This window comes from Chiloscyllium plagiosum, unplaced genomic scaffold, assembly GCF_037043375.1.
Source record: "Chiloscyllium plagiosum isolate Xiang-an unplaced genomic scaffold, Cpla_swu_hap1 HiC_scaffold_18, whole genome shotgun sequence".
NCBI lineage: Eukaryota > Metazoa > Chordata > Chondrichthyes > Orectolobiformes > Hemiscylliidae > Chiloscyllium > Chiloscyllium plagiosum.
The window spans coordinates 81,763,079-81,907,257 of NW_028270156.1; positions in this window are offsets into that span (position 1 = coordinate 81,763,079).

Genomic DNA, 144,179 nt, shown 5'->3' on the forward strand with positions numbered 1-144,179 from the left:
GCTCACACTCTCAAAACCTCCTTGCAATAAGTGGCAATGTATCATTGTTGGGTCTTCATTATGTTAACTACCCAATACCATTAACGTACCCTGGACAACAACATTTAATAATTCTCACTATCTTAAACAAATCATTTTGTGTTTTTTTCTATTCTTCTCGCAAAGATGAATCACATTTCAACACATTATATTTCTTCCGCAAATATATTTTCCATAACGTGTTTGATAAGGTTCCCCACAGTAAACTTATGCTCAAATTACGTCGGCATGGGAATGAGTGTGATTTAACAGCTTGGATCAGTATTTGGCTAGCTGATAGAAGATAGAGGGTGGAGGTTTATAGAAAATACTCATCCTCGAGTTCAGCTAATAGGCAGGTACTGCACCTATCTGTGTTGAGTCGACTGTTGTTTGTCAATTTTGTAAATGACCCGTATGAGGGTATAAAAGGTTGCATTGACAAATTTGTGGATGACGCTGAGATCGGTAGTGATGAAGGATGTTGTACGTGTGAGAGAGAGACATAGATATGCTACAGAACTGGACGTAGAATTGGCAAATGGAGTTTAATGCGGGCAAGGGTGAGATTATCCACTTTGGAAGGAGTAAAAGGAATACACAGTACTGGGAGAATTGTAAGATTTTTGGTTGTGTAGCTGAGCGGAGAAATCTCGGATTCTATGTACATAGATCCCTGAAAGTTGCCACCTGGGATCATAGAGTTGTTCAGAAGACATACTGCATGTTAATGTTTCTTGGAGAGGAATTGACTTTTGGAAACATTAGATCATATTGCAGCTGTACTAAACTCTGGTGCACACAGTTCTGGTCACCATATTTTCGGAAGGATGTGGAAGCTTTGGATAGGGTTCAGAGGAGATTTACTGGGATATTGTCTGGTATGGCGGGAAGGTCTTACGTGTAAAAGCTGATGGACTTGAATTCGTTTTCATTACTTAATGTAACGTTACTAAGATGTAACTTAATTGAGATATATCAGATAATTAGAAATTTAAATAAGTGAGCAGCGAGAGCTCTTTTCCTCAGATCGCATTGGCTAGCATGAGTGGACATACCGATAAATTGAGAGGTGATAGATGTAGGAAAGATGTCAGAGGTAGTTTCTTTATTCAGAGAGTAGACGGAGCGTAGAATACTCTTCTTGCAAAAGGAGCAGACTCGCCAACTTTAAGGGCATTAACTGATCATTGGATAGTCATACAGACGAGAATGGAATAGTGTATGTTAGATGAAATTCAGATTGGTTTCACACGTCGGGCAACATCGATGGCCAAAGGGCCTGCACTGCGCTGTACTGTTCTATGTTCTCTGAGGTTACACTATAAAGGCTGATAAAATCACCGGGCAAATATTCGGTAAATAGTCGTTAAGTCGTCACTGGGATGGGGTCTTCAATAATATGGAACAGATTTTTGAAGGACAGAATACAAAAGACATGAAGGACTTTTTACACAGAGCATTGATTTAACTCGCGGAGGAAATGATTATGTGGGCATCACGTTGTAAAGACAGTGAGGTAAGTGCACGAATATCAAAGATTTGGAAGGTTTTAGGCCAGGATCAGGCAAGTGGGACTAGTTTAATTAGGGTTATTTTCGGCACGTACTGATGAACAAGTGTCTGTTTCTGTGTTGTAAGACATCTATGCCTTTCGAAGAGTCAACAGCCCTGTCCAGATCTATAACAGACGCATTAAGCAACTAGATGATTAGGGGTTTAGATAGGGTCGACAGTGAGAATCTTTTTCCACGTATGGAGTCAGCTATTACAAGGGGGCATAGCTTTAAATTAAGGGGGGGGGGGGGGGGGGTAGGTATAGGACAGATGTTAGGGGTAGGTTCTTTACTAAGCGAGTCGTGAGTTCATGGAATGCCCTGCCAGTAGCAGTGATGGACTCTCCCTCATTATGGGCATTTAAGCGGGCATTGGATAGGCATATGGAGGATAGTGGGCTAGTGTAGGTTAGGTGGGCTTGGATCGGCGCAACATCGAGGGCCGAAGGGCCTGGACTGCGCTGTATTCTTCTATGTTCTATGTTCTATGTTCTATGCTCACATATGCTACACACCCTCCTTTGCCAAATTGCGATTTGGCATCTCATAGAACTTTTTCAGAACAAGCTAGAACATTTCATGCAAATTCCAGGTGGGAGGTCTAACTCTCCCCCGCCCTCCCGCCCCCATCACCCCTCATTTGGAACGCTACCCATCTGATATTGACTATCTATTGACACTTTTTTTGTCTACAGTTTGGTAAAACATCCTTGAGGCACCACGAATATTTAGCATTCTAGCTCTAACCCTCCCAACAAACTAATCTTTCTCTTGCTTTGTTACGTTTTAACAGTAACTGTAAAATTGGCCTTCTGAAAATGTAGACATTTTACTTATCGAAAATGGCAATTTACTACTGTCAAACGGAGGGCTTTGGCTCCCTTGTACAACTTTGCATGGGCAGGGAACAGTTAGGAAGAAAGTCGGAATCCGTGGGTGCGTGTGTATGTGTGTGTGTGCGGGCATACACGCGCGCACAATCGCCTTGGTCTTTATTTTTCATCTTGTGTAAGGTGAAGTTACTGCCTACATGTAATCATGCTGTCAAATTGCCATATATGATGACACACAAGATGCAAATTTAAAGATACGCAGGCCATCAACACCTTTGACAGTTATTTTAAGGGAAGAAGTCCAAAAATGCAAAACAGACTGTTATGCTGTCTGGAAAATACAGACATGCACTCATACACACACACACAAACTCTTGCGCGTATGCACGCACTTTGCCTGTGTATTTATTTGGAAGGATTAGTGCTCTGCGATGTATTAGAATCATAACGTCTTTTGTGGGTATCTCTCCACAAGTTACGTTTAATGCAGGTACTTATTAAGTAATCTCACAGTCTATCGAGAACTATAATACTGATTTAAACTTTATTGCATATATAAATAGAAATAAGACCCGCAAGTAAGCAAGTTAAGCTTCACAATTGAACTTGGTTTTTATGAGACAAACGGAGGGATTTCGTGAGATTTTACCAATAGTGTCCATCTTTGTTCAATCTTTGGGCAGTTTTGTCCTTTGAACATCTGCTAAAGATTTGTTCTGTTATTGGATTCTTATGCAATATTCACTTTCAAGTTTGTGGTGTGACATTGTTAATGATTCAATCGATTTTTTCATTCCCAATATTGATTACACTTTTGCAGGATTTAAGTCTATGGCTTGCCTTCTTATCAAAAGTAGCTCCCTATTCCTTGTTACATTCAGGTTTAACTCTCTGCTAAAAAGATGTTTTTTCTTCCCTGCAATTAACTCCTTTCCTTCAGGATATTACGTCTGAAGTTTGCCTTAGCTGCCTATTTATCACGACATGGCTGGTTGTCAGCACTGTTGTCTTTGTCCCTGGGAAATAGCTTGCCGATGTTCATTCTTCCTAGGGATGGTTAATTCACATCTTGTTTTTCATGCCTTTTCATAACTTCTCCTTGTTACTTCCATCCCAGGAAAGTTTAGGTCGGCTTTGTCCACTCGTCCAATCCTTAAACAACTAAAACAAATATAAAGCCAACATTGTGACAGTCCCTCGCCTTCATTAATTATTCTTTATTTGATAAACAAACATTAGTAACTGGTCATTTCCCCCTAAACATGTCAAAGCTTGACCGTTGCACCATGAACTACTTAAAACATGTACGATGTCATTATGTGGTAGAAATATATGCAAACCAATCATCAATAAATGAATCATATAATGAGTTGTCAGGAAATAAATGACAAGAGTAAAACACTTGAACAACGAAATAAACATGTACACAACAAAAAAAGGGATAAAAATGCGAAATACTTCAATTATTGCAGTTTCAATATTATCATATCAAACCAAAATGTGAAGCATAATGTTAACTGTTTCATAGAACATCGAACATAAAATATTTCAGCGCTGTACATGCCTTTCGGCCGTTGATGTTTCACCAACCAGTGAATATAATCTGATACCCATCTCACCTAATCGTCTCATTATTATCCATATGTATGTTCAATGCCCATTTAAATGTCCTTAGCGTTTTCTAGTACTGTTGCACTCACTACTCTCTGAGTGAAGAACTATCCATAATATCTGTCCTAAATCTGTCTGACACCCCTCAATTTAAAGCTATGCTCCCTAATGTTAGCCATCACCATCCAAGGAAAAAAGGCTTTCACTCTCCATCCTATCTAACCGTCTGATTATCTTATACGTCTCGATTAAGTCACCTCTCAAACTTCTTCTCCCCAACGAAAGCTGCCTCAGTTCCCTCAGCCTTTCCAGGTCAGACCTTTGTTCAGTACCAGGCAACATCCTCGTAAATCTCCTCTGAGCTATTTCGAAAGCTTCCACATCCTTCGGATGACATGGTGACCGGAACTGCAAGCAATACTCCACATTCGGCCTGACCAACAGCTTGTACAGTGGCTGTAGTGTACAAGCTGTTGGTCAGGCCTAGTGGCTCCGAAACTCCATTCCCCCTTTCGAAAAGCATCAAATATCCATATGCCTTCTTCATAACCCTATCAATCTGGGTGGCAACTTACATGAATTTGTACAACTGGACACCGAGGTCTCTCTGTTCATCTGCCAAGACTTTTACATTTAGCCCGGTATTCTGCATTCCTGTTGTTTCTTCAAAAGTGAACGACTGCACACTTTCCCACATTAAATTCCATTTGCCACTTCTTAGCCCAGCTTTGCACCTTATCTGTAAACCACAACATCCTTTGGCACTATGGATAACACTGCCTACCTTAGTTTCATCCGGAAACTTACTAACCCATCCTTCTACACCCGCATCCAGATCATATATAGAAATGACAGACAGCAGGGGCCTAACAACAGATCCTTGCAGCACAACACTAGTTAACAAGTTCCAGGAAGAACATTTCCAGCAACACCTCCCTCTGTCCTTTTTCAGCTCGCCAATTTCTGGTTCAAACTGCTAAATCACCTTCAAGCCCGAAACTCTGTATTTTCTGAAATAGCCTACCGTGTGAAACCTCACCAAACGGTTGTGGGCGGCACGGTAACACAGTGGTTAGCACTGCTGCTTCACAGCACTAGAGACCCGGGTTCAATTCCCGCCTCAGGCGACTCTCTGTGTGGAGTTTGTGATGTTGGGCCGAAGGGCCTGTTTCCATACTGTAAGTAATCTAAAGAAAAAAAACGCCTTGCTGAAGTTTCCTCTGGATACAAAACTGCAAGTATCTTATCTAGTTGTGTAATTGGGACAGGGCATACGATATTTTATCATTTTGTTGGCCTTTATCTGTTGTTGTCCCGTCAAGTCTCCCCCTCTTCCACCACATAAGGCAGAATCTCCTTAATTCCCATATACAAATAATTAAAATTAAATATTACTGTGCCATAACTGCATTTACATAGATAAGCTGCAGAGCTGGCTGAGAGGTGGCAAATTGAGTTTAATGCGGACAAGCGTGAGGTGATTCACTTTGGTCAGAGTAACCGGAATGCAAAATACTGGGCTTATGGTAAGATTCTTGGTAGTGTAGATGAGCAGAGAGATCTCAGTGTCCAGGTACACAGATCCTTGAAACTTGCCACCCACATTGACGGGGTTGTTAAGAAGGCATACAGTGTTTTAGCTTTTATTAATAGAGGGATCGAGTTCTGGAACCATGAGGTTATGCTACAGCTGTACAAAACTCTAGTGCGGCTGCACTTGGAGTTTTGTGTACAGTTCTGGCCACCGCATTATAAGAAGGATGTGGAAGCTTTGGAAAGGGTGCAGAGGAGGTTTACTTGGATGTTGCCTGGTATGAAAGGAAGGTCTTACGAGAAAAGCCTGAGGGACTTGAGGCTGTTTTCATTAGAGAGAAGAAGGTTGAGAGATGACTTAATAGAGACATATAAGATGATCAGAGGTTTAGATAGGGTGGACAGGGCGAGCCTTTTTCCAAGAATGGTGACGGCGACCACGAGGGGGCACATCTTTAACTTGAGGGGTGACAGATATAGGACAGATGTCAGAGGTAGTTTCTTTACTCAGAGAATAGTAAGAGTATGGAATACTTTGCCTGCAATGGTAGTAGATTCGCCAACTTTAAGTACATTTAGATTAGATTACATTACATTACAGTGTGGAAACAGGCCGTTCGGCCCAACAAGTCCACACCAACCCACCCATACCCCTACATTTACCCCTTACCTAACACTACGGGCAATTTAGCATGGCCAATTCACCTGACCTGCACACCTTTGGACTGTGGGTGGAAACCGGAGCACCCGGAGGAAACCCACGCAGACACGGGGAGAACGTGCAAACTCCACACAGTCAGTCGCCTGAGGCGGGAATTGAACCCGAATCTCCGGCACTGTGAGGCAGCAGTGCTAACCACTGTGCCACCGTGCCGCCCACAAAGTCGTCATTGGACAAGCATATGGATGTGCATGGAATAGTGTAGGTTAGATGGGTTTCAGATTGGTATAACAGGTCAGTGCAACATCGAGGACCGAAGGGCCTGTACTGCGCTGTAATGTTCTATGTTTTATATTCTATTCCTAAATTTAGTATAATTAGGCCAGGTAGGGACTTCTCCCTCTTTGTAATTACATGTACTTTTTCTCTGAAGTGAACCAATTTCCGAGTACCGCATATACTATAAAAATGTAATTTTTTTTCTGATGCTGAGCAATCTTACCTGTTTCCTGTATTAACTTGTGAATCGCACCGGCGTTTGTTTCTAAGATGTCAACAATACAAAAGGCAATGCTCTTAGTGGTGTTCCCGCCCGAAAGTTATGTTTGGTTTTAACTTTCATCTGCCCCAGTATACCTTAACTTGAGAGGTAAATTGAGTTAATCGGTTATTAAATAACTGATGGGAGTCAAACAAGTGTGGCGATGGAAAAGCACAGAAGGTCAAGCAGCAACGGACGAGCAGGAGAGTCGACATTTCGAGCATAAGCTCTTCGTCATTATATACCTCTCAGGTTAAGGTCTACCTGGATTTACGCCATTAACTGTAGCAACGCCGACGCAATAAATGATTATACCATAAGTGCATGCAGTAACTCGTAACAAACTTCTGCGGTTTTCTTTTGCTCCCCCTCGATTGTGCGACTCTCTTGATGAAACAAGCTCTTGACCAATTCCTTATAACTGCTCGGTAAAGGTTTTAGATATCAAGATGATAAATGAATATCTAAGAGATTCAGAAGGACCAAATCGTATTCATGATAGACATTTTCATAGAATCATTTACCTTTATTTTGCTTAGTTTTCCTTCCTCTTCTCCTTGTTTTCCTATTGGATCGACGACGATTTCTGAGTCGCTTGTGATGTAAGCGTGAGTGAGATCTGAAGTTCTGTACAACTCAACAACACAAATGGACACGCCTTCCGTGCGGCACATTAATTTAATACATGAAGCTCTCTCCCAATAGTGTCAGTCTGCATGTTATCAGTGTTTGGTTACGTATCCACACTATGTCCACATCAACAGAGCACTGGATCACTGTCACTGACTCCATATTTCACTTGTAAAAGCCAAGCCAGCAATACAACTGCAATAATCCGTTTCATTGCTTATGTAACGCTCAAAAACGGAGATCATGCTAGTTTCTGCTCTTAGTCATAGAGTCATAGAGATGTACAGCATGGAAGCAGACCCTTCGGTCCAACACGTTCATGCCGACCAAACATCCCAACCCAACCTAGTCTCCCCTGCCAGCACTCGGCCCATATCCCTCCAAAACCTTCATATTCATATACTCATCCAAATGCCTCTTAAATGTTGCAATTGTACCAGCCTCCACCACTTCCTCTGGCAGCAGGTTTATGAGTTTATTCAGACATGTAATGTGAATTTTGTCATTACAAATTTTTCATTAATCAGGACTTTTGACAGTGCAAACATATCGACTAAATTAATACTCCAAAAACACAGCTTCCCCCAAATGAATATACATTTAACAGACAAGCAAAGGACTGTGGTTACTACTTACTTCTATTCCTCATTTTTCCCTCTCTAGGTTTACTCACAGGGGTATGGAAATCATTTGGGATTGAGAACTGACTTTCTTTAAATTCCTATTGCAATACGTGTAAGTTTAAGGCATACCAAGAAATGACGCCACATCATTCTGACCCTCCAGGAGTTACGTCTTAGCCCTTCTTTTAGTTAACGTTAGCGTTTACCCACGCTTATAACTAACCTAGCTTCAACTTGTGCCTTTCGTTTGTCTCACATTTCAGCACATCTTCTTTTGGTCCAGTTACTATTCAATTGCCTGTATTCTTGTTTGCGTTGTTGGATTTTCATTAAACCTTTTGTCTTTCCTTGTGGCCTATACCAAAGACAGGTATTCTTCCACACAGGGAAACTCTTAACTGGGGACAGTGGAGGGGTGCCAGCGTTGAGATTATAATAATGCTCATAAGAGCATAAGAACGTAAGAATCCGAATAAAGAGTAAGCCAGCTGGCCTTCCATGCCAGCTCCGCTTTTTAAGAAGATCACGGCTCATCCCTTCGGGTCCTCAGCTCCACTGACCCGTCCTCTCACTGAAAGCGTTAATCCCTTCATTGTTCAAAAAAGAACTATTTCAGCTTTAGAAACATTTGCTGAAATTGTGTCTACTCGGGCACGAATTGCATAGCTTCATATCCTTCTTGTTGAAGAAGTTCTTGAACATTCAATCCTAAATCTGCTCCTCTTAACGTCGAGGCTATGTCATCTAGTCCTGAGCTGAAAATCATACTGCATCAACCACAACTGATATCATTCAAAATCGCTGCTTTTGGCCCCCAACCTTTCTGCGGTGACCAAAGCACAGATACCCCATTTCAGGCTGAAAAAAAGAATCTGTGACTTCAAGCCGAACAGTTCTTGTTGTAATTTAGAATGATTAGCAGTGTGCACTTCCTGATCAATCTGTACATGGTGCAAGACTTTCAGTGCTCCTGGGGATCGTTACGTTCATTTTCCAGCTGCTGAGACTTAACCTACTTACATACATTTTTGGCATTTTTGTTCACTACCTCAAATAGTTTGATAATTTCAGAGGTGAACTATCTTCTCCTGTTTCAAAATCTCTTCGAATTTAACCGTTCCCTTTAACTTCGTGTTTTCTGACTCGAAAATAGCCCTTTCCTGAATGATCCTGAAAATAGCCCTTTCCAGGGCAGCAAATTTCTGTTTAAGCTCCGGAATTTCTGATGCTAATTCTTCATATCCTGACTCCAACTCACTTATTGCAGTTTTCCTCAGCGTTAAGGCATTCTTCACAAAATACAAGAAGTTCTCATCCTCTTTGACTGTTTTCGTTCGCTTCGTATCAGGCTCTAACAAATGTTCATGTGTGCTGTGACTCAGGCATCAAACTTCCTAATGCTGTATTTCCCTTGGGGAAATTCTTACTGAAATATTACTAAACATAGCTCTCTCATTCAGGTTAATTGTCTGCCACGATTTCAAAGCGAATTTCCAAGACTAAATTCAATAATATTTTAAAAAATTGAATGTTCCAATTAAATTTGATAGTTTGCAGCCTCCATCCTTATTTACCTACTTGAATTCCTAACTCTCACGTCAGGCAGCTGCCCTTTAAATCGGGTTCTGGTCGGAGTTCCGTGAATACAAGTCTGGCAGGTGCGACGTCTGAGTAAATTAAAATCACTTCAAATCGAGCCCAACCAGGGACGCCAGTTGTTGCGGGTATATCATCAAAAATTACCATTAATTCGACTATATATCAAGAAATCTCAAAGGCAATCAAGTACTGAATTTAATCTTTCTGTCATCGAACAACTAAAATACGACACCCTAAAACAGCAAGTTGGCGGTCTCAGAACCCAATTGAGCGATTACCGAATCATTGTGGAACTTGGCTGTAATTTCACCAACTGAGTCTGTCGCTGGAAGTCTCCACTGTTCGATTCTTGTGCATTGTTTTCCTCCAAAGGTCTGCTAAACAGGAAGTTCTGGTGTTCAATTCTGACATAGATTAATGTCATTCAGCTGTATGCAATATTACTAATGATTATTTTCAAAGTTCTTTCATCCGAATTACTTTAAATGTGCAAGATGCCTTCTCCTCAAATCTGGCATTTTTCTTCCTTGTTGCATTCGGCCTTGTCTGTTTTAAGATACAGCTTTCTTCCAGTTATCGCCTTCAATTATTCCACAGAGCAGTCTTTTCCTTTGTGGTAATAATGCAGTCACTTTCTCAAACAGGTGTTAATAAACTTTCTTTTCATGTATTTTCAAATCCACCTTTCCTTTAAATTCATGTATAAGTTTACCCTTGTCATTTATTTAGTAGTTTTTTCCAGGCAGAGTTATTGATGCTTCCTTCCGTGTGTGCCGTTTCTGTTTTATTTTTGTTTCTTTCAATCCATGAATTTATTGAAGACAATGCACCCTCCTTTGTCGTCGAATGTGTCTTCACTTTTCCGAAATCGCCTCGTGCTCCTAATGTATGCGTAAAAGCCTGAATTTCACCTTAATTCTCCGCGCTAAGGCTTTTTTTAGCCAATTTTCGCTTTTTTTTAATCGTCTTCCCTGCTTCGTAAAGCAAAAAACACCTAAAACATGATTGAAAGTCATCAACGGTCGTATCCGATTCCAATTTCCTCAACCTAATACATGCTCCCTTTCACTTTTTAACTAAGTTTCCAACATCTTTTGTTCTACACGGTTTTGAAAAGTTGATATTCTGATCGTTCGTCTTCGCTAAAAATGGTTAGTTCTAATCGGTGATCAATTGGATTTTCGCCGTTCTTTGAAATGGAGGTGACACTGTTGGTCTAAGGTGGGCAAGAGCATAAGTCAGACGACACCAAGTTAAAGACCAGCACATTTGTGTGAAATAAACAGTTTTCTGAGTGCTGCCTCTTTGTCAGGTGAAGTGAGAGAGAGAGAGAGAGAGAGAGACAGAATTCGTGGGCAGAGAGATCAATGGGCAAAGAAAATAAAAATATTGTACGTATCTGTCGATCGTTTGATCTCTCTTCCTATTGATTTTTCTGCCTATAAGTTCATGCCTGCGTCCCCCTCTTTCAGTTCAACTGACAAAAGGGCAACATAAACCTGTTAGACTATGATGTTGGGTCACTTCTGACCATTCCTTGAAGAAGTATGGTTAGTAAATTTGCAGATTGGAGGTGTAGTGGACAGCGATGAAGGCTACTTCAGATTACAGCAGGATCTTGATCAGATGGATCAATGGGCTGAGAAGAGGCGGATGGTGTTTAATTCAGATAAATGCGAGGTGCGGCATTTTGGGAAAGCAAATCTTAGCAGAACTTATACACTTAAAGGTAAGGTGTTGCTGAACAAAGAGACCTTGGAGTGCAGGTTCATAACTCCTTGAAAGTGGAGTCTCAGGTAGATAGGATATTGAAGAAGGCGTTTGGTATGCTTTCCTTTATTGGTCAGACTATTGAGCACAGGAGTTGGGAAGTTATGTTGCGGTTGTACAGGTCATTAGTTAGGCCACTGTTGTAATATTGCGTGCAATTCTAGTCTCCTTACTATCGGAAAGATGCGAAACTTGAAAGGGTTCAGAAAAAAATTACAAGGATGCTGGCAGGGTTGGAGGATTTGAGTTATAACGAGAGGCCGAACAGGCTGAGGTTGTTTTCCCTGGAGCGTCAGAGGCTGAGGGGTGGCCTTATAGAGGTTTACAAAATTATTAGGGGCATGGATAGGATAAAAAGGCGAAGTGATTTCCTGGGTTTGGGGAATTCAGAACTACAGGGCATCGGTTTAGGGTGAAAAGGGAAAGAAATAAACGAGTCCTAACGGGCAACGTTTTCACACAGAGGGTGGTACATGCAAGGAATGAGCTGACCGAGGAAATGGTGGATGCTAGTAAAATTGCAACATTTAAAATGCATTTGGATGGATATATGAATAGGAAGGGTTTGTTGGGATATGGGCCGGGTGCTGGCAGGTGGGACTAGATTGGGTTAGGATTTCTGGTTGGCATGGACAGGTTGGACCGAAGCGTCTGTTTCCGTGCTGTACATCTCTATGACACTATGACTCTAAGTATAGAAGATGGTGCATCAAGACAGGGCAATGGATATTGTCTGTACGGAAATTATTGAAGCATTTGACGAGGTGACTTCTGGTAGCTTGATCCAGGTGACCATGCCACATTTTAACAAACCTGAGTTGTTAAATTGGATTTAATGATGAAAAAGCTTGGTCATACGAAACACAAAGTATTTGCAGGGGATGTTTTATTAGACTGAAAGTCAATGATATAAACGGTGGCGGTCTAAGTGATAAGTTTGCAAACGACTCAAAATTGGTGGAGCCGCAAAAAGTGAGGGAAGTTTTCAAAGGACATAGCAGGATAAAGATCAGTTGAAAGCTGAGCGGAGAAATGGCTGATTTAGTTTGCTCTGGTAAAGTGTGAGGTGATGCATGTTAGGAGTTCAAACACAAGAGGAAATTAGACAGTAAATGAAACAAACTTTAGAAGTAATGATACACAGCAGTAATCTAGCTCGCTGAAAGTGGATAAGATCGCAAAAATAAATGTGTATGGCATGCTTGTTTCATCGATCGGGTTATTTAATGCAGAAGTTGGCAATTCTCTTGGCAGCGATATAAGTCTTTAGTTAATCAACATTTGGAGTATTGTGTGAGAGTCTACACAATAGGAAGCCCGTGAAGACTTTGGAAAGTGCTCAGAAGGGGCTGATAAAGATTTTGCCTGGATTGAAGCGTAAAAAACTAAAGTGATTATTGGGACGAGCTTGGATTGTTTTCCTACGAGTATCAGAGGCAACGGGCAACCTATTAGATGAATACAAAGTATAAGGGGCGCCGACAGGGTAGGTGAGGACCAGGGCGACTCTATCTGTAGTGTGTTTGGAGGGGTGTTTAAAACTGGTGGAACGAGAAAGGGAGGTGGTATGGCAGAAAGCTGTCTGGCTGACGGAGGGAGGGAGAGCACGTTGTTCAAAACACGTAGACATCTTGGACATCTAGTGGAATGTCTCCTCCTCTGAGCAGATGTGGCGAAGGTGGATGAATTGGTAGAATGAAGTGGAGATCTTGCAGGATATTGGTGGGCGGAGTTGTAGTCCATGAAGTTGTGGAATTCTGCAAGTTTATTTTAGACGTTTGTAGTCGACAGATGATAAAGTGTGGGTGTTGAACAGTCATATGATATACCTACCTTTAAACGTCAAGGGAAAGACTTGAAGCCCAGGGAGTTTATATGAGAACTATACAAGATGTCGTGCATAGCACAGCCAGTATACTGTGCACAGTTCAGAAATCTACGTAATGAGAGAAATGTGTCAGCACTGGAGAGGATGCAAAGGAGATTTAGCAGGATATTGACTTGGCTGCGACTGTCAGTCATGAAGAGTAATTGGATATATTGGTGTTATTTTGCTTCGAACAGAGAATATTGAAAGGCGACATTATTGGTATGTATCATAAGCTAAAGCCTTCTGGGAGAGAGTCATAAATGTTTCCGTTTGCTGGAGGGATCACAAACCACAGATACAGGAACAAGTGATTAGACATAAAGTATATGGGGTGGGACTGTGGAACACACTGTCTTAAATTATGCGACAGACAGAAACCCTCATACCATTTCAGAAACCTTTAGATGCACACGTGCAATTCTAAGGCATACACGGTTACGGGCCTAGTACTGATTAATGGTTTGGCGAAGTTGGGTGATTCCTTCTCACCAGTGAGGACGTTATATACAGAATTACTTTTTTCTGTTGTAGATATGCATATAACGATAAAGGAGAGCATTTTTGAACAGGAGATGCTGTACTTTGTGATTGCTGTTTGTTCTAAGTGTGCAACCTATGTTGCCCTCTATATGATTTTCTCTATATGATGCATTTCATCACATCTGACCCTCACTTTTCTCGATTCCTTCGGTATATTTCTCTCTGATTCTCCGTTACAGCAAATTGAAGACAAAGTGATTATGCAGGCTGTGTGTCATTTGCTCTGCTTCACTTGCAGTGTTACTTGTATCTGCTTTCTGAGAGACACGTACACATGCATTAGTTTATGTTGTTGACTGGACGAGCTGCTAAGGCATCGAATGAATTCAAATTTGAACCTGTTTTTTTTTTACTCAAAATCTCAAGACCATTGAGACCTTTGATTTTGCAAAGTTGGTAAGCCTGTCCGGGAATAGTTTGAATTAAAACCGAACAGAAAAGGTGAATCGGGAAGTTCTTCTGTGTGGTCACCGCAGCTTAACGGTAGTATTCTTGACTAACTTCTAATCAAGGCCCTTTCAACAAACCATTGAAGCAAATCAAACAAACCTGCCTGACGACATAGAATGGAAATTCGATCATCCATATTGCCATTTCTGGATTATTCAAAGCAAAATTTGTCTGGTAAGTAGACACATGGCAGGGTGAAAATAATAAAATTAAACATTCAATTCAGAACGATGGAGCATTTGGAAGACATCTCAGAATTTCGGAAATAGACAAATTTACACACTCCAATTAATTCAAATTCACATCTTTTCTTCCGTGCACGTATGCGAATTTTAAATTTAACATTCAATATCTGACTTTATGAAGAACACAGCAGTTAAAGAACAAAGTTCCTTTAAATCCCTTTAAAAATCATACTCTTCTTCGCACCCAATGATACAAATGCTTTTATAATGTTTGACCTGTTTTTGAACTGGACATCAAGAAAGTGATCTCAGCTTAACTGATGAAAGAGATGCACCAAACAGCCCAGAATGGCAAACTGGAAGCCTGTTAATATTACATTTTTCCTCCATTTAGAATTGGTGGAGAAGTGCTTATATAACATTAATCAAGACGTTTGGGCAGTTATGAAATGAGAACATACAGAGGGGAAAATAGGAAGCAATGAAGTGTTTCATGTGATAAATGCTTTGGCCGCTGAGTCTAAACATTCAATTCATCCAACTGTGCACAATGTCTTTGAAAGAAGAATAGGGTAGGCATATGACAGATGTTTAATACATTTAATATTTAATTTCGTAGACCAGTCTGGACCTGCATTGCAAAATTTATCAGCCAAATGTATCCCTTCAAAGCAAGTGAAATACGTCGGAATGCACATTTTCCACAAACTCACACACCCGAATAACCGATTTTTTTAAAAACGTAGTTTAAAACATTTGATTTCCAGAAATTGTTTCCTTTATGAAAGCATTCTTTCAAAAACCATTTTCTTGTGTAATTTTTAAAAGTTGAAAAGTACATACCCACTTATTTCTTCAACTTGCATCTCAAAAACAAATTGTCAGGTATATTGATAACGGCAGATTATTTTTAACTGATCTCTCGCTCTCTCTTCTTGTGTCTGCATGCCGACCTAAACCTCTTACGCATCCTGCGCTTTTCTGTTCACATTTCCCAATTTTGCTTTTGTTCCATGAAATATGAATCTGGCTTTTATATGCACTGTTTCTTTACACCCTTTGGTTGCTTGTAGATTTTTTTTCTGTTTTGACTTCACTCTCATTTGTGCCTATGAACAGTTTTAACAAAATAAAGTCTTCCTGACACAAGCTCAGGTCATTACGGATAATTGCTCTAATAAGTTCACCATTGAAAAGACCTTACACTTGTTTTCACCGCATAAACTATGATATTGCCACTATACAAACTAATCGATTTGGTGTTCTCGAGCATTGGCCTATCACATGAACGCTGGCTACAGTTGTGATTTGCAAAATCGATTTTTTTTTAGAACACTGGCGATTACCATCTGAATTTGAATTGATCCATGAACAATTATTGTTCGAGTTGATGAATATGTTATAACATCAGTTTCAATCAACCAGACAGAACGTCAAAATACAAAGGCAAAAAAAAATGATGTGGATGTGAATAATATGATGCAGTCAATGACGTTTTGGGACTTGGAATAATCTCTATCTGCAGAAACAAATCTCGGTGTGTGTTGAAGACAATGCTAGTTCACAATTTAGATTACTCTAATCATCATCATATCAGCTCTCATTTAAAAAACGTCGTGTAATTACTAGTTGTAGGTAACACTGGGCGTAATCATTTTTAATAAACATTGTAAACAGTTTCGTTACAGATCTAAATTTCATTGGATTTCAACTTTGGAGAATTTTTAATCGCAATGGCGCATGCATTTTTTGCACACACTTTATTTTTAATGAGAATTCTAAGGATGTTAATAGTGCGAAATTTCGTGATTAGCTGTTCAATCGATATAGAGAGCTTCTGTGTTGCTCCGTGAAATCCTTGCTGAGCACTTTTGTGCATTAAATGGAAGTACCCATCTGTTTAATCCAGTCTCAAGTGATGACTTTTTACATTACATCTTTAATATTTACATTACATCTTTGGATTTTTTCCAAAGATATGGTTCACTCATGCCATTTCGAATTGCAGTCAACTGTCATCTGGCATACATGGAATATCGAAATGAAGTATTTTAGCTGTACTTTGAAATCTCCAGACAATACTTTGAGTTTCCGATGGTTTATCATGTCTGTTGAAGGTAATTAGGAATGGATCATATGTGGTTTCCTTTCTAGCAATGTTCCCGTGCCCTGAAGGAGGTGCTGTGATTAAATAAGCACTTTGAGCTGTCCATAATCCATTGCCATTGCAGCGTTTGTCTACCTGTGAAGAAAATATATTGTCGTACATTTCCAAAAGCAGTATCAGTGTTCCCATTTGATTTGGTTAAGTGTTTATTCGTTAATTTGATGTGTATATTTGAACCGTTTAAAATGGGACGATGGTTTATTCTTGACTTCTAATGTTTGAAGACGCCAGTGATGGTGATTTCATTTAGCAATTCGTAATGCAAGCTCGGAGACGAAATAGGCAATTAACGGCTTTTCATCTAGTTTCTCCACTAATTATTTTGGTCCTGAATTAACGGATGAAATAAAGTGATGCTCATGTGCTTCATATTATAAATGTACAGTTTTAATGTCGAGAGAATCCATACTGAATGTTTCGAGTCCTGAAGAATAATCACTGAACTCGAAACGTTTAACCTGTCACTCTCTCCAAAGCTGTTGCCCATCTCTTGACTTTCACAGTTTTATTTCGGACCTTCAGTATCCGACGTTTTGTGTTTTGTTGCTGCATGAGGAGAATTTATGATCGCATTTTTGTGAATCTTTTTATAATAAGTTTGTTCCAGGGATGCATTCCAAAGCTTTCCTTTTAATTATTAAAGTCGTTACTAATTAATATGAAGCAACAGAAGAAATTTTGGAACCTCTGCCTGTCAGATAAGCGCTGAATTACTCAGTGTAACTCTCGACTGTTGAGAATTAACAACGTGGAGAGTAAAATCACATGCCACTGAGAATAATCAGACTTCTGAATACATTGTTTAAACAATACCGCAACTTCGAGTCTCAAAGGAAGCAACGGTGTTTCAAGACGTGAACGTTACCTGAGGTGTTGAAAACCAAAAGTAAAGAATGGATTTCGAAATTTAATGATTTCTACATCTGAATAATTTAATAATCAGAGTCAAGGGATATGTCACTACACTCAACAACTCGTTTGTATATTTGTTTTCAGTGCCTGTATAAATGAATGGATTAATACAGGTGCTCAAAAACTGAAGCATACATCCGCTTTCCTCAAGGATAAAATTGGATTCTTTGGATTTTGAAACAGAAGAACATCTAATGCTTGCAATTTGGACATAAGGGAAAGTTGTCAGAACTAATGAATAACACTTCCCGAGACAGAGAAGACTAAAATGATAGACTGTCTCCTCTTCTCTACCTCTGAGTTACTCTGATTCTCTCCATTCCTCAGTGCCCATAGCCTCCTGCGGCCTCTATCAACTGCTAGAATGAGTCCGACCATTAAAATATTGATCAGTAGGATAATAATGAATAAGAATCAAGTGGTTAAAAACAACATAATGCAGTCATACGCAATCCACGCAAGTGATGAATAAAATATTGCTTTTGTGTTTCAGTACAAAGGCACGGTTCCAATTAGAAAGCCTGGTTCACAGGTAAAATACAAGGGCATGTTTCATGTAATGCTTATAACACAAAGACTACAATAACAACTGATGTTTTCCTTATGCAATATTTGCTTTTCAGCTTCTGAGAGCAAATTGCGACAAATCAATCAATAGTAAAAGCAGAGTGATGCACACAGAAGAATCTTTGATACCATAAATTAGAACACAACTAAGAGTAAATATCAGAGTGATGGAGAGGAAACTGAATGTCAAATAATTACCTGAAATCCGATTTAAAATTGCACCTCTACTCACCACCGGGGAGTTCTGTTATGGTCAGTAGGTGACCATAACAGTAGGTGATACATTTGGAGAGACCATAGTTTCCTCGAGACTGAATGATAATCACTGCCAAATCAGCTGTGAACAAGAAACATGGATAATGATTAAATGATAGAAGGAAATAAATACGGACAGAAAAGATTTCAAGCACCGTTTATGAAGGTGTAGCAGTAAACATTTGAGGTTGGTGATTATTGCTCCCTAGTGGAGAAAAGGTACCTTGTAACATGTCATTATATTGTGTAAATCTAGCTCAACTCTACTGGTTAAAACTAACAGTAAAAGTTGAGTTTCCAAAGAGTTGACTGAGCTGGGGGAAACATAATCATTCATGATCTCACTTGATGCTAATGTTTTGGCAATGTTAATTTCATGATTTTGAAACTTTTGCAAATCAACAGTGCACCAATGTTACATTGACTAGAATTTCAACAGAACTACAGCGGGAGGCAAGCTGAAGAGAGTAGGGATGGTTAATGTTAACCATCGGGAACCAAAGGAAATGCAGACATATGATTGCTTGCCTGATGGACAAATAAAGTAATTTGTGCTGAAGTCGGAAGACCTGCTTCTCCTGTCTAATATTTGCCTGAAGCTCAACATATCAGCATTTCGCGATGGCTCTGAATTTTCAAAATTAAAACTCATATAGATAGAGGAAGCATCTAATAAAACGATGCACATAGATGTGAAGATAGTGATAAAATCTGGGCAAAAAAGGATGTATCCGATTGTAAGTGTTTTGCCTTTTTTAAGGCTTGTCTGATTATTCATGAATGACAAACTCATAATAGAATGACATCAATGCTTGAGAACAATACTATGCTCAAACACATTTCAGATTCTCAATTTTGAAACAAAATTTCACTTACGCCATTAGGGAGAAGTTATATGTGTATGAATCAATGTAATTTCGCATTTTCATCCAATCCACTTGACCTGCACATCTAGTTTTTGGATATTCCAACAAGAAAGATGCAGTTTTAGGAAATAAGTGCAAACGAATAGAGTTTAATAATGTCAATAAACTTTATATATAATACAAGTAAATCGGAAAGTTAATAGCTAAAAAAATGTTGAAGACTTTCAGAAAAAGGAAAACGTTGGCTCAAGTGTAAAATAAACATGTCCTGTTAAAAGGAATCAGATTCCTGTTAAAGCACGAAATAAATGCTGACAAACTGTATCATTAATTAAATAAAGTTCTTTACCTGGAACTCCAATTGTTGCAATAATTGGGTACTAAATGGCAAAAGCCAAGGCTGATGGCAATCCATGCATTTTTCATTTGCTCTGCAAATGCTTTCTGCAATGCTCTGAAGCACAGGTAAAAACAAATGATGCCAAGTTCCAGTGAGGTGTCCAGATTAATTAGACTTCGTAAAGCAAAGAGATGGTTGCAGCTGCTGTACTGATTGTGTTTATTAGATTAGATTCCCTACAGTATGGAAACAGGCCCTTTGGACAGACACGTCCACGCTGACCCTCTGAAGAGCAATCCACCCAGACCCAATCCCAGTAGTTACCCCTCACTGATGCACCTAACTCTACGGGCAATTTAGTATGGCCAATCCACCTGACCTGCACATCTTTGGACTGTGTGAGGAAATCCACGCAGACTTGGGGAGAATGTGCAAACTCCACACAAATAGTCGGCTGATGCAGGAATCGAACTTGGGTCCCCGGTGCTGTGAGGCAGCAGTGCAAACAATTGAGACACCGTCCTCCCTTGCCAGCAATTGAATATTTCTCTTCTTTTAAGATGCAATGACATAGCATCCAGTTTAAATACCTAGAGAGTACAGCTGAATTATTGTTTCATCGCCGAAAAACACGTTAAACATGAATATATAATTTTAAAAGTCAACTAGTCAAATCAAAGAGACCTTGAATTCAAACTCAAACCATGCTCTTCAATTGATTGATTACAAGGCATCACAGTCCAGAATAATTTGAAAAGATAGGAAATGCAGGCAGTTTCTTGATGTTGGTTCCTCAGTGCTTGTTGTTGCAGGTCACTTGTTAGATACATTCGACATTCTTGCTGCAAGGAAGTAAATGCGTTATCACTGCCTATGGTAACGAACGTCCATAGTAGAGTTCCACAAAATTCAGAGTGCATTGATTCAGTTACCAATGATTACTTTCAGAGCAGAGTTCACTAGATTAGTCTCGTTATTCCAAAAGCTCGGAGGACAAGTTTATCATAGTGCCCCACTATACTGGAACCAGGTCCTGTTAAACATAAGCGATCAAAATGGAAAAATGCAGGTCATTGCCATTGCGTTCTATTTGGACAAGTGATGGTTAAATTTTGTGGAAACTGGTTCAGTTCAGGTTAAGCATAATTTCATTCTACATTAACAAATCTGCTCAGAACCCTTAGCTTTAGAAGAGTCGCTGTTATTTTACAGAACTAGTGATTCTAAGATTACTCGGCAAATATTCTGAGGAAATACCTCATGGTAAATTTAATAAAAGTTTGAAATAAATATCGGGACGAACGGCTGTAAACACTGTCGGTTATTGATAAAATCAATATATTTCACCGCTATCCTTTAAGCTATGAAACTTTACATCCTTCCCTGCCCTAAACCAGGCCTCACACCTGTGTCACACAGGTTTTTTTTGAGCAACTGTGGACAAGTAATAGATGTTAGCGATGCTGACATCGTATGAATAAATAATTCATGTGTTTAAAAAAACACTTCAATGTAAGTTGGTTAATCCCAGCAAAACTCTGCTTTGGTACTTCATGATGGATAGATTGAATGTAGAAATGTTCAACGAAGCATATTTTTCCTAACCACTATTAGATCCACGTATTAGATAGAGTCATAGATATGTACAGCATAGAAACAGACCCTTCAGTCCAAAACGTCAATGCCAACCAGATATCCCAACCCAATCTAGTCCGACCTGCCAGCACCCGTCCCATATCCCACTAAACCCTTCCTATTCATAAAACCATCCAAATGCCTCTTAAATGTTGCAATTGTACCAGACTCCACCACATCCTCTGGCAGCTCATTCCATACACATACCACCCTCTGCGTAAAAAAAGTTGCCCCTTAGGTCTCTTTTATATCTTTCCCCTCTCACCCTAAATCTATTCCCTCAAAGTTCTGGACTCCGCGACCCCAGGGAAAAGACTTTGTCTATTTATCCTATCTATGCCCCTCATAATTTTGTAAACCTCTATAAGGTCACCCATCAGCCTCCGACGCTCCAGAGAAAACAGTCCCAGCCTGTTGAGCCTCTATCTGTAGCTCAGATCCTCCAAGCCTGGCAACATCCTTGTAAATCTTTCCTGAACCCTTTCAAGTTTCACAACATCTTTCCGATATGTAGGAGACCAGAATTGCACGCAATATTCCAACAGTGGCCTAACCAATGTCCTGTACAGTCGCAAGATAACCTCCCAACTCCTGTACTCAATACAAGTGTAGCGTGGATATTTCAGCTAGTCAAAACCCCTCAGTTTTGCACAACACCGATTTTTTTTTCCTGATAACTGAATGAGACACAACTATAAAAGAACACAATACAGAATAACTTAACCGATCTGAAAACCCAACAGATTACCCAACTGAAGGATATTGTTCCAAATGCCTGCAGTATTCCTCACGAACAAACCTTGGCTAAAAGAAGGCAAAATAAAATAAGGGGTCTTGCAGGAGAGAGATGGCAGAGAGATTAAGCTTCGAACACTTTTTTCCATGCAGCTGTTTCTTTGACCAGCAGCCTTACAAACTGACTGCTTCTTCACACCAAACCAAACCAACAAAAGAAAAGTTCAGCTGGGAAAACTGACCAAGCCACTTTCATTGTACAAGTGTTTCTTTTAAAACTTGAAAGTCTTTGGTTTGAGGCAGTATCTTTTAGCTATAACCAAATTGGCCCAAAACCCAACTGCACCAGACACTCCAGAACCTCTGACTTTCCGAACAATTTGAATTAACAAACAAGGGCAACATAACATTGTGAAAGGACCTGCATCATCAAGCATCCACAATTTTAAAAAAGAGAACAGAGAACATCCAAAAAACAGCTTTATTTTAAAACCCATTAATCGTAAATTGTAAGTACACCTTTGTACAACAGTTTAGCGAGTTGAGCAGCCACAGTGCTAAAACCCGGTAAGAAATTTTCATAAAATCCTCTCAATCACAGGAAACATAGGGCTGCTCTTTTTGTTGATGGTTTGATTAACTCCACGATTACCTTTGTTTTTGCAATCAGTGGGGTAATTTATCCATGTCCAATAACATGTCCCACCCTGTATGATGACATGGCAATTGGAAAATGTCATTTTTAGCCAGTTTTATCACCAAACTTGCCTCCCGAAGTCAATCGAACAATACTGAGAAATGTTGCAAATGTTGCTTCTATGCGTGAATAAAATTCACCAGGTCATCTGTATATACTACACTCTTATGAAGTTCAAGGCAAGTACTGTACCTTTCAGAGAGATTTAAGCTGAAAGCTGTCAACACCTGTCATTTCGCAGACTGTGCTGGAAAATTGAAAGATGTAGCATTTGGCTCTAATCATGGGACCAGTTGATTTCACAGCAGTTCGAATTTGACCAATCAGTTTAAATTATGTTCCAAGATACCAAAAGCCAATCAAATTTCAATTTTGCTGTTTTGACAACATTGAATCAATGAGACGGTTCGATGTTTGGAGTATAAAAAGCAGGCATTTTCGTCAGTTAGCTTGAAAGAGCACCAACTGCTATTGAAAGACTGCTTATCAACACAATCTCTGTCAAAAGAACCTTTTTCATATGAAACATCTTTGCAGCAGAAGACCGAAGATGACCCAGAAAGATCTATAAACAGAGGAAGATCGACTCTGGAGATGACAGCGTCTGACTGGTTTTGAAAAGCAAGATGTTGTAAATTTAGTAGGGGTTTAATAGGATCAGTATATTGTTATAGAGTGGGAGTTACATATAAAATCTTTTAGAAAATGGAGTAATATATTAAATATTTCAGAAATGTAAATAATTGTTGTTTAATGTTCATTTTTAGAGTTAAAGAATAACACTGTTATTTTTCTTTAAATATCACAATTCGGGTAGTTCTCTGTCACATACTTTAACAGATTACAAAAGGGAGGTGAGCTATTCTTTTTGTTCGGTTTAATTTTCAGAAGTGTTTAACGCTGTGTCGAAACAGCACAATTTGATAATCCAGAAATAACAATATTGGTTCATCTTTGAAATGTAGCTGGCGTATTTTTCATAACAAACGGCATGACTTTAAACTGGTACAGTTCATTCACCGTTATGAGGGACGTTTTGTTTTGATTTTCGGACAAATGCACCTGCCAGTATCCTTTGAGCAAGTTCAACTTTGAAATATGTTCGTCCAACCTTTTCAACAGCTTGAAAATGCGGAATCGGATGGCCATTATTCTTTTGTAACTGCACTGACTTTGCGATAGATCACCCATAAGCGTTGGGTACCATCCGGGTTTGGTACCATTACTATGCGTGATGTCCAATTACTGTCAATCACATGGATTATGCCGTCTTGGAGCTTGAGTTCAATCTCCTTTTCAAACTGCGCCATCCTTAGAGGGTTATGTCTGTAATGATGTTGCATAATTGGGACAGTATCTCCTTTTTCTACATCATGCTTAATCACGTTCGCACTTCCCAGCTTATTTCCATGTATATCCCCATGTGATTGTAAGAACTCTTTTGGGTATTTTGATTTTTATCTGCAAGTTAACTCAATAATCTACCAAATTTTTGACAACTTTCTCATTGTCTAATTTAATTTGACGTGAAGGACATCGAACATAAAACAAAACAGCACAGTACAGGGCCTTTGGCCGTCAATGTTGTCTAAACATTTCTCCTAATCTAATGTCAAACTGACTTACTTACCCTTCATTGTACAAACGTCCATGTACCTATCCAAGAGTCGCTTAAATGTCCCTAATGTAACTGACTCTACGACTACTGCTGGCAGCAAATTTCACGCACCCACCACTCTCTGTGTAAAAAAAACTCCTCTGAAGTTACCTAAAATTGTCTTAAAAGTATGCTCTCTCTTGATAGCCATTTCCGCCTTGCGAAACAATCTCTAGTTATCTATGACTCTTGTACACCTCTGCCAAGTCACCTCTCACCCTTCCGCGTTCTGATAACGAATACCTTAGCTCCCTCAAACGTCCTTCGTCAGACCTTCCCTCCAGTTAAGGCAGCATCCTGGTATATCTTCTCTACACCCTCTCTAAAGTTTTCAAATCCTTCCCATAATGTGGCGACCAGAACTGAGCACAATTTTCTAAGTGCAGTCTAATCAGGGCTCTATAAAGCTGCAGCGTAACCTCATTGCTCTAAACTCAATCCCCCTGCTAATGAGAGCCAACACATTATATGCCTTATTTACAACTCCATCAAAATAGGTGGCAACTTTGAGAGGTCTGTGGACATGGACAACAAGATCATGCTGTTCCTCCACACTGCCAGGAATTCTGCCTTTAATCCCGTATTCCACATTCATACTTTATCTTCGAAAATGAATTATTTCACATTGATCCAGCTTGATTTCTACCTGTCACTTACCACCCCAGATCTGTGTGCTATCAATGTCCCGTTGAAACCGACAACAGCCCTTCGCAATATCTAACAAGTGGTGCATATTGGAAGATTCAGTTCAAAAGCGAACTCTACGGTAAATGCTAAAGCCCTGGGGAAACTGCTGTACAGAGAGAGCTAGGTGTTCAGGTCCATTGTACACTGAAGGTGACATCGCAGGTTAATAGAGTGGTCAATTAGGCCTATGGCATGCTTTCCCTTATCAAACAGGCTATTCAATTCAAAAGTTGGCAGGTCACGTTATAGTTGGATCGTGCGTAGGTTTGAACACATTTGGAATACTGTGCACAGGTCTGATCACCACATTACCAAAACGATGTGGATGTTTTGAAGAGGGTGCAGAGGAGGCTCACTTGGATGGTGACAGATATGCAGGGTGCTTGCCGTGAAGAGAACTTGAGTAGGTTACGATTAGTTTGATTGGAAAGACGGAGGTTGATGAAAACCTGACTGAGCTCTGCAAAATCATTAGCATTATAGTCAGGGTGAATAGCAAAAGCTTTTTTTCTCCTGGAGTGGGGGATTCAGTTACTAAGCGTCACGAACTCAAGGTGAGAGTGGAAAAGGGAGGTACGCATGGAAAATTCTTCACGCAGAGTGTGGTGGGTGCCTGGAACGTGTTGCCAGTGGAGGCGGTAGAGCATAGGTGAATGATAGCATCATTTAAGATATAGCGAGATAGATACATGAATGGGTAGGGAGCAGAGGGGTACAGATCCTTAGAAAATAGGAGATAGGTTTAGATAGAGGATGTGGATCAGCGCAAGTTTGGAGGGCCAAAGGGCCAGTTCCCATGTTGGAAATTTCTTTGTCCCTTTTGAGCATTCCACGAAACATCGTGTCATCGGCAAACTGACTAACTCACCCTTCCAATTCCTCATCCAAGTCATTTATTATTATTACAAAGAGTAGAGGTCCCAGAACTGATCCCTGAAGAATACAACTGGTCACCGAGAACCAGGCTGAAGACTTTCCATTTCCTGCCACCTTCTGTCTTCTATAGGACAGCCAATTCTGTATCCAGACAGCCAGATTTCTCTGTATCTCATGTCTCCCCACTTTCAGAATGAGCCGACAAAACACCTTGCTAATATCCACTACATCCACTGCCCTACCTTCAACATTTTTTGTCACATCCACAACGAAATTAATAATGTTTGTAAGGTATGATCTTCCCCTGACAATCCAAAGTTCACTATATCTAATCAAGCTATGGTTTTCCAAATAATCATAAATCTTGTCTCTCAAAATCGTCACCAATAATTTATCCACCACAGGCGTAAGGCTGACTTGTCTGCAGTTCCCAGGAATATTTCTACTCCCTTTCTTGAACAAGGGAATAACAGTTGCTATGCTCCAATCATCTGACAGTGCACCAATGGACAGGGAGGATGCGAAAGGCACAGCATACTCTTCCCTCGCTTCCTCATGTAACCATGGGTACACCCCGTCTGGCCAATGGGACTTATGTGTATCCAATTCAGAATTCTGTGAACTTGGTTCTTCACTCTTTGTAACATTGTCCTTTTGTTTTCCTTCCCTATCAAAACATTCTTATTGACCATATTCACATGCCTCACCGTGTGATATTTCTTTTTGTCTGGAGTTCTTATTCAATAGTTCATCTCACACAATTTCCTTTTCTCTTGATAAGGTCCACTAAACCATGCTTTTAAAGGTTCACTTATCATTGGAGGTAACACTAACACATTATTCCCGAAAGCAAAATTCAAAGTTTTTAATTTATTGCTTGCTTGCCGTTTCATTGTGTGCTGTGATACATTAAATGCTGTTAAGGTAACTCCCCCGCTCTACTTAATCACGCCTGACAATCTGACACGGACTCCAAATATATTGTTTCAGAATTATGACTTCCCAGTTTTAGCGGTCCCCTCACTTCAAGCCCAAAAACTAATTCAAATGGATTGAATTCGTTTGATTCATTTGGTGCATCGCTGATCGCAAAAATAGAAAGGAAATGTCCTTATCCCTATCACCTGGACAGCATTGACTATAAACCCTCAGTATGGTCTTTAGCGTCTAATATCACCCTTCTAGAGCTGCCCGTGATTCTGGACAGCACGCAGTAGATTACAATTGTTTTATTCCGAAGCTGCCCATAACTTCCTTGAATAATTTTGTTACGAAGTTTGACCCGTGATCTGATTGTATCTCTGTGGGTAATGCATATCCAGTGAAACACTTCAGTAACTCCTCACGATCATTTTCCTGATGGTATTGTGCAATGGAATGGCCTCTGGAAATGTAGTGGACACATCCATTATTATTAACAGTTACTGATTCATACTTTAAGGATCCGACGCAACTTTAAAGGCTCTTTTAAATATTTCCTCAAATGCAGTATGAAAGCTACGGGTTTTAGTACAGCCTATGGTTTTAAAATTACCTGCCGTGTGTGACATGTCTGGCAAAGATCAACAACATTCTTGTGGTGTCCAGGCTAGGAAAACCACATTTGTGCTTTAGCTTGAGTTTTCTCACTCCAAAATGAACCTGAAATAATAGTTCATGCACTATCCACAACACCTCCTTTCTTTAAGCCACTGTCAGGACAACTTAATGAACTTATGCCCATTTCTCATTTGCCTAAATATGTGATGGTGTCCACTTCCTCAGCACATAGGTATACATCTCGATTCTCCTTGTGTATATGCTTTTGGATGCAATTGGCATAATTTCACATTTTCTTCCTCTAACTCAGTTATTTTTTTCTGGACTAAAGTTGTCTGGTTTGTCAACTATGAGCTTCTGGTTTGACTCAACCATTTCAGCAAACAAGGCCTCCACGAATTCCAATTTGTAATAACGTTGCTCCTTTAACACGTTTTTATTGTTGTTAGTTTATTTTTTCCGAGGTTTTGGATACGCATAGGTATGGGCGGTCTAGATATGAAAGGTTTTTACACCCATTTGATTGTGGAGAACAGATAAAGCCTCGGAAAAATGCCTTTCAAGTTTGAATGAAAAATAAACCACTTGTTATGTAAAAGCAGATGGGCCAGTTCTCCCAGCTCAGCATTTCTCTCGTTTGGCTTCAACAGAGTTGTGATATTGCTGGTCTCTCTGACCCCTCTCAAACTCACTGCATCACTGCGACCCTGACTCACTCACAATTACTCCATTACTGCTATCCTGACCCTCACACACTCACTCAATCAGTGTTACCCTGACACTCTCACACTCACTCCGTCACTGCTACTCTAACTCCCTCACACTCACTCCAGCAATGTCACCCCTGAACCCCTCACTCTCCCTCCATTACTGCTACAATGACCCTCTCGCACTCACTCCATCACTGCAGCCTGGACCCCCTCACACTTACTCCATCACTGCTACTCTGATTCCCTCACACTCACTCCGTCACCCTCGCCCTGACAACCTTACATTCACTCCGTCAACATCAGCCAGAACCCCTCATCCTAATTTTGTCACTGTCACCCAGACCCCCTCACACTCACTCCATTGCCCTGACACCCTCACGCTCACCCTGTCACTGTCTCCCTTACACCCACAGTGCATCTTTCTGAATCCCTCATGATTGCTGTGTCATTCTCACCTTGAAACCATCAAACACACACCGTCTCTCTGTCCCTCTCAGAATCACTCTGACACCGTCTCCCTAATCCACTCACACTCACTTTGTCACCCTCACACAGATCCCCACATGTATCCCCACCGTAACTCCCAACCAGTACACTCACTCTGCACCTGTGTTCCCCATCACTCACATTCTCTCCATCACTGTCACCCTAACACTCTCACACTCACCCCATCACCATTATGTTGACTCATCACACTCACTCCAGCACTGTTACCCTGACACCCTCACACTCATTCCATCACCATTATGCTCACTCCTCAATCTCACTCCATCACCATCACCCTCACCCCCTCACACTCGCTCAGTCATCATCTCCCTGACCCCCTAAAACTCTCTCCATCACTGTCATCCTGACCAGCTCAGACTCACTCCATCACCATCATCCTGACCCACTCTCACTCACTCTCTCGCTGTCACCCTGACTCCCTCACACACACTCCATCAATGCCACTCCGAACCACTCTCATTCACTCCATCAGTGCCACCCAGACCCACTCACACTTACGCTGTCACCATCAACCTTGACCCCCTCGCACTCACTCTGTCAATGTCACCATGACCACCTCACTCCATCCCAGTCACCACTGGCCCATTCACTCGATCATCCTGCCATCTTACACACGCTCCTACACCGTCACCTTGAACCCCCTCACATTTACTCCATCAACGTTATAATCACCCCACCACACTCATTCCAACACGGTCATGCTGAACTGCTCACACTCACTGTGTCACTTTGAGGCCGTAAAACTAACTCCATCACACTGAACCTCTCTCACTCTCTACGTCTCTGTCACGCTGACACCCTTGCATTCACTCTGTCACTGTTACCATGGTCCTCTCACACTCTCTCGACCCCCTCTGACTTACACCATCACTGTCACCCTGACCCTCCCTACACTTACTTCCTCAACTTCACCCTGACCCTCACACACTTACTCAGTCACCGTCACCCTGACCCTCTCACACTCTCTCTGTCTCTGTCACCCTGACTCCCCTGCACTCACTCCATCACTGTCACCATGATCCTCTCACACTCACTCCGCCACTATTACCCTGACCCCTTCACACTTACTCCATCACTCTGACCCCCTCATATTCACTCTGTCACCGTCACCCTGAACACCTCACACTCAGTCTGTCACTGTTATCCTTACCCTCTCACACTCTCTCTTTCACTGTTGCCCTCACCCCCTCACGCTCACTCTTTCCCTGTCACAACTGACCAGTCACTCCATCATCCTGACCCCTTCACTCTTACTCCATCACTATAACCTTGATCCACTATTGCGCACTCTGTCAACGTCATCCTGACCCACTCACACTCTCTCCATCACTGTTACCCTTATCCCCTCACACTCTCACTATTACTGTTACCCTCAACCCCTCACGCTCGCTTCGTCCTATGACAACTGACCCACTCAAACCACCATCCTGACCCTCTCACACTTGCTCCCTCCCCGTCACCCTGACCCCCTCACACTCACTCCATCACTGTCTCTCTGACACCCTCAGACTCACTCGGTCACTGCCACCCTGACCCCCTCGCACTCACCCCATCACTTCCATCCTGATCCCTCAACCCACTTCATCACTGCCACACTGACCCCTCACACTCACTGCACCACTATCGCCATGAATCCCTCACACTCACTCCATCACCCTGAGCCCCTCATACTCATTCCATCACTGCCACCCCGACCCCTCACACGCACTGCACAACTGTCACCCTGACTCCTTCACACTCATTCCATCACCCTGAGCCCCTCAGACTCACTCCATCAGTATCACCCTGACCCTCCCTCACACTCACTTTGTCACCATGACCCTGACCCCCTCACACTCACTCTCTCACTGTCACCCGATCCCTCACACTTACACCATCACTGTCACCCTGACTCTCCCTTACACTTACTTCATTACCTTCACCCTGACCCTCACACACTCACTCACTCACTGTCACCCTGAACCCCTCACACTCACTCTGTCACTGTGTAATCCTCACGTTCACTCAGTCACCAAAACCCTAACACCCCCACGCTCACTCCGTCACCGTTACCTTGACACCCTCACACTCACTCCATCACTGCCACCCTGAGCTTCTCATACTCACTCCATCAGCATCACTCTGACCGTCCCTCACACTCACTTTGTCACCATGACCCTTACCCCCTCACACTCACTCTCTCACTGTCATCCGACCCCCTCACACTTACACCACCACTGTCAGTCTGACTCTCCCTTACACTTGCTTCATCACCTTCACACTGATCCTCACACACTCACTCACTCACCGTCACCCTGAGGCGCTCACACCCACTCTGTCACTGTCACCGTGAACTCCTCACGTTCACTCAGTCACCGATACCCTAATACCCCACGCTCACTCCATCATCGTTACCCTGACACGCTCAGACTCACTCCGTCATTGCCACTCTGCCCCTCACACTCACTCCGTCACTACCACCCTGACTCCCTCAGTCACACTCTCTCACTGTTACGCGACCCCTCACACTTACACTATCACTGTCACCCTGACTCTCCCTGACACTTCATCATCTTCACCCTGACCCTCACATACTCACTCAGTCATCGTCACCCAGAACCCATCACACTCACTCCATCACTATCTCCGTGAATTCTTCACGTTCACTCAGTAACCAATACCCTTACACCTCCACATTCACCCCATCACCGTTACCCTGACCCCCTTACACTCACTCCGTCACTGTTACACTGATCCTCCCTTACACTTACTTCATCACCTTAACCCTGACCCTCACACACTCACTCAGTCACTGTCACCCTGAACCCCTCACACTCACTCCATCACTATCTCAGTGAACTCCACACGTTGACTCAGTCAACAATACCCAACACCCCCACACTCACTCCGTCACCGTTAGCCTGACCCCTCCACACTCACTACGTCACTGCTACCCTGACCCCCTCATACTCATTGCACCACTATCACCCTGATTCCCTCACACTCACTTCATCACCCTGAGCCACTCACACTCACTCCATCACGATCACCCTGATCCCCTCATACTCATTTTGTCACCATTACACTGACCCCGTCACACTCACTCTCTCACTCTCACCCAGACCCTCTCATACTCACCCCATCACTGTCACACTGACAGCACTCACACTTAGACCATCTAACCCTGACACTCACACACTCACTCGTTCACCATCACTCTGACCCCTCTTACTTACTCCATCACTGTCAGTCTAACCCCCTCACACTCACGCTGTCACCGTCACAGTGACCACCTACACTCCCTCAATCACTTTCAACTTGACCTCTGTCACCATCATCCTGGTCCCTCACACTCACTCTTTCACATTCACACCGAACATTCATACTCAGTCCGTCAATTTCAACCTGTCTCCACCTCTCACTCACTCTGTCACCGTCACGCTGACCACCTCACACAAACTCCATCACTGTCACCCTGACCTGATCATATTCACTCTATCAATGTAGCCCTGACCCCCTCAGACTCACTCCGTCAGTGTCACTCTGAACCCCGCACACACACGATGTCACCATCACACTGAACCCCTCACAGTCACTGCTCCACACTGAATCTCTCACTCTCACTCCGTCACTCTCTCCCTGACCCCTTGCACTCACTCTGTCACTGTCATCCTCACCTGCTCTCAGTTCATCCCTGTCAGCTGACCACCTCACCCTCACTCATTTGCAGTCTCCTTGACCCTGTCACACGCAATTTGTCGCTGTCACTTTGACCCCATCATACTCACTCTATCACTGTCACCTTGACACCCCTCACACTCAATCCATTACCATCACCCTGACCCCCTCATACTCACTCCTTCACCATCACCCTGACCCTCACAAACTAACTCCTTCACCGTCACCCTAACTTCCTCACACTCACTCTGTCAGCCTCACCCTGACCCCTCACACTCACTCCGTCACTGCTACGCTGACCCCCTCACACTCACTACACCGCTGTCACCCTGACTCCCTCACACTCACTTCATCACCCTGAGCCACTCCCATTCACTCCATCACGATCACCCTGATGCCCTCATACTCACTTTGTCACCATTACTCTGACCCATCCACACTCACTCTCTCACTCTCACCCAGACCCCGTCATACCCACACCATCACTGTCACACTGACCCCAGTCACACTTACTCTATCATCTTTACCCTGAAACTCACCCACTCACTCGGTCACCATCACTCTGACACCCCCACAGTCACTCCATCACTGTCAGTCTAACCGCTTAACACTCACTCTGGCACCGTCACACTTACCACCTCCATAACTTTCAACTTGACCTCCCTCCCACTTCCTCTTTCACCCTCACTGGTCCCTCACACTCACTCTGTCACCTTCACACCGACCATTCACACTCAGTGTCCGTCAATTTCAAACTGACTCCACTCTCACTCACTCTGTCACCGTCACCCTGACCCCCTCACACACACACCGTCACTGTCACCCTGACCCCTACACACTCTCTCTGTCACCATCACCCTGACACGTGCACAAGCTCCAGCACCGTTAACCTGTTACACACACACTCACTCCGTCACTATCACTCTGACCCTCTCATACACACTCCATCACTGTCACCCAGACCTGATCACACTCTCTCTATCAAGTTCACCCTGACCCCCTCATGCTCATTCTGAACCCCTCACACACACACGATGTCACCATCACCCTGACCACCTCACACTCACTCTGTCACCCTGACCCCCTCACATTCGATATGTCATGGTCGCCCTGAGCCCCTCACACTCAGTCCATCACGGTCACCATGACCCCCTCTCACTCACTCCCTCAGGTCTCCCTGACCACCTAAAACGCACTCCATCACCATCACACAGACCCCCCCTCACGGTCACTCTGTCACCTCACATTGACCCTCTCACTTCACACTCACACCGTCAGCATCACCCTAACACCCTCACACTCACTTCATCGCTGTCACACTAACCCCCCCACACTAATTCCTTCACACTGAAATTCTGTCACACTCACTCACTGTCGCACTCACTCACCCCCACTTCACAACTGTCACACACACACCACCACACACTCCCCACCATCACTTGCAAACTCCCCTGCACAATCCTCCATTATCACGCTCACTCTCCCACTGTCAGTCTCACTCTCCCACACAGCCCCCATGGTCATGATCACTCCAACAATGTCACTCTCACTCTGCTGCACACTCCCCTGCCATCACTTGCACTCCCTTGCACAATCCTCCACCATTGCCTTCCCTCTCGACCCTCATTCTCACTCCTCCGCACACTCCCCCACTGTCACACTCACTCCCCCACACACTAACCCACTGTCACACACACTGCCAGGCAAACTCCTCCTCCATCACAATCACTCCCCCCACACTACCCCACTATCACGCTCACTCCCTGGTACACTCCCCCACCATCATGCTCACTCCACCGCACACTCCCTCGCTGTCACGCTCACTCCCCCACACACTCCCCGTGACGCTCACTCTCCCACACACACCCCCACCATCACGCTCACTACACCACACACTCCGCCACAGTCATGCTCACTCCCCCTCACACACCTCCATTGTCACGCTCGCTCCCAGGCACACTCCCCCACCGTCACACTTACTTACCCGCACTGTCTCATTCATTCGGCCACACGCTCCCACTCCCCCAGTACCATGCTCACTCCCCCCACGTCCCTCCCCCATGGTCAGGCCCATTCACACGCACACTCCCCCGCCATCACACTTACTTACCCGCACACTCCCCCACCATCAAACTTACTCCCTGGCATCCTCCCCCTCCGTCACACACATTCCCCTGCACACTTCCCCATTGTCATGCTTGCTCCACTGTACTCTCCCTCAACGTCTCACACCCTCCACTACACTCTCCACCAACATAGTGATCACTGGCCACCACACTTTCCCACGGTCACACTTACTTCCCTGCACAGCCCCCCACCATCACGCTCACTCACCCCCACACTCCCTCACTGTCACCCCCACACTCCCGCACAAACTCCTCCACCATCATGCTCAGTCCTGTGCACGCTCCCACATCGTCACGCTCACTCCCCCACGCACTCCCCTACTGTCAAGCTCATTCCCCCACACACTCCCCCACCGTCACGCTCACTGCACTGCACTCTTCCCTGCCATCAAGCTGGTCCAGGACATGGAGCTGAGTCTGTCTGTCTCCAGCTCAACTTCTTCAACACAAAGACTCAGAACAACATGTTTCAGTCTGCTGCTCGGTACTTTTTAATGAACTTCTTTATTGTTTAGAAATTGAAGTGATGAATACTGTCAGTGGGATGGTGCCCTTTTCTCACTGTCCCCTGAGTTGTCAGAAATATTGAACTGTGTCCCTTTAATCCCACTGTGGGATAAGGTTGGGCGAACCTGCACTACCCTCAAACAGTTACCACAGCGACAGGCTGCTTCATTGCTGAAACTCTGAAAATCCAGGATGCATTGATTAATGGGTGAATGTGATTGACTGATGAAGTTTGATAAGTGGATATTTGAGCATATTCTTCAACTGCTGTCTGAACTTAGCCTGAGTCACGGCTTAACTCACAGCGTTTGTGCAGCAACTGAGGAGCTGCAGCATGAAACCCAATTCCTACACAAAGCGAGGGAGATACAAAGAGGTATCTACAATCCCCAACCTCCGGTTCTATGTAGAATATGCCATGAACGTTGACCATAACACGATCAAATTGGCCAAGATCACAAACAGTAAAATGATGGATTTTTCTCGGTTTCTCATTTCTTTGTTAACCTGAGCGTTCCATTGGTGTGAGCCCGGAGTCTGCTGCGGGCTCTGCTGGTCACTAAAATGTGTCGGATGGTGAAAATATTGAGCAGCAGAATCAGGAGATATGGGACAGTCGGGGTTCGAATGTTGTAGAGGCACTCAATTGTGCCCCAAACAGGGGAGAATCGAACAGCGTCTGTTACATCACAAAACCTGGGACTGTTCCACAGCCAATACCGAGCTGTGAACATAAAATACCAGAAAATGTTCTTTAAACAGCTCAGAAGAGTCGCTACTCCCAGAGCCACAGCCGCCGTTTTACTGCAGTATTTACTTTTCAGATCCTGGGAACAAATTGCCACAAAGCGATCAAAGGTGAAAGTGACGGAGAACCAGACAGAACAGTCAATGGCTGCATAAAGCAGGATGGCGTGGATATTACGCACGGGAATGGATTAGATAAAATAAAACTGTTCCAGTCAAACAATGGGAATGCGTATCAGTATCAGGACGAGTATAATGACCAGTAGATCCGCCGTTGCCATGGTCCCCAAGTAACGTCTAACACATGGAGACCATCCACAATCTTTATAAAGCAGGTTGTAGATCGTCACTACGTTAACTGTGAGGAAGAAAAACAAATACATTATCAATCAATCAAAAGTGACCAGTTTAATTGTGGAGCCAATGAGATTTTCAAATGTGTCACTGTATTCAGAGATGTATTAAAATAATTGGAACTGGAATAACAAATGGTAAGTTCTGAATTACTAACAGAAATGTGTCATAAAACATAAAACACGGAGACACATCCAGAAGAAAAGATGGTTTCCAGAACATTCCCACACTCAATCACGCGAGAGCAGACACAGGTCACTTCTTTCCATTTGCTAATATGGAGGGTGAAAATGTAGCCATCCTGAAGAGAAATACCATTTGGAAATTTCTGTCTTCTGGTCACAATTGTGGTCTATCCTGTGTCGTGAAGAAATGTAAATGCAGGAAAAACTTATTCACCCCTTTAACTGCCTGACTGGACTTCAGAGCAGTGTCTCCTTATCTCTGGAATGGGATCTCTTCCATCGGGACCTTATCATTTGTTCAATTCACTGACATCCGGCTGTTCACAAACAATGTCAGCGATAGAATGTTCCAATGAATATAAGTTATAGAATGTTGGGTACTTAATGTTCTGGGTAATGTCAGTTGTAGAATGTTGGGGGCAGACTGTTCTGGGGAGTGTCAGTGATAGAATGTTGAGTACAAACTATTCTGGGGAAAGTCAGTTATTTAATGTTGGGTACAGAATATTAAGGGGAATGTCAGTTATAGAATGTTGGGTATAGAAATGTTCCAGGGAAGTCCTTGACCTGTCCATCACCTTTCTCATCTATCCATTCCACCCTCCCCTTTGACCTATCACCTCTCCGCCACCTACATCTACCAATCACATTCTATGCTAACTCCACCCATCCACAGCCCCCTCCCATTTATCTCTCAACCCTCCAGCCCACAAGCCTCATTCTTGATGAATGGCTTATGCCCGAAACATCTATGCCCCTGCTCCTTGGATGCTGCCTGACCTGCTGTGCATTTTCAGCACCACACTCCCGGTCAGGAAACAGTCTGACACCGGCATACTCACAGAATCAGACCTGATGGGTAATGTTTCACGAAGCCCCATCACTATCCCTGAGTATATCCTGTCCCACTGGCAGGACAGACCCACCAGTGGCGGGGACACTCTGAAATACACTCAGGGAAGGAGTTACTCTGCAATTCCCTAACATTGATTCCAGAACCCGGGAAAGCTCATGGTAACAGGTCACAGATGGTCAAGGAAATCGCCTGAGGATGTGCATCTCTTGCTTCCCTCCCACCCCAACTCTTGGTAATAACTCAAATCCCATCAACGTTGAAAACAAATCAGAGGAAGCACTGAAGTTGACAAGGACACAGAATGTACTCTGGGTGTGGGACTTCAATGTCTATCACCGAGAGTGTCTCCACAAGACCAACACTGACTGAGCAGGGAGAGGCCTCAAATACAAAGCAGACAGACTGTAGGAAGTGATGGGAGAACCAACAAGAGGGAAATGTACTCACCAAACCCCTGGCCGCAGATGGATCTGTCCCTAACAGATAGATGGAGCCAGCACACAGTCCTGGCAGAGGGAAGGTCTCAGCCTCATATTGAAGATTCTGCCTATTGTGTTATGTGGCACGCCCTCCTGTGAAGTCGGACATATTTCCAAAGGACCGAGCAAATGGAAACTGGGCATCCATGAGGCACTATGAATTATCATCATCAGCAGCAGCATCAATGACCTCCACTCCATCATAAGGTCAGATGTGGTTCCAAAGTGTTCAGCACCATTCACAACCACACAGATATTCAGCCCATAAAGAATTTTAAAAAGAAACAGAATGAGGCCTATCAGCCATTGGAGGCTGTTACTCAGCTATTGGCGCAGATCTTTCAATCTCTCAAGCGTGTTACGCTGGAAATGGAAGAAAAAAATTAACCTTTCAAAGCTGTTAAACAGGATTACGGGGAGCAAAGTTTATTCAGCCTGGAGCAGGGATACGTTTGTGATAAATTCGTCTTTATCAGTTGTACAGAAAATAACGACTGCAGTGACACAGTGACCAATGCTGGGCCTAAATGATTTGCCACCAACACCAAAATTATTGAGAAATGGAACAAACGTGTTCTAACTAAATTTAAAATGGCACTAAGATGGGCATGAACTGAAGTTACCAAGTGGTGGTAGAGAAGTTATAAATCGATAACAACTTGGTACTTAGAATATTACGTGGGCGACTATGAACCTGTGAAGTTTTCAGGAAGAATAAAAGGTTGTGTATAACTGAATTGGAGAGGGATTCAAGACGTAATGAAATACTGAGTGCTGCAGCGTTCAATCTGACCCGTTCAGACATAGGAAGTGTTGCACCATCTGCCTGATGGTCTGTTCCCTGATGTCCCCAAGGACCCCATTGCTCTCAGTGCATAGGGAGTAGTTTGATGTGATTGTTTGGTGGTTGGGAGTGATGAGGAGGAGATTCTTCTGAGCTGTATAACAAGGGGTTCGCCTTTATCTATAAGGCCATCCTTTCTTTTTCTGTGGAGACCCGTAGACGATGGGAATGGCTGATTGTTTCTGAATGAAGAGACTGTGGCTCCTGCCAAGACAATGTGTATTGAGCAACATATAACATTAATAGACTGAGGGACGGAGGTTCCAGACACAAGAATGATAACTAAAGGCATTGGTGGATGTGGTGAAATGGTTAGTTATATCACATTCTCAATCTACCTCACAGACCAGACCAGACACAATAAATGCAGAGGAAATATGTGTTCACCATGGAACACAGGGTCGACCAGGCTAGTGTACTGTTCAGAACAACCCAGCAATCTATCCAGAATGAAATACTGTGCGCAGATTCATACAGTGCACTGGTCAATACATGACAACAATCTGTACAGAGTGAAACACTGCATCGATCAGATCAAAGCATTGATCTATAAACCCAGACTAAATATATGTCCAGCACCGGGATCTATGCAGACCACAGGAGTGCAGTGATCTATAAACCCGGAGTGGATATCCGCCCAGCGCAGGGAGCCATACAGACCACAGCACTGCATTGATTCATAAAACTCAACCAGAGGCTCTGGCCAAGACAGGGATCTTTGCAGTGATCACTGTTGATTGAACTGCAAACCAGGAAGAGTTACCTCCCAGCCTGTAGAGCTGTGTGCACCACCCCAGTGCATTGATCTGTAAATCGGGAGCAGTTACCTCCCAGCATGTAGAGCTCTATACAACACTCCAGTGCATTGTTCTGTAAAGCAAGAGCACTTACACACTCAGTATGTAGAGCTGTGAATTTAACTGTAAAGCAAGAAGAGTTCCCCTCCAAGCATACAGGCTGTGTACATCACCTCATTGCATTGAACTGTAAAGCAGGATCATTTACCTCCCAGCATGTAGAGCTCTGTACAGCCGCCCGGTGCGCTGAACTGTAACCAAAGAGCAGTTACCCTTCCAGCATGTAGAGCTGTGTACAACACCCCAGTGCATTGATCTGTAAACGTGGAGCAGTTATCCTGCAAGCATGTAAAGCTGTGTACACCACCCCAGTGTATTGAACTGTAAACCAGGAGCAGTTACCCTCCTAGCATGTAGAGGTGTACACACGACGCCAGTGTAAACTGTAAACCAGGAGCAGTTACGCTCTCAGCATGTAGAGCTGTGTATACCACACCAATGCAATGATCTCTAAACCTGGAGCAGTTACCCTCCCAGCATGTAGAACTTAGTGCATGACCCCAGTGCATTGTTCAGTAACACTGTGTTAGATCGTTGCCCAGCGTGGGGAAACGTGCAGCCCATGATGGAGGTGAGAGGATGTGCAGCTTCCATCCATTTAGAGCTCAATGTATTCATTGTGCAATGACAAGGGGGTGCTGTGGGACTGAAAACACTGCCAGAGAGAGATTTGATCGAGAAATCAGGTTAACTATCAATAAGTAGGTGGAGTTTTGGATATCGACAGAGAGGGGAAGATCGAAAGATATGTCATGGAAGAATTTTGTTCACAGGTTTAAGAATGCTGAAATGAAGAAATTTCGATTACATCCTGCAATATGAGCCAGTACTCAATTTTGTTTCTCTATCTGTTGTCGCAGTTCAGTGTTTTGTTTCTCTATCTGTACCCTGTGCTTTGTACCGGACGAGGAAGAAAACAGTCAGTCCCTTGAGTCACTTACACAGGAACAGGAGGAATCCTTTCAGCCCCTCAACTCAATTACACAGGAACAGAAGGAGGCTATTCAGCCCCTCAAATCACTTACACCGGAACAGGGGACATTTCATTACCTTGAGTAACGTACATAGGGAGAGAAGAAGGAATTTCAGCTCCCTCAAATCACTTACACAGGAACAAGAGGCAGTTTAGTCCATTGAGTCAATTGTCGTGAATGACACAATGATTAGCCGAGTGGGTCACAAAAAGGAGGAACGTCTTAGTTTAAAGGAGAATCAAGCAGATTGGTCAGAGGGCCAGATCAATGCTGCACTTTGGAAGAAATAACATAATAAGAGAGAACTCGACCCATTAAAATAGGCTAGATTTGCTTTTGGAGCAGAGAAAGTTGAAGGGTGAACCTGACAGAGGTGCATGAGGGATATGTGCAGAGTGAACACACAACAGCTGTTCCCCTTAGTCAAAGGGTTAAAAAAAAACAGGAGGAACAGGTTTAAAGTGAAAGACAAGATATTAAGACAGGATTTGTGGAATATGTTTTGAATCCAGATGGTAGTAGTTGTCTAGAATGCATTACCTGGGAGGGTACTTCAGGAAGATAACCTCACAAACATTATAAAGCACTTGTTTCAGCAATTGATGGTGTGGATTCGATGGACCTTATCTTTAATACATGAATTCACGTGGTGGCAGCCATGAAGCTCTGATATATTCTGAAGCACCAGCTAATGTTACATGTTGGTTTGTTCCATTGAAATGTGCTCAAGAAGTGGCGAGACTACAAATCAGCACCATCCATGGAGTATCAGCACTTATTAAACCTTGGCAGCCCAGCCGTCTCTGAAGATATCCAGGATAATTCATATAATGAGTGCAAGCATCGTCCAACGAAAGCACCAACATTATTTCAGCTCTTTTACACCGTTATTTTAAGAACACCAATAACATAGAAACAGACTTTGCTTCATTATTGTATAGACTTGCCGTGCAATGTTGTTATTTTTTCTGAAGAATAATAAAATCCTTCTCATGTATTCGCATTGACAAAGAGTCTGCTTTACTGCTAGCTGTTCATCACAGCATGGCAGTTTGTCTAAAACTCTATCCACCTCCAATAATATTCACTCCCAGCTAAACCGGCACATGGGATGTACTCCTGGCACTCCTTCCCAACAACCACTTGGAGGGGCCAACACCAATTGGACTGGAACTTTTCAAGGGCAATTAATGCTGGTCTGGCTCCACTGAAATCCCAAATGAATTGAAAAGACAATCGATTTACACAAATTATTGAACAATTTAGATATTTTATTGACATGATGAGGTTATTGCTGTCTTTGAAGTTGTGTGATCTATTTGCATGAAACCATTTCGGGCATATATTGAAAGAAAACAAAAGGCGCAGCTCACAGATACCACAAGATAACACCGCACTTAAGCACTAAATGCCTGGGCATAGTAAGCTATAGATCTTCAGGTAACTGGGAACAATGTAAGTTGGTGTTTTCCGGCTGGCATAATCGTATTGGACGGAAGGGCCAGTTTGCATGCTGTAAGACTCTGTCACTTTAATTGTTCAACACAGAGAAGGTAATCTCACTATTTCCATAGCTTGCGAGCATGAAATGTTGAGGAATACAATCTCGAAGGTCACACAGTCCCCTGACTTGAAGCTATATCATTGTGCCTTCACTATCAAATTGTTCAGAACCCAGTATCTCTCTTTGTAACATATGTGTTAGTGTCCCTGCACCGCAAGAATCCCTGGGGTTTATCACCATATTAAGAATAGAAATTACAAAGCAAAAGAATACTGGCCTTGCGAACAAAAGTCACCTCACAAGAGTAACTGAAGGGATTCTCAGTATTAAAAATATCTATCGACCAAATATGATTTCTAAAGCAGTTTCAAGCGTGCCTTTCACTTTGTCCTGCGCAACCAACCTTTCCACAACATCATGAAACTTTCCTGAGTGCTTTTGAGTGCTGTTTAAAAGTCATATGTGGAACGTTGTGCCCAATAATCTGAGAGGAGAAGTCTTCATGTTCATGAGAATCGTCTCATAATTTATCAGTATCTAAAGGCAACAGAAATGTCGAAACTAACATCAGGAGTAAGTAATCGAACCAGCCCTGTCATGCTACAAGATCGTGGTTGATCTGATTGCGGTCTCGATCACACATTCATCCTTTGCCCTTACAACGTTCGTGCATCATTCTTAGTCAAAAATCTGCCTGACTCTGCCTTAGTAATATTCATTATCTGATCTTCCATCGCTCTCTGGGAAGAGAGTTCCACAAATACAGGACACTTTGAGAGGATTACATCAAATCACCATCTTCTTAACTGAGATATTCTTCAGTTTTACAGTACATCCACTCATGACAATCTCTCACACAAGCTAAAACATTGTTTTAGAATTCAACTTGAAAAGACTACTTGGAATATTTTGGGGTTAAAGAAGATCACACATGTTGTTTGCCAAAACTCCAGCAGATCCAGGGCCAGTCAGTTCAAGATATCCTCCTGAAATAAACGCTCCTCACAGGAGTCAGTTCAGTGAATCTCCTGTAGACTATTTTCATATCATTATGGCCATAGCTCTGTCGATGTGGTTACACCCACCATGTCAATCTGTAGAAAATCTTCCCTACTTTTAAATGTAGTCTGTTTCAGAAAGTTTCAACATTTATCTTACCTCCCTAAACATTTGATGCACGCATAAAGTGCCTACTTTGTAATCCAGGTGTCCGGTTCCTCTGTGCCTCAAGCCAATCTCGTTTTTGAAATAATATACTACGTCTCCATTCAAACCGCCAACATCTTTGAGCACAGACACATTTTCCATCTTCTGCTTCATACAGAAATATTTTTCTGTTCACTTGACCCACCTAAATCGCTTTAAAGACTCATGTCCTCTTCATATCTTCCTTCCCTAATAGTTTCAAACATTTGTATTCTCCCATAATACCAACAAAATATTTGGTCAAATAAATATACTGTGGCCACATTCCGCAGTAATTGACAATGATATAATTTTACTCCATGTCTAAACTATAAATTCGTGACAATGCTAAAGTGTTTTGCAGTCCCATCACTCATTTCCGATGACTCAAAGTAGGGTCAGATGGTGCAGAATGTGTGTGGGTTGAATTGAGGAACCGCAAAGGTGAAAAACCATCGTAAGCGATATGTACAGGCCTACAAATCATAGTCAGGATCGACCAGGAGATAGGAAAGATGTGTAGGAAGGCAAGGTTACAGTGGTTGGAGGGATATTAATATGCAGCTGGACTGGGAAAATCAGGTTGGTAGTGTTTTGCAAGAAAGGTAATTTGTGGAAAGTGTATGGGGTGGTTTATTTGGAGCAGCTTATGGTACAACCAACGAGGGAACAGGCAGTACTGGATTTAGTGATGTGCAATCAGACAGACTTGATAAGGGAGCTTAAGGTGAAGAAACCCTTTGGAGGCAGTGATCATAATATGAATGAACCTATTCTTCAATTTGAAAAGGAGAAGATAGGATTGGATTTAATATGACAGCTGAGTACAGGCAAATAAAAAGGCATGAGGGACGAGCTGGGTAGAATTGACTGTGAGAGGAGCCTAGCAGGAAAGACAGTGGAACAGTAAAGGTGGGAGTTTCTGGGAGCAATTTAGGAATCACAACAAAGATTCATCCCGAGTTAAAAGATGCATTATACAGGAATGATGACTGGGGAAGTCATGGCTAGTGTAAAAGCAAAGGAGAAAGTAGATCACATGACAAATGGCTGTGGGAAGCCAGAGGAGTTGGAAGCTTACAAGGACGAACAGAAGGCAACAAAATAAGAAATAGGGAGGGAGAAAATTAAAGGGTAAGGAGAGGAGTAAGCTATCCAGTGATGTAAAGGACTTGGTAAGAATTTCTTTAGATAGATATAGGGCAAAAAGAGATGCAAAAGTGGACACTCGAGCCCTGGAAAATGACGCTGGAGAGACAGTAGCATGGAAAAAATAATTGATGAGAAACTGAATAATTATTTCACGTCAGATTTCACAGCAGAAGACATGAGTTATATCTAAAAATTCAAGATAGTGAGTGGGCAAAGATGATTAGGAGAAGTTCCTAGAAAAACTAAATGGATAAATAACCTGAATGAAGGCATTAGTGGTGATCTTCCCGGAATCTCTAGAATCAGGGAGGTTGCCAGAAGACTAGAAAATTGCGAACGCGACACCCTATTAATAAAGGAATTTTTCAAAAGGCAGAAAAGTACAAACTGATTAGCCCAACCTCGATTGTGAATAAGTTCCTGGATTCCATTGTGAGAGATAGGATTTTTGAATACTGACAAGTGCTTTGTAAAGTAGGGTGAAGTCAATATGGTTTAACGAAGGGGAGGTGATGCTAATGAATCTGTTAGATTTCTTTGAGGATGTAACAAGCAGGTTAGATGAAGGAGAACCAATGGAAGTTAGCTATCTGGACTTCAAGAAGGACGTTGACAAGGTGCTGCACAGGAGGCTGCTGAATAAGATAAAGGTCGATTTTGTCAGAGGCAAAATGTGAGCATGTCTGGGGATGGGCTAGGGATCTGAGAAGGTTGTAGGGTCTTCACAGATCCCCTCTGCCAGACCCCCTCACGTCCCTGCCACAGTCATGATCTGTAGAACGCACTCTAATGCCTGTTACCTTCCTGATGCAGATGAAAAACGACTCACTATCTGTATAAAATTTTCTCGTGGCTATCTCCCACCCTGTTAATGTAAACCCCTCCAGTCTCTCCATCCATCTACTCAGCTCCATAACCTTCACCGGCTGTTACACCCCTATCAGTGTAAGCGTCACCCTCCTCTGCAAACATTCCCACTTTAATCAAACTGGAGGAAGTTACTAATGTTCCCTTATCTGGGAAACTGTCTCCAAACAAAATTGCTATCCTTATCTCCTTGTAAAAATGTCAGATTCCACACCCTGTATATCTAAGTAACCCGCAGAACATAAGCCTTTATATAAAATGTAAACATCTTCAGTCACGTCTTCCCTCCATATATCTGTTTGTTCTTCTAATCTATAAAACCAACTTGATTTCCATAATCTGCTCCATTTACCTAAAACACTCCTGCCTGTGCAAAACACCCCATCCTACCAACATCCTTATGCCTGTAACTTGCTCCAACCCTCCCAACCTCTCCATCTCCATGAAATCATGTAGGTCCTTTAGCTCTCCACATTCTGTAATACCCTGTGTCTATATGGTCCTCCCTCCCTTTGAAACTACCTCCAGTCCCCACAACACTCTCAGTCTGGATCGTCAACTCCAGATCAGACCATTGCTGTCTCTGTTACCTCCCGACAATCCTTGAAAACCCTTCCTATTTTTTTCTTCGTTCAGATCCTATTCTCTCCAGCTTTCTGAAACCTATTTGTGCCATTGTAACCCTCCTTATTTAGAGCATAGAACGGTACAGCACAGCACAGGCCATTTGGCCCTCAATGCTGTGCTGACATTTTATCCTACTAAAAGATAAAACTAACCTATATACCCTACAGTGCCTAGCTAAGAGTTGCTTAAATGTCCCTAATGTGTCAGACACCACTACCAGTGTTGGTAGTGGATTCCACGCACCTGCAACTCTATATGTAAAGAACCCACTTCTGACATCTACCATCAGCCTTTCTCCCATCACCTTCAATCACAGCTACCATAAGCTGTCCTCCAATCACATTAGAATTTTGGTCATGTGCATTCGCACTGGGAATCCCTCCCTACAGGCGGTTGGCAGCGCTGCAACAAAAATATTAAAGTCTCCATTCTCTTCCGCTTGTGGATCGGTTGTTCTGGCATGGACGTTTACGACTGGCCCTTTATACTTGATTTTGGCGTCATCGGCGTCCAGTTTTCATCCCAGGAGACGTCTCATCTGATGTGACGTGGGACGGAACTCGATACAGTAAACAATATTCACCCTGACGCTAATCTAAACGTGGACACTGTCCTTCCTGACCGTGATTTAAAATAGTAACTTTATCCAGCCTGACGCCCATATAAAACTGTAAACAATACCCACACGTACTGAGATGTAAACGTGAATATTATCCACTGATTTATTACAGTAAACAATATCCACTCTGACTACGATATAAAACAGTCGACAATATCCACCCTGATCCCAATACAATAGAGTAGGCAATATTAGAGGAGACAATGCCCACCCCAGTGTCCAATATAAGCCAGGGGACAATATCACACTGACCCCAATAGAAAACTGCAGACAGTATCCCTCAAGGATTGGAAAGAATGTCGTGGCACTGACCGAATTTCAGAGCATGTTCCCCAGATTGATTTCAGGAAGGAAAGGGCTGTCATACAAGGAGCGGTTGAATAGTTTGTGCTTGTTCATAAGCATGAGGGGCAATTTGATTCAGGGATATAAAATGCCAAATGGATGAATAAGTTAGGCATTGAACAGATGTTCGCCCTTGTGGGCCAATGTAGAAGAAGACATCATAACTGTAAAGTGTGATGAGTTCAGTTCAAGAGTGAGATGAAGGGAAAGTACCTCTCTCAGTGGGTTTTGAATATGTTGACCTCTCTGCCGCAGCGTGCAGTGGAGACTGAATCAATCAACAGATTCAAGAAAGAACTAGATATGTTTCTGAAGAAAAGCGGATGAAAGGCTACGGGAACAGGCCGGAATGTGGAGTTGAGATTTTTGACATTTCTAGCCTTGTTAACCCGTGGCCCATCTGTCAGTGATCTGAGTATTTGAAATTCTAGTTTCCTTTGTTCCTTTAGCTTACCCAGACTAAGACTCTCAGCTTTACTTTTCACTGATAGGAAACTTCACGGTTTATTGTTTCCTGAAACTGTTCTATCATCTTTTTAAAGATGGGAATAATGAGGGAGCGATGACCTAATGGTATTATCGCTGGACTGTCAATCCATAGACCCAGGTCAGGTTCTGGAGACCCGGGTTTGAATCCTGCCACGGCAGATGGGAGAATTTCAATTCAACAAAAAAATCTGCAATTTAGGGTTGAACGATGACTATGAATCCATTGACGATTGCTTGAAAAACCCATTTGGCTCACGAATGTCGTTTAGGGAAAGAGTCTGCCATCCTTCCCTGGTCCGGCCTACATGTGGCTCCAGACCCACAGCAATGTGGTTGACTCTGAACTCTCCTCTGGGTAATTATGGATGGACAATAAATGCTGGACTAGCCAGCGATGTCCTCATCCCATTAATGAATAAAAAAGTTAACTATATCCCAATCTTAAAGCACTGCAGATTTTAATGAATTATTGAATGTATACAGCAACGTCTCTCCTCCTGACTCATTGAAAATACAAGGATGCAATTCAGTCAGGCCCGGGCATTGTCTTTCTGAGGTTGATGAGTTTATTTTACGCAAGAAATTTATGGATTTTGAATGTACTGATCTCATTCCTCATCTCATCAATGTCATATCTCCCCTTTCCATTTCTCTGGAAAATAACAATCTAGGAGACGTGAGGGCTACCGAATGGTCACATGTGCTGTGTGTTTTAGCTGTTGGTGGGGATTGTTGCCGTTGTTTTTGCTGCTTGTACATGGTGCTGAGCTCTTGGCTGGACAGTCATCCATCCTGAGATCATGCTCGAATCAATGCCGTATCCTCCGACCGATTAAGGCCCAGACATGAGTCTTTGATTGGACATAGTGATCACAGAAAGTTTTGAAACACTGCGTTCTGCATTTTAAACCAATGATAAATTTTGCATTGAAATAAATTTGTGTCGAGAATGGCTGAACCACAGAGAAAAGTCACAGATGGTACTCTTTAAAAGGGACATGACAACTTCATAAATCAGCAACATCTCCAGAAAATTAAACTCCAGTCAGTTATAGGTTTGTTAACTTCAGAATAATTTATCATCAGATGAGCAATTCTGCATCTGCTTAACAGCAGCATTGACAGCAAAGCACAACCATTGCAGTCTTTCATGAATGTGCTGATGTGTCAGAAGGTTTGATCACTGAATGAATCTCTTCCAACACTCAGAGCAGGTGATTGCTCTCTCTGCAGTGTAAGTGCGTTTGCGTACAACATGGGAAAATGACTGTCTGAAACTCTTTCCACATCAAATGCAGGTATGGTCTCTCCTCAAGTGTGTTTTATCTGGAGGCTGGACATTTATGTGAATTTCTTCCAACACGTGGAGCCGGTGAATGGCGAGTGCGTTGATGTGTACTGAGAACAGATGACTGTCTGAAACTCATATCGCATGAACTATAAATGAATGGACTCTCCATGGTTTGAATGCACTGGTGTGACAGCAGAGAGGATGACTGGGTGATTTCGTTCCCATATGCTGGCTTCCACCCAGTGTTAAATTGCTGGTGTATATTGAGGTGACGTGACCTCCTTCGACACTCGGTGCAACTGAAGGGCTTCCCTTCCGTGTGAATCTGTTCATATGACATTAGACTGGCAGACTTAATAAATTCCTTCCCACACACACAGCAGGTGAACAGCTTCTCCCCAGTGTGACAGCGCTGATGATTTTCCAGCAGGGAATGTTTCACTGCAGTGCCCGCATTTCCACTATTTCTCTGTCGTGCTTATCTTCACATGGCTGTGGTTGTCAGGATGGATGATCAAATACTTTCCCAGAATCCTCAATTTTTCACCACGTCTCACCAGTTCTGGTGCCCTTATGTCTCTCCAGGCTGTGTGATCAGCTGAGGCGAAATTCACACACGAGTTTCCTCTCAATGTGAATGGCACAAAGATTTTTTTTTCAGCTGTGTGACGAATTAAAGCTCTTTCCCTATTCAGTGGAATGGAACACTCTGAAGGTGTGTCTGTGCTTCACAGTATTTGCAGTCATACTGACCTTTGAATTCTTCCTTGAAAGCCAGATCTAATATTTGTCCGAACATATTCAAGTTTGATGATATTCAGGTCTGGAAAAGTCATGCAATTATAAAATCTTGATTGTTTTGTTTGAGTTTCACATTGGAAACTTGTAACATCCTCTAAAATTACGTGTCTCTGTGTGTGTGTATCTGTGCTTGTGTGTGAGAGAGCGACTGTAACGTGTAGTGTAGTCACCTATAGTGTGACATGAACCCAAGTTCCCAGTTGAGGACATCCCCATGGGCACTGAATTTGGCTATCATTTTGCTCGGCCACTTTGCATTGTTGCTTGTCCTAAAGTCCGCCTTAAAGGATAGTCAGCTGGAAGCTCGAGGCTGAATGTTCCAGAACACTCCGATTGGGAGGGAACACTCCGAGCTATTGATGATTGTGCTCTGTCCATTCATCCGTTGCCATAGCCTCTGCTCGGTCTCACCAATGTACCATGCCTCAGGACATCCATGCCTGCAGCACATGAGGTAGACCACAGTGGCTGAGCCACATGAGTACCTGCCGCGTACATGATGGCTGGTGTCCCAATATCACATGGTGTTATCTGTGTTGACACTCTGACATGTCTTGCAGCGTCTGCCGTGACAGGGTTCTATGATGTTAACCTGAAGGCTGGGCTGTTTGCCGTGAACAATCTGTTTGAGGGTTAGTGGTTGTTTAAAGGCGCGAAGTGTAGGCGTGGGGAAAGTCTTGGCGAGGTACTCATACTCATCGATAATGCTTTGCAATTTGCGAAGACTATGGCATAGTATTTTGGCTTTTGGGAAGTACTGGACAATGAAGGGTACCCTGTCAGATGCAACTCGTATCTGTCTCCTGAGGAGGGCATGATGGTTTCTCGCTGTCGCCCATTGGAACTGGCGGTTGATGAGTTGAGCAACGTACCCCATTCTTCGAAGGGCATTCTTGAGTATTCCAGGTGTCTGTTACATTCCTCTTCGTCTGAATAGATCCTGTGTATGCATAGGGCTTCTCGGTAAGAAATGGCCGTTTAATATGTTAAGAGCTATCTTGAGAATGTAACTTTTAAAAGGTTTTGGGATTTATATGTGAAATAACCAAAACTAATATGGTAACTCTAAAAGATGAAAGAAGAAAGCTAAATTTGTTTAATATAACATTCCATGACACTGCAATCCTGTCGCTACAAAGCCTATGACTTGTGCTTCTGCTCCACACCACCTGATGAAGGAGTAGCGCTCCAAAAGCTAGTGCCTCCAAGTAAACTTGTTGGACTATAACCTGGTGGTGTAGGATTTTTAACTGTCTACTCCAGTGCAGCAGCATTACCTCCAAAGCCGTCACATTCAGCTGCATCACCTCCGTGGTCTGCAGAGCCTGCACTGCGCACGCTCCAGGTCTCCTTGGGAGTGTCGGATATCCGCACCAATAGAAGTGCGGATGGGACTGGAGCCGAACAATCGGAGTGAATGAGGGCCGGAGCGATCTCGTGGGCAGACTCCAATTGTTCAGTTTGATCCATTTTTTTCATCTACCTGGTCAGAGACGTCGTTCCACACCCATGGAGTAAGCAGGACTTGAACACTGGACTCCAGCCCCAGGTATAGAGACATTACCACTGTTCCACAAAAGGCCCATAAAATGTACAGTATGCTGCGGAGTACACTTACTGACACTAGGAAGTGCCCCTTCACTGTGTGTGGGGACCACAGAGTGAACAGGAACTGAAGTCAGCACTAGGCTTGAGGGACATAGTCATTTTGACAATTTAATACCACACCTTTGTATAGACCTTAAATTATATATTAACATCCTCTTGCCCAAAACCAACAACAAATTCTTACTGCCAGACCTGCTGAGTGTCCACAGGCGTTTCTGTTTTTACGAGAAAATGTTAACATTGAAGGCTGTTATTACAGAAATCAACACACTATTCATGAATAATTCACAAAATTAAAGCGTGAAATGAATTATGCAAAACCCCAAGTTAACTGACTTTTTGTAATCTAGCTACACTACGGAAGAATAGCTATTTGTTATAAATTAACAGATTGTAGGTGCAAATAAGCAATTAAACTAAATCACAAACTCTACGACTTATAACTCTCAGCTCCCTGTACAGAAACAGACAAATAGAAACATGGCGAGTGCTTTGGCATAGAGGGACCTGGGTTTCCGCATACACACATTGTAGAAAACTAGTATGCAGGTTAATATGTAAGGTAAACAGAATTCAATGATAAAGTAATAGTGCATAAAAGTGCCGAAGTTTGTTATGAAATTTTTTGTCCTGTTACTTGAGGTTGGATTTAATTGCTTTGGAGCCAGTTCAAAGGAGATTCACGTGATCTATTCTAGAGATGCAGTGCCTGCCTTATGGAAGAAAAAACGTTTTTTATTTAGACCTATAGTCTCTAGAGTTTACGAGATCGAGAGCAGATCAAAATGAGAACACATAAAATGTTAAAAGGGATTGAAAAATTAGACCTGAAAGTGATAGTTCCTCTTGAGGCCTCGATCCACAATGGACGGTCAAGGTTTCACAATGAAGGGAGCAACATCAAATCAGGGATGAAAATAAATTATTTCTTTGAATTGCTAGTGAATCCGTGGAGCTTAATCTTCCTGTGTGATGGATTCTGGGACACGGAAAACATTTACGGAGATTTTTTAAAAATTAGTTAGCGTTGAAGGGTTATGGGGAGAGGGTAATCTAAACCAACTTTCCAACACGTGACACAGAGTTCGTATGACTTGGCATCACAAGTCCTCAGCAGAGGCCTCACCTTCATTCCCCTACGCTCCCGGATTGATGAATTCAACACGCGGCATGACATTGAACAATTCTTCTGCCGCCTTCGCCTCCGCGCCTATTTCTTTAACCAAGACTCCCGCCCACCCTCTGACGACCCCTTCTCCCGCCTCCAACACACCCCATCCACCTGGACACCCCGTGCTGGCCTCCTACCTGCCCTCCAACTGTTCATATCCAACTGCCGCCGCGATATTAACCGCCACCTGAACTCCCCCACCCCTCTCACCCACTCCAACCTCTCACCTTCGGAACGTGCAGCCCTCCACTCCCTCCGTTGCAACCCCAACCTCACTATCAAACCAGCAGACAAGGGAGGCGCGGTAGTAGTTTGGCGCACCGACCTCTACACCGCTGAGGCCAAACGCCAGCTCGCAGATACCTCCTCCTACTGCCCCCTTGACCATGACCCCACCCCCCACCACCATACCATCATCTCCCAGACCATCCATAACCTCATCACCTCGGGGGATCTCCCATCCACCGCCTCCAATCTCATAGTCCCACAACCCCGCACCGCCCGTTTCTACCTCCTGCCCAAAATCCACAAACCTGACTGCCCCAGCCGACCCATTGTCTCCGCCTGCTCCTGCCCCACCGAACTCATCTCCGCCTACCTTGACACTGTCCTGTCCCCCTTAGTCCAAGAACTCCCCACCTACGTTCGGGACACCACCCACGCCCTCCACCTGCTCCATGAATTTCGCTTCCCCGGTCCCCAACGCCTTATTTTCACCATGGACATCCAGTCCCTGTACACCTCCATCCCCCATCACGAAGGACTCAAAGCCCTCCGCTTCTTCCTTTCCCGCCGTACCGACCAGTACCCTTCCACTGACACCCTCCTTCGACTGACTGAACTGGTCCTCACCCTGAACAACTTCTCTTTCCAATCCTCCCACTTCCTCCAAACAAAAGGAGTAGCCATGGGCACCCGCATGGGCCCCAGCTATGCCTGCCTCTTCGTAGGATATGTGGAACAATCCATCTTCCGCAACTACACTGGCCCCACCCCCCACCTTTTCCTCCGCTACATCGATGACTGTATCGGCGCCGCCTCGTGCTCCCACGAGGAGGTGGAACAGTTCATCCACTTCACCAACACCTTCCACCCCGACCTCAAATTCACCTGGACAGTCTCAGATTCCTCCCTCCCCTTCCTCGATCTTTCTATTTCCATCTCAGGCGACCGGATCAACACGGACATCTACTACAAACCGACCGACTCCCACAGCTACCTGGACTACACCTCCTCCCATCCTGCCCCCTGCAAAAACGCCATCCCATTCTCCCAATTCCTTCGACTCTGCCGCATCTGCTCCCAGGAGGACCAGTTCCAAAAACGCACATCCCAGATGGCCTCCTTCTTCGAGGACCGCAATTTCCCCCCCGACGTGATCGACGATGCCCTCCACCGCATCTCTTCCACTTCCCGATCCTCCGCCCTTGAACCCCGCCCCTCCAACCGCCACCAGGTCAGAACCCCACTGGTCCTCACCTACCACCCCACTAACCTCCATGTACAGCGCATCATCCGCCGTCATTTCCGCCACCTCCAAACGGACCCCACCACCAAGGATATATTTCCCTCCCCTCCCCTATCAGCATTCCGTAAAGACCACTCCCTCCGTGACTCCCTCGTCAGATCCACACCCCCCACCAACCCAACCTCCACTCCCGGCACCTTCCCCTGCAACCGCAGGAGGTGCAAGACTTGCGCCCACACCTCCCCTCTCACCTCCCTCCAAGGCCCCAAAGGAAACTTCCATATCCGCCACAGATTCACCTGTACCTCCACACATATCATCTATTGCATCCTCTGTACCCGATGTGGCCTCCTCTATATTGGGGAGACAGGCCGCCTACTTGCGGAGTGTTTCAGAGAACACCTCTGGGACACCCGGACCAACCAACCCAACCACCCTGTAGCTCAACATTTCAATTCCCCCTCCCACTCCACCAAGGATATGCAGGTCTTTGGACTCCTCCATCGTCAGACCACAGCGAAACGACGGTTGGAGGAAGAACGCCTCATCTTCCGGCTAGGAACCCTCCAACCACAAGGGATGAACTCGGATTTCACCAGTTTCCTCATTTCCCCTCCCCCCAGCCTGTCTCAGTCAAATCCATCAAATTCAGCACCGCCTCCCTAACCTGCAATCTTCTTCCCGACCTCTCCGCCCCCACCCCAATCTGTCCTATCACCCTCACCTTGACCTTTTTCCACCTATCACATTTCCGACGCCCCTCCCCCAAGTCCCTCCTCCCTATCTTTTATCTTAGCCTGCTGGACAAACTTTCCTCATTCCTGAAGAAGGGCTAATGCCCGAAACGTCGATTCTCCTGTTCCCTAGATGCTGCCTGACCTGCTGCGCTTCTCCAGCAACACATTTCCATCTCTTGGCATCACAAGTGCACAGTTGAGTACTTCTTCAATGTTAGGAGGCTTTCTGCTTCTGCAGCACATACAAGCAGGAATCCTGCACAATCGGAATGAAAGATATAGATTCCTCCTATTCATTCCACCTTGCGTTAGAGGGCTGCTTTGTTGATTTTGGATTTCCCTGCGGTTTGGATAAAAATTGGTGGAGGTGATCATTTCCTCTTTTATCTCTCGTTGATGGGTACTTCTTTTTTTTATATCCAAGTGTTATGAAGTTGAAGGCGTATACTATACTTTTAAGAGAGAGTGAATGTTCTTCTGCACTGAGCACTGACAAGAGCAATCTCAGGGTGTACTGGAAAATTGAAAATATGTCACATTTGGCTGCCAAATAGATACACGACTTGGTTGCTGTTTTGACCACAATTCGAATGTAAACCAATCAGTTTAAATTATTAATCAGTACACTAAAACCCAATCGAGTTTGAATTTACTGTTTTGCCGTCAGCGAACCAACAAGATGATTCAATGTTGGGTACCTCATTGCAGGGCTTCTGAAAATTGCAGACAGTGCGACTGATATCAACACAGATCCAAGACATTACGAAATATTCTCTGTCAAAGATACCATTTCATATGAAATATATTGGCAGTAAAAGGAAGACAATGACCCAGGGAGATCTCAGACAGAAGAAGAAAGGCATTGAAGATGACAGCCGTAGCATGATTTTGAAATTAATTGATATAAGTTTAATAAATATATTATTTTAACAGCATATTGTTATAGAGTTGGAGGCAGTTAATAAGCAGTAAGAGAAATGGTGGCTTAGAGTTGTGAATAGTTGTTGTTTAATATGCATTTTTAAGTTAAAGAATAAATTGATATTATTTTCTTTATACAGTGGAATTTGAGAGTTTCCTGTCACAAATATTTTAACAGATGACGAGGTGAAGTGAGCTTTTCAGGATGTTTGCTTCAATTAACAGAAGGGTAACAGAAGTGACGTTTTTAGGAATTTGGAGCATGAAGAGTAAGAGGAGCCAGCAGACAGGACACGGACGAAATAGGAAATGCAAAAGTCAACTCTGAGGATTGAGGCATTCTCACTTACCTGGGAGCCCAGAGAGAAGGAGAGATGAACCACCATAGGAGGAGACTATGGGATCAGATACAGTGTTAAAAAGTGACATCACAGGTAAAGCTGTAAGTTCACTGGTTGGTAAGTGATGTGTAAAATGTGTACTTAAATTGGAGAATAATTTCACAGATTAACAACTAAAGGCCAGCTTGAAATGTAAAAATGCAATAATTTAGAGTGCCAGGCAATCTGGTGTCCCTGCATAATGTGGAAGCTCGTGGACCCATCTGACCTTATCTGTTGCAAGTGCCCTTTGCTTGATTAGATTGTGGGAGGAAACCGGAGCACCCGGAGGAAACCCACGCAGACACGGGGAGAATGTGCAAACTCCACACAGTCAGTCGCCTGAGTCGGGAATTGAACCCGGGTCTCTGGCGCTGTGAGGCAGCAGTGCTAACTACTGTGCCACCGTGCCGCCGCTTGAGGAGCTCTGATTCAGTTAATGGGCTGAGTCTCAACTTCGAATTACATACACTTCAGGGAGGAGGAGAATTACTTGGATGGTGTGTTTCAGGAGTGAATCACATACAGTAGATCAAGTCCTTCAAATTTCGCCAGTGTTCAGAAACAGGGAGAGGAGGCATGGTGGGTTGTTTGCCAGGTTCCAATGTCAGGGAAATGTTGAAAGGATTTGAAAAGATGTTGGAGTTGGATTGGGTGGCTTCAGCTGTGGTCATCCATGAGGGGACAAACGACACTGGCAAGAGTAGACAACATATTCTGTTTGAGGGTTGTCAAGAATTATGAACAAAATTGCAAAGCATGACCTCAAGGGCTTGATCCCTGCATTATTACATGAAGCTTGTGCACATTGGCATAGAAAAGTAAAGAAACAAACAAGAGGCTAAAGGAATGTTGCAGGAAAGAGTCACCCCATTTCATGAGGTACACTTCTCCACAGTAACATATGAAATCATTGAGAGTTGGGAAGCCGCTGTCTAACGGTGTGGATTTTGCTGCTGTTTAACAGCAGATGCAGCTCTTGCATGCATTTGTTAATTTGCTCGTGTTTCCACAGATGTAATGACTGAATCCTTTCCCACACTCTGAATAGATGAATAGCTGCTTCCCAATATGCAATTGCTGATGTTGCTGCAAGGCAGGTAATCACTGAATCGTTTCCCACACTTGGAGTATTTGAATCGTCGCTCTCCAGTGTTAATTTGCTCATGTTTCTTCAGATGTGATGATTGAGCGAATTCCTTTCCACAGTCAGAGGAACTAACTGGCCTCTCCACAATGTGAACTTGCTGCTGTGCACGCAGTAAAGAACTAAGCAAATACCTTCCCATATTCTGAGCAAGTGGATGAGGTCTTCTCAGTGTGAGCTCCTGGTGTCTCAACAGGGTGAAATATTCACTGAATTTCTTCCCACACTAAAAGCAGTTTCTCTCCAGTGGGTGAGAAACGGTGGTATTGTGGCAGGGCAGACGCATCAAGGAATTCCTTCCAACACTCACTTCACCTAAATGGCCTGTCCCTGGTGTGACCAAATCGATGAATAGCCAGTATTGACAGGGAATGGAATCCCTTTTCACAGTACTCACATCTCCACAGTTTCTCCATGTTTTGGGTGTTGTGTTCCTGAAGTTTCAACAATCAGTTGAAGCCGCACTCACACGGTACATGACTATGGTTTGTCCCTGCTGTGATTGGTGCAAAGCATTTTCAGGCTGTGTCATAAGGTTATCGTATTGTCCTCAGTCAGTTCACCGGAAGACTCATACTTTGTGGCGGGAGGGTGTGCTCAGTACTTTTACAATCTAATCCATGTTTAAAACCTTTGATGCAAACAAAATAATTGGATATTTCTCCATCTATGCTTATTCAATCCCCGGTTAATTTAGTTACTATCCGCAAATGATTTTGAGATTTCTCGCAACAAAGCTTCATCTTCTAGTATCCGATAAAAAGAATTATAAAAGGGATAAGTACAGATTCTAAATTCAGAGCACACAATTCTAGTTTCTCTAGAATACCTAACTCTCTCTCTCTCCCGAAATCTGTAACCTTCAATGCCACTCTCTCGCCCACCATTCCTACTCTGCTGCCACTTATGTACATCCTCCCCATTCTCCAGGAGGACCTGGTAAACAAATCCTTTCTCACCATTTCCAGTCCTGAACAGTTTTTGCACCCTTCCTGGGTTCACTTCCTTTTCCTTCAGTTGCTGTATGACAGTAATTTAACAGAAGAATGAAAAGAAAGGAAGATAAAAGAAAGGTTTGCTCACTGGACACGGAGGAGCTTTAAATGTGGGTGAATCCTTCCTCTCCTTCACCACGTGGGCATGGTGATCTTTGACTCCTGCCCACTTCCTTCCCTCCTCCCCCCACACAATTAGTCCAATAAAAAAAAACTTATTAAGTTTGTTCTCCAGCTAATCGCAGTGTGAAGTGAGGTACTCTCCAGCTACTCCAATGCTGGGTCATAATTTATCGCTCTTCCTTAATTGCACAGAGGGCAGTTAAGAGTCAAATGCATTGCTGATGGTCTGGAGTCACATCCAGGCCGGACAGCAGTTTCCTTCCCTAATGAACGTTATTAACTCAGATGTGTTTTCCCTGATAATCAACAATAGTTTCATGGTCATGAGAATTCTTCATTGTAGATTTTTGTTGAACTCAAGTTCCACCATCTGGTGCGTGGCATTCTACCTCGGATTCCCAGAACATTACCTGGGTATTTGGGTTAACAGACCAGTGATAATACCATTGTGGGTGTTGGAGACACCACTGGGGTCCTGTCTCTGGGAAGTGATATGAAAAGTGTGGGTGAAGGTTTCTGTAAACAGGATGTCCACACAAGACATGTGGGCCATCATTGGATTTTACTGATACGCCCGGTCAGGTAAAAAGATTGCAGATTCAGACAATTTGTGTGAGGGCTATGAATAAGGAGTAGCAGATTTAACCAGAGATAATGTGAAATATACTTGTTTCAAAGTATTCGGAATCTATGGGATTCACTACTCAAACTGCATGATTCTATGATTCTCTGTGCAATGTTGATACCAGGACACTGAATAAATCTATTGAAAGAATACAGATTTTTAAGTTGTATGGATTGACGGGTGAGACAGAGTCGGCAGTTGGGGCTGGGGTGAGCTCAGCCATCCTTGTATTAAATGCTAGAGCAGGCTTGAAGGGCTGAATTCCCTCCTGGTGCTTCTAGTGCTTATATTCTTAAGTTAAACAACTGTGAAACTGAACCCGAAAATCACCACCTTCACTGAAGGAGATATGGGGAAAAGCGGGATAGTTAGATGGATTAACATTCCAAGCTTGGATCATCAGGAAGCATGTGGGAGATAGTTTGTTATACTTCTAAACTGAGCAGTACATTCTCTGCATCCCGAATAATTCCTGTACTTTCAATGATGCCTTTTGTTAAACCCTATCATCTGTGAGCTATCACATGGAATTAAGGATGAATTGTTTTCACCCCGCGTTGTGGTTTCTGAAGTAATTGAATAGTTCAGTATTGGATCTCCAATCCCTGATATTGGAGCGGAAGGTGGCATTTGCTGAGCTAAGTTCCTGCGATGCACAGATTTCCCTGTTAATGTTTATACTTCATCTGGGATTGCTTTTGGATGATGTTCCTCAGTAGATAAAAAAAAATGTGAGGAGCCAACGATAGATCCTTAGAAGACACCTTAGCAATCGGATTCAGGGAAACAGAAGTGGTTCAAATGGACACGATCAGCACTGACAGGGCATGATGGAGCCAGGAGAGGCATTAGAGATTGATATGAGTTACGTGTTCTGAGAAGAACTCCAGAGGCAACTGAGCATGGTGAACTCAGAGATGGCAGGGACACAGCAGAGGTAACTGCTCAGGTGGTCTCACTCTAAGTGACACAGTCCGCCAGCTCCTTACTTGTTGCTGGCCTTGGGAATGGATGAGATAGGGGAACGCCTTCAACCTGAAGATGGAGTGGACCAGTCAACCCTTGAGCCTGCTGAACGATTCCATTAGAATTAAAATGCTGGTCATTTCATTCTGGCAGTATTCCCATGTCGCATTGTGTTTTTCACCTCCAGAAATGTACTGCTTTATGACTGAACGTTCTCAATGAATCAGCTTCCACGAAGCTCAGGGTCAAGAATTGCAAAGAGAGTTCCGTCTAAGTGAAAAAGTCCTTCTCATCCGAGTCTCAAAGGGCCTATCCCGATTTATGAGATCATGTCTCTGGAACTAGGACAAACAGAAAATTGGGACATCAATTCCATGAGCATGTTTGAAATTTCAATGAGATCATTGCTCATTCTCCAAATGAAATGCAGCTATTTGCTGGTAATGCTGCAGAAGTTAAGTCTCCGAGTAAAATCTAGCTTGATAGATCATATGTTTTGTTTTGAAATTTAGTTAGGATGGTTGTGAACCTATTTACATGAGGCTGCCATTCTTTCACTGGAATTAACAAGTTTATTGCATTAAAGGTGCAATAGTTCTGAAAGACAGTAACATAAACAGCAATTGAGTAAATACCCCCAGTAACATAACCAGCAATTGAGTAAATACCCCCGGGAGTATCCTTCCAAATGCTCAGTTTCAATGCGGTGCCACTCCTGTCATTTTTTTATTCATTCATGGGATGTGGCTGTTGCTACTTCTGCTACCATTTATTTCCCAAACATAATTGCCCAGGGGAAATTTGGTGTGGACACTGCTGCATTCAATATGTGCACTCCATGGGATATTGGAGCACACACAGTGCTGTGCGAAACAGAATTGAAGTTTCTTGACACAATGATGGTGACAGAAGACGATTTTGTTCATAGTCATGACGTGGAGATGCCCGTGTTGTGCTGGGGCGTACAAAATTTAAAAAATCACACAACACCAGGTTATAGTCCAACAGGTTATTAGAAAGTACAAGCTTTGAGAGCGCTGCTCCTTCATCAGGTGGTTATAGAGTATAAGATTGTAGGACACAGAATTGTAGCAAACTTTTACAGTGTGATGTAACTGAAATGGTATTTTGATAAAGATCTGAACTGTCTGTAGAGTCTCTTATCTTTTAGAATGGGCATGTTGGCTTCAGTTCTTTCATATATAAATCTAAGAACGTTTTTTAAAGTTATATTCTCAAGTGAACTTTAACAATAGGTGCCATGTCGGCCCAGATAATGCATTGAAGGTGTGAGGTGCCTTGTGTGAAGCAGGGATTTACAGAATTTTACATGAATTCATGCAGTTTTTGAGCGAAATAAAATGTAATTCTGCAAGTACAATTTCACCCCACTAATTTACATCGGGTGCATGTGTGCATATGGGTGTGTGTGTGGTGGGGAGCTATGAGTGTCTTAAGAGATTGTGTGTATGTGTACATATGAGTGTGCGTGTAAAGAGGTATAAGTCTGTGATAGACTATGCGTATGTCTGTGTGTGTGAGTGTGAGTATAAAGGAGAATACGTCTGAAGGGCATGTATGTTTGTGGGTAGCAGTTGTACTTGCAGAATTACATTTAAATTTGCTCAAAAACTGCATGAATCTATGTAAGGTTTTGTAAGTTCCTTGTTCAAGTCCAAATGCAGTCTGCAATGAAAAGAAAACAATGCTGGAGATCATAATGGGACATGTGGCATGCACAGAGAGAGACCAGTCTAACATTTCAGACTAACATTTCATAGTAGGATTGTATGTGTCTGGTAGCAGGAGTAGCTGATATTGACAGAGCAAAGAATGCAGCCATTACCCTGACCAGTACACACTCACTCAGTCACCGTCAAATAAGCCGCCTCACACTCACTCGATCATTGTCACTCTTACCCACTCACACACATGCCGTCTCCGTCATCCTGACTACCTCACACTATGTCACTGTCACCCTCAACCCCTCGCACCCACTCTGTCACTGTCAACCTGACAACCTCACACTCACTCTGTCTCCATCACGCTGACCCCTCACACTCACTCCATTATGATCACCTTGACTTCCTCACCCTCACTCCATCACCGTTAACCTGACTCTCTCACACTCACTCCGTCATGTCACCCTGACACCCACATACTCACTCCCTCTCTGTCACCTTGAAATCCAAATACTCCGTCACTGTCACCCTGACGTCTTCATACTCACTCCGTCACGTTCAGACAGACTGACACACACTCACTCTATCACTGTTACATTGACCCCCTCACACCAACTCTGTCACCATCAACGTGACCCTCTCTCATATACTACATCACTAACACACTGACACCTCACACTCACTCTGTCACTGCCACCCTGACCCATCGGACTCTCTCCCTCATCCGCACTCTGACCCCCTCACACTCACATCATCAGTGTCACAATGACCACTCACACTCACACTCACTCTGTTACCATTACCCAAACCGCCTCACTCTCACTGCATCACAATCATCTTGACGCTCTCATACTTAGTCAATCACCGCCAACCTGAACCTCTCACACCACACTGATCCTCTCAAACACATTGCATCACCTTCAAACTGACCACTTCAAACTTACTCCATCACTGTCACCCTGATCTATCACACTCACTCCATCACCATCACCCTGACCCAATCACACTCATCCCGTCACTATCATCCTGACGCTCTCATACTCACTCCGTCACTGTTACCATGAAATACTCACACTCACTCCATTACCATCACCCTGACCATCACATAATGTTTGCATCACAGACACCTTGACCCCTAACACTCACTCCATCACTGTCACCCTGACCACTATCACACTCATTCCATCACTGTCAACCTGACACACCCACACACTCTCCATCATCATCATTAGCCTGAACCTCACACACCAACTCCATCACCGTCACACTGAACTCCTCACACTCACTCCATCAACGTCACACTGGCCCAAACCCCTCCCTCCATCACCATCACCCTCACATTTACTCCATCACCTTCACACTGTTCCACTCACTCCATCTGCGTCACCCTGACCCTGTCACACTCATGCCGTCATCGTCACCCTGATACTCTCACACTCTTTCAGTCACTGTCACCCGGACGCCCTCACATTCAATCCGTCTCTGTCACCCTGACCACCTCACACTCATTCTGTCACCATTAGCCTGATCCCCACCCACTCGCTCCATCACCAACATCCTGAACCCTTCATACTCATCCCGTCACTGTCACCGTGAGGCCCTCACACTCCCTCCATCGCTGTCACACAGAAACGCTCACACTCACTCCATGACCATCTCCCTGACCCCCTCATTTTCACTCTGTCACCAACATCCTGATCCCCACAAACTCACTCCATCACCATCACCCTGAAACCCTCACACTCACTCCATTACCATCACCCTGATCCGCTCACACTCACTCCAACACCACTACCCTCGTCCCCTCACAATAACTCCATCACTGTCTCCTAGATACTCTCACACTCACTCCACCACCATCACAACGACTCTCTCATACTCACTCCATCACCGTCACTCTGATTTCCTCACACTCAGTCCATCACCGTCAAAATGACCCTCCCACACTCATCACGTCACCATCACCCTGACACCTCACAATCACTCTGTCTCTGTCACTCTGTCCCCCTCACACTCACTCCATCACCGTCATCCTGATCCCTTCACACTCACTTCATCACTATCTGCCTGTAACACTCACAGTCACTCCATCACCGTCACTCTTAACCCTTCACATTCACTCCATCACCGTCACACTGCCCCCACACTCACTCCATCACCGTCATCCCGACACCCTCACACTCATTCTACCACCATCACCTTGACCTCCTCAAGTTCATCCCGTCGAAATCACACTGACACCTCACACTCTCTGTCACTGTCACCCTGATCTCCCCACACTCACTCCATCATCGTCAACGTTATCCCCTCAAACCCATTCCATCACCATGACCCTGAGCCCCTCACACTCACTCCATCACAATCAGCCTGTACCTCTCACGCTCACTCCGTCACTGTCGCACTGACGCCCTACACTCATTCCATCACCGTCACCCTGTCACCCTCACACTCACTCCAACACCGTCACACTGACACCTTATACTCACTCCGTCGCTATCTCCCTGAGGCAGTCACACTCACTCCGTCACCGACACACTGACCCCCTACACTCATTCCATCACTGTCACCCTGACAGCCTCACACTCACTCCATCCCCATCACCCTGACCCCTTCACACTCCTCCATCGAAATCACACTGGAACCAAACACACTCTGTCTCTGCCACCCTGAAGCTCACACACTCATTCTATCATCATCATCGTTCCCCCCTCACACTCACTCCATCACCATCACCCTGATCCCCTCACATTCACTCCACCACCGTCACACTGTCCCCCTTCATTCACTCCCTCACCGTCATCCTGACACCCTTACATTCATTCTACCACCTTCACACTAATTTCCTAATATTCACTCCATCACTGTCACCCTGACCCCCTCACGCTCAACCCATTAAAATCACACTGACACCTCACACTCTGTCTCTGTCACGTGACCCCCTCAAACACACTCCATCATCGACAACGTTACCCCCTCAAACTCATTCCATCAACGTGACCCTGAACCCCTCACACTCACTCCGCAATCAGCCTGTGCCTCTCACACTCACTCCATCATCGTCACACTGACCCCTTCACACTCACTCCATCACTGTCACCCTGAGGCCCTCACACTCACTCTGTCACCGTCACACTGAATTCCTACAATCATTCCATCTACATCACCCTGACACCCTCAGATTCACATCATCAACATCACCCTGAACCCCTCACATTCACTCCATCACCGTCACCCTGACCTCCTCACACTCACTCCATCACCATCAACCTGACCCCCTCACACTCTTTCCATCACCGTTCCCTGACCCCCTCACACTCCTTCGATCATCATCAGCCCAAACCTGTCATGCTCAGTCCATCACCATCACACTGAACCCTTGACACTCACTCCATCACTGACACACTGACCCCCTTAGACTCATCCCGTTGCCATCACCCTGACACATCACACTCTCTGCCTCTGTCACACTGACCCCCTCACACTCACTCCACCACTGTTATCCTAATTCCTCACACTCATTACTTCACCGTCACCCTGACCACCTCACACTGTTATCATAATTCCTCACACTCATTACGTCACCGTCACCCTGACCACCTCACACTCACTCTATCACCATCAGCCTGACAGCCTCACACTCATGCCATCACCATCACCCTGATCCCTTTACATTCACGCCATCACTGCCACCCGATCCCCTCGCACGCATCCTGTGACCATCACCCTGATACTTCACACTCACTGTCTCTGTCACTCTGACCCCCTCACATTCACTCCATCGCCGTCACCCTGACAGCCTCACTTTCACTCCATCACTATCTGCCTGACACACACGCACTCAATACAATACCGTCACCCTGACCCCTCACTCTCTATGTCTCTGCCACCATCAGCCCGACTGTCTTACACTCACTCCATCACCGTCAACCTGACCGCCCTCACACTCATTCCATCACTGTCAACCTGACACTCCCACACACTCTCCATCATCATCATTAGCCTGAACCTCCCACACTGAACTCCTCACACTCACTCCATTACCATCACACTGTTCCATTCACTCCATCTCATCACCCTGACCCCGTCACACTAATGGCGTCACCGTCTACCTGATACTCTCACACTCTTTCAGTCACTGTCACCCGGACGCCCTCACATTCAATCCGTCACTGTCACCCAGACCCACTCACACTCACTACACCACTGTGATCCTAACCCCTCACACTCATTATTCACCGTCACCCTGACCACCTCACACTCACTCTGTCACCATCAGCCTGATCCCCTCACACTCACTCCAATCCCGTCACCCTGTCCCACACACACTCTTTGCATCACCGTCACCCTGACCTCTCTCACACACTCCATCGACGTCATCCTGACCCCATCACACTCTTCCATTTACCGTCACCCTGACCCACTCACACTCACTCCATGTCCATCACCCTGACTCCCTCATTCTCACTCTGTCACCATTAGCCTCATCCCCTCCCACTCGCTCCATCACCAACACCCTGAACCCTTCATACTCATCCCGTCACTGTCACCGTGAGGACCTCACACTCCCTCCATCGCTGTCACCCAGAAACGCTCACACTCACTCCATGACCATCATCCTGACACTCTCATTTTCACTCTGCCATCAACACCCCGATCCCCTCAAACTCACTCCATCACCATCACCATGAAACCCTCACACTCACTCCATTATCATCACACTGATACGCTCACATTCACTCCATCACCACTACCCTGATCCCCTCACACTCACCCCGTCACTGTCTTCTCGACTCCCTCACACTCACTCCATCACCATCACCCTGACCCTTCACATTCACTCCATCACTATCTGCCTGTTACACTCACAGTTACTCCATCACTGTCACTCTGAACCCCTCTCATTCACTCTATCACCGTCATCCTGACACCCTCACACTCATTCTACCACCATCACCGTGATCCCCTCACATTCACTCCAACACCATCACCCTGACCCCCTCACGCTCATCCTGTCAAAATCACACTGACACCTCACACTCTCTGTCTCTATCACCCTGACCCTCTCACACTCACTCCATCATCATCAACGTTACCCCCTCAATCTCATTCCATCACCATGACCGTGAGCCCCTCGCACTCACTCCATCACAATCAGCCTGTACCTCTCACGCTCACTCCATCACCGTCACACTGATGTCCTACACTCATTCCATCACCGTCACCCTGACACCCTCACACCCACTCCATCACCATCACCTTGATCCCCTCAAGGTCAGTCCAACACCGTCACACTAACCGCTTACACTCACGCTGTCACTATCTCCCTGAGGCAGTCACATTCACTCCGTCACCGTCACACTGACCCCTACACTCATTGCATTACTGTCACCCTGACAGCCTCACACTCACTCCATCACCATCACCCTGATCCCCTCACATTCACTCCATCACCGTCACACTGACCCCTTCACTCACTCCCTCACCATAATCCCGACCCCCTCATACTCATTCTACCACCTTCACACTGATTTCCTAACATTCACTCCATCACTGTCACCCTGACCCCCTCATGCTCATCCCGCCAAAATCACACTGACACCTCACACTCTCTGTCTCTGTAATCGCGACCTCCTCAAACACACGGTATCATCATTAACATTACCCCCCAAACTCATTCCATCAACGTCACCCTGAACACCTCACACTCACTCCATCACAAACAGCCTGCGCCTCTCACACTCACTCCATCATCGTCACACTGACCCCTTCACTCTCACTCCATCACTGTCACCCTGAGACCCACACACTCACTCCGTCACCGTCACCCTGACCTCGTACAATCATTCCATCACCATCACCCTGAACACCTCACATTCACTCCATCACCGTCAACCTGACCACCCACACTCGCTCCATCACCATTCCCTGACCTTCTCACACTCCCTCGATCATCATCAGCCTGAACCTCTCATGCTCAGTCCATTACCATCGCACTGGCTCCTTGACACTCACTCCATCACCGTCACCCTGACTCCCTCACACTCACTCCATCACCATCACCCTGATCCACTCACAATCACTCCACCAGCATTCACCCTGACACCCTCACGCTCAATTCATCACAATCATCCTGACACTTCACACTCACTCCGTCACCATCCGCCTGACCCTCTCACACTGACTCCATCACCGTCACACTGACCCCCTCACACTCACTCTTTCACAATGAACTTATTCCTCACACTCACGCCATCACTGTCACCATGACTGTCACACACACATTTCGTCACCGTCGCCCTGACCACTCACACTCACTCCATCACCATCAGCCTGATCGGCTCACACTCACTCCATCACCACTACCCTGATCCCCTCACACTCACTGCGTCACTGTCTGCTCGGCACCTCACACTCACTCCATCACCATCAGCCCGACCATCTCACACTCACTCCATCACCGTCACAATGACTCCCTCATACTCAATCCATCACAGTCACCCTGAAATCCTCACATTCACTCCATCACCATCATCCTGATCCCCTCACACTCACTTCATCATAATCTGCCTGTAACACTCACAGTCACTCCATCACCGTCACACTGACTCCCCACACTCACTCCATCACCGTCATCCTGACACCCTCACACTCATTCTACCACCATCACCTTGATCCCCTCACATTCACTCCATCACCATCACCCTGACCCCCTCAAGCTCATCCCGTCGAAATCACACTGACACCTCACACTCTCTGTCTCTGTCACCCTGACCTCCTCACACTAACTCTATCACCGTCAACCTGACTCCCTCACACTCATTCCATCATCGTTCCCTGACCCCCTCACACTCCCTCCATAATCATCAGCCTGAACCTCTCATGCTCAAACCATCACCATCACACTGACCCCTTGACACTCACTCCATCATCGTCACCAGGACTCCCTCACACTCACTCCATCACCATCACAATCACTCCATCAGCATTCACCCTGACACCCTCACGCTCAATCCATCACAATCGTCCTGACACTTCACACTCACTCCGTCACCATCCGCCTGACCCTCTCACACTGACTCCATCACCGTCACTCTGACCCCCTCACATTCACTCTTTCACAATGAACTTATTCCTCACACTCACGCCATCACTGTCACCATGACCGTCACACACACATTTCATCACCGTCGCCCTGACCACTCACACTCACTCCATTACCGTCACTCTGAACCCCTCGCACTCATCCCGTCACCATCACCCTGACCGCTCACACTCACTACTTCACCATCAGCCTGACCCCTCACACTCACTCCATCACCGTCAACCTGACTCCCTCACATTCATTCCATGACCATCAACCTGACCTCCTCACACTCCCTCTGTCCCTGTCACCTTGACCCCTCAAACCCACTCCATCAACATCACCCTGACCTCCACACACTCACTCCATCACCGGCGCCCTTAACCCAGTGCACTTATCCCGTCACATTCACAATGACACTCTCACAATCACTCCATCATCATTATCCTGACCCCCCTCACACTCACTCTATCTCAATCAGCCTGACCACCTCACACTCACACCATCGCTGTCACATTGACCCCTCACACATTCTCCATCACAGTCACCCTGACACCCTCACTATCACAATGTCACCATCAGCCTGATCCCCTCACACTCACTTCATCACCGTTACCCTGACACTCACACACTCTCTGCATCACCATCACACTGACCCCTTCACAGTCACTCTGTCACTATCTCCCTGACCCCCTCACACTCACTCCGTCACGGTCACCCTGACCCCCTCACACTCCATCCATCACCGCCACCCTGACAACTTCTCACTCGCATGGTCACCATCATCCTGAACCTCTCACACTCACTCCATCACCATATTCCTGACACCCTCACACTCACTCCATCACCATCACCCTGATCCCCTCAAATTCACTCCATCAATGTCACACTGATCCCCTCACAATCATCCCATCGAAATCACACTGACCCCTCACATTCTCTCTCTGTCACCCTGAGCCCCCCACACTCACTACATGACCGTCAACCTGACCCCCTCACACTCATTCCATCTCCATTCTCTGACCCCTCACACTCCCTCGATCATCATCAGCCTGAACCTCTCATGCTCAGTCCATCACCGTCACCCTGACATCCTCACACTCACTCCATCACCATCAGCCCGACCCTTCACACTCACTCCATCACCATCAGCCTGACCCTCTTGCACTTGCTCCATCACCGTCACACTGACCCCCTTACAATCACTCATTCACGTTCACACTGGCCCCTTCAAACTCACACGGTCACAATGAGCCTGACCCTCTCACATTCACTCCATCCCCGTCACCCTGAAACGCTCACACTCACTCCAATACCGTCACCCTGACACCCTCACACTCACTCCATCACCATCACCCTGACACCTCACACTCAAAGCGTTACCATCCGCCTGACCCTCTCACACTCACTTCATCACTGTCACACTGACCCCCTCACACTCACTCCATCACTGTCACACTAGCCCCTTCAAACTCACATGGTCACAATGAGCTTGACCCTCGCACACTCACTCCTCCACCGTCACATTGATTCTCTTACACTCGCTCCATCACCGTCACCATGAAACCCTCACATACAGTCCATCACCATCACCCTGATCCACTCTCACTCACTCCATCACCATCACCCTTATCCACTCACAATCAGTCCATCACCGTCAAAATGAGCCCCTCACACTCATAGTATCACCATCAGCCTGACACCTCACCATCACACTGTCTCTGCTACTCTGTCCCCCTCACACTCACTCCATCACTGTCACCCTGATCCCCTCACACTCACTTCATCACCAGCAGCCTGTACCTCTCACACTCACTCCATCACCATCACACTGAACCCCTCACGTTCTCTACTTCCCCATCAGACTGACCCCTCAGACTCCCTCCATCACTGTCTTTCTCTTGTGTGAATACAGATGAGAAGTATTCATTGAAGACCTCACCTATTTCATTTGGCGCCATGCACAGATTGTCCCATTGGTTTCTAACAGGACCCACCCTTTGGCTGGGTGTCCTCTTACTCTAACGATACTGATAAAATACTTTATGGCTTTTCCTGGGAGTGTCGGTCAAAGATGTTTTGTAACCATTGTTAGCCATCCATTTTTAAGGACACCCTTGCACTTTCTGTGCCTGTTTTTATTGCACTGTATTTTCTTTATTAAACTCACAATATCACTTGATCAGTATTTTCTGGATATGCTAACTTTGCTGTTCACTCCTCGTGAAGCACACTGGCCCTGAATTCTTACTGCATCACTTTAAAATACTCCCACTTTGCAAATATAGACTCACCTGAGTGCAGTTCCTTCCAGTCTATGCTTGCCAGTCCAATGAAACTGTCTGGTGACAATGATAATCTCATGATAATCTAATGATAAATGGCCTGCCCCAATTTAGGTACTTAGAGTTACGGTCTCTGTGGTCAAAAAAGTTACATAAATCCTTATTTCTATCAACTTGTCCAGTACCTACAACTTACCCAGTCTTTATAACATCCTCCAGCCATTACCAATTCTCCCCTACAGCTTTTCCTGCCAACTTTACCATTCTATAAAGTTCTGAAGATACTTGAACCCTTCCTATGTCTATAACGTCACCAAATCTCGGCAATCTTGTCTATATCTGTGACCTCCTCCCTTCACTACAATGGTCCCTATCTCTAACATTCTGCTTTCAGTACTCGCCTTCCTAACTCTGTAACCTCTTGCCGTCAGTGAAACCATCACAGATCTGTACCATTGTTTTGATTGCTTTAACCATTTCCAGCCCCTGACACTGATTCTCTCTTTAACCATGGCCAGTGGAGGGCAGTTCCTAACTCTGTAAGGACTGTATCCTTTCGGTGTTGCTAACTTCATCCGTTCTAAACAATCGTCCCTACCTCTGTCATTTTCTCAACATCCGCATGGTGTTAGCCTGACAGTAAGCTGGGAATGTGCTGGAATGCATTGTAATGGATATGACATTCAAAAATAACTGGAACCATTACAAACAATTGAAGACAAATAATGTTATAAAAGGGAAATATTTTTGATGAACCTGTTGCATGTAATTTTTTGCCGTAGCTGTAAATTGCAAAAAAGGGAAGGGTGGGGCACATGACTGGGGTTAGGGGGAAATGGCTCATTCTAAGCAAGCTACAACAAAGACTGAAGAGCAATAAGGGAGAGAGTAGGGTCCCTTAAAGTTCAACCCGTCCATCTTGGTGTGTAAATACTGGAAATGAGTGGGATCCTAAATAACAGTTTTATGTCTGTGTTTGTTGTGGAGAATGATATGGAAGCTTGGGAAATTGGGGAAATAAATAGGGATGTCTTGGAAAGATTTCAGAAGGGAACAGGAGATGCTGGAAGGTTTATAACATAGAATGTTACTGCACAGTATAGGCCCTTCGGTCCTCTATGTTGTGCCAACCTGTGAAATTAATCTGATGCCCATCTAAAAACAACACCATTCCATTATTATCCATATGTATGTCTAAAGCCCATTTAAATGGCCTTCAAGTTGGCGAGTCTACTAGTGTTTCAGGCAGGCTGTTCAGGGCCGCTACTACTCTCTGAGTAAAGAAACTACCCCTGATATCTGTTCTATCACCCCTCATGTGTAATGATTGATAAATCGTCAGGCCCAAATTAGATGCATTCCAGGACGTTATGGAAAGCTAAGAAGAAATTACTAGAACTATTTGTATCATCAATTGTCGCAGTGATATGCCGGAAGATGGGAGGTTGGCTAATGCAGTTCCATCACTTGAGGAGTGCAAGGAAACTCCAGACCAGTGAAACTGATGTGGGTAAGTTGTTGGAGAAGATTCAGAGAAATATGTTCATCATGCATTTGGAAAGGAAAAGACTGATTAGGGATAGTCAGCATGACTTTGTGCTTGGGAAATCATGCCTCACAAATCTGATTGAGATTTGAGGAGGTGAGGAAGAATTATATGAAGGCAGAGTGGTTGACATAGTTTACATAGAGTTCCACAAGGCCTTCGATAAGGTTCTGCATGGCGGACTGGGTAATAAGATGAGATCACATGGTATCCAGGGAGAGATCGCCAAGTGAGTACAAAATTGACTTGTTGGTAGGAGAGAGAGGGTTGTGGGAGATGTTTGCTGTTCTGAATGGTGGCCTGTGACCAGCGGCGTGTCACAAGGATCAGAGCTGCGTCCACTGTTGTTCATCATTTGTAGAAATGATTTTGGTGAGAATATCGGAGGTATGGTTAATAAGTTTGTGGGTGACACTAAAATTGGTGGAATAGTAGGCAGTGAAGAAAGTTATCTAAGACTATAAAGGGATGATGATCAGCTGGGCCAGTAGGCTGAGGAATAGCAGATAGAGTTTCACTGAGATAAATGCAAGGTGCTACATCTGATCAGAAAAAAAACAGGGCGGGACTTAAATCCTTCATGTTATGGCCCTACCTAGTGTTGTCAGAAACAGCGGCGCAGGGTTGCAGCAACATTGTTTGTTAACAGGTGAACAGGACAGTGATGAAGGCATTTGACACACTTGTGATCATTCTTCAGAGCATTGACAATAAGAATTGGGATGTTATATTGGGATTGTACAGGGCATTGGTGAGGCTACCATCAATGCATTTTTGTTCATCTGGAAAAAACTCAACTGGCTTTCTTATGTCCTTTAGGGAAGAACATCTGACATTCTTTCCTGGTATGGCCTACATGCAACATCCAACCCTCGGCAATATCACTGACTCTGAGCTGCTTCCATTCACTTAGCGGTGAGCAACGTGTGTGGTTCATCCATTAATTCCCTCCCTACCTGTGCAAACACCTCCATTTGCAGCAATTCGTACTGCCTTTGTAACATTCTGGCCCTTGCCTCTCACTGTAACACTCTCAGCACCTGCAACTCACCCTGTTCCTATCATCTCATTAAACCCTGACAATGTTTCCTCTTCCCACTGTGCTCCTCCTGCTAGAAGACCCCTGCAATCCTTTTAACACCTACGTCCATATTTTGGTAGCCCATTGTTTGTTCCCAAAACATACTTTTTCTTTAAAATGTTTTTTTAGAGGTCTTCTGTGCTTCTTTGAATTGAATCTGATCGGTTCCATCCTGAGTGAGGGACAGTTGGCAATTTCTTGCTGAGATTTTGTCTGTTTCAATGGAGTGTCCTTTTGCTGAATGTTTCACACTGTTCCTTCAAATGTTTTTCACCATTCATATTTCAGTCTGTTTATCCTGTTTACCTTGGTCAGTTCTCTTCTCAAACCCATGTAATTGGCTTAGGTTCCTGTTTCCAAATGGAACTTGTCCATTATTAAGTCACTTCAAAATTTCAAAACTCCTTTGAATTTCTTTTTATCACAATATTCATGTGACATTAGTTATTCACTCAGCTTCAGCACCTAACAGTCGATCTAAGATAGTTAGATCCCTCGCTATTTTCACAATTTGTTGTTCAAAGAAAAATGGACAAAAACATTCTCTGAACTCCTCCTTGAATTATTATTGTTGCCATTGTGACTGTCCCAGACTATATGAAGATTGAAGCCTCCCCGAAGTTATCGCAATGCCTTAGTTATAAATTCCAATGAATTCCTGTTTAATGCAGTGAAGAGCAATGAGGTGCTGTTAGGCGGCATAAAACTGTTTGTCTGATTGTGTTTGAGACACGTGGGATCAAGAATTTGCATTCAGCCTGATTCAGCCACATCGTCTGAGGTCAAATGCTTTCTCTGTAATGCCTTTGTTATTGATTACTGTCAGGGTTACCCATTCTGCTTTCTCGTTGTACGAGTCCCACAAGGTTGTGTGCTGTTGAATATTTAAGTTCCACCGTTTGTTCACGCAATAATCACGCCTGTCTGGTGACGAATTCTCATTTTTCTCCACCTACCTTATTGCAGATAGTTTGTGCATTCCAAAAAAGAACATTACAATTTACATTTTCCCACTATCTCCTAGCACCATCCTATTCGCTGATGTACAGTTTAGTTAAAATCTATCCATTCCTGTTCCTTTCTGTTTGTCTTCAGCCAGATCCCCATGCTCTTCCAATGCTTCACCTTTTGTGATTTTTATTTATTCACTCGTGGGATGTGGCTGGGCAGCATTTCGTTTCCACCTCAAGCTGCCCTTGAATTGAGTGGGTTGCTGGGCCGTTTCAGAGGGCTATTGAGAGGCAATCCCATTGCTTTGGGTATGGAGACACACTCATGAAGTCCAAAGCAGGTGAGAATGGTAGATGTCCTTCCCTAACGAATTGAAGCTATCAGATGGAATTTTATTAACATCAACAGCTGTTTAACAGTCATTTGCAGGTTTTTAATTGCCTATTTTTAAAAGTATTTAATTAACATTTAACCATTTTCGATGGTGGGAGTTGAATCAGTGTCTAGAGAGCATTTGCTGAGTTTCTGGATAAATTGTTTCGCAATAATACCACTAGGCAATCACTTCGCCTACTTGCAGATTGCCCATCGAAGTGCACCATGAATCAAAACCTGTTCTTCCGACACAATTCTTTGCTCCTGAAATCTTCCAGCACTCTGGTGATATCACTCAGTCTCTCTCCATGTGGTAGCCCTCACAGTGTGGGTCTAATTGCTGCCTCTGTCAGCGCCTCTCGCTCTTGCAGCTACTCCAGATCCTGAGCCAACAGAATTCTCCACTCCAGAGAGACGCAGCAGCACGGGCCAGGGATAGAGACTGGGATTTTCCAGATCTCAGTGGGACCCAGTACCATTCTACATGTGTAACCGTCACTGCATCTGTCTAAGTTCCCATTCTGTATATTTCTCTGTCTCCTGCACGTACTCAGGAAGTTCCTGCCTCAGTAGCCATCCCAGCTGCTGTGTGTCTCGTCCATCACCTCCTTAAAGAACAGGGAGATCTGGAGCCTTCAACAAATCCTGCACTGAGGTAAGTTCACTCACAGTGCACAGAGCAGAAAGCAATGTGATGGCTCCAAACATCGGATATAAAGACATGACACAGATACAGTGCTGGAAAGGGAGCACTGTACAGACACACCACAGGCTCAATCACCACCCTACTGTAAGTTTTGTTGTACTGTGACAATATTGGGTGTGTCACAGTTATCATTTCAGGACCGTGCTGTCTTAGTGAGCATCAGGACAACAGAGGCCTGCCACGAGAGGGTGGGAATGCTGCCTTGGATCTTTCTGCTCTGTATTCCCTCTTCGACACTGTATCTATGGCATAGCTTGTGGATCAGTGTCTTCAATAATTTTTAACTGGCATAACAGTTCTTGGCTCTGTCATCTCCTGCCCTCTGTACAATCCCTCCCACAATTGAAACGCACGCCAAACCAGACTACCATCCCTCTCTCTGTAACTTGCTTCAGTTTCGACAACATGCCTTGTCTCGATTGTCTCTTCCTCCAATAACTGGCGACATAGAGTCAGGCAGCATGGAATCAGGCCCTTCAGCCAATCTTGTCTATGCTGACCAGGTTTCTGAAACTTAACGAGTCGTGGTTCCCTACATTTGGCCCATTTCCCTTTAAACCTTCTACTCACTATGTAACTGTGCAATTGTCTTTTCCATGTTGTAATTGTATTTGTTTCTACCATTTCCTCTGACAGTCTGTTCTGTCTATGCACCATCCTCTGTGGATAATGGTGCCCCTCCGTTCCCTCTTTAAATCTTTGCTTTATCACCTCCTGTTCATACCATCTCGTTTTGGGCTCACCTACCCTTGCGTATTCACCTTCCTTGTGGCCCTCATGGTTTTACAAATCTTTTGTAAGGTCACCCGTGGACTCCCATGTCCACGAGAAATATTGAGGGCAACATTACAAATAGCTCCAATTCATTTACTCAATCCTCTGTCCAACGTATGTAACAAAGCGTTGGCCAATGACGGCAAGTGTGCAAAATGCCGCTTTCCCCAACCTGTCCATCTGTGATATCACTTCCAGGAACAATGTAACTGTACCCCTTGGTCTCTCTCTGTTCGACAGCACTACCATTAACTGTGTTAGTCCTCGGTGGATTGCCCAATCAAAATCCAACACCTGAATTCAACTTCATCTTACATTCCTTAGCCCACTTGCCCAGTTGATCAAGATCCCTTTTGATAACTGTATTTACTACACAGGAGATCACAAATGTTGTATCCACAAACATAACAACAGTGACTCTTATATTTTCACCCAAATCATCTATTTATATCATGCATAATAGTAGCCCCAGCACCAATCCTTACAGCACACTGCTGGTCAGAGGACTCCAGTCTGAATAATAACCCTCTGTCTCCTACTGTCAAGCTAATATTGTATCCAGTTGTCTAGTTCTCCCTAATCCCATGTGATCTAACCTTACTAGCCAGTGTATCCTGCTCAACCTTGTCTAAGCCAGAAACAACGTCTATTGCTCTAATTTCATCTATCTTCCTGGTCACATCTTCAACAAACGCTGTCAAGTTTGTGATGCATGTTTTCCCATGCACAAAGCCACTCTAACTGTCTGTAATCAGTCCTGATCTTTCCAAATGCATGTAAATCCTACGTCCCAGAATGATCTCCAACAACTTACCCATCCTTGATTTCTGCCTCTTCAGTCTGCAGTTCCGTGGTTTCCCCTTGCAGTCTTTCTTAAATAAGGGCTCAACATTATTTTCATAGTCTTACAGTCATACAGCACGGAAAGTCACTGTTCCGTTGATGCCGAACATCATCTAAAACTTATCTCCTCCCTCCTGCCTGTTCTTGGATCGCATCCCTTCAAACATTTCCTATTCCTGTACTAATTCAAATGTCTTATAAACATTGTAATTGTTCTCACATTCACCCCTTCCTTGGGAATTTCATTCCACACACAAAATACGCTCTGTGTAACAGTTTGCCCCTCATGTATTCTGTTTTTAAATTTCTCCCTTCTAACCTAAAGAAATGTAGCCTCAAGTCCTAAAACTCCCCAGCCCTTGGAAAAAGACAAGTCCATTAACTCTATCTATACCCCTCATTATTTTATAGACTTCTATACGGTCACCTCTCAACCTCCAGGCTCAAGTGAAAAATGTCCCAGCCTATACAGCCTTTCTTTATAAATGAAAACTTCCATCCCAAGCACCATTGTGATCTGAACCGTCTCCAGCTTAATAATCTCCTTCCTATAACTGGGTGACCGTAACTGGGCTCAGTATTCTAGAAGTGGCCTCAGCAATGTCCTTTACAATCTCCACACGACTTCTCAATTCCTAAACTCGAAGGACTGAGCAATGAAGGCAAGTGTGCCAAGTAACGTTTGTAACCATCTTGTCTCTCCTTGTTGAAAACTTCAAAGAACAATGTACCTGAACCAAGACCCTACCATTAATTGTGATAGCTCGACCCTTGTTTGTTGTAACCTAAATGTATTACCTTGCATTTACCCAAAATGAACTCCATCTGCAGTTTTTCAGCCATTCACGCATTTCATCAAGATCCCTTTGTAATCTCAGAAAACCTCTGCTACTGCCCATAATGCCACCCTCCAGTCTTCCAGTGCATCACACGTGGCTATCAATGGCACAAATATCACTGCTCAGGGCCCTACAATTTCTTCCCCAGCTTCCCACAATGTTCTGAGACACACTTGATCAGGTCCTGGGGATTTATCCACCTCTATGTTTTAAAACTTCCAACACCACCTCTTCTATAATGTGGACTCATTTCAAGACATGGAGTCATAGAGATGTACAGCACGGCAACTAACCCTTTGGTCCAACTCCTCCATGATGTTGCTTGTCCCATTTGCCAGAACTTCGTCAATATCCCCCTAAACTTTTCCTATTTGTATACGCATCCAGATGCCTGTTAAATATATTTCTATTAGCCTCCACCATTTCCTCTGGCAGCTTATTCCATGCACGCACCACCCTCTGCCGGAACCAGTTGTTCTTTAGGTCCATTCTAAATCTTTCTCTCTCACCTTAAAGTTATGCCCTGTAAGTTTGGATTCCCCCCGAGACTGTAGAAAAGACCATATCTATTGACCCTATCCATGCCCATCAGGATTTTTAAAACCCTTTATAAGATAACTCCTGAGCATCACGTGTTCAAGTGAAAATAGCTCCAGTCTATTCAGTTTTTCCCGGTAACTTAAACTCTCCAACCCTGGCAACATCCTTGTTTACTTCATCGGGACCTTTTCAAGTTCCACAGCATTCTTCTGATGGCATTGAGACCAGAATTGCACACAGTATTCCAATAGTGGTCATGCTAAACACTGTTTAGTTCTATGAGTGCCCCAGTCTTTATCCAAAGTAAGGTGATTTTTTTTAGGATCTTGTGGTTTCACACATTGTTGGCTTTGTTGATAATTTGGGATACCTATTTTGACATTAGCTATTATTTTGCTCTTAATATACTTGTTCAATCTCTTTGGATTCTCCTTAACCTTATCTGCCAAAGTTATTTCATGTCCCCTTTCTCCATTCCAGATTTCCATAAAGCACATTTCTATAGCCTGATGCTCCTGAAGGGTTTCCCTTTAACCAGCTGGCGACAGCTGTCATGTGCCCTCTTTTCCTTGACAAGACCCTTAATAGGCAGCCAATGTTTCCTAATTCAGTCAGCATTGAGCTGCACAATAACAGGAACGTGCTGGAGCTGAATGCTCCTTTTATCTCACATTTCAAATATTCCCAAGTGCCAGAATTCCCTCTACCTGCAAATAGCTTCCCTAATCAACTTTTTAAGAAGTGATATGTTATGTTATCAAGATTTGTCTTGCCCCATTTTATAACTTAAACTGGTGGACCAGGCCTATCCTTTAGCAAATCTATTTTCAAACTAATACAATTGCAGTCACTTTGCCAAATTGCTCCCCCACTGACAGCTCAGTCCCTTTCCCTACCTGTTTCCCAAAAAAAGGTCAGGTTTCGCCCCATTCTCCAGTTGGGCCACTTACATAATGACTGGTAGTTTCTGGAATACACTTAACAAATTCCTTCCATCCAACACTGTGGCAGTCCTAGTCTCGGTTCGGAAAGATTAAAATCATCTACCATTGCAAACTTATTACTCTAATATATATCTGAGATCCCCTGACATATCTGCTCCTCAACATCCCATTGACTATCACTGTAGTACAATCGCACTACAATCGTAAAAACTGAAGACCAATTTTTAACTCTCAATTCCACCAGTATAGCTTAACTGAGCAATCCCGCCCGAATATCCTCTCTAAGTACTACTGTGATGTTTCCCCCAGTCAAAAGCACCAGCACTCCTCCTATTTCGCCTTCTGTTCTCTCCTTCCTGTAGAATTCGTCGTCTGGAACAATGAGATGCAAGTCCTGTCCCTCGCTCAGTTGCACTCCTGTAATAACTGTAATAGCTCAGTCCCATGTTAACATCCACGTCCTGGGTTCATCTGCCTTACCTGTCCGGCCCCTTGCATTGAAATAAATGCAGTTTAATCCATCAGTTTTCCCTCGTTGCCTGCTGTGTTGTTGCCTGCCTTGTCTATTTTTAATGGCACTCTTGAACAGCTGTAGCAGACTTAAACATCTTTCTGGCCTTCGGACCATTTCCTGTCCTCCAGCCCGGCCAAAGATTTTTACCTCCTCTGGAGTAGATCAAAGACTTCTCTCCACCACGATATGGGTCCCTCTCCTGCTCCAAGTTCAGATGCCTTCCCCACCCGGTCTGAAACCTTCAGGGATCTATGGACTCGTCCACTAAGGCCCCTTTGTTCCCTAGTACTCACATTCATTATGTCTGTCCTTCCCTTTCATACCTCCCACAGGACTACCACGCTCTGATCAGAAATTAACTCCATCTGCCATTACACTGCTCAGACTGTAGTCTGAGAACATTCGCCTCACTGTGGTCTACACCCTCATCTTTCCTGTCATCTGCAAACCTACTAATGCTTTCACATCAAAGTTATTAATGTACGTTATAAACAGCGATGTAAAGACTACTGTGATGCCCCAAATGGGCAAAAGCTTTCAGTCACAAAACCTTTCCTCCAGCAATTTTGGATCCAATTTGCCAACTTGCCTTGAATCCCGTGGACTCGTCCGTTATGGACCAGCCTTCCATGTGGGACCATGTCAAAGGTCTTAATGTACCCTACATCATCTGCACTGTTGTCATAAATATTTTTCAACACCATTTCAAAAACTCAGCTGAATTCATCCGATAGAATCCTCCTCTACCAAATCTATGCTGACATTTCCGTAATCAATCACTGCCTTTTCGAAAGTTGATCCATCCTGTCCCTCAGGATGGAGGATATTTTCCCTCCCACTGATGTCTGACTAGCTGCTCTGTAGTTGCCTGGCGTATCCCTGCTGCCCTTCTTGAACAAAGGAACCCACATCAGCTACCCTCCAGTCATTCGGCACTTCACCTGTGGTCAAAAAATATTAAATACATCCACCTGGGCCCCAGAAATCTCCTCCCTTACCTCCCATAGCAGCCTTGGATACATTGGCACTGGAGATATCTCCACCTTTATGCCTGTGAAAATATTTAATACCTCTTCCTTATTGATCTTAACATGTTTCGGTACCTCGGTATCCTAACTGAAATCCCCGGCTAAAATGTCTTTCTCCTATGTGAATGCAAATGGGAAGTATTCATTGAAGACTTCACATACGTTCTCTGGCTCCATGCACAGATTGTCCCTTTGGTTTCCAACAGGCCTCAGTCTTCGGCTGGGAATCCTTTTACTGTGTGCATTTCTGGTCGCTTCACTTTTAGGAAAGATGTGGAAGCTTTGAAAGGGTGCAGAGAAGATTTACCAGGATGTTGCCTGGAATGTAGAATAGGTTGTACGAGGATAGGTTGAGAGTGCTAGGCCTTTTCTCATTGGAACGGCGAAGGATGGGGGGTGACTTGATAGAGATTTATAAGATGATCAGAGAAATAGATAGACAATCAGAAACTTTTCGCCGGGTACAACAGAGTGTTACAAGGGGACATAAATTTAAGGTGAAGGGTGGAAGGTATAGGGGAGATGTCAGGGGTAGGTACTTTATCCAGAGAGTGGTGGGGGCATGGAATGCGCTGCCTGTGGGAGTGGCAGAGTCAGAATCATTGGCGACCTTTAAGCGGCAATTGGATAGGTACATGGATGGGTGCTTAAGCTAGGACAAATGTTCGGCACAACATCGTGGGCCGAAGGGCCTGTTCCGTGCTGTATTGTTCTATGTTCTATACTCTGACTATTGTCACAAAATACCTTGTGGCTTTTCGGATTCTGTGAGAAGCTCTGGAAGGGCCCCTTGCGGAGATATTAGTATCAACGACAGCCACGGTGAGGTGCTGGAAGACTGGAGTGTGACGAATGCTGTTACATCAGTTAAAGGCTGCAAGGAAATAACACAAAACTACAGACCAGTAAGACATACATCAGTGGTGTGTAAATTGCTGGAATAGATTTGAAGATCTTTATGCATTTGGAAAAGCAATGGCGAATTAAGGATAGTCAGCATGTGTTTATGTGTAAGAAATGATATCCCACAAACCTGATTGAGTTTTTGAGGGAGTGGACAGGAGGGAGAGTGGTAGATGTTGTCTATAACAACGTATTTGACAAGGTTCTGCATGGTCGCCTGGTTAATAAAGTGGGATCCAGGGAGAGCTGCACTAATGGAAACAAACTTGGCTTGATGTTAGGAGACAGAGGCTGGTGGTATGGATTTGTTGTTCTGACTGGATGCCTGTGACCAGTAGTGCGTGGCATCGATCGGTGCTGGGTCCACTGTTTTCCTTCATTTATACAAACGATTAAAAGTAGAAGATAGGAGGCATAGTTACTACATTTATGAGTGACGCTAAAATTGCTGACAGAGTGGAGAGTGTAGAAGGTTGTCTCATATTACCATGGGATGTTGATCAGTGGGCTGAGGAGCAGCAGATGGAGTTGAATTTAGTTAAATGTGAGGAGTTGCATTTTAGTCAGGGGAATCAGAGTAGGACATAGACTGTTAATGGTGCAGCTCTGAGTAGCATTTTGAAAGAGAGACAGTTGGGTGCAGGAACACAGTTGCTTGAATGTGGTGTCACAGGTAGAGAGGGTAGGGAAGAAGGGATTTGGCTCCATTTACCTTCATTGGTCAGAGATTGGGAGAAGGAGTTGGGACACCAAATTGTGGCTGCACAGGACATTGGTGAGACCATTTATTGCCAGTTAATGATGACCATAAAAGCATTGTTGATCATCAGGAAAATCTCATTTGGTCCACTTATATCCTGAAGGGAAGGACATCTGACATTATAACTCGGTTTGGCCTCGATGTGTTTCGAAACCCACAGCAATATGGCTAACTCTGAACTGCTCTCTTGCTATTAGCAGTGGGTAATGAAAGCTGGTCCAACCAGTTACACCCACATCCCATGAATACAACAATGAAAGGATATATTTTCCTCCCTACATCACAAATGGCACCAATGTGGAGTTGATCTTTCTCCTGCAGATTGTGAATGTTTGTGTGTGTGTGTGTAGTGGTATGAGTGTTCAGTTCTCTGTGTATAGTTGGCATCTCTTCCTCAAGCAGAAGAACCCTCCCTTATCCTGTATCTTTCTTCAGTTCCTAAAGCATTCCTTTTGTTTGTAACTGCCTTTTGGCCCAAATATCCTCCTGTTCCTCCAGTTTCTGCCAATACCAAACCTCCTTTATCCCCTCCTGCCCTGTTAATGTCTGGTCAAACCCTGTTGACACTTTCTATCTCTATAAACTGTTTTGGGTCCCACAACTTGCTCTGTGTTTGTAATTCTTTCCCTCTCCCATAACCGTCCATATCTCTTGAACCAACTCCAACACATATTGCCGTGCATAACTCTGTGAACTCCTCCTGCCACAACAATCCATATCAGCGTTTTATTGTCATTGAGGCCCTTGCCACACTTTGTGTGTCTGTCAGCACTTCCAATACATTCAAGTCTCCTTTAACATATCATTAAACACCAATATATATTTTCCGCTTTCTGCAACACTCCCCTTTGCTCTCCCTTTAACACCTGCTTTAGCATTTTGATAGCCCTTTGTTAGTTTCTAAGACAATCTGCCTTCAGAATTGTTAGCTTTTATTGACTTTCTTCGAAGCCTGTTTTATTCTAAAATGATCCTTAAAGACCTGAGTGAGTCAATGATTGATCTTTCTTGCTGATGTTTTGTCCATGCCAATGGAATGTCCTTTTGTTGAATATTTTCTTGCTGTTAATTTAGAGCCATACATTTCAGTCTGTATACTTTGTTATCTTTGGGCAGTTCTCCTCTCATACCCATGTTATTCGTTTTTTTTCTATTTCAGAATGTTGGGTATACTTGGGAGTGGTCACTGAAAAACTTCATAATCCATTTGAATTCCACTTTATCACCAAACCCCCAAGGCCCTACCCAACTGCTGGCCAAGGACAGAGTGACTCTTAGCAAAGACAAATAAAACACTAAACAACACTGGGGAAACACTTTAGAGGCTTTCTCCACCAGGGCTCTGTCATTGGTCCGAGCGTTCTTGACCGCATCCACAGCACGCTCAACACTACGAGCTCAGCAATGCCCCAACTCTACACTAAGTAGAGAAGGCTGTCTGCCAGCTCAAGAACAACAAGGTTGCTGGCGGTCTCCCTGCTGAGGCATGGAAATGCGAAGTCACAGAGCTCTTGCAGATACTCCAGATCCTGAGCCAATATAATTCTCCATTCCAGAGAGACGAGGCAGCATAGGCCAGGGATGGAGATTGAGATTATCCAGATCTCTGTGGGACTCAATGCCATTCTCCATATGTAACCCTCACTGCATCAGTCTAATTTCCATTCTGTCTATTTTGCTATCTCCTGTAGGTACTCAGGAAGTTCCTGACTCAATAGTCTTCCCAACTGCTTGGTCTCTCGTCCATCACCTCATTGAAGATGGCTGGTCAGCCAGAGAGACAAAGGGCAGGGTGATCTGGAGCCCTCAATAAATCCTGCAGCGAGGACAGTGCACAGAGCAGAGAGCAATGAGAGGGCTCTAAATATCGGCTAACAAGACATGACATAGATAGAGTGCTGGAGGGGGAGCACAGTACAGACATACCTCTGGCTCAATCACCATGTCAACTTTAACTTACGTTGCACTAAGACAGCATCGGGAGTTCCCAGTTATCAATACATGTCTGTGCTGTCTTAGTGAGCATCAGTACAACAGAGGAGAAGGCAGGCCTCGCAGGAGAGTGTGGGAATGCTGCCTGAGATTTTTCTGTTCTCTGTTCCCTCTCCAATACTGTATCTATGGCATATCGCATGAACCAGTCTCTTCAATAATTTGTAACTCCTACAGTAGTTCCCATCCATGTAATCACCTGCCTTCCCTATAGTCCCTCCCCATATTTGAAATGAACTGCATTCCAAACTAACATCCCTATCACTGTAGCTTGCGTCAATGTCTACAACATGCCTTATGTCGGTAGTCTCTGCTCCAGTAACTGGAGACAGAGGCATGCAGTATGAACACAGAACTTTCCATCCAAACAGTCCATGCTGACTAGATTTCCCAAAGTGATCTAGTCCCATTTGCCTGCGTTTGGCCCATATCCCTTCAAACCTTCTCCTCTCCATGTACCTGCCGACATTTCTTTTCCATGTTGTAATTGTTCTTGTTTCTCCCATGTGTCCTTGGCATTCCTTTCCATGTCTACACCATCCTCTGTGAATAATGTTGTCCCTCATCTCACTCTTTAAATCTTTGCTCTCTCACCTCACGTTTATGCCTTTAGTTTTGCACTCATCTACCCTTGGCTATTCACCTTCCTTATAGCCCGCATGCTTTTATAAATCTTTATAAGGTCAACATTTTGACTCCTCTGCCCAAGGGTTACGAATATCTCCAACTTATGTACTCAATGTTCTGATCCATGAAGGCAAGTGCGCCAAATGCCGCATTCCCCATCCTGTCCACCTGTGATGCCACTTCCAAGGAACAATGTAACTACACCGCTTGGTCTCTCTCTGTGTGATAACACTGCTCAGGGCCCTACCATTAACTGTATTCATCCTCCCTCGTTTGTCTTAACAAAATCCAACAACTGATTTTATCTTTCATTGCATGGTCCACTGGCCCAGTTGGTCAAGATCGCCTTTGGCAACCATATTCACTGAACACTACAAAATTAATTTGATCATCTACAACCTTAGGAACAATGACTCCTATATTCTTAACAAAACCTTTTGTGTAGCTGATGCACATCAGTCGACCCAGCCCCGATCCTTATGACACTGCTGGTCACAGGCCTCCAGTATGAAGAATAACCCTCTCCCACGACCCACTGTCTCCTACTGTCAAGCCGATTTTGTGTACAGACAGCTGGCTTTCCCTGATCCCATGTGACCTAACCTTATGATCCAGTATATCATGCTAAATCTTGACAAAAGCCCTGTTGACGTTAGTGTAGACAATGTATGGTCACCACTTCAACAAAATCAATCAAATTAGTGAGACCTGACTTTGTCCGCACAAAGCCGTGCTGACTATCTTTCATCAATCCTTGACTTTACAAATTCATCTAACTCCTGTCTGGCACAATCACTTCCACAGTTTACCCACCACTGACATCCAGCTAATTGGTCTTCCGTTCCGTGGCTTTCCATCGCAGCCTGTCTTAAATAATGGAACAAATCCATATTCTTGCATGGAAACGGGAACTTTGGTTGATACCAACTATAATCTCAAACTAAACTCGTCCCAGCTGCCTGTTGCTGGCCCATATCCCTCCAAACCTTTCATATTCATGAACTTACGTCTTTTAAATGTTGTAATTGTACCCACATCTGCCCCTTTCTCAGGAAGTCCGTTCCACACTCAAATCACCCTCTGTGTAACAATTTGCCCCGCATGTCGTTTTTATTTGGAACATATCCATCCTCTCACCTAAAAAATGTGGGCCGTCCACTTGAGACATCCCCATCCTGGGGAAAAGGCAACTGCCATTAACTCTATCTATATCCCTCATTTTTTTTCATAAGGTCATCTCTCATCCTACAGGCTCCAGTGAAAAAAGACTCAGCCTATCTAGCCATTTTACAGAACTCAAGCCTTCCATATCCAGCAAAGTCTTAGTAAATGTCCTCTGATTCCCCTGCAGCTTATTAGTATCCTTCCTATAACTGAGCGACCAGAACTTGACAGAGTATTGCAGAAGATGCCTCACCAAAGTCTGTGCAATCTCAACATGACCTCCCAAATCCTGTACTCAATGGATTGAGCAATAGTCAAGCATGCCAAGCACTGTCAAACTTCAAAAATTATGTACCTGAACCCGAATGTTCCTCTGCTTTAAAACACTAACCGAGGCCCGAACATTAATTGTATAAGCTCTACCCTTGTTTGTTTTACCAAATGCATTACCTCACATTTATTCAGACTGAATTCTATCTACAGTTTTTCAGCCCATTTACCTATATCATCAAGTTCCCTTTGTAATCGTAGCAAACCTCCTTCACTGTCCATGATGCCACCCTTCAGCCTTCCAGCACATCACACATGGCTGTCAATGGTACAAATACCTTTGCTGGGGGCTCCACACTTTCTTCCCTAGCATCGCACAATGTCCTGTGATATACTTAATCAGGTCCTGGGGCTTTCCATATCTTTGTGTTTTAAAACCTCCTGGACCACCTCTTCAAATCACATGCAGTATTTTCAGGTCATAGAGATGTACAGCTTGGAAACAGATATTTCCGTCAAACTCGTCCATTCTGACTAGAAGAACTAAATAATTCCATCTCATTTTCCAGCATTTTGCCCATATATCTCTCAACGATTACTATTCATATACCCATCCAGACACCTTTTAAATGTTGTCATAGTATCAGTATCCGTTACTTTCAATTTCTGGTCATTCCATACACACATCACCGTTTTCATGAAAAAGCTGTCCCTTCGGTCCCTTCTAAACCTTTCCCCTCGAATCATAAACCTATGCCCTCGAGTTTTGGACTCCCCAAAACCTGGGAAAAGATCTTGAATATTTGCCCAAACCATGCCCCTCACATATATGTAAACCTCTGACACGTCACCCCCTCAGTCTCCGATGCTCCAGAGAAAATAACCCCAGCTTATTCAGCAACAATCCTGGCAACATCTTGCAAATCTTTTCTGAGCACTTTCAAGTTTCACAACGTCATTCCTATAGAAGGGAGACTAGAATTGCAGAGTACTCCAAGTGTGGTCTAACATATTACTCTTGTTCCCTGAGTTCCCCAGTCTTGGTCCACAATAAGTTCTGGAGTGAAAAAATTGTTTAGGGTCTTAGCAAATATCCTGAAGTTCCACACATCAATTCCCTCAGTGATCTTTAAGGGCCCTATTTTGTTCTGAGGTACTTTTTTACATTTAATACATTTATAGCATCACTTTTCGATTCTGCTTATCCTTCTCTGCTGAGGCTATTTCATGTACTCTTTCTGCATTCCTGATTTCTACCCAAAGTGCATTCCCATAGCCCCTATCTTCCTCCAGGAATTCCCATGATCCAGCTGGCTATTACTGACATGTGCTGCCTTTTCCTTGACCAGACCCTCCACAGACAGCCAGTCTTTTCTAATGCTGTCAGCATTGAGCTGCACACAAACAGGAACATGCTGGCACTGAACACTCAATTTGTCTCACTTTTACAATATTCTCACTTGCCAGACTTCCCTTTCCCTGCAAATAGACTCCCCAGTCACCATTTGGAAGTTCCTGGCTAATACGATCAAGATTGATCTGGCCCCATTTTATAACTTGAACTTGTGGACCAGGCCTGTCCTTTTTCATAGTTATTTTCAAACTAATAGAACTGTGGTCACTTTGGCAAAATGCTTTCCCACTAATACCTCAGTCCCTTTCCCTACCTTGTTTCCCAAGGGGAGGTCAGGTTTTGCCAATTTCTGTTTTCAGGCCATTTACATATTGTTTGGGAGTTTTCTGGAACGTAATTATCAAATTCCTCTCTTGCAAACGCTGAACACTGGCAGTCCCAGTCTAGGTTTATAGTCGTCCCTCCCCGTGAAACCACCTCCTGTCCCCACAACCCTTCCAATTTGGTCCTCTGCTCCAGATCAGACAATTCCTGACCCTATAACCTCCTCCGCTCCTGACAATTCTTCCCATTTGTGTGACCTGGTTCAGAATGGGTTGTGGAACCTGCTGGATGTTTCAATTTGAATCACGGATATTTCTGATTGGACTTTCTTTCCGTAAACCATAATATTGTTTAATCTTTTATTGAGTTTGAAACTGATTTAGTGAAGACAATATGATGTACAACCAGAATTAGTCTATTTGGCCATCGAGTATATTCAACCGTTCAATGATATCAAAGCTGATCCAACAATCCTCAGCTCTACTTTCCTGCCTTTTCCACGAGAGCCTTGCGTCCCTGATTGATTAAAATCTGACCACCTTAGCTATAAATACGCTCAATATCCCAGCCTCGACAGCCCTCCAGTACGGACGTGCAGAAGGACAAGATTTCTGAATAAATACTTGAAATATGCAGCATGGTTTCATCAATGGGAGGTCAGACCTGACAAATCCTGGAATTCCTTGAAAAGTTAATGGGCAGGTTAGACAAAGGAGGACAAATGGATTTCTGTCTGGACTTCTCGAAGGCCTGTGGCAAGGTGCTTCACAGGAAGCTGCTGAGTAAGATAAGGGCCCATGGCGTTAGAGGCTAGGTCCTGGCATCGACAGAAACTTGGCTGTCTGGCAGGAGGCAAAGAGGAGAGAGAAAAGACTCCTTTTGAGGATGGAAGCTTTGATCAGTGATGGTTTGCAAGGGTTCAGTGCTGGGTCGACACCGTTTCACCTTAGACATGAATGATCTGGATGAACGAACAGAAGGCAATATGGCTACGTTTGCAGATGATACAAAGATAAGATGATACAAAGATAAGATACAAAGATAAGTGGAGGGCAGGTAGTAATAAGGAGGCAGGAAGGCTACAGATAGATTTAAACAGGTTAGGACCGTGTACAAAGATGCACTTTGTTCAGTTAAATGGAAGCATGGGTTGTTTTCCAAATGGGGAGAAAATTTAGAAATCTGAAGTGCAAAGGGAGTCCATTCCAAGATGCTCTGAAGGCAAACTTGCAGATTGAATCAGAAATTAGGAAGGAAAATTTCGAGAAGACAGGAATATTCGGGCAGGGATATATTTCTGAGACTTTAAACAGACGTTTGAGGATTCTGGATCTATATGCGATGGAGTTCAGAAGGATAAGGAGGCATTTAATTGAATCTTACAGAATACTGCACGGCCTGGACAGAGTGAATTGAATAGAATGGAATGGAATGTCACGTGGCACGAGGCACAGCGAAAAGCTTTGCATTGAGAGCAATACAGGCAGATCACAGAGTTAAGTAGAATAAAAAGTAAAGAATAGATAACACCAGAAAAAAAAAACAAAAACATGGTACAGGCGAATGTTAGGAGTTGTGAGACCATTCAGTATCCTAACAACAGTCGGGTAAAAACTGTTACAAAACCAGCTGGTTCATGTGTTCAGGCTTCTCTACCTTTTCCTCGGTGGTAGAGTTTATCGAAAAACATTGCCAGGGTGGGATGGAACTTGAGAATGCTGGCGGCCTTTCCTTGACAACAGCCCTGGCAGGTGGAGTCTATAGATGTGGATTTGGCCATTGTGATTGTCCGGGCTGAGTTCACTACTCTTCATCACAGTCTCTGATTTTGAATGGTACATACCAGGAAGTAATACATTCAGACAGAATGCTCTCGATGGCGCACCTATAAAAGCTGGCAAGGGTATTTGCCTTCATGCCAAATTTTCTCAGCTGCCCAAGGAAGAAGAGACGTTGTTGGGCCTTTGGAATCAGTGCATCCACATGAAGAGTCCAAGAAAGCTTATTGTGGATGACGAGCTTGACACTCTCCATTCGTTCCACCTCTGTGCCGTTAATGTGTAGGGGGTCATGAATAACGTCCTGCCGAAAGTCAATAATGAGTTCCTTGGATTTGCCAACATTGAGAGATCGGTTGTTCTGAGTGAACCTTTTTTCCCAGATCTTCCACTTCCTGTCTGTAGTCTGTATCATCGCCATCTGAGATTCGACCGATTATGGTCGAATTTGTACATGGCATTAATCTGGTATTTGGAGACACAGTCACGGGTATACAGTGAGTACAGTAGGGGGCTGAGTATGTATCCCTGGTGGGCTCCAGTGTTGAGTGTTAGTGAGGATGAAATATTTTCCCCATTCTTCACTAATTAAAGCCTGTGGGTCCAGTTGCAGAGAGTGGGGCTTAGTCTGAGATCACTAAGTTTAGAAATCAGTCGCGAGAGGATAATAGTGTTGAAGGCTGAACTGTAGTCAATGAGTAGGATTCTTACAAGGCTATTCTTGGTGGCAAGGTGTTCTAGGGAGTTGTGAAGGGCCTGTGATATGGCATCTGACGTAGATCTGTTGGTCTGATTGGCAAATTGGAGTGGGCTGCTGCAGTTGATTAATGCTATGACCAGCCTTTCAAAGCACTCATGATCACCAACGTTAGGGGCACAGGGCAATTGTCATTGAGACATGCTGCATGAACCTTCTTAGGCACAGGGATAATGTTGGCCCTCTTGAAACAGGCAGGGACAGTTGTCTGCTGCAGGGAGAAATGGAAGATGTCCGAGAAGACCTCTGCCAGTTGATCTGCGCATGCTCGAGTGCACGGCCTGCTACTCCGTCTGGTCTCAACGCTTTACTTGGATTCAAACGAAGGAAAACTGGTCTGACCCCTAATGCAGTGGCTATTGGGATAGGTTCATCAAAACTTTTTGGAATAGGTGTTACCTCTCCACTGAAATTCTGCTCAAAGCGAGCATAGAAGGTGTTGAGACGATCTGGGAGGGATATGTCATCGTCTTTCACTGTCTCCTTTTAGAACCTGTGATGTCATTCAGTCCTTGCCACAGTCACCAGGTGTGTGACTGGGTCTCTAGTTTGGCTTGTGTTGGTCCTTAGCTGTCTCAATGGCTTTGCGAATGTCATTCATGGCTTCCTTGTATTTGAGTGGGTCTCCTTATCTGAAGGCCTCAGGCCTGGTCTTTAGCTGATTCATCCAGGGTGTCCTGTTGGGGAACACCCGGATTGACGTATTCTGTATGCAGTCCTCCACACACTTGCTGATAAAGTCTGTGATGGTGGTGATGTACTCGTCCAAGATAACTGCAGACTGTTTGAACATGGCCCAATCAGCCGATTCCAGACAGCACCGGAGTTTGTCCTCTTCCTCCTCCGACCAGCACTGTATTTACATCCACAGGGGATGCTTTTGCCTGTTATCCGGGAGAAGAGTAACGGCATTGTGGTTGGAGTTCCCGAAATGAGGGCGGGAGAAGGAGCGGTGGTCTAAAATGTTCGGGCCCCTGGTGGGCGTGTGATGTTCTTGTCGTATTTGATTAGATTAGATTAGATTAGATTACATTACAGTGTGGAAACAGGCCCTTTGGCCCAACAAGTCCACACCGACCCGCCGAAGCGCAACCCACCCATACCCCTACATTTACCCCTTACCTAACACTACAGGCAATTTAGCATGGCCAATTCACCTGACCTGCACATCTTTGGACTGTGGGAGGAAACCGGAGCACCCGGAGGAAACCCACGCAGACACGGGGAGAATGTGCAAACTCCACACAGTCAGTCGCCTGAGGCGGGAATTGAACCCGAGTCTCTGGTGCTGTGAGGCAGCAGTGCTAACCCCTGTGCCACCGTGCTGCCCACTGTGTCCGTGCTGCAAGTATTTGGGCAATACCTTCCTTAGATTGGCTTGATTGAAGTCACCAGTTACAACAAACAGGGCCTCGGAGTGTTCCGTCTCCAGGGTGTTCGTGGTGAAGTACAGCACATCCACAGCTTCTTCACCCTCTGCTTCTGGCGGTACGTACACTGCACTTAGTATAGCAGCTGTAAATTTCTGTGGTAAAGTGGACGTTGGGAAGATGAATTCACTGGCAAGAAAGATTAAGATCTGAAATGCACAAGTGTACAGTATATGGAAGACTCTTCAGAAATAGGTAAGGAGAAACCCCTTTAGCCAGAGAGTGGTGACTCTGTGGAATTCACTGTCACAGAAGGCTGTGGGGGCCAGATTATTGAGTTTATTCAAAAAAGATCGATAGGTTCTTGTTTGACAAACTCTCTGCTCTGTAATTACATGGCCTATCCCTGCTGCCTTCTAGAACAAAGGAAACACGTTAGCGATCATCCAATCATTCTGCACGTCATCTGTGGCCAGTAAAGTAATAAATATATCCGCCTGGGCCCCAGAAATCTCCTCCCTTACCTCCCATAGCAGCCTGGGATACATTTCATTGGGCACGAGGGATTTCTCCACCTTTATGCCTGTGAAAACATTTAAGAACTCCTCCTTATTTATCTTACCATGTTCCAGAAACTCACCATCCCAACTGAAATCCCCGGCGACAATGTCTTTCTCCTGTATGAATACAGATGGGAAGTATTAATTGAATACCTCACCGAATTCCTCTGGCTCCATGCACAGATTGTCCCTTTGGCTTCTAACAGGTCCCACTCTTTAGTTGTGAGAGAGACAAATTTCGGGTTGTCAGGTGTATGTTGATTTTAACGAATATAGAGGGTCTTTTAAAGAAATACTTTTAAGCTAAGAAATAACTTTTAGTGTTGTAACTGACCACAAAAGCAGCAGGAGGGGCATTTCGCAATTAGCCTTTCGTTTGTATGTTCGCTTTTTGGGCTATCAAAATAATAAAAGATGATCTTAGAAGGTTCGAAAAGAAAAGAGGAACTGGATAAAATAACAGGAAGGCTGTAACGAACAAGAACATCCAAATAAGACAGATTTAAAAGAAAAACAAGTAAGGTAATTAATAAGTATGATCGGCTTAGGCTTGGGTGCAGGAAATTACCAAATGAGGGACTAACGGGCGCAAGTAATAACCAAATAAGGGGACAGAATGAAATAGACACTTATGATAGGTTTATTGCTTAGTGTAGGTGTGTCGAGAGACCCCTCAGAAAAGTAAAAAAAATCTGTATTTTACTGTCGGGTGTGACTCTCCTCGTAGAGCCACCCATTTTTAAAGATGTTCGAATAAATGTACTGCTTCGAAACTCTTTGACTCGGACTGAAAATTATTGATTAAGCGAGTTCATTTCTCACAGTTGGGAGTCCTCTTACTCTAATCATAACATAGCTTGTGGCTTTTCCTTAATACTATCTGCCAAGGATATGTCATGGCAATTGTTTGGCACTCATTTTTAAGAACCCCCCTGCACGCTATATTTTTGAAGGGCTTATTGGGACAAAGAAGACAGCAGGATGTGGAGGGTGTATTTCTGATTGGAGGGCTGTGTCCTGTGGTGTATTGCAAAGACCAGTGCTGCAACCGCTGGCTGTAATTTATGACAGTGGTCCAGATGAAAATATCACTGGTGCCATTAGTAAATTTGCAGATGACACCAATTTTGGTGGAGTTGTGGATAATGAGGAAGGACATCAAATGATGCACTACTTAATAAATCAGCTAGAAAAATGGGCAGAGAAATGATAAATTGAACTAATCCAGACAATTGTGAGCTGATGGCTTCTGGGATGGCAAATGCAAAAGAAAAATACACTGCAAATGGTGGAAACTTAGGAGCATTGATATATGGAGACAACTTGGGGGCAAACCCATAGCTCCCTGAAAATAGCGATCCAAGTGGATACGATGGTAAAGGAGGTGGAAGGCATGCGTACCGTCATTGGTCACAGCACTGAGTATACAAGTAAAAATTTGCAAGTCATGTTGCTACTGTATAATACTGTGTCCACTTCTTGTCACCACACCACAGGAAGGATGTGGAGGCTTTGGAGAGGGTACAAAAGAGGTTTACCAGAACGTTGCCTGGATGAGAATGTGTCAGCAATAATAAGAGGTTGGACACACTTTGATGGTTCTGTTGGAGTGTCAGAGGCTTGAGGGGTGATCTGGTACAGGTATATAATATTAAGAGAGGCATGGATAATGTGGATAGTCGGAATGTCATTTCCATTTTGGAAATGTCATACAGTAGGGTGCATCGGTTTAAGGTGAGAGAATGAAACTTTAAATAAGATTTGTGAGGCAAGCTTTTTTTACAAACAAGGTGGAAGGTGCCTCGGGAGATGTTAGAAGTGGAAATATTAGCAAAGTTTTGAAATGGCATTTAGAAAGTAACATGAACAGGCAGAGAATGGACAAATATGGACGATGCACAGGAAGGTAATATTATATGAGAATTGTACAGAGAAGTTCGAAAGAGTGTATGGTCGTTTTAAGACAGAAGGATCTGGGTGTAACGACGGCTGCCAGTTGTAAGAACAACAAAAGCAATGTGGTCGGTGCAGCCATGGTGGGCCATAGGGTCTATTCCTGTGCTGTACTGTTCTATGTTCTAACTTCCCAGCATCCACCCTGTCAAAAGCCCTCAGAATCCTGCACGTTTCATTCAATTTCCCTCTCAATTTCTAAACTCCAGTGAGTTCAATGTCCGTCTACTCATTCTCTTTCCTTTAGCAAATCCGTCCATTCATAACAACAGCCGAATGAACCTTTTCTGGCCTGCCTCCGATCCAAGAATATCTTTCTTTCGGGCAATCACAATCATAATAGCGTGTTGTCTGACTCATACCTTACTAACTTTTAACAAGACTCCCTATTGATAAACTCCATTCCGTTCGTAAAAAAAGGCACCATTGGATATGTCTTCTCTATGACCTGCTGAGCCTTTTTTCCGATTGATCCACAAGGATTCCCAAAACCCTTTGTGCAGTCAGTCTGAAACCAAATGGTGTTAGCCTGACAGTAAGTCACGAAGGTGCTGGTCGGTATTATAAAGGATATGACAAAGAATAACTGGACCCTTAGAAACAATGGGACACCTATGAGGTTAATAAACAGAGATTTCGTATTGATGACCCTGTGGTCAATGTTTTGGAGTGGCTATAAATAGCAGAATAGATAAGAGTGGGGGAGAGTAATACGGGTTAATTGAATTTTCAGAAATCTTTTGTCAAATTTCCATTAGGACTAAAGAGTAAGTAGGGAACAAATGGGACCTTTAACGATCAACGAGGCAGTCTGTCTGGAACGACAGGAGTCGGGGGAGATCCGAATCAAATGTTTTGCTTCGGTATTTACTGTGAAGAATGACAGAGAAGCTGGCGAATTGGGGGAAATAAATAATAATGTATTGCAAAGGGTTAACGACAGAGAATAGGAGGTGCTGAAGATCATAAGACACAGAAAAATAGGTAAATTCTCAGGACCTGATCAGGTGTATCCGCGGATTCGGGGCGAAGCTAGGGAAGAGATTGCAGGGCCCCTTGCAGAGGTATTTGTACCATCGTCATTCACGATGAGGTGCTGGAAGACTGGAGGCTGTTTCGCCACTTAAGGGCTGCAAGGAAATGTCAGAAAACTACAGACCACTGAGACCGATATCAGTAGTGGGTAATTTGTTCTAATACATTTTAAGACCTTCATGAATTTAGAAAAGCAATGGTAGATTAGGGATAGTCAGCATGTCTTTGTGCATGGGAAATTTTATCTCACAAATGCGATTGAGTTCCTGAGGAAGTGGACAGGAGGCAGAAGGTATTGTCTATAACAATGCCTTTGACAAGGTTCTGCATGGTCGACTGGTTAGTAAGGTGGGATACAGGAAGAGGCAGACAATTGCATACTAATTTGGCTTGATGGTAGGAGACAGAGGTGGGAGGTTGGTGTTTGTTGTTCTGACTGGAGGCCTTTGACCAGTAGTGCGTTGCAATGATCAGTGCTGTGTCTACTGTTTTTCTTCATTTATGTAAACCATTTGGAGGACAATATAGGACGCATGGCTATTATGTTTGTGGGTTACCCTAAACTTGGTGACAGAGCGGGCAGTGAAGAAGGTTGACTGAGATTACCTTGGGTTGTTCATCAGATCGGTCAATGGACTGAGAATCGGCAGATTGATTTTTATTAAGATAAATGCGAAGTGTTGCAGTTTAGTGAGATGAATCAGAGCAGGACATAAATAGTTAATGCTGAAGCCTTGCGTAGTGTTTTCAAATAGAGAGACTTAAAAGTGCAGGTGCATAGTGGTGTCACAGTGAATGTTGTGTCACAGGTAGTCAGGGTCGTGAAAAAGACATTTGGCACATTTGCCTTCGTGGTCAGAGTTTTGAGAGATGGAGCTGGGTCATCACATTAAGGTTGTGCCAGGCTCTGGAGAGAACTTTTATTGTCATCTAATGATGACGATGAAAGCATTGTTGAATATCAGGAAAATCTTATCGGGTGAGGGAAGGACAACTGACATTTTTATTTGGTTTGGCCAACACGTGGCTCCAAAACCACAGCAATATGGCTGACTCAGAGCTGCGTCTCTTACAATTAACAGTGGGTAATGAAAGCTGGTCCAGCCCGTGACACCCACATCCATGAATACATCAATAAAAGGACATAACTCCCTCCCTACTTCACACCAGTGTGAAGTTGATCTGTATCCTGCAGATTGTGAATGTGTGTGTGCGTGTGTGTGTTGTGGGGGAAAGTGTGCGTGGGTGTGTGTGCTGGTGTGAATGTTCATTTATAGAACATAGAACATAAATCAGCCCTCGATGTTGCGCTGATCCAAGCCCACCTAACCTACACTAGCCCACTATCCTCCATATGCCTATCCAATGCCCGTTTAAATGCCATAAAGAGGGAGAGTCCACCACTGCTACTGGCAGGGAATTCCATGAACTCACGACTCGCTGAGTAAAGAATTTACCCCTAACATTTGTCCTATACTTACCACCCCTTAATTTAAAGCTATGCCCCCTCGTAATAGCTGACTCAATATGTGGAAAAAGGTTCTCATGGTCAACCCTATCTAAACCCCTTATCATCTTGTACACCTCCATCAAGTCACCCCTAAACCTTCTTTTCTCCAATGAAAACAGCCCCAAGTGCCTCAGCCTTTCCTCATACAATCTTCCTACCATTCCAGGCAACATCCTGGTAAACCACCTCTGCATCCGTTCCAGTGCCTCCACATCCTTCCTATAGTATGGCGACCAAAACTGCACACAATACTCCAGATGCGGCCGCACCAGATGCAGTCATATACAACTGCAACATGACCTCAGGACACCGGAACTCAATTCCTCTACCAATAAAAGCCAGTATGCTATATGCCTTCTTCACCGCACTATTTACCTGGGTGGCAACTTTCAGAGATCTGTGTACATGGACACCAAGATCCCTCTGCTCATCCACACTACCAAGTATCCGACCATTAGCCCAGTACCCCATCTTTTTGTTACTCTTTCCAAAGTGAATCACCTCAAACTTACCTACATCGAACTCCATTTGCCACCTTTCTGCCCAGCTATGCAACTTATCTATATCCCGCTGTAACCTGACATCCTTCCTCACTGTCAACAACTCCACCGACTTTCATATCATCCGCAAACTTGCTCACCCAACATTCTAGCCACTCCTCCAGGTCATTTATAAAAATGAAAAAAAATGGTCCCAAAACAGATCCTTGTGGAACACCGCTAGTAACTGCACTCCAAGATGAACCTTTACCATCAACTACTACCCTCTGTCTTCTTCCAGCCAGCCAGTTACTCATCCAAACCTCCAACTCACACTCAATGCCATTCCTCCGTATTTTTTGCAGTAGCCTACCATGGGGAACCTTATCAAATGCCTTACTAAAATCCATATACACCACATGTACCGCTTTACCCTAGTCTACCTCCTTAGTCACCATCTCAAAGAATTCAATAAGGTTTGTGAGGCACGACCTGCCCTTCACAAAACCATGCTGACTATCCTTGATCACATTATTCCTATTCAGATGTTCATAAATCGTATCCCTTACAATTCTCTCTCAGACTTTGCCCATAACAGAAGTGAGAGTCACCAGCCTATAGTTACTAGGGTTTTCCCTACTCCCCTTCTTGAACAAGGGAACCACATTTGCTATCCTCCAGTCTTCTTGCACTATTCCTGTAGACAACGAGGACATAAAAATCAAGGCCAATGGCTCTGCAATCTCCTCCCTTGCTTCCCAGAGAATCCTAGGATAAAGGCCATCAGGCCCAGGGGACTTATCTATTTTCACCCTTTCCAGAATTTCCAATACCTCTTCCCTACATAACTCAAAACCGTCCATTCTAATTAATTGTGATTCAGTATTCACATCAGCAACAATGTCCTGTTCATGAGTGAATACTGATGAAAAGTATTCATTCAGTGTCTCCCCAATCTCTTCAGCCTCCACACGCAACTTCCCACTACTATCCTTGACTGGACCTATTCCTACCCTAGTCATTCTTTTATTCCTGACATACCTGCAGAAAGCCTTAGGGTTTTCCCTCATATACCACCTAAGGACTTTTCATGTCCCCTCCTTGCTGCTCTTAGCTCCCTCCTCAGATTCTTCCTGGCTACCTTATAACTCTCAATCGCCCCAATTGAACCTTCACGCCCCATCTTTACGTAGGCCACACTCTTCCATTTAACAAGGGATTCCAATTCCTTATTAAACCACGGCTCCCTCACACGACCCTTTCCTCCCTGCCTGACAGGTACATACTTACGAAGGACATTCAATAGTTGCTCCTTAAACAAGCTCCACATATCAATTGCGCCCTTGCCTTGAAGCCTACTTTTCCAAGCCACGCATTCTAAGTCGTGCCTCACCGCATCATAATTTCCCTGCCCCCAGCTATAACTCTTGCCCTGCAGTGCACACTTATCCCTCTCCATCACTAGAGTAAAAGTCACCGAATTGTGGTAACTGTCCCCAAAGTGCTCACCTACCTCCAATTCTAACACCTGGCCTGATTTGTTACCCAGAACCAAATCCAGTATGGCCTCACCTCTTGTTGGCCTGTCTACATATTGTGTCAGGAAACCCTCCTGCACACATTGGACAAACACATGACCATCTAACAAACTCGAGCTATAGCTTTCCCAGTCAATATCAGGAAAGTTAAAGTCCCCCATAACAACCACCCTATTACTTTCACTTTTCTCCTGAATCATCTTCGCAATCCTTTCTTCTACGTCTCTATGACTGTTAGGAGGCCTGTGGAAAACTCCTAACAGCGTGACCTCACCTTTCCTATTCCGAACCTCAGCCCAAACTACCTCAGATGGCGAGTCTTCATCCATCGTCCTTTCCACCGCTGTAATACTATCTTTGACAAGCAATGCACACCTCCCCCTCTTTTACCTCCGTCTCTGACCCTACTAAAACATTTAAACCCTGGAACCTGCAACAGCCAATCCTGTCCCTGTTCTACCCATGTCTCCGTAATAGCCACAACATCAAAATTCCAGGTACCAACCCACGCTGCAAGTTCACTTACCTTATTTCGTATACTTCTTGCATTGAAGTATACACATTTCAAGCCACTTTCCTGTTTACAGGCACCCTTCTTTGAGATTGATGCCATGTTCCTAACCTCCCTACACTCCAGCTCCTGCACCTTAAAGCTACAGTCTAGGTTCCCATGCCCCTGCAGAGTTAGTTTAACCCCCAGAGCACTAGCAAACCTCCCCCCAAGGATACTGGTGCCCCTCAGGTTCACGTGTAGACCATCGTGTTTATAGAGGTCCCACCTTCCCCAGAAAGAACCCCAGTTATCCAGAGACCGGAATCCCTCCCTCCTGCACCATCCGTGCAGCCACGCATTTAACTGTTCTCTCTCCCTATTCCTCAACTCTCTATCACGTGGCAAGGGTAATAAACCAGAGACAACAACTCTGTTTGTTCTAACTCTGAGCTTCCAACCTAGCTCTCTGAAAGCCTGCCTAACATCCTCAGCTCTCCTCCTACCTATGTCGTTGGTGCCAATGTGGACCACGACTTTGGGCTGCTCCCCCTCCCCCGTAAGGACCCGGAAAACATGATCAGAGACGTCATGTACCCTTGCACCTGGGAGGCAACATACCAAACGTGAGTCTCTCTCGCCCCCACAGAACCGCCTATCTCTGCCCCGAACTATCGAGTCCCCAATAACTATTGCTCTGCTCTTCTCCACCCTTCCCTTTTGAGCAACGGGGACAGGCTCCATGCCAGAGACCTGAACCCCATTGCTTACCCTTGTTAAGTCATCCCCCCCCCACAAGTATCCAAAACAGTATACTTGTTCTTGAGGGGAACGGGCACAGGCGGTCCCTGCACTGGCTGCTTCCTCCCAGTCCCCCTCACTGTCACCCATCTGTCTGCAATCTTTGGAGTTACTACTTCCCAAAAGCTCCGATCGATGACCCCCTCTGCCTCCCGAATGATCCTAAGTTCATCCAACTCCAGCTCCAGTTCCCTGACACGGTCTTGGAGGAGCTGGAGATAGGTGCACTTCCTGCAAGTGTAATCGGCAGGGACGACCATGGCATCCCTCACCTCAAACATGTTGCAAGAGGAACATTACACTGCCTTCACTGCCATCCCTCTAAAAGTAACCTTTTTAAAAAAGCTAGTTCTAAAGAATAGAACAAGCAAAATGCAGCACTTACCTACTTACCACAACGGGTCTTATTATTAGGTTAGTGCCTCGGGTTCCTCTCCTGCGCGCTTTTATAGGGAAAAAAAACCGACCCAGCCGGGTCCCGGCTGCCCCTCTGGTCGTCCTCACTTCCCCCTGCTGCTCCCGCTCTTTCTGTGAAGAGAGAAAAAGCACCGCTGCCCGCTACTGGTAAGTAATTTTAAAACAAACTGTCTTACCTTAGCTGTATCCTTCCGGTTTCGTTTAAACTCAGCTGCTGCTCGCACTCTGTGTGTATGTGGTGACGTCTCTACCTCAAGCACCTGAACCCTCCCTTATAGGTGTATCTTCCTCCAGTCCCAGTATTCATTGTGTTTGTAACTGCCTGTCGGCCCAAACATCATTCAGTTCTGACAGTTCCTCCCAGTATAGAACTTCCTTTATACCGTCCTGGCCTGCTAATGTGCGCACAAACCCCATTGACACTTTCTATCTCTATAAATTGTTTTAGATCCCACAAGACGCACTGCATTTGTAATTCTTTCCATGTCCCATAACCCTCCATATCTCTTGAACCAAATCCGACGCATATTGCCCGAACTAACTCTGTGAACTCTTCCTGCCAGAACAATTCATACTGGCTTTATACTGTCGTTCAGGCCCTTATAACATTTCGTATGTGTGCCAGTACGTCCAGTACATTAAAATCTCCCTTATCATCTCACAAAAGACCAGCAATATTTCTGCTTCCAACAACGATCCTCTTGCTGGGCGAACCCTTGCTCTCCCTTTAACACCCGCTTCAACATTTTGATAGTCCTTTGTCAGTTTCTAAGACACTCTGTCTTCAGAATTGTTAGTTATTGTTGACTGTCTTCGAAGCCTCTTTTAATCTAATGTGATCCCTAAAGACCTGAGGGAGTCACTGGTTGATCTTTCTTGCTGGAATGTTGAATATTTTGTTGAATATTTTCTTGCTGTTAATTTAGCACCATACGTTTCAATCTGTTTACTCTGTTATCCTTGGTCAGTTCTCCTCTCATACCCATCTATTTTTGCTTTGTTTCAATTTCAGACTGTTGGGTATAATTGGAGTGGTCAATGTAAACTGCATCATCCATGTGAAATCCACCTTATCACCCAAATACCCAAGGCCTCACCCCACTGCTGGCCAAGGATGGACTGACCCTTAGCGAAGACAAAGCCGCCATTAAATAACGTTGGGTGGAACACTTCAGAGACCCCCTCAACGAGGGCTTTGTCATCGATCCGAGTGTCCTTGACTGTACCCCACAGCACGCTCCACACCACGGGCTCAGCAAAGTCCCAGCCCCACACAAAGTAGAGAAGGTTGTCCACCAGCTAAGAACAACAAGGCTGCTGGTGCAGATGGTATCCCCGCTGAGGCATTGAAGTGAGGAGTCACAGACCTCGCAGTGTAGCTTCATGCCCTACTCTGCTTTATCTGGAAGTAGGAAAGCATCCCGGGAGAGCTCCGAAATGTCACTGTCGTGAACATTTTCTGGAAAGGAAACATATGCAACTGTGTGAACGGCAGGGGAATCTCTGCAGTCGACCATTGGTAAAATCGTTGCCAAGGTCCTCCTCATCCATCTCCACCCTGTGGCTGAGGAGCTCCTCCCGGAGTCGCAGTGTGGCATTGGGTCATGGAGGGACAGAACGGACATGATTTTCACAGTGTGACAGCTGCAGGAGAAATGCAGAGAACAGAATCTCCCTCTGTACATGATCACCTTCGACCTTACAAAGGCCTTTTCACACGCCAACTGGGAAACAGTATGGAATGTCCTTCTCAGCTTTGGCTACACCCTGTAGTTTGTCCCCATCCTTTGCCTGCTCCACTATGACATGGAAGTCATGGGAATGACATATAGCTCAATCACCAACCAATTCCCCGTTCAGACCTGGGTCAAGCAGGGCTGTGTCATTGCCCCCAAACTATTCCCTATCTCCCTCGCAGCAATCCTTCACCTCAGCGCTGACAAGCTCCCTGCAGAGGTGGGGCTAACCTCCAGAAGCAGCAGGAAATTATTCAACTTCCCCCCACCTTCACACCAAAACCAAACTCATCCCAACCCAGTGTCATCGAGCTGCAGGAGGTGGATGATGTTTGTGTGTGTGTGTGCAATCTCAGAGGGTGTACTCCTGCCCATTGTCAGCACCTTTATAGGGACAGATGAGAACATGGTCTCATCCTGAAAATCCACAATGCACAGGTCCCCCACCAACCTGGCCCGGCATTGCAGAGCGAGTCCCCAATCAACAAGGTTCATGGGGAGACCTTGGATCTTCCAATCCCTCAGGAATGACCTGACGACCAAAGGACATATTGATGACGAGACCAAGCACTGCCCCCAGTTGGCTAGCACAGCCTTCGGCCGTCCGAGGGAAAGGGTGTTCAAAATAACAACACCAACTCCAAACCTAAGCTCATGGTATACAGATTTGTGTTGGATCCCACCCTCCTGTATGGCTCTGAGACACGGACTGTCTACAGCAGGGCCCTCCAGGTGCTAAAGCAATCCCACCAACGCTGCCTGTGTAAGTTCCTGTAAATCCCCTGGGGAGACAGACACACCAACACCAGAGTCCTCGACCAGGCGATTAAACCCAGCATCGAGACACTGGCCTTCCCTTGATCGGCTATGATGGGCTGGTCACGTCGTCCTCATGACTGACACGAGGCTCTCCAAGCAGGTGCTCTCCCCCCCCCCCCCGTCCCCCGTCCCCCCTCAGCTGCGAAACAGCATGCGAGCCCCAGGTGGACAGAGGAACAGCTTCAGGGATACCAACAAGGCCTCACTGGGGAAGTGCAGCATTCCCACTGACACCTGGAAATTACTGGGCCAAGACCGTCCAATGTTGGGTAGGAGCATTCAGAAGGTGTCGAGCAGTTCGGGAAATGTTGTAGTGAGAAAGGGGAATCCAGGAGAAAACAGCACAAGAAGCGTGCTGTCACACCAACGCCCCACTCTCCGCCTGGCCACCGACAGACTCCCCCTGAGAGTGAGAGGGAGTCAGACTCGTATGTGACCCATCACTGATGAGATAGGAAGATTGAATCTCCTCTCAATTATCCCAGCGCGTTTGTTGCAAATTCCAATAATTCCCTGTAAATGCAGTGTCTAACAATGTAATGCTGTAAAATGGCCTTAACGCTGCCTTTCCACTTCTGTTTTCTGACCCTTATTACCCAGAACTTGGACTCCTAATGTTTGATAATCTGAGGCCACAAATTGTTTTGGTAATCCCAATGTTATCCCGAAAGATGAGGGTTCCCCATCCTGCTTCGCATTTTGTCTGGCTTTTCACAATGCTGTGTAGCCGTGAATGTTAATACCCCACCTTTTTGTTCACCCTGTGACCACGTCTCCCTGATGGCGAGCAGAAAGTAATCACAAATCACACGTGCATATCACTTATTGAAGTTACTTTGTGCAATCAAATTAAGAAACTGTAATTTACTTTTTATGAAATCTATGTCAGAAACATATCTGCTGATGTAAAATTTTAGTTAAACTCACTCCCTTCCTGTTTCTTTCACTTTTTCCTCCACCACATCCCCATGGTGTTCCAATATTTCAATCTTTCTCTATGGGATTGGGAATTTCGTTTCACCTGCGGCTGTCCCTTCTCATCTTGTCAGTCTAAATAACTCTGCATAATCCTGGTCATATGATTTACCAGGTCTGTGGCCCCAGCAGAGTACCAGAGAAGCCTATCCCAACAGAGTAGCTCACTGCTCCCTGAGTAGTTGGCGTAACGCTCAGTGAATCAAAACCTCTTCTTCTGACACAATTGTTTGATCCTGATACCTTTCAACATTCTGGTTATAGCAGTCAATATCTTTCCATGTTGAGGTTTACAGAGATAAAGGAAGGTAGCATCAACTGGACAATTTTAGCGATTACGGTGTTAATGATTGGTGAAGCTGACAGATATGACGAGTGTTCTGTACTTTAGGGGAGGTTACAAACAGTAGAAGTATCTTGTGGATATTACAGGGATCACTAAGACAGCATGGGTGGGTCTGTGTGGGTCTAATTGCTGCCTCTGTCAGTGCCTGTCGCTCTTGCAGCTACACCAGATCCTGAGCCAGCAGAATTCTCCACTCCAGAGAGACGCAGCAGCATCAGGGATGGAGACTGGGATTTTCCAGATCTCTGTTTGACTCAGTGCCATTCTACATTAGTGATCCTCGTTGCATCAGTTTAATTTCTGAGTCTGCCTATTTCGCTGTCTCGGTCTCATACTCCGAATGTTCCTGGCTCTGCAGAATTCCCCACTCCTGTCCTGTCATCACCTCATTGAAGATGGTTAGTCAGCTAGAGAGAGATGGAGAAGGGAGATCTGGAACCTTCAATATATCCTGCAGCCGGTGAGATCATTCACAGTAAACAGCACAGGGAGTAGTTAGTGGCCTTCTATATTCAGACCAGGAAAACTGGATATTGATACACTACTGGGTAAGGAACAGCAACATTCTTGACTTCATTGCCACCATCTTGTGATGGTCCTGCTTTCACCTCTGCTGTACTGGTCCTCACTGAGACAACACAGGGAATCCCAGACATCAGTCCTGGCCCATGCTGTCTTAGTGATCCCTGTAATATCCACAAGATATTTCTACTGTTTGTAACCTCCCCTAAAGTACAGAACGCTCGTCATATCTGTCAGCTTCACCAATCATTAACACCGTAATCGCTAAAATTGTCCAGTTGATGCTACCTTCCTTTATCTCTGTAAACCTCAACAGTCCTGTCTTTCCCTGTAAGCTCCACATACCACTACAACCCTCCATGTCTGTGTATAGAATTCTTTCAGGATGTGACAAAACACGTTGATGATTCATTCAGAACGTAAAGAGGCATGGAATACAGGAAATCTGCCAATCTAGATACTGAATTGGCTGGCCCATAGAAGACAGAGGGTGGTAGTAGATGGAAAGTATTCAGCCTGGAGCTCGGTGACTTGTGATTTTCCATAAGGATCAGCTCTGGTTCTCTGCTCTTTGTGGTTTTTATCGATGACTTGGATGTGGGTGTGGATTAGTAATTTTGCTGATGACACAAATGTTGGTGGAATGCTAGATAGTTTGGGGGCTGTTGTAGGTTGCAAAGGGACATTGACAGGATGCCGAGCTGGGTTAATAAGGGGCAGATGGAGTTCAAACTGAAAATGTATGAACTGATTCATTTGGAAAATCGAATTTGAATGCAGAATATAGGGTTAAAGGCAGGATTCTTGCTAGTATGAAGGAAGAGAGCGGTCTTGGCGTCCACGTGCATAGATCCCTCAAAGTTGCGACTCAAGTTGATAGGTATCTTGGTGTGTTGGCTTTCTTTAGCTGGGGAATTGAGTTTGGTGCAGCTCTATGGAGCCCTGGTTAGACCACACTTAGATATTGTGTTCAGTTCTGGTCCTCTAATTACAGGAATGATTTTGAAGCTTTAGAGAGGGTGCAGAGGAGCTTTACCAAGATACTGCCTGGGCTGGAGGCCATTTCTGATGAAGAAAGGTGAAGGGAGCTAAGGTTTTTTTCACTGGAGCGAAGAAGGGTGAGGGGCGACTTGATAGAGGTGAACAAGATGATGAGAGGCACAGATAGAGTGAATAGTAAGCAAATTTATTTCCTATGGCAGAAAAGACTACAACAAGAGGTTATTATTTTAGGGTGATTGCAAGAAGGTTAAGGGGAGATTTCAGAGTTCGGTTCTTTTTTATAGAGTGGAGGGTGGGTGGAATGCATGCAGTGGTGGTTGAGTCAGATACAAAAAGAACATTTAATGCACTCTTTGATAGGCACATGGATGATAGTAACATGAAGGGTGTATAGGTTCATTTGATCTTAGAGGAGGATAAAAGGTCGGCATGATATTGAGGGCTGAGGGGTCTTGTACTGTACTGTTCTGTGTTCTACGTTCCATATGGTAAACTGGGTAATAAGTTCAGATCAATGTAAAAGGATATGGCATCCACGAAGAGCTAGTCAATTAGATGTAGAATTGACTTCATGGGAGGAGGGTGGTGGGACATGTTTTGTTTTTCTGACTGGAGGCATGTGACCAGCAGTGTAGTTGGTCCATTTGGATAAATGATTTGGATGGGATTATTGGTTTCCAGGTAAGTACGTTTGTGGGTGACACTGAAATTGGTGATATAGTGGGCAGTGAAAAATATTACCTATGAGACAACAGGGTTAACAGTACTGCTGGGATAGTGGGCTAAAGAACAGCTGGTGGAGTTTTATTCGGTACGTGTGCGATGTTGCATTTTGGGAAAACAGACCAGGGCAGGACTTGAACATTTAAAGTTCGGTCCCTGGGTAGTGTTGTCAATCAGTGACCCAGGGATGCAGGCACACAGTTATTTGAAAGTGATGTCGCAGGAAGGCAGGCTGGTGAAGCAGGCATTTGGGATTGTTACCTTCATTGGTCAGAGCATTGAGAGTAGGAGTTGGGATGTCATGGTGTGTCTGTGCAAGACGTTGGTGAGGCCACTATAAAAGCATTGTTGATCAGTAGGAAGAATTCATCTGGTTCACATACGTACTTTAGGGAAGGCAATCTGACATTCTAATTTGGTGTGGCCTACATGTGACTCCAGACCAAAGCAGGCTGACTCTGAGCTGCACTCTCAGCCATAAGCAGAGGGGCAAGAATGCTGGTACATGCATGAGATCCCCATCCCATGAATGAATAAATAAAAATACATATGTCCCTCCCTACCTCTGCAAACACCTGCAGCTGCAGCAATTCATACTGGCTTTGTAACACCGTTCAGGCCCTGACCACTCTCTGTAACATTCTCACCAGCTCCAGCACCTTCACCTCTTCCCGGTTCCTAACATCTCATCAAACCCTGACAATGTTTCCACCTCCACCTGCCCTCCGCCTGCTCGGAGACCCTTTGCAATCCCTTTAAAACTTACCCCTAAAATATTTTCTCACTTCAGGATTTTAAGTACTTTTTGGTGATCTTCTCAGCCTCATAATCGAATATGATCCATTTTGTTCTGAGTGAGGGACTGGTGGGAATTTCTTGCTGAGGTTTTGTCTGTTTCAATGGAATGTCCTTTTGTTGAATGGTTTAAATTGTTGCCTCAAATGTTTTCTACTGCTCATTTACAGACCTATGTTTCAGGCTGTTGAACCTGTTTACCTTGGTCAATTTTCCTGTCAAACTCATTTAATTGGCTAGTTTTGTTTCTATTTCTATCTTGTGCGTTCTGCGATTCACTTTAAAACTTTGTATTCTTTTAAACTGCACCTTATTCCAACTTCCCGGAGGATCTCTCAGCGTGAAATGATACATTCCCTCAGCTTCATGACACAACGGCTGACCTGAGATTGTTACGCCCCAAGTCACTTGTATAATGTAGAACATAGAACATAGAACATTACAGCGAAGTACAGGCCCATCGGCCCTCGATGTTGTGCCGACCAGTCATGCCAATCTGAAGCCCATCTAACCGACACTATTCCATGTGCATCCACAGAACATAGAACAAAACAGCACAGAACAGGCCCTTCGGCCCACGATGTTGTGCCGAACATTTGTCCTAGCTTAAGCACCCATCCATGTACCTACCCAATTGCCGCTTAAAGGTCGCCAATGATTCTGACTCTGCCACTCCCACAGGCAGCGCATTCCAGGCCCCCACCACTCTCTGGGTAAAGAACCTACCCCTGACACCCCCCTATACCTTCCACCCTTCACCTTAAAAGGGTCCATATGTATTAAGGTAAACCCACTCCAATAGCCTCAACGAATATCCCCCCCAGGATATATGGTTCAGATAAAGACCATCCTGCTTGTAGAAATACAAACTACCCCAGAAAGAGCCCCAATTATCCAAGAATCCAAAACCCTCCCTCGTGCCACCCTCTCTCTCCCTAATTCTCACCTCACTAGCACGTGGCACGGGCAACAAACCAGGGACAACAACTCTGTTCATCCTCTCTCCAGTCCTCAGGTACGACTCCAGTGGAGAGCGAGGATGAAAAGATATTCGCAAGTGACGAAGCAATTGCATTTCTCGTTTCCCAAAGCAGCCGAGGACAAATCTGGTCCAGGTCTGGCGACTTGTCAATCTTAATGTTTGGCAAAAGTTTCAGCAGATCAGCTTCCTCTATCTCTATCCATTTCAGCATGCACACCTGCTCTTCAAAGGTTTCATTCACTACAAAGTTCGTTTCTTTCGTAAAGACGAAAGCAAAAAACTCATTAAGGGCTTCCCCTACCTCCTCAGACTCCACACACAAATTCCCTCTGCTATCACTGATCGGCCCTACTCTTTCTTTGACCATTCTCTTATTCCTCCCTTAAGTGTAATATGCCTTTGTGTTCTCCCTAATCCGTTCTGCCAAGACTTTCTCGTGCCTCCTCCTGGTTCTCCTCAGACCATTTTTAAGCTCCTTCCTCGCCTGCCTGTAATCCTGTAGAGCTGAGCTTGACCCTAGCTTCCTCCACCTTATGTAAGCTACCTTTTTCCTTTTGACAAGAAGCTCCACCGCTCTCGTCATCCAAGGTTCCTCTATCTTACCACTTCTTGCCTGTCTCAGAGGGGCATATTTATTCATCACTTGCAACAACTGTTCCTTAAACAGTCTCCACATGTCTATAGTGTCTTTACCATGGAACAATTGCTCCCAATCCATGCTTCCTAAATCATGTCTAATCACATCATAGTTTCCTCTTCCCCAATTAAATATCCTCCCATTTTGCCTAATCCTCTTCTTCTCCATAGCTATGTAGAATCTGAGGCAGTTGTGGTCACTATGACCAGAATGCTCTCCCACCACAAGATCTGATACCTGCCCCGGCTCGTTTCGAGCACTAAGTCTAGAATGGCCTTTCCCCTCGTCGGCCTGTCAACACAGACAGACAGACAGCGAGTCACAAGATTTAGTGAGTCACAGGGAGTCAGGGAGTTACAGAGTAACACAGACAGTTACAAAGTCGTACAGTCTCACAGAGTTTCAAGGAGAGTCACAGAGAGTTAGAGATAGTCAAGAGTCACAGAATGCTGCTCTGTTCCCATAACAACAGCCTGTGGTACCATCCCCACTTTGTTACCCGAGAATCAGCCTGTGAACCCATTCTCATTCTGTACCGATAGCTACCTGTGAAACTATCCTCCCTCTGTTCCTGTTTGCAATATCTTGTGAACCCATTCACATGCTGTTCCATAGCAACCACTTGTGGAGACATTCCCAACCTGTTGTCCTAACAATGGCCTGTCATCCCATCCCACAGACAGTTCTCCAAGCAACGGTCTGTGAACCCGGTCCAAATCTGTTTTCCTAGTAATGGCATGGAAACCCATTACTGCTCTGTTTCCCCGAGCAACAACCTGTGACACAATCCCCACTCTGTTTCCCTAGCAATGGCCTGTGACCCCAACCCCCCATTCTATTCTCCTAACAACTGCCTTTGATCCCATCCCCGCTCTGCTCCCTAACAATTGCCTGAGAACACATCTCCTCTCTGTTGTACTTGCAATGATCTGTGATCGCTTCTCACCGACTGTTCTCCTCGCAAGTGCCTGTGATCCTATCACCCCAAATGTTCTCCTAGCAACTGCCTGTGAACCCATCCTCACTCTGTTCTCCCAGCAATGGCCTGTAAAGACATCCCCACTCGGTTCTTCTACCAACAGTCTGTAACTTCCATCGCCACTGTGTTCCCCTAGCAATGACCTCTCACCATATCCACACTCTGTTCTCAAAGCAATGAACTCTGCACTCATTCCCAAGCTTCTTCCCTAGCAAAAGCCTGTGAGCACATCCCCACTCTGTTTCCCCAGCAATGTCCTGTGAACCCATGCCTCCGCTTTGCTCCGAGCAACTGACTGTGACCCCATCCCTGCTGTGTTCTCTTCGCAACTGCCACTGACCTACCCTCTCTGTTTTCCAATATCAACGGCCTGGGAACCCATCCCCACTCCGTTGCCCTCGCAACAGCCCATGAACCCAAACCCACTTTATTCTCTCATCAACGACATGTAACACGACCCCGACTCTGTTCGCCGAGCAATGGCGTGTTATGTCACCCCCTGACTATTATCCTCGCAATGTGAACCTGGCCGCACTGTGTTTCCCTCTCAACTACCTGTGACTCAACCTCCACTGTTTCTCCCAACAACTGACTGTGACTCAATCCCCACCCTGTTCCTCCCAACAACTGACTGTGACTCAATCTCCAAACTGTTTCCCTAGCAACTGCCTGAGACCCCATCTCGGTTGTTTTTCGATAAAAACAACCTGTGAATCCTTCCCCAATCATTTTCCCTCGCAATGGCGCGTGAACCGATCTCCTATCTGTTTCCTGGCAACAGCCTATGAACCCTATCCCCATTCTGTTCTCCGAGCAAGGGTCACTAACCCCATATCCCCAACTGTTCCCTTAGCAATTACTTGTGACTCTATCCCCACTCTGTTTTGCTGGCAATGCCTGACAGCCCATCCTTACTGTGTACTCAGAGCAACTGCCTGTGATCGCATCCCCGTGGTTTTCCGATAGCAACAGCCTGTGAACCCTTCCGAACGCTCTTCCCCTTGCAACCCCATACCCACTCTGTTGTCTTAGCAACGGCCTCTGAACCCATCCTTCAGACTATTCTTCTAGCAACAGCCTGTGATGCCAGCCCAACTCTGTTTCCCTAGCAACAGCATGTGAAACTATTTTCACTCTGTTCTCTGAGCAACTGTCTGTGACCACATCTTTTGACCTCTCCCCGAGCAACAGCCTGTGAACCCTTCCACAATTACTTCTATTCGCAACAGTCTGCGAATTCATCCCAATCAGATCCCCTGGAAACGGCCTGGGTACCCATTCCCACTCTGTTCCACTAGCAACATCCTATGACCTCATTCCCTCCCTTTTCCCCAAGCACCTGCTTGTGAACCCATCCACACTGTGTTCCCATAGCAACAGCTTGTGAACGAATTCCGGAACTGTTATCCCAGCAACAGCGTGTTACCCATCACTGCTCTGTGCCCCTAGCAATGGCCTGCCACTCCATTTCCACTCTGTTTCCCGAGCAAAGGCCTGTGACACTACCCCATTCTGTTTTCCTAGCAACTGCCTGTGAATCCATCCGCACTCTGTTCCCCCAGCAACAGGCTCTGTCTCCATCCCCGCTGTGTTCCCCGAGCAACATGCTTCGTCTCCATCCCTGTTGTGTTCCCCTAGCAAAAACCTCTGTCTCCATCTCCGTTATGTATCCCTCGTAGCAGCCTCTGTCTCTATCCCTGTTGTGTTCCCCAAGCAACCGCCTCTGTCTCCATCCCCGTTGTATTCCCCTAGCAACAGCCTGTCTCCATCTCTGCTGTGTTTCTTGAGCAACAGCCTCTCTCTCCATCCCCACTGTGTTCTCCTAGCAACAGCCTCTGTCTCCATTCCCATTGTGTTCCCCTAGCAACAGCCTCTGTTTCCATCCCCGCTGTGTTCCCCTAGCAACTGCCACTGCCTCCATCACTGTTGTGTTCCACTAGCAACAGGCTCTGTTTCCATCCCCGCTGTGTTCCCCTAGCAACAGGCTCTGTCTCCATCCAAGCTGTGTTCCCCTAGCAACAGCCTCTGTTTCCATCCCCGCTGTGTTCCCCTAGCAACTGCCACTGCCTCCATCACTGTTGTGTTCCACTAGCAACAGGCTGTGTTTCCATCCCCGCTGTGTTCCCCTAGCAACAGGCTCTGTCTCCATCCAAGCTGTGTTCTTCTAGCAACAGCGTTTGTTTCCATTCCCGTTGTGTTCCCCAAGCAATTGCCTTTGAACCCAGCATTATGGAAGGAAACACAGTGTAAGATAATTCGGAAAGTGGGCGAATGGGAGGTGGAGGGAGTGCATAACAGAGAGTGAATGAAGGAGAAAGTGGAAGTGTGTGTAACACCGGAGCGGAAAGAAAGGATAGATTAAGTTAAACACAACTACTGAGTTCATGGCCTGGTCCCCTCCCCTTCCCTCAGGACCAGGACTTGGGGCTAAGACTGTCTCTCTCCAGCTCAGCTTCTTCAACACAAAGACATAGAACAATATCATTCACTCTGCTGCTTGGCACGTTTTAATGAACATTTTTATTGTTTATAAATTGAAGTGATCGATTTAGTCAGTCGGATTGTGCCTTTTCTCGCTGGCCCCTGAGTTGTGAGAAACATTGAAATGTGTCCCTTTAACCACCCTGTGGGATAAGGATGGTCAAACAGCGCGACATTCACGCTGTTACCATAGCGACAGGCTGCTTTATCGCTGAAACAAACTCCCACCGTCACACTCACTCTCTCGCACACTCCATCACCGTCACACTCGCTCCCCCCACAATCCCACACCCTCACACATCCCCACCGTCACAGTCATTGCCCCGCACAGTCCCCCACAGTCACAATCACTCCCCTGCACACGCCACCACCACACACTCCCCCACCATAACAGTTCACTCCCCCAAACACTCCACCACCGTCATACTCACTCCCCTGCACACTTCATAACCATCACACTCACACCCACACCGTCACACTCACTGTTTTACACACTCCCACACGGTCACCCTCACTGCACCGCACTGGAACACCATCACGCTCACTCACCCACACACTTCCCCACCGCCACACTCACTCCCCACACCTTCACGCTCACTCGCCCACATGCGCCCACACCATCATGTTCACTCTCCCACACACGTCCACACCGTCACACACACTCTAGCACCATCATGCTCACTCTCCTACACACACCTCCACCATCACGCTCAATCTCCCACACACTCCCACACCATCACCCTCCCTCTCCTAAACATTCCACACCGTCACGCTCACTCCCAAACACACTCCCAGACAGTCGTGTTCACTCTGCTACACACTCCCACACCGTCACGCTCACTCTCCACACACTTCCACACCGTCACTCTCACACTATTACACACTGCCCCATCGTCACACTCACTCTCCTACACATTCGCCCACAGTCACGCTCACTCTTCTACACATTCCCCCACCGTCATGCTCTCTCCCCTGCACACTCCTAAAACGTCACGTTTAATCTCAGACACACTCCAAAACCATCACACTCACTCTCCTACACAGTGCCACACCATCACGCTCACTGTCATGCTCAATCTGCCTTGCACTCCCACACCATCACTCTCAATCTCCTTCACACTAACATACCGTCAATCACATTCACATACACACTCCCACACTGTCACGCTCCCTCTCCTACACACTCTCCACCATCACACTCCCTCTCTGACACACTCCCACCACGTCACTGCACTCTCTCACGGACTCCTGCTCAGTCACGCTCACTTTCCTACACAGTCCCCACCATCATGCTCACTGTCCCGCATGCTCCCACACCGTCAGGCTCATTCTTCTTCTCACTCCAACACCGTCACGCTCACTCTCCCACACCGTCTCGTCACTATCCCACACTTTCCGACAAGCTCCCATGCCGTCACTGCACACTCCCACAGACTCCTATACCATCAAGTTCACACTCCCCCACCGTCACGTTCACCCCCTGCACACACTGAAAGGCTCACTCGCCTAGGTACTCCCACACCGTCATGCTCTCTCTCCTACGCCAACGCCCTCACTCCCCCACACAATCCAACAACATCACACTCACTAGCCCACACCCTACCACACCGTCACGCTCACTCTCCTACACACTCCCCCACTGTCACGCGCACTGTCCTTCAAATTCCCCCACTGTCACGCTCACTCTCCCACAGACTCCTTCACCGTCACTTTCATGCTCTTACACACTCCCCCACCGTCAGGTTCACTACCCTGCACACTCTGACACCATCACGCTCACTCCCCCGCACAGTCCCTCACCGTAACCCTCAATCCCCCGCACAATCCCCCACTGTCACAGTCACTCCCCAACACACTCGCCACCATCACTCTATCTCCACACAAGCTCCCAAACCGCCACACTCACTCACCCCACACTCCCACACCATCAGGCTCACTGTCCGACACATTCACATGCCATCACACGAATTCTCCTGCACACTATCACGCTTAATCTCCCTCAAATTCCCAAACCGTCATGCTGACTCTCCTACACACTCCCACACCATCCAGCTCACTCTGTTACACACTCACACACGGACACACACTCTGTCCTGCAAACACCCACACCGTCACCTGCACACTCCCACATCATCACGCTGACTCTCCAACAAATTCCCACGCCGTCACTCTCACTCTCCTACACAATCCCACACTGTCCCATTCTCTCTCTGGCAAACTCCCACAATGCCACGTATGCTCTCCCAACACAGTCTTACACCATCCCGCTCACAAACCCACACACTCCCAGAACATCATGCTCGACCTGGTGCAAACTGCCCCAGCGTCACACTCCTGCACACTCCTCCACCGTCACGCTCGCACTCCTACACACTTGCACAACTTCAAGCTCAATCTCCTACATATTCCCACAAAGTCACACACACGCTCGTACACACTCCACCAATGTCACGCTCACTCCCCAACACGCGCCTCCACCATCACATTCACTCTCCTACGCATTGCCACAACATCAAACTCAATCTCTTACACACTACCACACTGTCACACTTGATCTCCTACACAAACACACCGTCACACTCACTCTCCTTCACACTGCCACGCCGTCTCACTCTCTCCTACACACTCGTCCACCATCTCGCTCACTCTCCTTCACAATCCCACACCGTCACGCACACTCTGATGCGCACTCCCACATCATCACGCTCACTTTCCTACTCACTCCCCCAACGTCACGCTCACACTGCCACACTGTGGCGCTCACTCTCCTACACACTCGCACACCGTCACGCTCACTCTCCTATACACTACCACAACGTCAACCTTACTCTCCTGCACACTCCCACACAGTCACACTCACTCTCCTACATACTTGTGCACCGTCATGCTCACTCTCCTCCACACTGCCACACTTGAAGCTCACTCTCCTACACACTCCGCCATTGTCACGCTCACTCCCCACACACGTCTCCACCCTCAAGCTCACTATCCTACACAATACCACAATGTCAAACTCACTCTCCTACACACTGCCACACTGTCATGCTTAATCTCCTACATGATCGTCCACGGTTATGCACACTCTCCAACATACCATCACACTAACTCTCCTACATACTGACGCACTATCTCGCTCACTCTCCTCCACACTTTTCCACTTTCATACACACTCTGATGTGCACTCACACACCATCACGCTCAATCTCCTGCACTCTCCAACACCGTCACGCTCACTCTCCCACACACACTGTCACACTCACACTACCATAAAGTCATGTTCACTCTCCTACACACTCCCACATCATCACACTTACTCTCCTACACACTCCCACACCGTCACGCTCACTCTCTTACACACTCACGCACTCTGTCCATCAAACACCCACACCGTCACATGCACTCTTCTACACAATCCCACACCACCACGCTGACTCTCCAACAAATTCCCACACTGTCACGCACACTCTCCTACACACTCCCACGCCTTCACTCTCACTCTCCTACACAATCCCAAACTGTCCCGATCTCTCTCCGACAAACTCTCACAATGCCGCGCATTCTCTCCCAACACAGTCCTACACCATCCCGCTTACTAACCCACACACTCCCAGAAAGTCATGCTCGACCTAGTGCAAACTGCTCCACCGTCACACTCACTCCCTGCACACTCCCCCACTGTCACGCTCGCTCTCCTACACTTGCACAACTTCACGCTCAATCTCCTACATATTCCCACAAAGCCACACACACGCTAGTACACACTCCACCAATGTCACGCTCACTCCCCAACACACGTCTCCATCATCACATTCACTGTCCTACGCATTGCCACAAAATCAAACTCTTACACTCTACCACACTGTCCCACTTGATCTTCTACACAAACACACCGTCACACTCACTCTTCTTCACACTGCCACACTGTCTCACTCTCTCCTACACACTCGCCCACAATCTCGCGCACTCTCCATCACAATCCCACACCGTCACGTAAACTCTGATGCGCACTCCCACATCATCATGCTCACTTTCCAACTCACTCCCCCAACGTCACGCTGACTCTCCTCACACTGCCACACTGTGACTCTCACTCTCCTACACACTCGCACACCATCACGCTCACTCTAATGCACACTGCCACACTGTGACGCTCACTCTCCTACACACTGCCACACAGTCACGGTCAGTCTCTTACGTACCCCCGCACCATCATGCACTCTCTCCTACTTAATCCCATATTGTCACACTCACTCTCCTGCGTACTTGTGCACCGTCATGCTCACTCTCCTCCACACTGCCACACTGTCAAGCTCACTCTGCTAAACTTTCCCACACCATCACGTTCACTCTCCTATGCACTCCCACACCGTCACCCTTACTCTCCTAAACACTACCCCACCGTCACTCTCACTCTCCTACGCATTCCCGCATCGTCACGCTCACTCTTCTACACACTCCCACACTGTCTCACTCACACCGCTGCAGACACCGTCACAATTAATCTCCTATATACTGCCAAACTGTCACTCCAACATAGTTACACTTACTCTCGTACATACTTCAACACCGTCTCACTCACTACCCTGCACACTCCCATACTGTCACGGTCGCTCTCCTACAAACTCCCATCCCATCACGCTAACTCTCTTACACTTCCTTAACCATCACGCTCACTCTGCTCCACACTCCCAAACTGTCACGCTCAAACTCCTACACATTCCCACACCGTTGCACGCATTCTCCTACACACTCCTACACCGTCTCGCTCACGCGCCTGCACACTCCTACACCATCCCGCCCGTCCTCCTACACACTCCCATCCCGTCACGCTCGCTCTCCTACACTTTCAAAACCATCACGCTCACACTACTACACACTCCCAAGCTGTCACGTTCACTTTCCTACAGACTCCGCCATCGTCGTGGCCACTCTGCTCTACACTTCCACACCGTTACGCTCACTCTCCTACACACTCCCATATCGTCATGCACACTCTCTGACATACTCTTGCATCGTCACACTCACTCTCCTACACCGTCTCTCTCACACCCCTGCATACTCCCACACCGTCACGCCTGCTCTCCTACACTTCCCAAACCAACACACTCACTCTCCTACACACTCCCACACTGTCTCGCTCACTCTCACTCACAATCCCACACCATCACGCACAATCTGATGTGCACTCCCAAACCGTCATGCTCACTCTCCTACACACTCGCCCACCGTCTCTCTCACACTCCTTCACACTCCCACACCATACCACACACTCTGATGCGCATTCCCACACCGTCCTGCTCACTCACTTACTCACTCCCCCAAGGTCACGCTCACTCTGCTACACACTGCCACACTGATACGCTCACTTTCCTACATGCTCCCACACCGTCACGCTCCACCTCCTATCCACATTCACACCGTCACCCTGACTCCCCTGCATACTCCCACACCATCATCCTCACTCTCTTACATTCCCCCACACTATGACGCTCACTCTCCTATATACGCCCGCACCGTCTCACTCACTCCCGTGCACACTCCCACACTGTCTTGCTCACTTCCCAGCACACTCCCACAACCGGTACACTCGCTCTCGCACACGCTCTCATCCCGTCACGCTCACTCCTTTACACTTCACAAACCATTACGCTCACTCTCCTCCACACTCCCACACCGTCATGATTAATCTCCTATCGTCATGATTAATCTCCTATCCACTGTCACACTCACTCTACGACGCACTCCACACAGTCAACATTACTCTACAACACACAACCGACATGTTCACTCCCCTACTCACGACCACACCATCACACTCAGTCTCGTACGCAGTCGCCCACCGTCACGCTCTCTCTCCGACACACGCCCACACCATCACTTAAACTCTCCAATCCCAGACACCATCAAGTGCACTCTCCTATGCACTACACCACCATCATTCTCACTCCCTACACACGCCTCAACGGTCACGGTCCCTCTCCTCCACGCTCCCACACCATCACGCTCACTCTCCTACACACTGCTACACCGTATCTGACACTCTCCTACACACTCCCACACCATCACACAAACTCTCTAACCCCGACACCATCAAGCACGCTCTCCTACACACTCCCACACCGTCACGCTCACTCCCCACACACATCTCCACCTTCACGCTCACTATCCTACACATTGCCACAAATTCAAACTCACTCTCTTACACACTGCCACACTGTCACGCTTGATCTCCTATATTCTCGTCCACAGTCATGCACACTCTCCAATACACCATCACACTCACGCTCCTACATACTCGCGCACTATCTCGCTCACTCTCCTTTACACTCCCCCACCGACATGCACATTCTGATGCACACTTCCACATCGTCACGCTCAATCTCCTGCACCCTCTGACACCATCCTGCTCACTCTCCCACACACACACACTGTCACACTCATGCTCCTATATACTACCATAAAGTCATGTTCACTCTCCTGTACACTCCCACACCGTCACACTTGCTCTCCTACTCACTCCCACACTGTCACGCTCACTCTCCTCGGCACGCCCAAAGCGTCACACTCACTCTCCTATGCACTGCGACACCATCACACACACAGTTGTAACCAGTCCCACTCCATTGCGCTCACTTTCCACCGTCATGCTCACTCTCCTACACACATTCAGCATGATAATTCACTCCCAACACACGCCACCACCGTCACGCATACTCTCCTACTCACTACCACACCATCACACTCACTCTCCTACGCTCTCGCCCACCGTCATGCTCACTCCCCACACATGCCTCCACGGTCACGCTTACTCCCCTACACGCTCCAACACCGTCACACTCACTCTCCTACACTCTGCTACACTGTCACTGTCACGCTCCTCTAAACTCCCACACCATCACGCAAACTCTCCAACGCCCGATACCATCAAGCGCACTCTCCTATACACTCCCCCACCGTCACGCTCACTCCCCACACATATCTCCTCCTTAACGCTCACTATCCTACACAAACTCACTCTCTTACAGACTGCGAAACTTACACGATTGATCTCCTACATTTTTGTCCACCGTCGTGCATACTCTCCAACACACCGTCACACTGACTCTCCAACACACTCGTGCACTATCTCGCTCACTCTCCTTCACACTGCCCCGCCATCACGCACACTCTGTGCACTCCCACTCCGTCACGCTCAATCTCCTACTCACTCCCACACCATTATGCATACTCTCCACACCGTCTCACTCACTGTGCTACACCCTCCTACACCGTCACGTGCACTCACCCAGACACACCCCCACCATCACGCTGACTCATCGACACACTCCCCCATCATCATGACCACGCTGCTGTGCACTCCCACATCATCTCACTCACTCTTCTGCACACTTCGACACCATCACGCTCGCTCTCCTACACACTCCCACACCATCACGCATACTCTCCTATACACTCCCACACCATCTCACTCACTCCACTGCACACTCCCACACCATCACGCTCACTGTCCTACACACACCCATCCCATCACGCTCACTCATGTACACTTTCCAAACCATCACACTCACTCTCCTACACACTCCCACACCGCCGCGTTTACTCTCCTATGCACTCCCACACCATAACGCACTCTCTCCTACTCTCTCCGAAACCGTCATGCTCACTCTCTTACACAGTGCCAGACTGTGACTCTCACATTCCTACACACTCCCACACCATCACACAACCTCTCCAAACCCCCACCATCAAGTTCACTCTCCCACACACTCCTACAAAGTCCCTTACACTCTGCCACACTGTTACACTTTATCTCCTTCACGCCACCACCGTCACGCACACTTTCCCACACCATCACGCTTATTCTCCTACACACTCGAAAACCGTCTCCACCGTCTGAAACAATCCCTCACCGTCACTCAGACTCTCCGACACACTCCCCCACTGTCACACTCGATCTCCTACAGACTCAAACAGCATCACATTCAGTCATCTACACACTCCCACAAAATCACAGTCTACCTCCTACACACTGCCACACTGTCACATTGACTCTCCTTCACAGTCCCAGCCCATCGTGCTCACTCTCCTACACACTCCCACACCGTCACGCACACAATCCTACAGACTACCACACCGTCACGTTCACTCTCCTACACAATCGCACAATACCCCACTCTCTCTCTGTCACAATGCCACGCATACTCTCCCAACACACTCCAACACCATCCCGCTCACTCTCCCACACACTCCCAAAGCGTCATGTTCGATCTGCTTACAAACTGCCCCCCCATCTCGCTCACTCTCCTACACAATGCCACACTGTCATTCTCACTCTCCTGCACATTCCCACACGATCATGCTTACTCTTATACACGCTACCACAGCGTCACGCTCACTCTCCTACGCACTTCCCCACCATTACGCTCACACTCCTACACACTCCCAAACCATCACGCAAACTCTCCAAACCCCCACCGTCAAGCTCACTCTTCTACACACTCTCACAAAGTCACACACTCACAAATACACACTCCCCCAAAGTCACGCTCACTCCCCCCCACACGCTACCCCCGTCACACTCGTTCTCCTACAATCTGACACACCGTCATGGTCACTCTCCTACTCACTCCCCCAAGGTCACGCTCACTCTACTACACACTGCCACACTGTTTTCGCTCACTCTCCTACACCATCCAATACCGTCACGCTCACTCTCCTGCACACTGCCACACTGTGACACTCACTCTGCTAAATACTCCCACACTGTCACGTTCAGTCCCCTATTTACTCCCACACCGTCCCCCTTACTCTCCTAAACACTACACTACTGTCAGTCTCAATCTCCAAAGCACTCCCGCATCATCAAGCTCACTCTCCTCCACACTCCCACACTGTCTCGCTCACACCACTGCATACACCAACACCATCACGATCACTCTCCTACACACTCACCTACCGTAACGTTCACTCTCCTACACACTTCCGCATCATCAACTCATTCTCCTCACACTCCCACACTGTCTCGCTCACAGCGGTCCATACTCCCACACCGTTCCGCTCACTCTCCTAAACACTCATACATGGTTATGCTCACTTTCCAACATACTCCAACACCATCTCGCTCACTACCCTGCACACTTCGATACCGTCACGCTCGCTTTTCTTCACACTCCCATCCTGTCACACTCACTCTCTTACACTTCCCAAACCATCACGCTCACTCTCCTACACACTCCCAAACTGCCACGCTCACTTTCCTACACACTCCTCCACCACCATGACAACTCTGCTGCGCATTCCCACGTAGTTATGCTCACTCTCCTACACATTCCCACATCGTCATGCACACTACCTGATACACTCTCGCATCGTCACACTCACTCTCCTACACACTCCTACACAGTTTTGCTCATGCCCATGCACCCTCCGACATCGTCACGCCAGCTCTCCTGCACACTTCCATCCAATCACGCTCGGTCTCCAACACTTCCCAAACCATCACGCTCACTCTCCTACACACTCCCACACTGTCAGGATTAATCTCCTATACACTACCAAACTATAACGTTAACTCTCGTACAGACTCGCGCACCATCATCATTACTCTCCTACACACTCGCACATGGTCACGCTTAATCTCCTATGCACTCCCACACCCTCAACATTACTCTACTACATACTCCCCCACCATCATGCTCACTCTCCTACACACTCCCACACCGTCACGCTCACTCTCCTACACACTGCCACACCGTCACTGTCACGCTCCTACCCAATCCCACACCGTCATGCTCCCTCCCCACACACGTCTCCACCTTCATGCTCACTCTCCTACACAATGCCATGTCAAACTCACTCTCTTACACACTGCCACACTGTCACACTAGATTTCTTACATTCTTGAACACCGTCACGCACACTCTTCAACACACCATCACACTCACTCTCCTACACACTCAGTGCACTATCTCGCTCACTCTACTTCACACTCCCACACCGTCAGGCACTCTGATGTGCACTCCCACACCGTCACGCTCACTCTCCCATACAGACACTGTCACACTCACTCTCCTATGTACTACCACAAAGTCATTTTCACTCCCACTCCACCACACTTACTCTCATACACATTCCCACACCGTCACACTCACTCTCCTAGGCACTCCCAAAGCGTCACGCTCACTCTCCTATGCACTGTGACACCGTCATGCACAATCTCCTACACACATCCACAACGTCATGTTCACTCCCCACACACGCCTCCACCGTCTCACACACTCTCCTATTCACTCCCACTCCATTGCGCTCACTTTCCGATGCACACCTCCACCGTCACGCTCACTCTTCTACACACACCTACAGCTTCACGCTCACTCCGCACACACGACTCCACCGTCACACACATTCTCCTGCTCACTCCCACTCCATTGCGCTCACTCTACCATGCACACGTCCACCGTAACGCTCACTCTCCAACACACTCCCACAGCATCATGCTCACTCTTATGCACTGACAAACCATCACGCACACTCTCCTACACACTCGCACAGCGTCATGCTCACTCTCCTACACACTGCCACACTGTCATTCTCACTCTCCTGCACACTCCCACACGGTCACGCTCACTCTCCTACGCACTCCCCCACCATCATGGTCGCACTCCTACACACTCCCAAACCATCACACAAACTCTCCAAACCCACCGTCAAGCTCACTCTCCTACACACTCCCACAAAGTCACACACTCACAAATACACACTCCCCCAACATCCCCCAACACTCTCCAATACACTCCCGCACCATCAGGCTCACTGTCCTACGCACTCCCACACCGTCACGCTCACTCTTACATTTTCCATCAATTACACTCACTCTCCTACACACTCCCACACCCTCATGATTAATCTCCTACACAATCACTCACTGTCACACACATTCTCCAACGCACTCCCAAACCTTCCGCACACTCCCCTGCACACTGCCACACCTTCACACTCGCTCTCCTACACACTGCCACACTATCACGCTTACTCTCATACACAATCAAAAAAGTTAAAATTCCCTCTCCTACACACTGCCACACTTTCAAGCTGACTCTCCTGCACACTCCCACACCGTCAAGCTCACTCTACTACACACTCCCACACCGTCACCCACATTCTCCTACACACTTCCAGACCGTCACACTCACTCACCTACACGCTACCATACCAGCACGCTCACTCTCCTACACACTCCTGCATCGTTACACCCACTCTCCATCACACTCCCACACCGTCTCACTCACTCCCGTGCACACTCCAAAACCATCACGCTTGTGCTCCGACACACTCCTACACCACCACACACGCTCTCCAATACACTCCCGCACCATCAGGATCATTGTCCTGCACACTCCCATACCATCTTGCTCACTTCTCTGCACACTCTCACACCGTCACACTCGCTCTCGTACACACTTCCATCCCGTCACATTCACTCGCTTACATTTTTCAAACCATCACGCTCACTCTCCTATGCACTCCCATGTCCTCAAAATTATTTTTCAACACAATCCTTCACCGTCATGCACCCTCTTCGAAACACTCCCACACCATCTTGCGAGCTCTCCTACACACTCCCATCCCGTCACGCTCACTCTCCTACGCACTCCCACAAAGTCACACTCCCTCTCCTACACACTCCCACACCCTCAAGATTATTTTTCTACACAATCCTCACCGTCACGCACCCTCTCCAAAACCCTCCCCCACCATCACGTGAGCTCTCCTACATACTTCCACACCGTCACGCTCACTCTCCGATGCACTCCCACAAAGTCACACTCCCTCTCCTACACACTGCCACACTGTTATGCTGACTCTCCTACACACAATGAGCCCATCACGTGCATTCTTCTACACACTCCCGCACCGTCACGCTCACTCTCCTACAAACCCCTACACCATCATGTTCATTCACACACACCCCCACCGTCACGCTGACTCACCTACATACTGCCTCTTGTCATGATCACCCCATTGCATACTACCAGAGCGTCACGCTTACTCTCCTACACACAGCCACAGATTCACGCTTACTCCAGCACACAGTCCACCACCATCACACTTGCTCTCCTACCCACTCCCCCACCGTCCCGCTCACTCTCCAACACACACTCACACCGTCACACTCACTTCCCACACACTCGCACACCGTGACAATCACTCCCCACTCACTCCACAACATAATGCTCACTTTCCCACTCTCCTACACACTCCCACACCATCACGCTCACTTCAAATTCCCACACTGTTATGTTCATTCTCCTACACATTCCCACACCATCACATTCACTCTCCAACAAACTCCCACAATGTCACACTCACTCTCCAACACACTCCCACAGTGTCACGCTCACTCTCCTAGACACTCCCACAACATCACGTTCGGTTTTTTACACTCTCCCACACCGCACACGTGAACATCATGACACTCACTCTTCTACACACTTCAATACCATCATGCTTACGACCCAAAAGCTCCCACACTGTCACACTCACTCCCCACAATCTCCCAAGCCAACACGCTCTCTCTGCCACGTACTCCCACAGCATCATGCTCACTCTCCCACACACTCCCGCACCATCACGCTCATTCGCACACACACACCAACAGCATCAATCTCATTCTCCTACACACGCGGCCACCGTCACGATCACTCTGCTACACTGTCCCCAAGCATCACGCTCATTCTCTGACACACGCCCACACCGTCACGCTCACTCTCCCACTCACTCCTACTCAATAACCATCATTCTCCTGCACACTCCCACACTGTCATATTTACTCTTCCACACGCTCCCACGGCTTCAAGCTCACTCTCCGACATACTTCCACACTGTCACACAGCACGGTGGCACAGTGGTTGGCACTGTTGCCTCACAGCGCCAGAGACCTGGGTTCAATTTCGATGAACTGTGTGGAGTTTGCACATTCTCCCCGTGTGCAGGTTAGGCAAATTGGCCATGTTAAATTGCCCGTAGTGTTAGGTGTAGGGGAAATGGGTCTGGGTGGGTTACGCTTCGGCGGGTCGGTGTGGACTTGTTGGGCTGAAGGGCCTGATTCCACACTGTGAGTAATCTAATCACACTCACGCTCCTACACACCGCTACATCATCAATCTCACTCTGCTGTGCTCTACCACAGCGTCACGCCCACGGTCCGTCACACTCCCACACCGTCACGTTCACTTTCCTAAATAGTCCCACACCGTCACGCTCACTCTCCTACATACTTCCACAAAGTCACACTCACTCTCCCAGCACACTCCCGCACCATCACGTTCATTCTCCCACACAAACCAACAGCATCACCCTCATTCTCCTACACATACCACCACCGTCATGATCACTCTGCTACACTGTTCCCAAGCGTCATGATCACTCACCTACACACTCCCACACTGTCACACGCAGTCTCCTATGCAGTCCCACACCATTACAATCACTCTCCAACACACTCCCACTCTCCTCCGCACCCCCTCACGGTCACGCTCACTCTGCTACACACTGCCACAATGTCATGTAGGCTCTCTTACACACTCCCATACCGTCACCCTAACTCCCCCACACACCCACACCTTCAAGCTGACTCTCCTACACACTCCCACACTGTCACACTCACTTTCCAACACGCTGCCACACTATCATCCTCACTGTGCTGTGCTCTACCACAGGGTCACACTCACTCTCCATCGCACTCCAACACCGTCATGTTCACTCTCCTAAACATTCTCACACCGTCACGCTCATTATCCTACATACTCCCACAAAGTCACACTCACTCTCACACACTGCCACACTGTCACGCTCACTGCCCTACACACTGGCATACTGTCATGCTGACATTCCTCCACACTCCCACACCATCACGCTCACTTTTCTACACATTCACTCACCGTCACACGCATTTTCCTACACACTCCCACACAGCCACGCTCTCTCTCCTACTCATTCTCACACCGTCACACACTCTCTCCTACATTCTCCCTCACCATCATGCTCACTCTCCAACATACTCCCACACCGTCAGGCATACTCTCCTAGACACTCCCACACCATCCCGCTCACACTCCTACACACTCCCATACCTTCATGGTCGACCTGCTACAAACTCCCACACCATCTCACACACTCTCCCACACACGCCCAACCATCATACTCACTCTCCTACACACTCGCCCACCGTCACGGTCACTCTCCCACTCACACCCACTCTGTGACGCACACACTCCTACATACTCCCACACCATCATGCTCACTCTCCTATGCACTCCCACGCAATCACCCTTTCTCTCCGACACACTCCCACACAGTCATGCTCGCTCTCCTACACACTGCCAACCTTCACGCTCCAACACCTACACACTCCCGCACCGTCACTCTCACGGTCCTACACACAAACACACCGTCACGCTTACTCTTCATCATTCCCCCAACGTCAAGCTCACTCTCCTAAACACTCACTTACAGTCCCGTTAAATCTATAACACACTCTCCCACCGTCATGATCACTCTGTTGCTCACTCCTCCAACGTTAGCTCACTTTCCTACAGACTCCAACACCATCTTGACCACTGTGCTGTGCACTCCCACACCGTTACAACAACTCTCCTATCTCTCCCACGCCATCATGCTCACTCTGCTGCACACTCCCACACCATCACCCTCACTCCAACTACATACTTGAACACCGTGACGCTCACTCTCCTACCCACTCCCATCCCGTCAGTCTCACTCTCTTACACTCCCTAAACCATCAAGCTCCATCTCCTACACACTCCCACAACATCACGCTCACTTTCTTATGCACTCACACGCCATCACCATCACTCGAACGCACACAGGAACACTGTGATGCTCACTTATGACGCACTCCCACACCATCATGCACACTCCCCCACATACCACCCTACACTTCACACTCATTCCCCACACACTCCCAAACCATCACGCTCACACTCCCATGTACTCCCACACCATTACACTCACTCTCCCACACACACCACACCGTCACGCTCTCTCTCCCACACACTCCCACACTGTCACGCTCAGTCTCTTACATACTCCCACACCGTCAACCCCACTCCACCGCACACTCCCACACTGTCAGACTCACATTCCTTCACACTCCCACATCATCACGCTCACCCTCCCACACATACCAACACCATCACTCTCATTCTCCTACACACTCCTCCACCCTGGCAATCACTCTCCTACACACTTCCACACACTCACGTTCACTCTGCCAGGCACTCCCACTTCATCATCCTCATTCTCCTGTACTGTCCCACACCGTCATGCTCACTCTCCCACACACTACCACATCTTGAAGCTCACTCTCCTACATATTCCCACACCGTCACACTCAATCTCTTACTCACTCACACGACGTCACGCTCACTCTCCCACAACGTCATGCTCCCTCTCCTATAAACTTCCACATCGTCACGCTCTCTCCTGCACACTCCCACACCGTCACATTCACTCGTCTATACACACCCTCACCTTGACGCTGACTCATCTACACACTGCTCCACCGTCATGATCACTGCACTGTGCACTCCCACACCATCAAGCTTCCTCTCCTACATTAACTACAGATTCACGCTCACGCCCCCGCACAATCCCACACTTTCACATTCGCTCTCCTACCCACTCCTCCACCGTTCTGCTCACTTTCCTACACACGCCCACACCATCACCATCACTCTTCCACACGCTTACACACCATCACACTCACTCCACTGCAGACTACAAAATCCACCAACGTCACGCTCACACCCCACACTTCCCACACCGTCACATTCACTCCCCACACACTCCCACAACATCATGCTCCCTCTTCTAGACACGCCCACACCGTCATGCTCATTCTCCTACCTACCCCAATGCTGTGACGCTCACTCTCCTACACAGTCGCACAACATCACATTCACTCTCTACGGCACCCCCTAACGGACACGCTCACTCTCCCACACACTCCTACAACGTCACGTTCGCTCTCTTCCACACCCCCACACCGTCATCCTCACTCCAATGCACACTTGAAAACCATCACGCTCACTCCCCCACACACTCCCCCACTGTCACACTCACTACCCACAAACTCCACACTGTCACACTCCCTCTCCATGCACTCCCACAACATCACACTCACTCTGCCACACACTCCCACACTGTCATGCTCAGTCTTTTACACACTCGCATACCGTCACCCTCACTCCATCACACACTCCTACATCATCATGCTCACCCTCCAGCACACTCCCACACCATCACACTCATTCTCCCACACACTCCAAGACCATCACACTCATTCTCCTACACCCCTCCACCGTCACGAACACTCTGCTACACTGTCCCCAAGCGTGACACTCACTCTCCTACACACTCCCATACTTTCGTGCTCACTCTCCCACTCACTCCCAATCAATCAATGCCATTCTTCTACACACTCCCACACCGTCACACTCACTCTCCCACACACTCCCACGCCATCAAGCTCACTCTTCTACACATCCTATACCATTACATTCACTCTCCCACACACACTCCTACACCGTCACATTCACTCTCCTAAACATTCCCACACCATCACGCTCACTCTCCTACATACCCGCACAAAGTCATACTCACTCTCCTACACACTCCAACACCGTCACACTCACTCTCCTACACATTCCCCACCGTTACGCTCACTTTCCTACACATTCCCCACCATTACGCTCACTTTCCTACGCATTCACTCACGATCACACGCACTTTCCTAAACACTCCCACACCATCACGCTGTCTCTCTTACTCACTCTCACACCATCATGCTCACTCTCCTACGCACTCCCACACCTTCATGCGCGATCTCCTACAAACTCCCACACCATCATCGTCACTTTCACACACACGCCCACATCAGCACGCTCAGTCTCCCAAACACTCCCCAACCTCCACACTCTCTCTTCCAAACATTCCCACATTCTCACATTCATACTTTTACACACTCCTACACCATCACCATCACTGCACTGCAAACTCGCAAACCATCATGCTCAGTTTCTGACACACTTCCACACCATCACGCTCACACACATCCCCACCATCACACTTACGATCCCCAAACTTCCATACTGTCACACTCATTGGCCGCACACTGCCAAACCATCACGTTCTCTCTCCCATGTACTCCCTTACCATCACACTCATTCTCCCACACGCTCCCACACCATCTTGCTCTCTCTCCAACACACTACCACACTGTCACACTCAGACTCCTACACTCTCCCACACCGTCACCCTCACTCCACCGCACACTCGCCAAACGTAACGAACGCTCTGCTACATTCTCACACACCATCAGGCTCACTCCCCTTCACACTCCGACAAAGTCAAACACACGCACCTACACACTCCCACACCGTCACGCTCACTCTCCTGCACACTGCTACAAAGTCAAACACACTTACAAACACTATGCAACACTGTCTCGCTTAATCTCCTACACACTCCCACAAAGTCACGCACATTATCCTACACATTCACCTACCATCTCGCTGAATCTCCTTCCCAGTCGCGCACAATCTGATGCCCACTCCCACACTGTCACGCTCACTCTCCTACACTCTCCCACATCATCACGTTCACTCTCCCCCCATTCCCACACTGTCATGCTCACGCTCCTTCATACTCCCACACCGTGACATTCACTCCCCACACACTTCCAATACATCATGCTCACTCTCCCAATATACCCAAACTGTCACACTCACACTCCCATGCCGTCATGCTCCCTCTCCTATACACTCCCACACATTCACACTCTCCCCGCACACTTCTACACCATCACGCTCTCTCTCCCACACTGTCACCCTCACTCCACCGCACTCCCACACTGTTACACTCGCTGTCCTACATTCTCGCACACCATCATGCTCAAATTCCTACACACTCTCGCAAAATCAAACACACGTATCTACACACTCCCACACCGCCAGACTCACTATCCTCTACACGGCCACAAAGTCAAACACACTCACCTACACACTGCCACACTGTCACACTTAATCTCCTACACACTCCCACACCATCACACACATTCTCCTACACATTCACGTACCATCTCGCTGTTCACACTCCTACACTGGCACACACAATATGACGCTCACTCTACTAAACTCTCATGTAGCGTCATGCTCACTCTTCCCCTCACACCCACACTGTCACGCTCATGCTCAGACATACTTCCACACAATCACTCTCACTCTCCTATGCACTCACACACCATCACCTTTACTCTCCTACACACTTCCACATCATCACGCTCACTCTCCCACACACTCCCCAATCATCACGCTCTCTCTTCCACACACTCCCACAATGTCACGCTCATACTCTTACACACTCCTACACTGGCACCCTCACACCACTACACACTCCCAAACCATCATGCTCACTTTCTTACACACTTTCACGCCGTCACGCTTACTCCCCACACACTTTCCCACCGTCACACTCACTACCCATAAACTTCCACACTATCACACTCACTGGCCGCACACTCCCAAACCATCACGCTCACTCCCCCATGTACTCCCACACCATCATGACCACTCTCCCATACACTCCCACACCATCACGCTCACTCCCCCATGTACTCCCACACCATCATGACCACTCTCCCATGTACTCCCACACCATCACGCTCACTCTCCCATGTACTCCCACACCATCATGACCACTCTCCCACACGCTCCCACACCATCACGCTCACTCTCCCATGTACTCCCACACCATCATGACCACTCTCCCATACACTCCCACACCATCACGCTCACTCCCCCATGTACTCCCACACCATCATGACCACTCTCCCATGTACTCCCAAACCATCACGCTCACTCCCCCATGTACTCCCACACCATCATGACCACTCTCCCACACACTCCCACACCATCATGCTCACTCTCCCATGTACTCCCACACCATCATGACCACTCTCTCATGTACTCCCACACCATCATGACCACTCTCCCATACACTCCCAAACCATCACGCTCTCTCCCATGTACTCCCACACCATCATGACCACTCTCCCATACACTCCCAAACCATCACGCTCTCTCCCATGTACTCCCACACCATCATGACCACTCTCCCATACACTCCCACACCATCACGCTCTCTCTCCCATGTACTCCCACACCATCATGACCACTCTCCCACACACTCCCACACCATCACGCTCTCTCCCACACTGTCACACTCAGACTCTTACACTCGCCCACACCGTCACCCTCACTCCACCGCACACTGCCACAAAGTCAAACACCCTCACCTACACACTGACATTCTGTCACACTTAATTGCTCACACACTCCCTCATAGTCACGCACACTCTCCTACACACTCGCCCACTGACTCGCTCGCTCTCCTACACAGTCACACACAATCTAATGCCCTCTCCCACACTGTCACGCATACTCTTCTATACTCTCCTACACCATCATGCTCACTGTCCCTCTCACACCCACACTGTCCCTCTCACGCTCCTACATACTCCCACACTGTCACATTCACTCCCCACACACTTCCACAACATCATGCTCACTCTCCCACACACGCCCACACCATCATGCTCTCTCTCCTACACACTCCCACACCGTCATGTTCACTCATCTCGACACTCTCACACCATCACACTTTCCCCACACACTCCCACACTGCCATGCTCATACCCTTACGCACTCCAACACCATCATCCTCACTCCACCGTACTGCCACACTGTCATGCTCACTTCGTTACATTCTCCCACACCATCACGCTCACTTTCCTGCACACGGCCACAAAGTCAAACACACTCACCTTCACACTGCCACACTGTCACGCTTAATCTCCTACCCCCTCCCACACCATCACACACACTCTCCTACACACTCACCTAGCGTCTCGCTTACTCTTCTTCTCACTTCTACACTGACACGCACAATCTGATGCACACTGTCACGCTCACTCTCCTACACTCTTCTACACCATCACTCTCTCTCTCCCACTCCCACCCACACTGTCAGGTTCACGCTCATACATAATCTCACACCGCCACTCTCACTCTCCTATGCACTCACACAGCATCACCCTTACTGTCCTACACACTCCCACACCGTCACACTCACTCTCCTCCGCAATCCCACACCGTCACACTCACTCTCCTAAGAGCACCTCCACCGTCAAGCTCACTCTCCTACACATTCGCACACTGTCACGCTCACTCTCCTACACACTACCATACTGTCACACCCTCTGTCCCACATACACCCACACCATCACGATCAATCTCCTACACGCTCCCACATAATTACGCTCACTCACCTACACACTCGCACACCATCCCACTCACTCCCCCGCACACTCCCACACCATCATGCTCACTTTCTTACACAGTTCCACACCGTCGCACTCACTCCCCTACACACTTCCACACCGTCACAGTCACTATCCACAAACTGCCACACTGTCACATTCACTCCCCACACACTCCCAAATCATCATGCTCCCTTTCCCAAATACCCCTACACTGTCACGCTCAGACTCTTACAGACTCACGCTTGCTCTCCTACATTCTCGCACACCTGCACTCTCACTCTCCTACACGCTCCCACAAAGTCAGCATACTCACCTGCACACTGTCAAACTTAATCACCTACACACTCCCACACCATCACGCACACTCTCCTACACACTTGCCCACCGTCTCACTCACTCTCCTACAGAGTCACGCACAATCTGATGCCCACTCCCAGACTGCCACTCACACTCTCATGCACTCTCCTACAACGTCACGCTCACCCTCCCACTCACACCAACGTTGTCACGCTCACGCTCCTACCTAAACCAAAACCGTCACATTAACTCCACACACACTTCCACAACATCCTGCTCACTCTCCCACACACGCCCACACCATCATGCTTACTCTTCTATACAAACCCACACCATTACGCTCTCTCTCCCACACACTACCATACTGTCACGCCCACTCCACCGCTCACTCCCCCACTGTCACGTTCGCTCTCCTACATGACCGCACGCCAACACGCTCACCTGCTACACACTCCCACCAAGTCAAACACACGCACCTACACACTCCCAGACCGTCCCGCTCACTCGCCTGTGCACTTCCACACTAAAGCACACTCTTCTGCCCACTCGCCCACCATCTCGCTCAATCTCCTTCACACTTCTACACTGTCACGTACAAACTGGTGTACACTTTCCACACTGTCACGTTCACACTCCACTCTCCTACACCGTCAGGCTCACTCACCCACTCACACCCACACTGTCACACTCACGCTCCACATAATCCCACACCGTCACGCTCACTCACCTATGCACTCCCACACTGTCACCCGTACTCTCCTACAAACTCCCCCACCATCAAGCTCACTCTCCTACACACTCCCCTACAGTCACGCTAAATCTCCTACACACTCCCCCACCGTCATGATCACTCTGCTGTGCTCTCCCCCAATGTCAAGTTCGCTCTCCTGCAGACTCCCACACAGTCATGATCACTATGCTATGCACTCCTACACCATTATGCTAACACTCCTACACCGCCTTACTCACTCCCCTGCACACTCCCACACCGTCACGATCGCTCTCCTACCCACTGCTATCCCGTCACGCTCACTCTCTTACACTCCCCAAACCATCACGCTCAGTCTCCAACACACTCCCACAACGTCATGCTCACTCTCTTACACAATCCCACATCACATGCACTCCCCCACACACTACCCCATCGTCACAATCACTACGCACCAATCCCACACTGTCACACTCACTCCCCACACACTCCCAAACTATCACCCTCACACTCCCACACTCTCCCACACCATCACACTCACTCTCCCACACACGCCCACACAGTCACGTTCTCTCTCCTACACACTCCCACATCGTCATGCTCACTCACCAATACACTCGCACACCATTCCCAGTCACTCTCCCACTCACTTGCACACTGTCACGCTGTCTCTTACAGAGTCCCACACCATCGCCCCCACTCCACTGCACACTCCCACACCGTAACTCTCACATTCCTGTACACTCCCCCGCCATCACGCTCACTCTCCCATACACACCAATACCATCACCTTCATTTTCCTACATACTCCCCTACAGTCATGATCACCTACACACTCCCGCACCGTCATACTCTCTCTCCTTCATACTCCCCCACCGTCACAATGACCCTCTTTCACACTCCCACACCGTCATGCTCACTCTCATACACACTCAACCACCGTCACACTCTCCCCTGCACACGCCACATCTGCACTCTCCCTCTACTGCACACGCCTACACCAACACACTCACTCTCCTAAACACTCACACACCGTCACGGTGCCTCGCCTACACTCTGCCACACCCTCACCCTGAATCTTCTACATATTCCCACCCTGTCGCGCTCACTCACCTATACACTGCCTTCCGGCCACATTCACTCTCCTACATACTCGCACATCGTCACGTTTGCTCTCCTACACACTCTCACACCTTCATGTTCACTCTCTTACACAGTCCCCCACCATCACACTCTCTCTCCTTCACACTCCCCCACCGTCACACTCACGCTCCTAGACCCTCCCACACCGTCACCCTCACTCTTCTACACACTGGCACAGCTTCACGCTCACTCTCCAAGAAATTCCCACACCGCCAAACTCACTCTCTGCCAAACTCACTCTCTTACACATTCCAACACCGTCACGTTGTCTATCCTACACACTCCCACACCATCATACTCACTATCCTACACTGTCACGCTCACTCTCCCAGACACGCTATCACTCTCCTACATACTCCCACATCGTCACGTTTGCTCAGAGTCACACTCTCCTACGCACTCTCACACCGTCACACTCACTCTCCTACACACACATCTGCATGCTCCCTCTACTGCACACTACTTCATCATCACACTCACTCTCCTAAACACTCACACACCATCACGCTCCCTCGCCTACACTCTGCCACACCCTCACCGTGAATCTCCTATATATTCCCACCGTCACGCTCACTCACCTACACACTGCCATCCCGCCACATTCACTCTCCTACACACTCCCACAGCGTCATGCTTGCTCTCCTACACTCTCCCACACCTTCATGCTCACTGACTTACACACTCCCGCACCATCACATTCATCTCCTTCATACTCCCCCACCATCATAATGACTCTCTTTCACGCTCCCAAACCGTCACACTCACTCTCTTACACACTCCCCCACCGTCACGCTCACAGACCCTCCCACACCGTCACCCTCACTCTTCTACACACTGGCACAACTTCACGCTCACTCTCCAAGAAATTCCCACACCGCCATTCTCACTCTCTTACACACTCCAATACCGTCACGTTCTCTATCGTGCACACTCCTACATCATCACACTCACTCTCCGACACTCTCCTACACTGTCACGCTCACTCTCCCAGACACGCCCACACTGTCATGCTGACGCTCCTACACATACCCACACCATCACGCACTCCCACACAGTCACACTCACTCTCCCGCAAACGCTCCTATATACTCCGCCACAGTGACGGTCACTCTCCTACACACTCGCATCATCATGCTCCCTCTGCTGCACGTTCCGTCACCATCACAATCACTCACCCACGCACTCACACACCGTCATACTTCCTTCGCCTACACTCTGGCCTACCCTCACCCTGAATCTCCGACAGACTCCCACCCTGTCACCCTCACTCTCCTACACACTGCTGCACCGTCACACTCACTCCCCTATACACTCCCACACCATCATGCTCACTCAATTACATACTTCCACACCGTCACGCTCATTCTGCTACACACTCCTCCATCGACACGCCCATGATCCCAGACCCTCCCACACCACCACCCTCACTCTTCTACATACTGGCACAGCTTCACGCTCACTCTCCAAGACATTCACACACCGCCCAGCTCACACTCCCACACCTTCATGCTCACTCGCTTACACACTCCCGCACCGTCACACTCACTCTCCTTCATACTCCCCAACTGTAACGCTGACTCTCTTTCACACTCCCACAATGTCATGCTCACTCTCATACACACTCACCCACCGTCACTCTCACTCTCTTTCACACTCCCCCACCACCACGCTTACGCTCCTATACCCTCCCACACCGTCACCCTCACTCTTCTACACACTGGCACAGCTTCACGCTAACCTTTCAAGACATTCCCAAACTGCCAAACTCACTCGTCATGCTCTCTATCCTGCACCATCCCACACTCTCTCTCCTACACTCTCCTACAATGTCACGCTCACTCTCCCAGACACGCCAACACTGTCATGCTCACTCTCCTACACATGCTCACACTATCACGTACACTCTCCTGCACACTCCCACACCGTCACTCTCACTCTCCTAAACATCCACGCACCATCACGCTCACTCTCCTACACTCTACCAAGCCATCATGCTCATGCTCCTACACACTCCGCCACAGTGACACTCACTCTCCTACACACATTCACCGTCACGCTCACTCTCCCATGCACTCACACACCGTCATACTTCCTACGCCTACACTCTGGCATACCCTCACTCTGAATCTCCTACACATCCACACCCTGTCACACTCACTCTCCTACACACTGCTACACCGTCACACCCACTCTCCGAAACACTCCCACACCATCACGCTCACTCAGTTACATACTCCCACACTGTCACGCTCATTTTCCTACACACTCCCCCACCGACATTCTCATTTTCCTTCACAATCCTACACCATCAGGCTCACACTCATACTCACACCCCCACGGTCAACCTCACTCTGTTACACACTCCCACACCATCAAGCTCACTGTCATACACGTTTCCACAACGTCATCCTCACTCTCATACACACTCCCACATTGTCACCCACACTCCTCAGCAACCCCCCAAACCATTGCGCTCAGTTTCCTTCTTATTCCCACATTGTCACAATCACTCCCCCACAGGGTCCCACACCATCACCCTCACTCTCCTTCACACGCTGCACCATCAAACTCACTCACCAACAGACATCCCTACTGTCACGCTCCCTCTCCTACACACTCCACCACCAACACACACTCTCTCTTACACACTCCCCGTTACTCACGCTCACTCTCCTTCACTCTCCCGCACCATTACGCTTACTCTGCTGTGCACACGTACACTCTTAACCTCTTTCTCTGCCATACTCCACCACAGTAATACTCACTCTTCAAACTTCTCCCACGCTGTCACCCTCACACTCCTACACACTTCCACACCCTCACGCTCACGATCATACACACTTGCATGCCATCATGCTCACTCTCCAATACACTCGCACACTATCGTGCTCACGCGCCTACACACTCCCGCACAGTCACGTTCACTCTCCAACACTCTCCTTCACCGTCATGCTCACTCTCACACATACATTCACACTGTCACGCTCACGCTCCTTCACAATTCCACACCTTCATGCACACTCTCCTACTCACTCCCACACTGTTACGCTCACTCTCCTCACTCTGCTATGCCATCGCACGCACTCTCTACACAATACTACGCCGTCATTCTCAATATCCCACCCACTCCCACACTGTTTCTCTCACTCTCCGACACACTACCGCACTGTCATACTCACTCTTCTACACACTCCCACACCGTCATGCACACTCTCCTTCACACTCCCAGACCATCAATCAAACTCTCTCACTCTCTTCCACACCGTCATGCTCACTCTCCTAACCTCTCCCACGCCATCCCTCTCACTCACCTACACACTCCCACACCATTACACTCACTCTCTTATACTCCTCTTACACCATTACACCCACTCCCGCACACACGCACCCACCGTCATGGTCACGCTCCTGCACACTCCCCACCATCGCGGTCACTCTCCTGCACACCCCCCACAGTGTCACTCTCACTCTCCTACACACTCCCCCACAGTCACACTCACTCTCCGACACACCGCCTCACGGTCACACTCTCTCTCCTACACACTCCTACTCCCTCAAGGTCACTCTTCTACACACTCTCTAACCGTCAATCACACTTTGCTGCTAATTCCCACACCATCAGGCACACTTTGCTGAATGCTTCCACACGGTCATGCTCATTCTCCTACACAGTCCCACACCGTCATGCTCACTGTCCAACACTCTCCCACGCTGTGTCGCTCACTCTCCTACACTCTTCTATACCATCACGCTCACTACCCCACACACGACACCGCCATCACGCTCAAGCTCCTGCACATTCCCCCACGGTTACTCTCCTGCACACTCCCACATCGTCACGTTCACTCTCCTACACCAACCCCACACCATCAACTGACACTCCCAACGCACTACCCCACCATCACGCTCACGGTCCTGCACACGCCGCCACAATCGCGGTCACTGTCCTGCACACTCCCACAGTGTCACGCTTACTCTCCTACATACACCCACACCATCACACTGACTCTCCTACACTCTCCCCCTCCGTAATGCTCACTTTCTTGCACACTCCCACACCGTCATGCTCACTCTCCTTCAACCTCCTACAACACCACGCTCACTTTCCTACACACTCCCCCACCAACACACTCACTTTCCTACACACTGCTACACCATCACGCTCACTCTCCTACAGCCTCCCACACCATCATGCACACTCTGCTTCATACTCCCACACCGTCACATCACTATCCCACACACTCTCACACCGTCATGATCAATCATCCATTCACTCGCATTGATTGGTGAACAGGATATTGGTGTGTGTTCAGATGATGAAGAGTACTGGATGAGCATTTCTTCTGCTGGGAGTCGGGTCAGCACAGACTTCGACTCATTGGACTGAATTTAACAGTAAATTATCTCAGTGACATTTGCATTGAGTATGACAGAGGGATCGTTTGCAGGAGGCCGAGCTAGTTTCCTGGTGCTATCTTATCGTACTCACCTCATTAACTCCCCACCCACCACGCCGTTTCCCTCTTATTCAATACCAGCCCGATTCTCCCACCCATCATGATTGGTACTCACCATCGCCCGCATGCCCCTGGATATCCTGGCACTGTTGCCATCTTTAAAAGGCCAATGAGCACACGGTTGAGTTTTCTCAGTCAGTTTGGAGCTGCCCTGCACAGTTTACTCCGAGCATGGCCGAGAAGGGGCAATTACAGTATGGTTTGTCGACAGGGGCACGGAGGTCCTGGTGGATGGTCTAGTACAGAGGGGGACCATTCTCTTCCCAGAGGGTGTCACACCACCAGAATCACCGAGCATAGTCTGAGCTCACCACCCAGCTCTGTGCAGTATTTGCGGTCTGAAGAAATGTCCAGCAATACAGGACAAGCATGTATAACCTTCCACGTTCTGTCAGGATAAGGGTCACTGTCTTCTGTCTGCTCCCTCACACTCACTGCTCATCTGTTACAGCAACTACCCCGAACAAGGCTCATGCTCCACCACTCACACTACTGCATGCAGCACCTTCCCCCCGTCTCTCTCTCTCTCTCTCTGACTCTCATCCCCCCCTCCACCCCACTATACCTCCCATACGAATAACACTGCATGGATACAACACTGTGGACTGACTCCCTATGGACAACTCACCATACCACCCCGACACCCACCTACACCCGCACAAACAGCAGGGCTACCCACTCCCACCCTCACTCCCTCTCTCCCTTTCTCTCATTCCAGGAGAAACAGCTTAGAATAGAATTGAAAGGGCCAAGCCGGGTGATAGAGTGTCCAATATCGGTTCCCTCACCCTCCCGCCATGTGGGGAGGGCCCTAGTACAAGCTGCCACGGGCCAGGATGCCTCATGTGGAGACTCTGAAACATCCATGTCCCAGCAACCAAGTAAGGAGCAATGCTGAGTGAAGGGCAATTCTCACTTTAAACCCACTGACAGTTCCGTTTCCCCCTGGCTCGGTGTAGAAACCGTCGCCCTGATGCCATCTCCCTTTTTTGTCGAGGTGATAGAAATGGAATCCCCAAGTTCTCGGTGGGCAGGAGGGTGGGCTCACATCACATCGTCTCCATCACCTCCCAGGAAAAGAGCAGAGGCTCCCTCCTACACCTCCTCCTGTAAACAGCTCAGATACTGAAACTAATCTATGATATTTACTGCTCTCCCCACTTATCCTGACATCTTCAATAATCTGTGCTCATATGCACCCAGCGCCCTCTGCTCCTACACACCTTTATAACGGTACAGGATCTTTTATATTGACTTTCACAGTTATTCCTAACAAGGTGCATCACCTCAAACTGCTTTGCATTGAATCTGATTTACCATGAACCTGAATACTACACCAACGTGTCATTGTCCTGCTGAATTTCTACACTGTCCTCCACACACTTTATAATGCTTCCAGGTTTGGTACATTGAAATTGTCCTAGAGTCATACTTCACACAGAAATACTGGTACACTCACTATTGTGAGCACTCCCTAAGGACAGACTTAAATACTAACACGCACCAGACAGAATAATTAAAATATTGACAAGGTTACCATGGAAAAAGAGAAATGCTGACAGGCAGTCCATGTCTGCATTAGTTTCTGTGTATTGGTGAGTGTCTCTATGTCTCTGTATTAGTATGTGTCTATCTGCATGTATCAGTGTGAGGCGCGTCTGGCAGTCTTTTCAGTGTGTAAAATGATGCAATATCCCCCTTACACGAGCTCTGAGGAAAGGTCCCTTCATTTCTGTCCACAGATGCTGCCAGACCTGCTGAGCTTTCTGTTGCTGCCAGTCTCTGTTAGCCTCCCCACACCACTGTACAGATAGGACTCGAGAGTGAAAATCATCAGGGATTCAGTTGGAGAGGGACAGAGGTCGGGCATCAGCTCACAGCACCATTAACATACACAAAACACTCACACGCAGACACAGATACATACACAGATGCACGACCAGAGAAACAGACACACACGCAGACACACATACAGCTGCATACAGATGCACACACATAGTCACAGCCACCCCAACACACAATGACACACAGATGCAGAGAGACACACAGACACGCAGAGACGTACACGTGCCCACCACCTTATTCCAGATCCAAACCTCTAACTCGGCACCTCCTTCTTGAACTGTCATACTTGTCCATCTTCTTTCTCACCTATCCACTTCACCCTCCGCTCCGACCTATCACATTTACCCCACCTTAATTTAGCAATAGCCTTCCCAGCTACCTTTCCCCCAGCACCACCCCCTCGCATTTATCCCTCAGCCCCTTGGCCCACAAGCCTCATTCCTAATGAAGGCATTATGCTCGATATTTCGACTCTCCTGCTCCTTCGATGCTGCCCGAATGGCTGTGCTATTTCAGCAACACACTCTTTCGACACAGACACACACACAGACACAGAAACACACACAGAGACACAGAGAGACACACACGCACACATAGCGATACACACATACTGATACACATGCACAAACACAATAAAAAGCCACACTTCACAACCACGAAGTCATCCACACTCCCCACACACGCACACATACGCACGCAGACACAGGCAGACATACTCAAACAGCCTCATACACTAACACACAGAGACACCCACACTCTCCACACATTCACACATAAGCAAACACAGACACACGCAGACAGATATACACACTCAAACAGACGCACACACTTACACAGATGCAGACACATGGAAAAAACACACGTACACATATACATACACAGACGGACAGACAGATAGTCACACACAGACACACACACAGGCACACAGACAGAGCCACACACATGCACACGTATGCACACACAACTTTGCACACAGACACGCAGGCACGCACAGACACGCACAACAAAGACATACTCTAACACACAGACACACAAAGGAATGCACACACACAGGCACGCAAACACATAGGAATACACACGCACACACACACACCCAGTAAAATGCAATGTTTTGTGACTTACCCTTACAAATAATCTTACATGTGAGACAGGATTGAAAAGCCCTAAAACACACCAGCAGAGCATGGCATTGAATCACTTTCGGCAAAAGAGGGAGAGACAGAGAGAAAGAGAGAGGGAGGAAGGGAGGCTTTGAACCAATTATTCACCCCAAAACAAAAGCGTTTCCATTTCACACAGATGCGGGGATAGAGTTGCAAATATACACACACACTAATGCAAGATCACACAGAGAGATACATACACACAGATGCACATATAGACGCACACACAAATATACAAGAGTGGACAGAAATGTGCATATACATACGTGGACATACAAACACACATGGAATCGTAGAGTAATACAGGAGATTTGAAAGCAGGCCGACCGGCCCATACACTTAATGCTAACGATAATCTCAAACTAAACTAGTCCCACGTTCCTGCGCTTGGACCATATTCTCCCAAACCTTCGCTTATTTTTGTACTTAATAAAATGTATTTTAAACTTTGTAACTTTATCCACATCTAGCACTTCTAAGGATGTGCATGCCACACATGAACCAAATGATGTGTAATCAAAATGCACTTCATGGATCCTGATCAGGTATACACAAGAACTCTGTGGGAAGCTCGAGAAGTGATTGCTGAGTACCTTGATGGCATGTTCTTATCTAAAATAGCCACAGATGAGGTGTTGGAAGATATGAAATGACTAACATGTTGCCATTATTAAACAAACGGGCAAGGAAAAGCCAGAGAACTGTAGATCAGTGAGCCTGGCATCGGTGTTGAAGAGAATCCCAACGACAGGATTTACATGCATTTGGAAAGGCAAGGATTGATAAGGGAAAGTGAACATGTCTTTGTGCATGGGAGATCATGTCTCACGAACTTCATTACCTTTTTCTTGATGAAGTAACGAAAACCATAGATGAAGGCAGAGCTGTGGACGTGATCTATCTTGACTTCAGTAAGGCGTTCGACAAGTTTCCCTATGGGAGACTGGTTAGCAAGGTGAGAGCTTATGGAATACGAGGACGACTAGCCATTTGAATACAGAACTGGCTCAAAGGTTGAACACAGACAGTGGTGGTAAAGGGTTGTTTTTCTGACTGGAGGCCTGTGACCCCTGGCGTGCCACAAAGATTGGTGCTGGTTCCACTGGTTTTCATCGTTTGCATAAATGATTTGGATGTGAACACAGGAGGTATGCTTAGTAAGTTCATATTTGACACCAAAACTGAAGATGCAGTGGACAGAGAAAATGATTACCTCAGAATATAATGGGATCTTGATCAGATTGACCAATGGGCTCAGGAGTTGCAGATGGAGTTTATTTTAGATAAATGTGAAGTGTTGCATTTTGGGAAGGAAAATCAGGACTTGGCTTATACACTAAACGTTAAGTCCCTGGGGAATTTTGCTAAAGAAAGATACCTTGGAGTGCAGGTTCATAGTAATTTTAAAGTGGAATCGCACATTTATAGGATAGTGAAGAAGGTATTTGATATACTTGTCGTTGTTGGACAGTGTATTGAATGTAGGAGTTGGAAGGTCATATTGCGGTTGTACAGGACATTGGTTAGGGCACGATATAATACTTCATGCAATTACGGTCTCGCTCTTCGATGAAAGATGTGTGAAACCTGAAAAGATTCAGTAAAGATTTACAAAGATATTGCCATGGTTGGATGTTTTGAGATATATGGAGAGGCTGA